The 107180-nt window shown below is 35.6% G+C and overlaps 19 protein-coding genes across 21 annotated transcripts; 9 read left to right on the top strand and 10 right to left on the bottom strand.

Annotated features, from left to right (window-relative positions):
• Nucleotides 1-2395: 2395 nt before the first annotated feature.
• On the top strand, nt 2396-3444 carry LOC135117837 (allergen Tha p 1-like). The gene is made up of 3 exons (XM_064038151.1): nt 2396-2548; nt 2672-2880; nt 3167-3444. The coding sequence occupies exons 2-3, from the start codon at nt 2679-2681 to the stop codon at nt 3358-3360; spliced, it is 396 nt and encodes a 131-aa protein (XP_063894221.1). The 5' UTR covers nt 2396-2548; nt 2672-2678; the 3' UTR covers nt 3361-3444.
• Nucleotides 3445-6300: 2856 nt separating this feature from the next.
• On the top strand, nt 6301-13846 carry LOC110376344 (uncharacterized). The gene is made up of 5 exons (XM_064038254.1): nt 6301-6349; nt 6483-6691; nt 7008-7200; nt 13249-13457; nt 13653-13846. Exons 2-5 carry the CDS (start codon nt 6490-6492, stop codon nt 13844-13846), a joined length of 798 nt encoding a protein of 265 aa, XP_063894324.1. The 5' UTR covers nt 6301-6349; nt 6483-6489.
• A 1751-nt stretch (nt 13847-15597) lies between these two features.
• Nucleotides 15598-18710, top strand: LOC110376357 (uncharacterized). The gene is made up of 5 exons (XM_049845147.2): nt 15598-15653; nt 15936-16138; nt 16807-17005; nt 18083-18282; nt 18517-18710. Exons 2-5 carry the CDS (start codon nt 15943-15945, stop codon nt 18708-18710), a joined length of 789 nt encoding a protein of 262 aa, XP_049701104.2. The 5' UTR covers nt 15598-15653; nt 15936-15942.
• A 2216-nt stretch (nt 18711-20926) lies between these two features.
• LOC135116548 (allergen Tha p 1-like) lies at nt 20927-22190 on the bottom strand. The gene is made up of 3 exons (XM_049845155.2): nt 22071-22190; nt 21569-21768; nt 20927-21174 (listed from the first exon to the last, which is right to left on the bottom strand). The coding sequence occupies exons 2-3, from the start codon at nt 21759-21761 to the stop codon at nt 20981-20983; spliced, it is 387 nt and encodes a 128-aa protein (XP_049701112.1). The 5' UTR covers nt 21762-21768; nt 22071-22190; the 3' UTR covers nt 20927-20980.
• Nucleotides 22191-24781: 2591 nt separating this feature from the next.
• On the bottom strand, nt 24782-25824 carry LOC135116611 (allergen Tha p 1-like). Its single transcript, XM_049845150.2, has 3 exons — nt 25684-25824; nt 25355-25557; nt 24782-25056 (listed from the first exon to the last, which is right to left on the bottom strand). Exons 2-3 carry the CDS (start codon nt 25548-25550, stop codon nt 24866-24868), a joined length of 387 nt encoding a protein of 128 aa, XP_049701107.2. The 5' UTR covers nt 25551-25557; nt 25684-25824; the 3' UTR covers nt 24782-24865.
• Nucleotides 25825-28905: 3081 nt separating this feature from the next.
• On the bottom strand, nt 28906-29954 carry LOC110376409 (allergen Tha p 1). Its single transcript, XM_021334872.3, has 3 exons — nt 29799-29954; nt 29486-29688; nt 28906-29175 (listed from the first exon to the last, which is right to left on the bottom strand). The coding sequence occupies exons 2-3, from the start codon at nt 29679-29681 to the stop codon at nt 28985-28987; spliced, it is 387 nt and encodes a 128-aa protein (XP_021190547.1). The 5' UTR covers nt 29682-29688; nt 29799-29954; the 3' UTR covers nt 28906-28984.
• A 1746-nt stretch (nt 29955-31700) lies between these two features.
• LOC110376406 (allergen Tha p 1) lies at nt 31701-33351 on the top strand. The gene is made up of 3 exons (XM_049845145.2): nt 31701-31856; nt 32316-32518; nt 33045-33351. Exons 2-3 carry the CDS (start codon nt 32323-32325, stop codon nt 33233-33235), a joined length of 387 nt encoding a protein of 128 aa, XP_049701102.2. The 5' UTR covers nt 31701-31856; nt 32316-32322; the 3' UTR covers nt 33236-33351.
• A 3881-nt stretch (nt 33352-37232) lies between these two features.
• LOC135116550 (allergen Tha p 1-like) lies at nt 37233-38389 on the top strand. The gene is made up of 3 exons (XM_021334871.3): nt 37233-37342; nt 37589-37791; nt 38118-38389. The coding sequence occupies exons 1-3, from the start codon at nt 37269-37271 to the stop codon at nt 38306-38308; spliced, it is 468 nt and encodes a 155-aa protein (XP_021190546.3). The 5' UTR covers nt 37233-37268; the 3' UTR covers nt 38309-38389.
• Nucleotides 38390-41506: 3117 nt separating this feature from the next.
• On the top strand, nt 41507-43495 carry LOC110376410 (allergen Tha p 1). Its single transcript, XM_021334874.3, has 3 exons — nt 41507-41638; nt 42353-42549; nt 43253-43495. The coding sequence occupies exons 2-3, from the start codon at nt 42363-42365 to the stop codon at nt 43438-43440; spliced, it is 375 nt and encodes a 124-aa protein (XP_021190549.1). The 5' UTR covers nt 41507-41638; nt 42353-42362; the 3' UTR covers nt 43441-43495.
• A 4227-nt stretch (nt 43496-47722) lies between these two features.
• Nucleotides 47723-57936, bottom strand: LOC110376358 (uncharacterized). Its single transcript, XM_064038253.1, has 6 exons — nt 57801-57936; nt 57149-57335; nt 54865-55064; nt 51066-51253; nt 49640-49824; nt 47723-48012 (listed from the first exon to the last, which is right to left on the bottom strand). Exons 1-6 carry the CDS (start codon nt 57864-57866, stop codon nt 47825-47827), a joined length of 1014 nt encoding a protein of 337 aa, XP_063894323.1. The 5' UTR covers nt 57867-57936; the 3' UTR covers nt 47723-47824.
• Nucleotides 57937-71160: 13224 nt separating this feature from the next.
• On the top strand, nt 71161-73842 carry LOC110376368 (allergen Tha p 1). Its single transcript, XM_021334825.3, has 2 exons — nt 71161-71300; nt 73318-73842. The coding sequence occupies exons 1-2, from the start codon at nt 71221-71223 to the stop codon at nt 73703-73705; spliced, it is 468 nt and encodes a 155-aa protein (XP_021190500.3). The 5' UTR covers nt 71161-71220; the 3' UTR covers nt 73706-73842.
• Nucleotides 73781-76912, bottom strand: LOC135117840 (ejaculatory bulb-specific protein 3-like). Its single transcript, XM_064038156.1, has 3 exons — nt 76766-76912; nt 74806-74992; nt 73781-74263 (listed from the first exon to the last, which is right to left on the bottom strand). Exons 1-3 carry the CDS (start codon nt 76850-76852, stop codon nt 74076-74078), a joined length of 462 nt encoding a protein of 153 aa, XP_063894226.1. The 5' UTR covers nt 76853-76912; the 3' UTR covers nt 73781-74075.
• Nucleotides 76913-77026: 114 nt separating this feature from the next.
• LOC110376366 (EF-hand domain-containing family member B) lies at nt 77027-79168 on the top strand. Its single transcript, XM_021334822.3, has one exon. It carries the CDS (start codon nt 77283-77285, stop codon nt 78879-78881), a length of 1599 nt encoding a protein of 532 aa, XP_021190497.3. The 5' UTR covers nt 77027-77282; the 3' UTR covers nt 78882-79168.
• Nucleotides 78881-81704, bottom strand: LOC110376375 (allergen Tha p 1). Its single transcript, XM_021334837.3, has 2 exons — nt 81455-81704; nt 78881-79172 (listed from the first exon to the last, which is right to left on the bottom strand). Exons 1-2 carry the CDS (start codon nt 81633-81635, stop codon nt 78991-78993), a joined length of 363 nt encoding a protein of 120 aa, XP_021190512.1. The 5' UTR covers nt 81636-81704; the 3' UTR covers nt 78881-78990.
• A 268-nt stretch (nt 81705-81972) lies between these two features.
• LOC110376369 (ejaculatory bulb-specific protein 3) lies at nt 81973-84835 on the bottom strand. Its single transcript, XM_064038157.1, has 3 exons — nt 84678-84835; nt 83283-83484; nt 81973-82510 (listed from the first exon to the last, which is right to left on the bottom strand). The coding sequence occupies exons 1-3, from the start codon at nt 84744-84746 to the stop codon at nt 82323-82325; spliced, it is 459 nt and encodes a 152-aa protein (XP_063894227.1). The 5' UTR covers nt 84747-84835; the 3' UTR covers nt 81973-82322.
• Nucleotides 84836-87854: 3019 nt separating this feature from the next.
• Nucleotides 87855-89230, bottom strand: LOC110376376 (uncharacterized). The gene is made up of 3 exons (XM_021334838.3): nt 89076-89230; nt 88445-88639; nt 87855-88104 (listed from the first exon to the last, which is right to left on the bottom strand). Exons 2-3 carry the CDS (start codon nt 88629-88631, stop codon nt 87956-87958), a joined length of 336 nt encoding a protein of 111 aa, XP_021190513.2. The 5' UTR covers nt 88632-88639; nt 89076-89230; the 3' UTR covers nt 87855-87955.
• Nucleotides 89231-91041: 1811 nt separating this feature from the next.
• On the top strand, nt 91042-93487 carry LOC110376374 (ejaculatory bulb-specific protein 3). Its single transcript, XM_021334836.3, has 3 exons — nt 91042-91205; nt 91839-92029; nt 93190-93487. Exons 2-3 carry the CDS (start codon nt 91849-91851, stop codon nt 93375-93377), a joined length of 369 nt encoding a protein of 122 aa, XP_021190511.3. The 5' UTR covers nt 91042-91205; nt 91839-91848; the 3' UTR covers nt 93378-93487.
• A 1140-nt stretch (nt 93488-94627) lies between these two features.
• LOC110376372 (ejaculatory bulb-specific protein 3) lies at nt 94628-101183 on the bottom strand. Of its 3 annotated transcripts, none has more exons than XM_021334832.3 (3): nt 98991-99131; nt 95957-96152; nt 94628-95133 (listed from the first exon to the last, which is right to left on the bottom strand). In XM_021334832.3, exons 2-3 carry the CDS (start codon nt 96135-96137, stop codon nt 94946-94948), a joined length of 369 nt encoding a protein of 122 aa, XP_021190507.1. In that variant the 5' UTR covers nt 96138-96152; nt 98991-99131; the 3' UTR covers nt 94628-94945. The 3 variants fall into 3 exon arrangements, with proteins under 3 accessions (XP_021190507.1, XP_021190509.1, XP_021190506.3); XM_021334834.3 differs by lacking the exon at nt 98991-99131 and adding an exon at nt 96558-96645; XM_021334831.3 differs by lacking the exon at nt 94628-95133 and adding an exon at nt 100891-101183 and having other exon boundaries at nt 96012-96152; nt 98991-99207.
• Nucleotides 101184-103364: 2181 nt separating this feature from the next.
• On the bottom strand, nt 103365-106978 carry LOC110376371 (ejaculatory bulb-specific protein 3). Its single transcript, XM_049845157.2, has 4 exons — nt 106822-106978; nt 106061-106260; nt 104729-104993; nt 103365-103706 (listed from the first exon to the last, which is right to left on the bottom strand). The coding sequence occupies exons 2-3, from the start codon at nt 106245-106247 to the stop codon at nt 104809-104811; spliced, it is 372 nt and encodes a 123-aa protein (XP_049701114.2). The 5' UTR covers nt 106248-106260; nt 106822-106978; the 3' UTR covers nt 103365-103706; nt 104729-104808.
• Nucleotides 106979-107180: the final 202 nt, after the last annotated feature.

Here is a 107180-nt window from a genome sequence, read left to right as displayed (position 1 = left end):
TATTAAAGATCAAAGCCGATTTTTATTTTGTCTGAAATTTATTCGTTGTGGTCAATGCCATGTAGCGGCGAGTAGATGCATTTTATACATTCTAATACAAATGGGTTTTGTAGTGCTTGAAATAAGCTTTAAGATGAGCACTATTAAAAGTCTTTGGCACGTAAAATAAGTGAGCTGTATTGCAAATAAGGGGAGCATCTTATATTTTTTCTTTTAAATCAATGGGTTTCATAAGTGCCATTTCCACCAAAATTAAAATTAATCGTATTCCGCCTAGGATTAACTTTATTATGAAGAGTTTGATAGATACTATCAGTTTGGCTGCTTCAGGACAGATATTTTTCAAAAAAGTCACGATTAACGAAAAGAACAAAATTTCAAATTAAAGAAAAACCCACTTGTTTTTCATAATATCTCAAAAATTACGACAGATACGTATAAAAGTGTACTGATAAAAAAATTTGGTATTTTTCTGACAAACAATTTGGTTTGTTTGTTTTTTCTGTCGAACAAAAATTGACGGAGATATGATTGTTTAAAGAGCGCGTGGCAGCGCAATTACAGCCTCTCTTGAGCCCTTTAACCCTTCACCGTTTTAGAAAAAAGTTCTTTACTATATATTGCAATGATGGATGTTGTAGCTCTCTTAATTACTTTTACAGTGGTTTTTTATAAATTGTGATAGAATGAAAATTGAAGGAGTTACGGTCCAAAAACTTGTCATATTTTTTTCTACTTAGTAACTGAAAACTTCGGATAGTCAATATTTGGAGCAATGTGAAAGTAGGCAGTATAATAAAGAGTCACAACTATTGTAATGTGTATATATGTCACCGGAAAATAATAAAACTCGTAAATTGATCAACTTACTAAAATAATAGATGGCATAAACTACGTCGATTAAATTTCAGCAAAATAAAAAACGGCTTTTATCTTTAATATCTAGCTTAATATTGCACTTAGAACACTTTATAAAAAAAACAAATTGTTCGTTGTTTTACCTGCTACAATTTTGTTCTTTATACATTTTCGATAAAACGTATATTTTTGGAGATATTTGCAAAAAACCGATGAAAAACGTGAAAAAATTGCGAATTTTCAATTGCCAATAACTTGAAAAGTATTGGATTTTTTTTAAAACTTTAAAAACAACTTTAGCTTAAAATTAGGTCTTCTATCGATATCCGAGGTTATTTTGCAAAAAAAATATTCACCCCAAAGAAGGGGTGGCAACCACCCCCAGGGGGGGTGGCGGAGTTCAAATCATATTCACTTTTGAAGTTAAGGGTAAGATGAACCTAATTCCAAAATTTCATGCAAATCGGTTCACAATAAAAAAATTCGGAGGTTTGACCGTATTTTTCGCTTCAATGACTGCACTATTAAAATGTTGCTAAGTCATGTTATATAATACCGTTTATATTTACCTGAATATTTATTTCAATTAATGTTTATTTCGGAAACAAACAGATGTAATATAAAACCTAATTATAAACAAAGGTAGTGATAACGTAAAAAGTTTCTTTAGATTTAAATTGAATGCCGGAATATTAATATTTAAAAATTTTCAGTGTGCAATTAATTTAATATTCTGTATGTTAATAGTGTTAATATGTAAAACAATAAACGTGGTATGAATGAATATGACTTCACTAGCAATACCCCGCGGTTTTAATCGCAAAATATCTTTATTAAATTAAGTCCCAAACAATTTTATCTACAAAACAAAAAAAATACATCATCTGCCGAGTCTTTTCCAAACTATCTTGGTGGGCTTCCAGTCTAACCAGATGCAGCTGAGTACCAGTGTTTTACAAGAAAATACACGATAGCATTTTGTAATAATATATGTGTAGGTATTGGTCTTGTATGGTCCTATATCAATCCCTAATAAAGCTCGGAGACAGTTCGCAAAAACCATTGACGTCAATAAATGTTAAAACCGATTAACGAGTACCTATCGATCCTGTCATAAGCCGAGCACCATTGATTATGTAGTCGAATGATTTAGTATAGTGAAATCTCTTTGATCTTAGTTACAGCGAATACTCAAATCTACAAGTTTTGATATAAGAATTCAATAAAAATATAGTTGCCCGTTTCGATGGTCTGAATTATGTTGTAATGTGAAAGAAAGAGCACTAGGATTCCTTCTCAGCTAAAATGCTGCTCTGGTAGATTCCTGGTGAATTCCATGAATATTTCTAGAGTTTTGAGTATTGTAAAAAGTTAGGCACAAAATATCAACGCAGCAGAAAATATATTGGCATTTGAATTACCCTTTATTAAAACGACTTCATTTAAAAGCTGGTTAATTTGTTCGAGAACGAAAATATTTAGGATTGAGGTTCACATGTTTCGTACCGCCTGAAATGCAAACAATCAAAGTATTATGATTAGATTATATTTAATTCATACCTACACCCTACCAAAAATACTACGTCCACAGTTTTTGCTAGCGATTTTTAAGTATATAAGCGCATTCAAAACTGCAGTTAATTATACTTCGTACAACTTCTCATCAGTGAAGTGACGACCTCCCAAACAGGTATAGTAATGTGAAAAAATAATTATTTAATTGTTTTTTTAAGCGTTCTAAAATATTATTTTTGGTTTATTTTGGGTCATGTGCATTGATGGGTGTTCTCACTGTGTGTGAATATTTCCTCAGCATCAACATGAACTCCGCTATCGTGCTATGTGTGGTGGCGCTGGCCGGCATGGTGCTCGCGCGCCCTGATGGTGACGGCGACAAGTACACCTCCAGGTGGGACGACGTAGACCTGGACGAGATCCTCGAGAACGACCATCTGTTGATACCTTACATCAAGTGCTCGCTCGACGAGGGCAAGTGCGCACCCGACGCTAAGGAGCTCAAGGGTGAGTCAGTCTCGAGGGAAACTAAATAATTTTGAGCAAGTTTGCATAAACTTGTTACGTGTCCTTCAGAGATTCTTCCAGGCTGTATTACCTTAGATTTAGAAAATCGAATATTAGAACTGTGTATTTTTATGAATTTGCAATATTATAAAGATTGAGAGCACATCTAAGTTTCTTCACTTCACCAGAAGATTCTGAAATACCATTTCATTTATTAAAAGAATATGCTATTTCTGACGCCTAATTAATACAGGTTGAATTAATCAAATGAATTTCCCTTTTGCAGAACACATCCAGGAAGCTCTGGAGACTGGATGCGCCAAGTGTACTGACAAGCAGAAGGAGGGAACCCGCCGCGTCATCGCTCACCTGATCAAGAAAAAGCTGCAAGAGTGGGAGAAGCTGAAGGCCAAGTACGACCCCGAGGGCAAGTACGCGAAGAAGTATGAAAAGGAACTCGAAGAAGTGAAAAACGCGTAGTTCAAATATTACAACAGATTCAAAGTTCAAAATTATTGTGATTACTATTTGATTTTTTCAATAAAGTTTGTTAATTTTTCTTTATACATTTTGTCAATCATTTATTGAGAGTTAAGTAGGATTTCCTTCCTGTCAGTCTTATAATATCTGAGAGGAGAAATCTTTTTAAAAAACTGACACGGAATCGTATCAACGAAACCAGTGAGACATCCTGGAACATGCACGGCAGTCAGCTACTAGGTTTAAGGTCTACCTATTGCTAGTCATTTAGTCTAACCCTGGTGACTCGCTAACTGACAAGACCCAATTCTGTCTGTAACAGAGAGAAACAAAAATTTGAATTCTCTGATGATGCAATTTTGAGAGCTGGAGTGGCGTTTGCACCCGTGTTATAAAAGAAATCAACAAGCGATGATATATTATAATTGTAGAAAAAACATGCAAGAATCCAAGCATTTTACCTAATGAACACATTTGAATGTGGTGTGTGTGGTATATTATGAATGGAAAAGTATGGAAGGAGAAAACATGCTGCGCCGGGCCCAAATAAAATTGGGATAAGGGCAGGAGGATGATAATGATGATGAACACATTTGAATTAGGGCCAGTTCTACATTGACATTATAAGTTACATGTATATTGTATATACCTGTACCCTGTGTACAGATTGAAAGAAGATTGATTGAAGATAGCCAACCGAAGCCCTCATCCAAGCGAGCTGGAGTATCCATGGCTCCATAAGTTCCCACTTGGCCTTCACGCTTTATCCTTATATCCCATAGACTTTAATAAACAATAAGCTTTCTTCGATGATGAGATGCCCTGTTCAGTTTTTTGTAAACCACTCAGAAAGGCAGCCTCCGGTAATTTTTTATATTGTAGTCAGACCCAGCGTGGTCTTATTTGTGCTAACTGTAAAATTGCAATTTAGAATTGCGAAGGCGTTTAGGGGTGAGGTAGTTTGCCGACGCGATATGGCTAAGGCAAGGCCGCAGGAACTCAAAGCCTTGGTGGTAAGTTACTACAATATTTCATTACCGTTGAACCTATCTTTGAAGATCACTTAATGTGGCCGTAGTTGCCTACATTTTAAAATGTACTGAGATAAAAAATAAGGGCTCAAAGAAATATTTGTTGACGACAAATATTATTATTTTAGAAGTTTACCGCCTAAATGCAACCTACGAATTGAGATGTAAAAAAAATAACTACGATGCGGAGATGTATTTAGAGATGTATTAGAGTATAAGATAAATAGTGGCTAAAATAGGATGATTCAGAGGCACATTACTTGCGGATTATACAGTATCTTAAAAGGCAATGTTGGTTTTTTACAGGCGAATAATGTTATTAAAGGGATGCCTAGTAAGGATGAAATAGTAGCAATTTGCAAAATGTGTTCCACAGTCAGTTTGCAAAATGACAAATTTTTTGTGCAATCTGATGAACAAAAAAATTCGTATTTTGAATTCCAAAAAGACAGAAAAATAATGATAAACTGGTTTGGTGGTTCGGTCTGGAAGTCGGTGTCTAGAGGATGCGGCTATGTTAATTTCGCCACCGACTTCTAGGCACAATTTTAATTTTCGAGAGTTTCCGTTCCTTTCTCAAGGTTTCCATCATCAGATCATGAAACTGATGATAATGGGACCATTTAGGAAGTACCCTTTCAAAGAAAACAATAATTGTTCAAAGCGACGGAGATATGCGCGAACAAACCGAAAAAAATCGAACGTCCGAGTTGGGAACTCATTTTTGGGAAAGTCGGTTAAAAACACGTGATCACATTTTATAACTACCCATATACATAGGTATTGATAATAGTATAGGTATTTTGACGTGTGGACCAATCTCAATTCCTAGTAAGGCTTGGAGACAGTTCGTAAATCCATTGCCATACCATATCGAGATCCATTAAAACTCATTTTATTATAGCTACTCTGCTCATAGCTGTTTTTGAAATTAATACATTCAGATATCTAATGGTGTATAAGTATTATTTTGGTTATATAACTAGCTGTCTTCCCGCGGTTTCACCCGCGCTGCGGGGAACTCCTTCCCGTGTACATATAGCTTCCCAACAGCGAATTTTTCAAATTGTTACAGCAGTTTCGGAACCTTTAGAATACAAACAAACAAAAAAATATGTTCTTTCTTTATTTAGGATAGAACAGGGATGGCGAACAAATTGAATTGAAATTATGTACCATAACGGCGTACTATTAAATGTTGCTCGTGGATTCAATCGGATCACATATTAACTACTTCCCATATTCAGAATAGAGCCAACTTTATTTAGAGATCTGAGCATTAATGTTAAAATATTGTATGAAATTAAGCGAATAAAAAACACGTCCCTTCTTGATAATCTTTTACTTTCTCTGTTAACTATTTGCCATAAAGGAACCCCTCTATTTAAGGATTGTGTTTTTTATTTAATTTGGCACGTAAGTCAATAGAGATTCGCTATCCCTGTTATAGAAGTTTAGATTAGAAATCAATGAAAATGTAATTGACACTGCTTAGTGATAAAAATCGTAATACAAATGACGTATGAGGTCCTATTAATCGTTTAAGAGTTTTAAGAGTATACCAGGAATGTTAAGTGATTCCTGGTATACTCATTAAAGGGCCCCTAAAGTTTGTACCTTCCTTAATGAGCCGCCGCTGCTAGGCACAAAAATCACACAACATATCATATCATCATATTTTAAATAATTAGAATCTGTTGACTTATAATTAAATTAAATTCAAGTTCAAACGAATTGAACTGAAATTGTTGGCTTTGTTTGAAAACGTCTCAACATTTTCGTACCTGAAAACAAACAATCAAAATATTATGATTAGATTATAATTCATGCACCAAAAAAATACTACGTCCCTACTTTTTGCCTACAATTTGTACGTATAAAAGTGCAGGCAAAACTGCACTTTAGTTATACATCGTTCAACATTTGATCAGTGAAGTGAGGGCTTCCCAAACAAACAGGTACCTACAGTAATTTGAAAAATTAATTGCACTTTGTTATTCAATAACTTTAAATGTTTGAAAACGGTGTTCTAAAATAATATTATACTACTTGAAAGGTACGTGTTCTCACTGTGTGCGAAAATTTCCGCAGCATCAACATGAACTCTGCTATCGTGCTATGTGTGGTGGCGCTGGCCGGCATGGTGCTCGCGCGTCCTGATGGTGACGGCGACAAGTACACCTCCAGGTGGGACGACGTAGACCTGGACGAGATCCTCGAGAACGACCATCTGTTGATACCTTACATCAAGTGCTCGCTCGACGAGGGCAAGTGCGCGCCCGACGCTAAGGAGCTCAAGGGTGAGTCAGTGGGGTAGTTTTGCTCTCAAGGGAAACTAAATAATTTTGGGCAAGTTTGCATAAACTTGTTACGTGTCTTATAGAGATCCTCTTCGTGGGCTGTACTATCGTCCATTTTGAAAATCTAATATTATAAATATTTATTTTTATGAATGTACAGTATTATAAAGATTGACAGCACATTTTAGGTTTTACATTTCACCAGAAGATTAATTGCATTGAGATTCTGAAACACCATTTCGTATATTAACAGAATATGCTATTTCTGACGCCAAATTGATACAAGTTGTTGATTAGATGAATTTCCCTTTTGCAGAACACATCCAGGAAGCTCTGGAGACTGGGTGCGCCAAGTGCACTGACAAGCAGAAGGAGGGAACCCGCCGCGTCATCGCTCACCTGATCAAGAAAAAGCTGCAAGAGTGGGAGAAGCTGAAGGCCAAGTACGACCCCGAGGGCAAGTACGCGAAGAAGTATGAAAAGGAGCTCGAAGAAGTGAAAAACGCGTAGTGCAATTATTACAAGCGATTCAAAGTTCAAAATTGTGATTACCATTTGATTTTTTTCAATAAAGTTTGTTAATTTTCCTTTATACATTTTGTCAATCATTTATTGAGAGTTAAGTAGGATTCCCTTCCTGTCAGTCTTATAATATCTGAGAGAAGAAATCTTTATAAAAGATTACACGGAATCGTATCAACGAAACCAGCGAGACATCCTGGAATATGCACAGCAGTTAGCTACTAGGTTAAAGGACTGGCTATCGCTAGTCATTTAGTGTAACCCTGTTAGCGAGTCGCCATATCTTTCTTTGCCAATCGATTCTAATCTATTGTATTAATACCCGGGAGGGAAGGGTCGCTGCGTCACATTGAATCTCATTGGTAGGAGCGGTCCGTGATAAAGGTTGTGCTAAAAAAGCCTATAAGGTATTCCACAGCACATATTTACAATGAGACGAACTTGTTAAGTATTTGCCGCCTTTACATAAAAGCCGCTGACTATCTACACACATTGTCTTGTGACTGTGTACACATTTAACATTGCTGTCAAATAGGATATGTAGAATCCTGGTACCCACAGTTAATACTTCCTTTGCACAAAGATTTTATAATTTTTTATTTCCTTGTCTATACAACAAAATCTGTAAAATTTGTAAAGGAGAACCAGCGATTTGAGCTACCTCTCCTGAAGCATTAAGTGATACAGCAATAATTATAGAAAGCTATTTTTTTGTTGAGTACTTCTTGTATTGGTGCTACTGTAATTTGTTAGTATTACGGGAGTTAGAACGTGTTAATTGAAATAAAAATACAAAGTCATTTACTTATTTTACTATTTAATTATTTTTACAATTAAAATTAAAAACAATTCGAGTAAAAAACCTACATATCCTATCTAATCCAAGGTAATTTATTCAAAGTCGGCTGAAAATCAGCACTTTTTGAACGTCAACTTTACAAAAGGCAGCCCCCAAAACGCCCGCCCTTCACCACTTCCTATGTGTTTTTACTGCGATTCTATAAAACTCGATCAACAACTCGCATTTCACTTCGATTCGTAATGTCATTTCATACTTTAGGGGAGGTAGGGGAGGGATGGGCACTTTTTCACAATTTATTGCATAAAAAATCAGATTTTACAGATCATTATCAACTTTTATTGCCATTTCTTATATTCGGCTAGATATAATGAAAGTGCTTTCCTAAAAATTACAATCAGTTTCAACATTACGAGATATTTAAACGGTTTTATTTAGCTCACCCCGTTTGTTTTATTATTTATTCTTGGATCAAATTTAGTAATTCAAATTTCACCCTCTTCCTGTCAACCGATTGGTCTGAAATTTTGTATACACCTTTAATTAAATCCAATATGGCCGCCGGCACAAAATGGCACAGCCCCCTCAATATGGGTATCAAATGAAAGGGCTACACAAGTAGAATACTGTCAGCAACCCCAGCGAGGCGCAACAGGGCCAAGGCCTGCCTGCACGTCGATTCTATAAAATTCGAACAACAACTCGCATTTCACTTCGCTATTCACTCTCACTTCGCATTCGATTCAGAACGACCTTGATTTTGCATTCTGTAAACATCACCTAATCACTTGCGAAGTGAAGTGAGCTCGACATCGACCAATGCTGTGCTAGTGACTTATTCCCCACTCGACAAAATGTCAACCGAGATTAATCAGTTTTTAATTTTATCAGTTTTGACACAGAATTTTAGCTAAATATGATGTTTTAGTTATAATTTGTTATTGTAAGGAATTTGAGGCAGCTTTTAAGTATAAAATAAACAGAAATCTCTAAATTCGTGCTGTGAATATAATCTATGCTTACCCTACGAAAAAAAATACTGACAGCGCCAATACCATTATTAATCTGTGGACAATATTTTCTTCTCTTCTGTCATAGAGGAAAGTAATATATCGGGTATCTTCTGTCTTCATATTGTGTTTAAGCTTGTTTGTTTTCGCCGGTTTTCGCCGTAATTGTGATAAAATCATGAAGTAATTTTATATTTCTTGTTATAAAGTTAAAAATAATATTAATTAAAGAAGTGTTTATTTTATTAATCCAACAATAATTTCAGTCCAAATGAGAGGTCGTCTCACCCTTTGTCGGCTCAGGTTGAAACTCTGGTTGAGTTTATGGAGCAAAACCCTGGCCTGGCGAAGGGTTTCGTGAGAACGCAAAATGCCAGAGAGCGAAGTCGAAGCCAGTGGGAGGAATAAGCCGTGCGCTTAAATAGTATAGGTGGCACCATCAAAACCCACAAACAGTGGACCAAGGAAACAAGATTCTATAAAGGATTTTTCGCGCAGATTTATAACCTCACAAATTTTCACTGACGAAGAAGAGCAAAAATTTACAAATTATACATTACATGGTATGTCCAAGCCTCCCTACCATAGGGAGCATTGGACACTTTTGACTTAGTTTATGAAAAAAAAATCGGTAAAAAAACTTTTAAGTTAAACGGTTTTATCTTATGTGCACTGAAAACTAGAAAATAAAAAATAGTTACTTACCTGTCAATCTACGTAGGTGGTCCCGGTCATATTAGACTAAAATAAAAACGTGGGGCCCATTAACTATTGCTGTAGTACTCTCTTCTAAAGGTATAATAGGTGTGGATTGCATCGACTTACTATAATTGTAACTGGAGATTTTGACAATCAATAATTAATAATAGAAAATACACATACCTTTCATTAGTTTTCTCTTTATAACGATCCGAAACCGCAACAAAATATTTAAGTACTTTTACGAGTGTTTGTTCTTGACAACTCACAGAAATGACAGATAGTCTATGGATGAACACCGTTACCAGTCGGTAACGTAAACTACCCAATAAAACAAAACTATGATCAGAAATCAGAATAAAAGGACCCCCTTTATTCTGATTTGATCATGTCTCCCAACTGCCCATCTCTCCCTACCTCCCTATAGATAGACAGATTTTGACAGATCTGTCAAAATCTCGACTTTAATTTAGTTCAACTTGTCAACACGCTCGATAGTGTAGCGCTAGTGTAGTTTGACAATGTCAATCACGAAACTTTAAGGTACAATTCCGTGGGTCGCGATTGTCGCAGCCGCGCGCGACAAAAGTCAACCTATGAAAATGTATGGCACCGCTGCCGAGGGCCGCGACAGTCGCGCGCGGACGACGAATTTCGTGAGCCGCTCGCGGCCGTACGCTTCTCAACATGGTCTAGCGCTTAATAACATCTATAGAATTTTAGTAAAACCAGAATTAAATTGTTGACAATGCCGCGAGCAGCTTACGAAATTCGTCGGCCGCGCGCGACTGTCACGGGCCTCGGCAACGGTGCCATACATTTTCATAGGTTGACTATTGTCGCGTCCACGGAATTCTACCTTTAGATCGAAGTCGAAGTGAGAGTGATGTCGAAGTGAGTTGTGATATTTTATAGAATCGACATGCTGGGAAGAAGAAGTGGTGGAACAAACTCCCCAGCAACACAATTCTGTCTGTATGGTTTGAAGAACCGAATACAAAATATTAAAAATATCATTCAAAATTGAATACATTTTGTATAAAAAAGCAAGTTTTGTAATCATGTTGGTTAGTACACACCTTACCCATACCTATTACTCAAGCAGCTACAAAAAAGAAATGAGTTTAAAAAAAGACAACATAATGCCTCCATTCAGTCCCAATCTCCAATCTGCTCTAAGTAAGGGTCGTGGGGTCCGAATGCGCACACCCTATTTAAAGGTCTGTCTAGGCGGCTGGTTGACGCTTCTCGTGACCAAAAGGCTGGCTATTACCTCGGATAAAGGATCAGCATGGCCATCCAACGAGGTAATGCTGCCAGCCTCTTGGGTACGCTCCCAGTTGACAGCGATGGGGATGAATTTTTTGACGCCTTTTAGATATAGTGTTTTTTTTTATTGTTTTACTAGGATAGTTTTTTTTGTGTTGTAAATATCTATGCATATAACTATGTAAATAAACAAAATTCCTATTACAGTAATAATGTATTGACAACCAGTGGAAGAATATTAATAAGAAAAGTTGAATTTGGACTAGTGAAATGGGGTTATGGAAGACAGTAGACATGCTTGTCTGTTGAAAAAATTCATCAAGTACAGAGCTGAAAAAAGTAATATTGATTACCTTGAAACAAGTAAAGCAAAAGTACTCTTATATACTCCTCTTATTAATTTCTCTTATGTACTCTCTTACGTACTCTCTGATGTACTCTCTTATGTACTCCTCTTATGTACTCTCTGATGTACTCTCTTTTGTACTCCTCTTATGTACTCTCTTATGTACTCTCTTATGTACTCCCTTATGCACTCTCTTTTGTACTCCTCTTTTGTATTCTTCCCGTGTAATCCTCTTATTTAGTTCTTTTACGTACTCCCTTATAAACTCCTTTCAATACTAGAAACAGACATAAATTAACCGCATCCAAGTATCGGTAATCGATTCTTATTTCTTTATTCTCGTATCGATTATTTCATAAATAGTTCTATAGTTTCTTATGAACTGCCTCGTTGGTCTAGTGGTCGCAACCGCGGCTGCTGTGCCCGAGGTCGCGGGTGCGATTCCCGAGTCGGGCCGAAATCGCTTTGTGGGTTTTCTCAAACTTTCACAAAGCAGTCCGTAGTCTGGAAGTTGGTGATTGATTCACCCGTGCATTGGAGACCACGTAAATGTCGGTCCTGCGCCTTATCTCTTTCTGGTCGTGTCGGATTGCCGTCCCATAGGGCTATGAGAGGGAAGGAATAGGGAGTGCACTTGTGTCTGCGCAAGTGCTCTTGCACTATAATATATCCTGCGCAGCTAGCTGATCTCCTTATATGCCATTATTATGAACTCTCTTTTGTACTCTCTTTATTTTTATCTGCTCTTCTTAAAACTTAGGGGTTGATGGAAGATTATTTCAAGGCAACTAAAAGCTATTACTAGGCATTAAAATCACGCTTGACAGCATAAAAATCATTTGACGAAATTAGTAAATCTTCTGGGCACGTTTCCGGAGGACAGTGATGCGGAGGAATACTTCGACGCCTGATCGATGCTCTTTTATATTATGTTTTATGTTTATATACAACATGTAACTTAATTAACGCACATCCTGAAATTAGTTTGTTCAGAATCGTTTACTGAATCGATTTATATCATTTTTAATATAGGTAATTTTTTATCCCAAAAATAATTAAAACTACGGAAATTATTGTCATATTAACCCTGTACAGTCAAAACAAATTCAAAAGACCGTAACTCAAAGTAATAAGACTTCGTGTATTGTCGGCTTTTTCCGTAGTTTCGTTATGTTGTGTCGAGTCGAGCGGCGCGCGGCGCGATATTTGCGTGCGCAGTAGTATGACCAAAAAGTTCTCCAAGAATTGGTATAACCAATTTAGTAAATAACAATGCATATACATGTTAAATTAAAAATTCAGTGTATGTATTATGATTATAACATAATATTCTAATTGGGGTGTTTGAGGGTGCGCGTTAATTACTTTACATGTTGTATATTTTGTATATAGTATTTTATTTTTAGTTTTTTATAAAGATAAGTAGTTTAAATTTGTATATATGTTTAGTGTGTACATTAATAATTAAACGAAATTAGTATGTATTCACATTCGACTATAATTAAATTAGACTTAAAATAAACTGACTGCTGGTTTCAATTGCTTGAAAACTACTAAAAATGTATCCGTGTAAAATACATTTCCGTGCCTGAAAACAAACAAAGTATTATGATTAGATTATAATTCATACATCAAAAAAATACTACGTCCCTGGTTTTTGCTAATAATTTTTACGTATATAAACGCAGGCAAAATTGCAGTTAGCTATACATTGTTCAACTTCTCATCAGTGAAGTGAAGACCTCCCAAACAAACAGGTATAAGAATTTGAAAAAATAATTAATTAAAAATAAAATAATTTTGTTGTTTAAAGAAATTATTTTTTTTGCAAAATGTAATCTGAAATAATATTTTTGGGTCATGTAAGTTGAAAGCTATGACGTGCTCTCACTGTGTGCGAATATTTCCGCAGCATCAACATGAACTCTGCTATCGTGCTATGTGTGGTGGCGCTGGCCGGCATGGTGCTCGCGCGCCCTGATGGTGACGGCGACAAGTACACCTCCAAGTGGGACAACATAGACCTGGACGAGATCCTCGGCAATGACCGCCTGCTGGTGCCTTACATCAAGTGCGCGCTCGACGAGGGCAAGTGCGCTCCCGACGCTAAAGAACTCAAGGGTGAGTCGATCAGTGTAATTTGGTTCCCGAATGATTTTGGGCGGTCTTACAAAGATCCTTTCCTTCGACTGTATTACATTTCGTTTGGATAAACGATTATTACAAATGAGTGTTTACAGTATTCACAACAAGATATGAATGGAGCAAAGCACAATTTAGGTTATACAGGTTGTTAACTGAACTTCCTTCTTGCAGAACATATCCTGGAAGCTCTCGAGACTGGATGCGACAAGTGTACTGACAAGCAGAAAGAGGGAACCCACCGCGTCATCGCTCACCTGATCAAATATAAGCTTGAGGAGTGGGAGAAGCTGAGGGCCAAGTACGACCCCGAGGGCAAGTACGCAAAGAAGTACGAGAAAGAGCTCGAAGAATTGAAAAAAGCGTAGTGCAACTATTACAAGATTATTGTAAATTCTGATGTAAAATATTTTTTTGCAATAAAGTTTGTTATTTTTCTTTACTAATTTTGTCTATCATTTATTGATTGGGAGTTGAGTTGGATTCTCTTCTGCCCCTTCTCATTAGATAACATTTGAAAGAGGAAATCCATACAATTGACTGATGGAATCATAGCAACGAAATCAGGTGGCCATCCTGGAACATGCTCAAAATATCGACGGACCATCAATGGAAAGCCTTTTTTATTGTACGGCGATTGCTACGGTCTGTCTACTCTTATATCGCCCTTATATCATAAAACAAAATTAATGAATTACATGTTTGAGCCGTTTGGGGTTGAAACCTTGGCCCAAGTGCTCACAGACTTTATCGCGAAATATCCAAGCGATTAGTGGAGTCCACTTGTGACAAAAAGGCTGACCTATAGATACTTCAGCCAAAGGATATGCATTGCCATCCAGCGTCGCAATGCAGCCAGCCTTTTGGGCACGATCCCCGCTGACAGCGATGCGGATGAATATTTTGATACTTAGTTTTAATTTTTCCCCATATTTTTATTTTGTTAAAGTAATTATAATTGTAAAATTCTAGTTTGAAAGAGTATCATAAAGTAAATAAAACAAAATAAAACTAGAGATGATATAATTGTAGCACGAATAATTGCGCACCCAAGCATATAAATATAAGATTAATCAACGCATATGAATGTGTATGTTGTTGCTAAGGCCAGTTCTGCATTGACGTCACAAGCAACCTGTATGCCTAGGTATCTGTACCAGAGTACAGAGGTCCTGAATGAATAAAATTCAATTTCATACTTAAAATATACATGTACATAACTACATGTACCTAGTTCTAATTAGCATTTCAACTATACTTACAAATTTTTTGACATAAAAAGTTGACATATTAGAAGTAGGTGTAGGAATAATATGGAGTCCAAATGTTGACGATGCTACACAACATGACCCGGAGGGTATGTTAAGACGGCCTATGATAGTTACATTAGCATTTTTATTGAGAGTTACTCTAGTAGAGGTCACAAATCCTGGTGCCAGAAAAATGTAGCCAATAAAAATAAATGAACAAAGATTGAGATGCTGTAGGGATCAATAGACTCTACCAGGATCCCTGCTCTTGTAATGACGTCAATACGACTGGTTACACATACAGTTTATAACCTGATCGTCTATGAACATAAATGCTAGGTATAGATGAACCTAAACCAACTATTATAAAATGTGATTGAATTATTATACAGAATGATCTAAAAGCTTACCCAGTTCCACAAAGTTGTTATGTTTTCTGTACAAAATTTTGACTAAATATCATTGAAGTTGTTTGATGCCAAATCCTGAGTATGCCAAAAATGTCTTAGATTAGCTAGGTAAAGCAATGCAGGTACATAGCAATAAGACATGGACCAAATAAAAAATAAAACAATAGGTAGTCACAAGAATATTATACCATCATAAAAGCTTTTTAAAAAATAGATCATGGCCAAATTACTATGCGTTTAATTCCTTTTACTTTTTGACAATATTCCATTGATACAAAATATTAGTCTAAGATAAAACTCCATTCATGAAACAACAAATAGACCACCTCAATTATCTAGTCAGTCACCTCAAATGAAAATAATCGTAAGATGAATCCGCGGGTCTATAATTAGAACTTACGCTGGATACGCATGACATTTTTTTCTCAGTTTAAAGTATATAAGTGCATGCAAAGTTGCAGTCACTTGTAGATCGCACGCACTTTTCGCTGAAGGGACATCTCGCCAGCAAACAGGTACATATTTTTACTAATTTAAACGTTCACTCTAGGACCAGATTAAATATACTACCTCTGAACCGGTGTGCTCCAAGGTCTTGGTGAGTTTTTGAATGGCTCCGCGGAATAGTTTGGAAGATCGCGAAAGGTGCCAGAAAGATGGAGGGGTCCTGTAACCAGACGAAGGGCATCGTCATAAAATGATTGAGGAAGATTATTTTAAATCCTACTATCCTTAGGGACATAATAAGAAACTATTCATTGCATATGTCATATTTTTAATCCTGTATTATTTCGCAGCTTCAACATGAACTCCTTGATCGTATTCTGCGTGTTGTCTCTGGCCGCTTTGACCATCGCGCGTCCTGACGGCGCCACATACACCGACAAGTATGACAATGTAGACCTGGATGAGGTACTCTCCAACCGTCGGCTGTTAGTGCCTTATGTTCACTGCTTGCTCGAACAGGGCAAGTGTGCTCCCGACGCCAAGGAGCTCAAAGGTATGTAGCGTTTTTGCGTTTGTGATCAAGTGATGTAGTGTGTAGGTAGGTTCGTGTTTACATGTTGTTTTAAATGGCTTAACTTCTTAATGATATTAAAATCAGAAATAGGAAATTCCTCAGATTAAGTATGTATTGGAAGATGCCCAAAAAACCCAGAGACGATCAAAATAGTTGATGTATAGTTAAGTAGACCAAAACATAGGAGTGATTGTTTTAGTGAAGACATTAATATGGTATTTTGGAGGCAGTATGCCTGCTGCTGCTAAATATAAGCAGTGTTAATCGAAACTTTTTTAGGCATTTTCGTTTTCAATTAATATGGTTTCAAGTGGTTTAATGGAGGCTGTTTGCGTAAATATACTCTTCCGTAAAACAAACTCTTTTTTGTTTTGTTTCCCACACTTGACATTGAGACAAACCAGCCTACCTCTATCATAATTATTTTTTTAAGTACAAAAACATATTTTTGTAGTAATCGTTGTGTTGATCCTTTTCTTTTATAGTCATAAAATATATTCTTTATATTATTTTGTATATCTTGACGAGACCACGCTACCATAGTCTGCCGGATTTTCGGAAGGCGAACGTGGTCTAAACCAACATACTGAAGCCCTTTTGAGCCAACTAATGAAATGGTGAACTTTATATTATTATTTTATCTACAGAACACATCAGGGAAGCTCTTGAGAACGCTTGCGGCAAATGTACTAACGCCCAACAGAGTGGAACCCGCCGCGTCATCGGACACCTGATCAACAAGGAGCCAGAGTTCTGGAAGCAGCTGAACGCCAAGTACGACCCCAACAACAAGTACACGAAGAAGTACGAGAAGGAACTCAAGGAAGTTCAAGAAGAACACCATTAGACAATCGTAACAACTGAAGATAAATTGTGATGCCGATGTGTTTCGCACGATGTCAAGTTTTGTAATAAAAAAGTTCTCAAATATGTACGTGTCACGTAATTTGGGAACATGATCAATATTTTGCAGTTTGATTTATCTACTCTCTTGTAGTCAGGTTTCCAAATATTTAGAAGTCTCATAAGGCACAGAATAAAAAGCTCGTAATAGGAAATAAAAATACGTATATAAAAATAGGAACACAACTCTCAAGGTACATAAGAAGTTTAGTAGTGTTTAAACTGGGAAATACTTAGGATAAATAAGTATTTTTGGAATAAAACTTTAAGCTCCACAAAAGAGTATAATTCACAAAATCCAATGAAACCCATTCAAGATACATAAGCTTTTAGTAACTTTCTAAATACTGAAAAGTTGTCGAGATGCTTCGTCAAATATCATTAATGTTCAACGACACCGCGATAATACGTAATTTTCCTCACTGAACTAAACTGATAACAATCATGAGGTGTTATGATTAGTCATTCGTACACAGAATACGCACAATGTTTTTGCCTCACAAGTCTAACGTATATAAGTGCACGCATCGCTGCAGCCTGTTGTAGATCGCTCACAGTCTAATCACTGAAGTAACGTCTCTCAAACAAACAGGTATTATAATTATTTGGTACACAATTTGTAATTTCATATTTTTTTTGTATAACCTTACTAAATATCAAAGCTGAAGAGTCTATTTGTTCGCTTGAGTGAGCTGATCTCAGGAGTTAAGGAAGCAGTCAGGGGCTCGGATAAAACTACTGGCGGAGGCTAAATGTCAAAAATGTCTAGGTCCAGTTGAAAACCAGCGTCAGACACTAGCTGTCTGGCATAATGCTGAACTGGACCTATTTGACGCAACCTTTTCTTCTTTTATTTTGTTTTTTTTTTTGTTTTTTCTATGTGTATGTATGGTTTGTGTCAATAAATAAGTTTTCTTTCTTTCTTTCTTTCAAAAATGTTGTTTATTTATTCCATGGTTTAAACCGGCACAGAGAGTATAAAAGTGCAAGTTGACTCACAGTGTTCATCTGTTTCCGCAGCATCAACATGAACTCTGCTATCGTACTATGCGTGGTGGCGCTGGCCGGCATGGTGCTCGCGCGCCCTGATGACACCTACACCACTAAGTACGACAACGTAGACCTGGACGAGATCCTCGGCAATGACCGTCTGCTGGTGCCTTACATCAAGTGCACGCTTGACGAGGGCAAGTGCGCGCCCGACGCTAAGGAACTCAAGGGTGAGTCAATTATGTAATCGCCTAAAAGTGAAAATAACCCAAGGACATGTCGAAAAAGGCGTGTTGCCAAAAAGTTCTTTAATAAAGATCTTTCAGAGATTCTTTCTCAATAAGCATTTGTACATACATAAACATGAGATTTTAGTCTCACACCAGCCAGATAAGTTCTTATACATATATTTATAGAATACATACGTTTAAGAACAGTTTGTTAACCGACGTCACTTCTTACAGAACACATCAGGGAAGCCTTGGAGAACGGTTGCGCCAAGTGTACTGACAAGCAGAAGGAGGGAACCCGCCGCGTCATCGCTCACCTGATCAAGCACAAGCTCGAGGAGTGGGAGAAGCTGAAGGCCAAGTACGACCCCGAGGGCAAGTACACGCACAAGTACGAGAAGGAGCTCGAAGAAGTCAAAAACGCCTAGTTCTACTGTGATATGATGTGATATTGTTAATAAAACGTTGTAATTTTCGAAAAAGGTTGAAGTTTTGAAATTTCAATTTCCGTAATATAGGATAGGTACCCCGAGAGGACGCATGCAAAGCCAGCGAGATGTCGTGAGGTGAATCAGGATATTAAACTTTCCTCAATGACCGAAATAGCATGTTGTTTAATACACGTATGCATATAAATAAAATAGAGCATTATACTTAACCTGTGATATTGAATACTGGAGCATTTTTTACAGTATAAATATTCGAATACCTAGTGTAACTACTTCTTACAATTGTTTAAAAAACCTGTTCTATATTATTTTACTTGTCTGGAAATTCTTCCAAGGCGATATTGTTGTTTGTATGTTTAGTTGTCAAATCAAGCATTAAATCTATATAAATAAAAATGAATTGTTGCTCGTTAGTCTGATTAAAACTCGAGAACGGCTGGGCCGATTGAGCTGATTTTGATTTTAAAATGTTTGTCGTAGTCCAGGGTAGGTCTAAACGGTGTGCAAATAAGGAAAAGGCGGTACGAAGTTCGTCGGGTCAGCTAGTATGAGATAATTATTTAATGCTTGATTTGACAACTAAATCAATAAGTTATCAAAAGCTAACAATGTACTTCAACAATCAACAATTAGCTGTGAGCCATATCAAAAAAAATATTGGAATAAACACCGTGCATGTACACACACACCCCTAGTAAAACAAGGTTATTATAAAGCTTCTTTTAAGAAACTTTCACAAAGCATCTAGGAGACCAGGAGTTGGAGATTGATACACCCGTGCATCGCATACGAAAATATCGGTCATGCATCTGACCTCTCTCCTGTAGTGTCGGATTGGCGTTCCATCGGATTATGGAAGTGAAGGAATTAGGAGTGAACCTCTGTCTGCGCAAATGCTTGTGCACTATGTATATGTAATATTATGTCCTCTGCGACTGATCTTCTTGTATGAAAGCAACTGGGATTAATAATGGTGATTATTACTATAATGATAACCATCACAATAATTTAGCTGAACTACAACATTTGCCACTCTTAAGTACTAGCTACTATTTGTCTCTGAATAATTTGTAGGCAAGTATAACGAATTAAATAATACTTATGCCCATTTTCACCAACAAATACCTAAATTAAGGGATCTCCTAAGAGCATTTACGGAACACTTAATAAGAATTTCGTTTTCACCAAAGTTTAGGTATCCCGTATACATAGTTATTTATGTCGAAATTGGGAGAGCCCTTATTCTAAGTGGCACTTAGATTAAGAGATTGTTGGTGAAAATGGGCATTAAACAATAAGAAACTACTTTTTAGGGTTCCGTAGCCAAAATGGCAAAAACGGAACCCTTATAGTTTCGTCATGTCCGTCTGTCCGTCTGTCCGTCTGTCCGTCTGTCACAGCCGATTTACTCGGAAACTATAAGTACTACAGTGATGAAATTTGATGGGAATATGTGTTGTATGAACCGCTACAAAAATATGACACTAAATAGTAAAAAAAAGAATTGGGGGTGGGGCCCCCCATACATGTAACTGAGGGATGAAATTTTTTTTTTCGATGTACATACCCGTGTGGGGTATCAATGGAAAGGTCTTTTAAAATGATATAAAGTTTTCTAAAAAACATTTTTCTTAAAGTGAACGGTTTTTGAGATATCAGCTCTCAAAGTCGTAAAAAGTATGTCCCCCCCCCTCTATTTTTATAACTACGGGGTATAAAATTCTAAAAAAAATAGAGGTGATGCATGCTAATTAACTCTTTCAACGATTTTTGGTTTGATCAAAGTATCTCTTATAGTTTTTGAGATAGGTTGATTTAACTGTAATTTACGGAACCCTTCGTGCACGAGTCCGACTCGCACTTGGCCGGTTTTTTAAACTATTAATTTTGCTATAAAAAATGATCCACTTTTAGATCTTGTTTTCCTCATCACAGGTCAAGTATAGAGCTCTAAAATATTGTAGTCTTTTTCGTGTATACCTGTACCTAAAAAAAGAAAAGGTGTTCCGGATGAACTAATACCATGAACAGTTTAATCAATGCTACATTTATCGTTGGCACCTTTTATTTTAATCTGATTCATTTCATGGTAATCTCAAGACAATTTAGGGAATTATACAATTTAGGGATATAACTAAAGTAAGTTCTAAATTCGGAGATTCAAAGCAAAAAATAAAATGAAGAAAACTTCAACGTTTTTCGAAAATTACAACGTTTTATTAACAGTATCACATCATATCACAGTAGAACTAGGCGTTTTTCACTTCTTCGAGCTCCTTCTCGTACTTGTGCGTGTACTTGCCCTCGGGGTCGTACTTGGCCTTCAGCTTCTCCCACTCCTCAAGCTTGTGCTTGATCAGGTGAGCGATGACGCGGCGGGTTCCCTCCTTCTGCTTGTCAGTGCACTTGGCACAACCGTTCTCCAGGGCTTCCCTGATGTGTTCTGTAAGAAAGAAGTTCTGTTAACAAACTTGTGTGACTAAAATGGGTTTCTAATATTTTAAATTTTCGGTGTAATACTCATTTGTAATCGTAAATTGGCTAAGATATGAAACAACTTTTTGCCAACACGCCTATTTAGGCGTGCACCTTAGGTTTATTTTCACTTGGGGGTGAGAGCATAGTTAGATAGATAAAACGTTTATTCAGGACAAACAAAAAGACACCACAAAGATACACAATAAAAAATAAAACAAAACAAAAAGTGGGTAGAAAGACAGACATAAAATATAAACAGAAATTAACGGCGCGGTGCAGTGTTCTAGGTTTGCACCGAGTGGGAGCCCAGCTCAGCATGTGTCAGGTCTAGTATTCTGCTCGATCCCTAGTTGACTCACCTTTGAGCTCCTTAGCGTCGGGAGCGCACTTGCCCTCGTCGAGCGTGCACTTGATGTAAGGCACCAGCAGTCGGTCATTGCCGAGGATCTCGTCCAGGTCTACGTTGTCGTACTTAGTGGTGTAGGTGTCATCAGGACGCGCGAGCACCATGCCGGCCAACGCCACCACGCACAGCACGATAGCAGAGTTCATGTTGATGCTGCGGAAACAGATGCCGTTGAGAACTGAGATACGTGGAGAACTCGAGAAACGAGATCTCTGTTTAACTTTCTGGTCCAGATTTAACTATAAAATATTTTTGTATAAAATAATTGACGACTTTAAACCGCTTTCCAAAGTTATGGATAACTTTTGCCAGCGCTCGGAAAAAAGTAAGTTTTCGAAAGTTTTAACACTGAACAATTTCCAAATAGGTTAACACAAACTTTTCAGCTATACAATATTACATAAGTTTTTTAAAAACAAAACAATGCTCTAAAGTCACCAAAATAATTACAGTACCTGTTTGTTAGAGAGACGTGACTTCAGTGATTAGACTGTGAGCGATCTACAACAGGCTGCAGCGATGCGTGCACTTATATACGTTAGACTTGTGAGGCAAAAACATTGTGCGTATTTTGTGTACGAATGACTAATCATATACACCTAATGATTCAAATCTTATCAGTTTAGTTCAGTGAGGAAAATTACATGTTCTCGCGGTGTCGTTGAACATACGTTTTCAACCATTTTCAGTACGTAAAAAGTTATTAAAAGCTCATGTTTTAGCAATGGCTTTTTTGGTCGTCGGATTTTGTGACCGCTAGTAATCTGTTAAGCAATAAAAGATATTACCAAAGTATTTACATACCTGCATACATATAGCAGATCAGGGTAGATAACTTTTGAAACAAAAATATTGTAGGATGATACCTATAAAAAAGGAATTGAATACGACAAAGATATAAGATAGAGTGTAAGGTAGAGTCGGGAATAGGAGTTTTTCAAATTGGTGAATTAGAATGATTTATTTTGTATATAGTATTTTATTTTTAGTTTTGTTTATAGATAAGTAGTTTAAGTTTGTATATATGTATAATATGAAAGTGAAAGTGCCTAATAATTACTTTCCGAATGTGGGTGTAGTTTAATTGGATTAAAGGTTTTTATTTGCCAATAATGTAGGTATGTAGAACAAATATGATGGTAATAATATTTTGCTAGCAGCCTCGATACATTTCCGAAAACTGACCTCTTCATATCCCAAAAACACTGTAATTTTTTGAAGCCAGTTAAAAATATATTATGTAGCACTGTTCGAGTTTTTAAGCAAGGACCAGATGAATCATTCATCTAATTAACTCGGGTCGTGACTGAATGAAATGGCTAGGCCAATAAAGTAAGAAATCGCAAAGGAATTAATTGTTCACGTAGGTACAGTATATTTTTACGACTGCCTCGTTGGTCTAGTCGTCGGGCCGAAATCGCTTTGTGGGTTTTCTTAAGCTTTCGCAAAGCAGCCCGTAGTCCAACTTCCAGTTGGTGATTGAGTCACCCGTGCATCGGAGAGCGCGTAAATGTCGATCCTGCGCCTGATCTCTTTCCGGTCGTATCGGATTGCCATCCCATTGGGCTATGAGAGTAATGGAATAGTGAGTGCACCTGTGTCTGCGCAAATGCTCGTGCACTATAATATGTCCTGCGCAGCTGGCTGATCTCGTTAAATGAGAACCGCCGCCGTGGCCGAAATCGGCCGTGGACGCCATTATTATATTTTTTTATATAATTTTATTTATATATCTTACACGTAAACTTTATCTTAGTATAATAAGCCGTCCCCAATAGCTAATCTTACCAGCCATTGGTGCACCATGCTGGAAAACGTACCTACGAGACTTTGGCGACCAACTGGTGGCAGTATAACCACCCCAGAAAAGCAAGTGCTCAGAGCTGGGCTGCAGTATCGCCGAAGATTGCTGGGGAGTTTGTTGACCCACTTCTTCTTCCCAGCAAAAACACATAGAAAGTGGTACGGGTAGGCGTTTTGGGGATTGTCTATTGTAAATTCCTGACGTTCAATAAGTGCTGTCTTGCAGCTAAGTTTGAATAAATGGGTTTTGATTTTGTTAAACTTAGACTTTGTCTGGCAATGGATGTTTTTTGTATGTGAAGACGATGATGCTTGTTGTTATGCATGCCAATGCACTTAATATATTTCGTACTATGTACACTTTATAACTAAGTAGTCAAAACTTTGAAAGATTTAAGAAAAAAATTGGTAAAAAAAAAATGCTGCTAGTTTTTATAGAAAAGCTCTTCGTGGTCGTTTAAGGTTAAGAATGATAGTTAGTTTTTGGTGCTACATTTCCGTAAGGTTGTAAAATACTACTGAGCTGTTTTTACCCGTGGAAACTTCTGCCTGTATCCAGATAAAATGTAGCATATGTTACATGGGAATAGCTTGGTGTAGCTTTCCAACAGAATTTTCCAAATCGGTTGAGTTCCAAAGTCTTTGAACGAAAAATCTTTATTATATTAGTATGTGTGTCAGATTGAAGTTATAGTTAGAGAGCAAAATAGACTTGTTTGATTGACTAAATTAGTGTCCGCTACTGCCATTCTAGAAACCAAACTGTAATGATTCCACAGGATATTATTTTGCCATTTCCCCTTATTTACATTTCAGGGTTCATTGATATCAATAGGAAATAATGATGGACCAAGGTCACTACCCTGTGGAACTCCAAAACCTGAGTTGTATCACTATTCTTAATCTCTATTTGGACTAATTGGTATTTGGATCTATCGTTTCAATAATAATCTGCGTAGTTTTGGTAGTGAACCTTATTTCTAGAGCCTACAATTTTTAATATAGGGTCATATAATACGGTATCAAAAGCTTTTGATAAGTCTGAGAAGACTGTCAAGACTTGCTTTCCATCGGCGAGTTTTAGGACCGAAATTCGGTGTTTGACGGGTGAAATTGCTTACAACACCACCGAGATTCGGCATTCAACTTAATGGCAAGTTACACAATAAGGACTTTAAAAACATATTCTAGTATAATTGTTAAATGCTCGTTTTAGCTCGTTTACAAGAGTGAAAATAATTACTTTTGCTTCAGGTGAAAATATTTCTTTTGGGCCCTTAGAAATTGTCTCCTATGAAAGCTGGCCACCTCTTAAAAGGTTTTCTTAATACTTAAACATATTACGAGGATATAAAAATAAATATTTCTATTTCAATCGAAAAACTTTTAATCAACAATATCACACCATATCACAATTTGAAGTTCATCTGCTATTGCTGCAGTTGAATTAATGTTGCACTTCTTCGAGCTCCTTCTCGTACTTGTGTGTGTACTTGCCCTCGGGGTCGTACTTGGCCTTCAGCTTCTGCCAGTCTGCATTCTTGTGCTTGATCAGGTGAGCGATGACGCGGCGGGTTCCCTCCTTCTGCTTGTCAGTACACTTGGCGCAACCGTTCTCCAGGGCTTCTCTGATGTGTTCTGTAACAAGGAACTTCAGTTAACAACCTGTACCAATGAGGCTATAGAATTGGGGTATTCTATAATTATATTATGTGTGTGTATTTGAGGATTTCAGTGTTTGTCTACTGGTGTCGACGTAAAATGTGCACTGATCTTTAATTATTTTAATCACTCTACAAATGCGCATACAAAAATTGTATTGCAGTTCTTGGTAATGTAGCTGGAGAAAAGAATTTATGTAAGACTCATAACAACCCTTAGCCTAAATTAATTGAAGTCACTTTCAGTTATCCAGGGATACTAAATATCGACTCACCCTTGAGTTCCTTGGCGTCGGGAGCGCACTTGCCCTCATCGAGCAGGCACTTGATGTATGGCACCAGCAGCCGGTCGTTGCTGAGGATCTCGTCCAGGTCTACGTTGTCGTACTTAGTGGTGTAAGTACCGCCATCAGGGCGCGCGAGCACCATGCCGGCCAGCGCCACCACACACAGCACGATAGCAGACTTCATGTTGAAGCTGCGGAAATATTCACACACAGTGAGAACACTAGCACTCCAGTTCGAAGAATAATATATTTGAAAACAAAATTATTGATAATCGATTACAATTGCAAAGTGTGATTAATTCACCAAATTATAATACCTGTTTGTTAGAGAGACGTTACTTCACTGATCGGATCCTGGGCGATTTATAACTGGTTGCAGCTTTGCCTGCACTTATATACGTTAGACTTTTGAGGCAAAAACTCTGTGCGTATTATGTGTACGAATGAGTAATCATAACACCTCATGATTCTTATCAGTGTAGTTGAGTGAGGAAAATTACATGATCTCGCGGTGTCATTGAACATCAATAATATTTTATTTTCCGAAACATAGCGAAACTTTTCAGTATTTAGAAAGTTATTAAAAGCTTATCCTTACGAGCATCAGAGAGTACGAGAATTTTTTGACCGTCGGATGTTTTAACCATCGTTTAATCGATAAATGTTTCTTTAATTTTTTTTTTTATATAGTAACGTGTATAAGTTAGATCCCTTTGAAACAAAATAAAATTGCAGTGGTATGGAACCGATTGAGAGAGAAATTGAATATAGAAAAAAATATAGCGGATGATTTGGAAAATAAAAGAAGAAAATGCATAGAAATTGTTGAATAGTAAGTCGTGGTTTCTTTGTTGGTAAAAAACCAATCTCTCGAGAGAGGGTGTGGGTTCGATTAAAGGTTAGGCAAGTACCAATGCAACTTTTCTAAGTTTGTACGTACTTTCTAAGTATATCTTAGACACCAATGGCTGATAAAACGGTTAAGGAAAACATGTTGAGGAAACCTGGCCTGTTAAGTCTGAAATCACCAACCCGCATTGAGCAAACGTGGTGATTTATGCTCAATTCTTCTTCGTGTGAGAGGAGGCCTGTGCCCTGCAGTAGGGCAATAAAAAGGCTGTAACATAACATAGAAATTGTTCACGTACTGTCAGTTCTTTGTATTTAATTATAGTCCTAACAAATATCATTCTGTCCAAGTAGATAATCTTCCCAGACCATGGTGCACCTTGCCGAAAAACGTATTTGGCTTGACGACCGACTGGTGGCGGCTGCTCCGCAAAATCTCCGAAGTTAAAGTTAGAATTTGTCTAGCAGTGGACATTTTTTGGTTGTGAAATGACGCTTGTTGTTATACATGGCAATATACACTTAATATAATGCGTAGGTACCATGTACCAATTAGTATTGAGTTAGAGTACCAATACACTGCAGATATTTTAGGGGGCAGACAATTTGATCGGGAGCTTGATAAGTAGTAGATTATTATTTATTTTATGCTGAGCGCTGTCCCTTTCACGCATGAGTGGCCCAACTGCAGTGTTTTTTTTCTTTTTATGTTAATTGTTTGTTTTGTCCCTTATTTATTTGTTTATTGTTTCTTGCGTCATTTGTGTGTTGAATTAATGTATTTTCTTTCTTTCTTTCTAGATGTACTAGAGTCTTCTATGACAAAGATCAGGTATTTGACTGGTATCAGGCTGACTTCTCAAACATTCAGGATATTCTAAAAGTCCACAAGTTTATTTAATACTAGCTAGCAGCCGGGATAACTTCTGCAATGGTGTAGCTTTACAACAGTGAACATTTTTCAAATCCGTTTAGTTTCAGAGCCTTTAAGTAATAAACGGATAAAATATATTTTTTTATTACATTAGAATGGATTGACGTTATAAAGAGCAAAATAAACTTGTTTGATTGACTAAATTAGTGTCGGCTTCTGCTACGCCTAACGCACATTAGCATGTGTACAGACTGAATAAAATGTAAGTAGTTGTCATCCTCCGAGCCTTTTTCCCAACTATGTTGGGGTCGGCTTCCAGTCTAACCGGATTCAGCTGAGTACCAGTGCTTTACAAGAAGCGACTGCCTATCTGACCTCCTCAACCCAGTTACCCGGGCAACCCGATACCCCTTGGTTAGACTGGTGTCAGACTTACTGGCTTCTGACTACCCGTAACGACCGTCAAGGATGTTCAATGACAGCCGGGACCTACAGTTTAACGTGCCATCCGAAACACAGTCAATGGTGTCTAAGATTTACTTAGAAAGTACATACAAACTTAGAAAAGTTGCATTGGTACTTGCCTGACCTGGAATCGAACCCGCGCCCTCATACTCGAGAGGTTGGTTCTTTGCCCACTAGGCCACCACGACTTGATGTGTGATGAAATGTAAGTAGTTGTAAACGCGCGTTATCAAAACGCGCGTTGTGAGCTTGTGATCTGAACATAGCCTATATGATGCCTATATGTAACCAAATTGTCATTGTTTTCTATTGGATAGCGTGTTGTCAACCAAAACTCCGAGATTTTGGAGGCATTTTGTTTCAAGGATCCCAGGACAGTTACAAAAAATACTGACTAATTACTTACATTGATGTGCATATTTACCGAGGTTAGTTTTTTGTTATGAACATTGCGAACATCAAATTTTGAGTTGATTTTATTCAATAGTTTTACAAAATGATCTTATTATAGGGAAATATTAAAACTAAGTATCAAAATATTCATCCGCATCGCTGTCAGCTGGGATCGTGCCCAAAAGGCTGGCTGCATTGCCACGCTGGATGGCAATGCATATCCTTTGACCGAAGTATAGGCCAGCCCTTTGGTCACGAGTGGACTCCACTAATCGCTTACTAATTTCTCGAAAAAGTCTGTGGGCACTTGGGCCCCATGGTCCCAGCGTGCAGTGTCGTCGGCGTAGGATAGTTTGGATAGTTTGTGGTAGTGAACCTATTATTTTTCATTTCAGGGATCATTTATATCAATAGGGTATAGTGATACACCAAGGGAACTACCTTGTGGAACTCCAAAACTTAGGATTTTGTCATAATTACTTATCTTAGTCTTACATTTGGACTCATTACCATCTAACGTTTAAATAATATCTTCGTGCAATTTTAGTTGTATACTAGTATTCCTAGATCGTCTAATTTTTAGTACAGGGCCATATAATATGGTGTCAAAAGCTTTTGATAAGTCTGAGAAACTGTCAAGATCTGGTTTCTATCACCGAGTTGATGGACCAAAATTAAATGTTCGCCGGTTGACATTACTTGCACTGAGTAAGATTGAGAGGTGAGATTCCGTTTTCAACTTTATGGCAAGCTATAGAATATGGGCGTTAAAAACGTACTCTAGGACGATTTTTTTATGGTTTTTGTAGCTCGTTTACACAGGAGTGAAAATAATTACTTTCGCTATACGTAAAATATATATTTTGGGGGCTCGTTAAAATTGTCTATTGTTAGGCCTATATCTATCTATCTTCAGATATAAGCATTATACATAAGTGTATATGAAAAGAAAAATTCATTTTTTCTCGAAAAACTTTTAATCAACAATATCACATCATATCACAATTTGAAGTTCATCTACTATTGCTGCAGTTGAATTAATGTTGCACTTCTTCGAGCTCCTTCTCGTACTTGTGTGTGTACTTGCCCTCGGGGTCGTACTTGGCCTTCAGCTTCTGCCAGTCTGCATTCTTGTGCTTGATCAGGTGAGCGATGACGCGGCGGGTTCCCTCCTTCTGCTTGTCAGTGCACTTGGCGCAACCGTTCTCCAGGGCTTCCCTGATGTGTTCTGGAAAAGGGAACTTCAGTTAACAACCTGTACCCATTGGCCTCAAGGCAACAACAATACCTCTAGCATATTTTGTAATAATACGAAAAGGTATTTCAGAATCCCAATGCTTGTCTATTTTTGTGGACATTAAATGTGCACTGATCTTTAAGCCTTTTAATCACGGTACAAATGCGCATATAAAATAATTGCAGTTCTTGGTTATATAGCACAGGAAAAATCTCTGTGTGACTCATATCAACTCTCAGCTTAAATCAATTGAGGTTACTTTCATTTGTGGGGCCATATAGGAACACAATTATTGACTTACCCTTGAGTTCCTTGGCATCGGGAGCACACTTGCCCTCATCGAGCAAGCACTTGATGTAAGGTATCAGCAGCCGGTCGTTGGCGAGGATCTCGTCCAGGTCTACGTTATCGTACTTAGTGGTATAAGTACCACCATCAGGGCGCGCGAGCACCATGCCAGCCAGCGCCACCACACATAGCACGATAGCAGAGTTCATGTTGATGCTGCGGAAATATTCACACACAGTGAGAACACTAGCACACTAGTTCGAAGAATAAAATATTTGAAATCGATTAAAATAGCAAAGTGCGATTAATTCACTAAATTATAATACCTGTTTGTTAGAGAGACGTCACTTCACTGATCGGATCCTGGGCGATCTATAACTGGTTGCAGACTTGCCTGCATTTATATACGTAAACTTATGGGGCAAAAAGTTTGGACGTATTTTGTTTAGGTACGACTAATTATAATGCATTTGTTTTTTTTTCATTTGTAGATACTTGTTTTGCTTTTATGAAAGATTCGTTTTCATGTTTGATTTGTAATTTTGATAGGGTCATTATGACATTGTGAGTTTAAAATATTTGTTCTACAACGTCGTCATTTGGAACGGATCTCAAAAATAGGTCAATTATAATTTCTAATTCGTTCAGATTCACAGGCATTTTTGGGCTTAATAATAAATTGTTTGTCAGTACTTGTTAGTTATAGTCAACCAACATTTACACCACGGTTTACACCATAAACCGCTTTAACAGTCTACATACTACTTTACATAAAAATATTTCTTTGTAATGGAAAATCACGATCGCGCTAAAAATAATAATTATACTTCACATATAAAAAAAGTATCGAAAATATTAGTAGTGAAAATAAAACAACTAATCAGATTCAACTAGTTCATAATGTTATGTTTTAATTGGTCCGGTCATGCAGGTTTTGAAGCGAGGAAAAAGTTCAAAAGAACGAGTTTTTATTTTAAATAGGTAATCGGCTGAGAAAAAACACTATTAACCTAATTATAATATGGTAGCTAGCTATTCGTTTGGACTACTGGTGGACAAAGGCATCCCCATAGGTTCTTCAACTTGCTCGATCTTCAGTAACCTATAACCACTGCTTCCCGGCGACCTTGGCCTGATTTTATACGGTAGGTAATTTAATTTAAATAAGATAATGTGGTATTTGAAGCATCCAGGTATAGTCCCGTTGATTCCATCATATAGCTTCATAAAGTACTCGTGGTCAAAGGCGAAGAATAAAAAAAAGAAGATTCGACCATAAAAAAATAATTATTAAACTTTGGACAATTGTTATTATGGAAATATTTCATCAAAAAAAACGTAATGTTTTGGTGGTTGAAGATGGAATGTATGCTTGGAGCCGTTATAAAGCCAAATATTGTAATGACAATAATTAAATAGGTACTCACGTGTATAAAAACACGTTTTTCAGTACACGTGTGAAAAATTATAATTCATTTGTAGCTCTTTGCTATTAAGTTAATCGTTACATTATGTATTGTTACTATTTGTGTCTATAGCTCGCACTTTTCTTAAAAGTTGATGGTTAAAATGCATGACAACATGCGAAGTAAAAATAGTCTGATAGTTATTTTAATGACATTGATAATTTTGCATTTTTTCCTTCCTTAATTTTGGGCTTCTCGTATCATTTAACACTATTTTCACGTTAGTCACACGTTAACCGTAGATCTAAATCAGTAAAGAAATATGAAAAAGACCCATTCCAATGTTAATTAATAACAATGTAAAAGTGTTAAAATTTTTTTGACACGCAGGTAGTTAGTCTCAATGTAAGGTTCTGATCTAATAAAATAATTATCCTGCGAAACAGATCCATCAGTGAAGTACCAACTACAAGTAACTTGTTTTTCCCGACCTATTTTGTTTGTAAATAAGAAAATTGAAGGCTACGCCAAAGCGTATTAACGTGTAAAGTCAGTATTGTGGTTTTCCTATAAATAGAAGCCAAATAATACTACTTTGCAAAATAATAGATTAATAACTTTACCATAAAAAAACCAGGGCTAAGGTAACGGGTATGTAGGTAAATACGGATAGTACATATGTGGCACATTAATCAGTTTCAGATTCCTCAAATCCTAAATATATGAAGATATCTTTCGGGTTGTCTTTTTCTCACGAAAAGTGCGATCGAAGTTAACGATGACTCTTCCTAGTCTAGTGACAATATTCATTATGTATTAATATAATTAAGAGGCATAGGTACCTTGAGTATGTGACTACGTAAACATTTTTTCCCTCTAAACTATAATAGTACGAGTATATAAGTGCGTACAAAGTCGTCTGTGTTGTAGATCACGCATCGCATCTGTTCAGTGTATTAACTTCTCTCAAACGCAAAGGTATTGTCACTTGATTTATTTGCCCTTTTGTAGATAATTTGTTTTTATTTTTATTAGAACACATTGTCTAGTCTTCCTTGTGTGTTAGTCTATCTGTATTGTAAGGGATTATGGGATTAAACATATTATGTAGGTAACTATTTGTTTATCAGATGTCAACCTAAAAATATTGCTGCCTAATTTAACATTACCTAATCAATGAAGCCCCCATTCGTTTATTCTTGACATTTCTTGTTAAGAACTAGGTATTTGTGGCAATGATTTGACTGAAGCCTGTAAAAATTAGATTTGGAAAGAAATACCTCTAGATGAATTAGTTTCATAAAATTTTGATGGTCCAAGCTCTTTCGGAAAGGGTCTTTTGCTATGGTTTAGCAGCAACCTTACTTACTTACTTTTAGCTTATAGTCTGCTTCGGGGGTATTTTCAGTGTTAAAACTAAATACAAAATTATTGCAGCATCAACATGAACTCCTTGATCGTATTCTGCGTGTTGTCTCTGGCCGCTTTGACCATCGCGCGTCCTGACGGCGCCACATACACGGACAAGTATGACAACGTAGACCTGGACGAGATCCTCGGCAACCGTCGCCTGATGGTGCCGTACATCAAGTGTATGCTCGACCAGGGCAAGTGCGCCCCCGACGCCAAGGAACTCAAGGGTAAGTTTCCTATGCAATCAAGCCAAGAATTGTAGAGTACTAGAAGACCAGTTTATTCAAATTCCCATAAATAACCAGTAGCAATTCTCAAAACCCACTAATCATAGGTTATGAATATTTAACTACAGCAAGATTTAATTATACGTTAATCATTGTTTCCTACAATAGTGAACTTGTAAACAGAATTTGCATAACGGCAGTTTGTTGTAGGCACTTGACACTATGATTCATGGTGTTATACCTAATTGCGCATATTCAAAAGTATTGTGTAAACTTCCATTGAGTTTTAAATGATAAGCTTACGCCCAGGCTTCACCCACGTCCCGAGATAACTGCTTCCCGTAGCCGGATGGTTACAAAACCTAGCTTATGTACTTTTCCGGGGTCTAAGCTACCTCCCCTCAAATTTTTTGACTTAAACCTTTCAGTCATTCTTGGATATAAGTAATGTGACTAACACGACTTTCTTTTATTTTTATAAGATTAAAATAATGAAGGCCTGGTCTAATTCTTCTTTCTTTCGCAGAACACATCAAGGAAGCTCTCGAGAACGAGTGCGGCAAATGTACCGAGGCCCAGAAGAAGGGAACCCGCCGCGTCATCGGTCATCTGATCAACCACGAGGCTGACTTCTGGAACGAGCTGACTGCCAAGTACGACCCTGAGAGGAAGTACACCACCAAGTACGAGAAGGAGCTCAAAGAAGTCAAGGCTTAAGTGATATACGATTGTCAATTGTTTAGTATCGAGTCAAATGTGATGTGATATTAGTTGGTTAATAAAAACAGTTTTCAGTTACTCCTGTTGTAACTTGGAGACAATATTTATTAATATTTTGTAGTTTTCTTACCTATCCTTAAACAACATTGGAACTGATTGTGGTAAGGCATTAAATGCACTGATTTATTGAGATCGACTATATTCCTGTGATGAATATAATGACTAAAATGAATTACAGGGAGATTAAAAAATACTTTAGTCCCGTTTTTCAAATCAAACATAGGTAGAAAAAAGCTAAATATATTTATAAAAGTGTTTTAGTAGTTAAGCACTAAAATGCGCGTAACCAAACAAAAAATAACGACGTACATACGCACACTATTATCTACGAGGTTTTTGTCTTGTTTTTTTATGAATGCTAATGAATACATACTGCCTTATTAAGCTAGTTAATTATCATTGTTGTTACTTATATCATAATGCTTGGTAAAGTTTTATTCATTATCTTGACAATTGTTTAGACAATATTCACATTCGTTGCTAGGTGTAAAAATTTGAGAGAACATACATACTTTTGGTGGCTCAGATATGATTGGAATAAAGGCTATTTATAAAGATGTCAAGTTAAGATTAAAATGATTAAGAAGTAAAATAAAATGTAATGCCAGTTGCTTTGATGTTTCTCAAAGCTACTGTTTAGGCTGGTAGTCAAGTTAAAGAAGTTCTCTAAAATGGTCGCAAGAAATGTGTGTGAACAATTTTGATGGAGTATTGCCATAAGGTTGCATAGCGTTAGGTACGTTCGGTGAAAATATTGGTTCTAACCTAAGATCGTTTCCTAGCTTCAAGAAACAAATGAAGCAGTCTAACCTGATAGCGAGAAACCGTGATCAGAATTTGACGAGGACTTGATAAACACCATATTTATTTGTAGTTAGAAAATCATAGAAAGAAGTTCCTGCTGACGGCACCCACGTGCCGTGGAAGGGAATGTTAGAATGTTGCTCACTGAAACCTTACCGTTTTCTTTTGCATATGGTGTTAGCCTTTAAGAAATTGTTACACGTGCTTTTATATGTATTACTCAGGTTTGTGAAAATGTAATGTGAAAACAATTTTTGGCTGACCTTAATAAATTAATTAATAAACCTAACCCTTGCTTCTTTTTTAGCCCAACATGTTATATGATGCTACACATTGCTTCAAACAATCTAGCAGCAAAAATATGACTTTGTTTCGGTAGATACGATAATTCAAGATCAGCTCTTCGATAAGCTATAATTAGCCACAGATGATACATGCCGTGCATCATATTAACCGATGACTTCGTGACGTCACAATTAGCAGAGTCATGGTCAAGTCAGAGTTGCCTAACCCTAGACTCAGTGATGCGCTTCACATTGATGCAATGACGTCTATAAACTGGCTGCATGCAGGTTTTATATGAGTTGTCTTTGGGAAAGATTTTTGTAATTTATTATACCTAAGTATTTGAAATAGGTGGTGATCTAATATTGGTATTTTCCTTATAGGAAAGTGAATCAATAATCTAGAATATCCGAACTATGTATATTCTAAAAACGTCTCCTAAAGTTTAGATCTCTTCAAATAAAAAGTTGTAGGTCCATTAAAGTCGACCTTAGTAGTCTAAAAAAACGCCTTAAAATGCCGTCATGTTTTATTAATTTTTATGTATAACATGATCTATTAAATACTATAAAAATATCATACGATAACGGTCAGAAATAAATGAGCGCATCATTTATTTCTGACCCCATAAAATTATCACAAATAACATTGCCTGCCTATTTATAATACAGAATCACTCTAAGCATGCATGCAGAAATTAGGTTAATATTTTACTGAGAGTCATTGTGAATTGCAAGATATATAAGCAACATGTGCCTTATACTATGATTATGACAAACTTTTGTAAAGGGACATCTTCAAATGACTGCTCCCGATGAGAACAGAGTATCCATGTGACACGCGGAGCCATAAATCCATTAGTCATAAGAGTAGGTACATATCAGTACATAATATACTCCGTCCGTGTTCTTTCTAGTTCTTTTACTATACGTTTAGGTTCCAGTGCTTTTACTATACGTTTAGGTTCCAGTGCTTTGGTAACATGTTAAACATTTCAGCAAATGACTTGATGACGGTTGTGACTTCAGCGAGAGGAACTTTTGTGTTGATGTTTCTTCTGGACCCGGGACCGTGTTACCTCTTTCAGTCAATGCCGCCTATATAGCAGACTTAGGCTATAAGGGCCACCAGCGAATAGTTCCATTAACACATCGGCCTTCGTTAAAGAAGTTTCCCACTGTGTCATTCATCACTATACGCACTTTTTGTAACATAAAAAGATAATTAAATAAAACTTATTTATGAAACGACATCCCGAGGCTAAAGCGCGGACCATTAGTTGTTCACAAGACTACATATAACAATTGACGTCAGAATCTTAGAATCGGTATTGTTAATAACGGCCAAACAAATTAACATCGCTTGATTTATTACTCCATGGAAAGTTAGGAATGTACCTCTACAAGGAATCATTACAATTTAAGCTTTGATAGTAGTTCTACGTAATATTGAGGAATTTTATGACGTTGAAGAATATGAAAATTGATGTTAGGTACTTTTATTATTATTTAATTACAGGAAATAATTACGAAGAATTTAATTGTTTCCTACCTTTTTTAATTTACTACTTTAGCCTACATGCGATTCTCGAAATCTGTAGAGATGATAATATTTGTAAAAAGAAAGTTTATTTTCAAGCCTATCAAATCTTTTTCTTTAATCAATTATGTTTTAACTCTAACCTAACATATTCTAGGGCAGCAGTGGTTACAAGTAAATAAAACAATAATAAAAATCGGGTCAATTTTTCACACATCATCATCATCAGCCTATCGCAGTCCATTGCTCGACATAGGCTTTTCCAAGTCCACGATACTGAGATCGATTTTCGGCTTCTCATTTTTCAGTTTTTCACACACGGTCGGTAAAGCCTCGTATATTTTTTGGGCATAAACGTGGTATTGGAAGAGGATGATCAAAGAAACGATGGATGGATTGCCTGAAACTCGATATGGTTACAAAGACTGTTACTTGCCAGATGATGGCTAATAGGAGAAAACATGCTGCGCCGACCACAGATAAAATTGGGGTAAGGGCAGAACGGCAGGCGTACTGATAAGCTTGTGTTTCGGGTGCTATCACAACAGATAAACTGCTTAAACTAACATTTATCTATAAATAGTAGGTATTAAAACATCCAAACCACGGCTAACAAACATGCTCCTAACATGCATGTTGACCAGGAATCGAACCGGTGACTACTGTATAAAGGAGACCTATATTTTGGTCTATGTAAGTAGGATTACTAGCTACCTAATTAATATGTGACCATATAGTCAACTTATTTGTTATGTAGCTGAGACGTCAATTTTCCTAGAAGCATATTTATATAACCTCGAATAAGCAATGATTGACCGAGAAAATTAATAAGATGACAAGGTAATAAGACTTGCAGGCATTGAAGATTTCTTGGAATTTACCTCAACAAAACTTCAACAATTTTAAACAAAACTTAATTTTCATCATCCTTCTAGCCTTTTTCCCAACTATGTTGGGGTCGGCTTCCAGTCTAACCGGATGTAGCTGGGTACCAGTGCTTTACAAGGAGCGACTGCCCTATCTGACCCCCTCAACCCAGTTACCAGGGCAATTAACTTAATTTTATTAAAACCTTAAGTATGAAGACAAACGGAATTTAATCTGCTCTCTTATGATACCTGACCAGTATATTTATTCAAAAGTATCATTATTAGACATGTATTAATAACTCCAAAGCTGGAACTGAAAGGTAAAAAAATCATAGACATTGGTCCCTAGTGAAAACACGCATCACATCAATTATAAATTACACTAGTGTGTGTGTCCCTATTAGTGTGAGGTTTCTAAGCCTATTCACGTGCGTAGTTTTTGTCGCATTAACCATAAGTTTAATGGTATATAAATGCGGACAAATCCGATGGATGTTGTAGATCACCAACAGTATCTGTTCAGTGAAGTTACGTCTCTAACAAACAGGTGGTTATTGTTTTATATTATTAATATATTCATATTTACTAACTGTTTAGTGTAGTTAATTGTGAGGGTTAAAGTGTGTTGATAAATATCCAAATGTATACCCAATACATAGAATATACTGAAGTACCTAGTTGTTCAAATGTTTCTAGATATTTTGGAGATACAAGCTTGCAGAAACAACTCACCATGATTAAGCCCTAAGCTATTCGATTGCTTATTAATCATGTTTAAATTATGTCGTTACAGCATCATCATGAACTCCTTGATCGTATTCTGCGTGTTGTCTCTGGCCGCTTTGACCATCGCGCGTCCTGACGGCGCCACATACACCGACAAGTATGACAACGTAGACCTGGACGAGATCCTCGGCAACCGTCGGCTGATGGTGCCTTACATCAAGTGTATGCTCGACCAGGGCAAGTGCGCCCCCGACGCCAAGGAACTCAAGGGTAAGTGTTAAAACACCATCAGAATTCTAAGAGTCCTCATCATTACCAGTCAAGTCAGTTACAGTTCATAGTCTTAGTTATTAGTTTATCCTGTACCTGGTTCAATGTTGGAGATAGGCCTCCTTATCTCAAACTTTTTAGTTTAAATTAAAGTCAAAGATTTTAAACATGTAAATAACCGGAATGCCCCAAAGAAGCTTCATCGCACCATTTGTCTGCAACCGAAAGTTTCTTATTCTTATAATTTGCTGTCTGAGCAATAGAAACTTCAGAATGCAATTCAGTTTTTCAACTGTTCATTAATTTTGGTATACTCTTCTTTACAGAACACATCAAGGAAGCTCTCGAGAACGAGTGCGGCAAATGTACCGAGGCCCAGAAGAAGGGAACCCGCCGCGTCATCGGTCACCTGATCAACCACGAGGCTGACTTCTGGAACGAGCTGACTGCCAAGTACGACCCTGAGAGGAAGTACACCACCAAGTACGAGAAGGAGCTCAAAGAAGTCAAAGCTTAAGTGATCACTGACGACTGTTTAGTTTCAATTCGATATCCAATATTGTGATTTTAGTATGTAAATAAAAAGCGGTTATCAAGACTTCTTGTATTTTACTTATTATTTTAAAGTTATATGTGTGCAAAAATCAACTACCTATAAATTAAATTTAAACGTATACTCTATCATATAAACTCTAAAATACTGATTGTTTGAAAACAACGGATCTCAAATACAATTACTTGAAAAATTATACATTCGTAAAAACTGCCTAAAACTGTTGTTTTCAAAACTATCTGAGAAGCAAAAACAATGAGAAAAAACACTGTTGCCTACTTTAATTTTTTAGGGCTATAGAAAACAAGGCCACAAGAACCCGTAACATTTTAATGGTTATTTTTAATGGATATATTAGGAATCTTTATTTGAGACCACCTACGAATCGAATAAGAATCCAGACAAATACAGAGCATACATGTCATACATTGCTGTACCTAAGTACCTACTATTACTCCGTTAGATGGCTATTTGGTAGAGCTGATGGTGGGATTTATTATCAAAAAATCTAATGTAAAATGTAAAAGTAGGCAAGTAGATAGAAATAATAGGTAGTAGAATAGCTTATAATAATCATACGTGTGTCGACTTAGTAAAAAATGATTTCTCATATCCGTTGTCGTGTTCCGGCGATTCCGCGGGACACCACGCACTGCAACACGAGACCGCCTGTTCGTGTCAAAATATATTTTTCAGTTGTTCTTATTTTTTGTATGTATCATTTTATTATATGCATTATAATATTTTCTATGGGCCTTAGCAGCCTGAAATAAAGTAATAAATATATATCAGCAATCATTAAATCAAGGTAAGCTGAAAAAGTTCTATCAAAAGTAACTTGACACCCTGACTCTAATAGTAAAGTAAACAAAAACTTATAAAACACGCACGTAAAAAAGGTACAGTTCACAAGTAATTACACTGTGTAAACAACATAATAACTATTAATAACAAGTCATATTTATCATTACTTTGCGAACAAAAACTTGATCACTAGCGCCAGAAATTAACGCGGATCAAAGATCAAATTACGTACGTAGATAAATAATGCTATGATTATTTATTTTGTACTAGCGTTTGCCTGCAGTTTTACTTCTGTACATTGCTGATTTGGTGTCAAATTCCAAATAAACAAAAGCAGATCCGTATTATTCATCCCCCTACCCTTATTTCATAACTATGTTGGGGTCGGCTTCCAGTCTAATAGGATGTAGCTGAGTACCAGTGCTTTACAAGGAGCGACTGCCCTATCTGACCCCCTCAACCCAGTTACCCGGGCAACCCAATACCCCTTGGTTAGACTGGTGTCAGACTTGCTGGCTTCTGACTACCCGTAACGACTGCCAAGGATGTCCAATGACAGCCTTATTATTGTTATCCTATAATAATATGCACTTAATAATATTGTCTACGCTGCAAACCACTTACCTACCTATGTAACCTTTCCAATTCAATTAGAAAAACGTTAGATTTATAATAAATCATCAGTTTTTTTTCATTTTGTGGAATCAAGGAAATGCCGCATAAACGAACCGCCGCATAATAGAACGAATCTTCTATTTAGTATGCGAAAAATGTTTAATGTAATCATGATTACATTATAGTCCAGGTTTCCTCGAGATATTTTCCTACACCTTTCACCACCTTTTCCTTCACCATCTGAGAGTACATACAAACTTATAAAAGTTGCATTGGTACTTCACTGACCTGAAACAGAACACACTTATACTCGAGAGGTTGGTTCTTTACCCACTAGGACACCACGACTTCGACGTTTAATGTTATAAAATAAAGCAAATGTCAGTAATAATTAGATCATCCAGTGGAAAAAGACAAGAAGACATTTTGTGGTTTTAAGATCGATGGGTAAAAAACTGTTGATGTTATGATTTGAAACGAAACTAATGGAAATACCAACAATCTTGGAAACACAGAAACTCGTTCATAATTTTTATTACAAATTTTATTTTTTACTGTTCTAGTTACTGGAGAAAAAATATTTTATGAATGGTAATAATGATTGTTCTTAATGATCATTATAACTTGTGGTGTACGTCCGTAGATTATAATTTGATTGAGTTTTTATTATTTAGATTAGGAAGTGTTGTGGTTTTAAATTATGATTACCAACAGTAGACAACATAACATTCAATTATATGAAACTGTGGCGTATTCAATTATAACCAATTAACAGCCCAATTAGTGGTTGGGCAACAAGAACCTTTATTAAAGACATACCAATACGTACACGAGGTGATTTTTTTTAAAGAGAATATGTAGCCCTAGAAGAACGAGGGGTATTAGGTACAGACGCCAGCATACTTTTATTTGTAAGAAACTCTTATTTATAAGATACTCTTATTTGTAAAAAAATATATGTTAAACCTTATACATAGGTTTTTATTGAAGATGAAAATCCATTAAAGGAAAAAATTGTGGTGTTTTAAAATAAGGAAGACGATGAAAAAGGTACATGGGAGAAGGATCGGGCAAATGAAGAAGTTCCTATAGATTGGATTAAACTACAAGGAACAGCTATGTAGGAAATAATATAAGTCAACGCTTGACTGACCATTGTTGACTGTCGCTAAAAGATGTGCCTATTTACTTTTTTAAAACCTGCTTTACAAGTAAAGGTGAACGGCCAAATGAGCGACTACCTTGAACCTCGGGCCTTGTAGTTGGAAGCACAGACAATGTTTATGAATGACCTAGGTTCGGTTCCTGAGTCGAGATATCCAGAATTTGTAGTGTTTATGTATATCTACGAACTAAGCATCTTCTAGTTTGCTTTGACGATGTATCGTTAAGATTTTGGTTGTTATGCCACGTACGGCCATTGTAACAATTCACATTTCATAGATTTTAACAGAATAGATTAAATCTACAATTATTGCTTTAAAATCATGTACTTAATTAACAATTAAAATTGCACTTAACTGCATTCAGTTTATTGTTAATATTTTTATCATAAAGTTGGTTTCTTAAAAGTTATCTGCATATAAAAACAAACAAACGTCGTCATATTATAGGAAACTAACTGAATAATCAAGTGTTCCTAGATTCGATATTGATTTATTCAAATTCTGTATCTATAGAAAATCCCAAGAAACGAGTAACTATTTATGTTTGTGACGTAGATACTCAAGATCTGAGAAAAATAAACCTGTTGTCTCGGGATATGGGACCAATGTCCTAGACAGTATATAAAAAACCATTGATCGGGCCATAGTCCATAAGTCGTGTGGTCAGCAACGAGTGATCTTGTCAACACATTTCTTTTTTGAAAAAAAAGTAAGTGAACAAAATATTTTCACCTTTTATTCGTGAATTTTAATTTCTTTTAAACTTGATTTTATTTCAAAATAGAGTTATTAAAATAAACTCAATTTTTAACTGTATTTATTAGTAAAGTTATCGAGCTTTTTATGTATTAAAATAACTATCGAATACTGCGGTTAGTGACTTCTAAAATCTATAATTAGCTTTATTCGGTTACGTTCAAAAGTTCGCTGTCCGCCCACTGTGACCGCAAACTCCTTTACTTGACATAATGATGGGTATTAGATAATATTATCCACGTTAAAAAAACTATACAAAAAGCTAGCTACTTACGTCGTGATATTTTTTGTTTAAGAAAAGTTTTTGTACTGCAGTTGACCATTTTAACATAGGTAGTGGGCATTTCCCTGTCAAAGATGTCATTAGTCTGAATACTAGTTTTTGTATTCATAATCGAATAGTGTAAAAAGTCTTTCATTTTGAAACTAAAATAGTCCTTTCAAATTAATCAATTAACTTAGTGGTACCCCGACGTGTAAGACTTTTAAAAAGTTTTATTTTTCCCATTTTTTATTTGGCAAAGCAGTTAAGCTGTTTAACTTGTAACTTTAAAAACAACTCAGCTGATTTTGATTAAACGTAGATACGTAGGAGCACCAAAACTATCAATTATTATTTTGTACTCTCAATCATTTTAGGATTAATAAAAAATACTTTCCTTCACAGAATATTCAACATGAAAGCCGTATTCCTATTATGCTTGGTCGTGGTGGCCGTCAGTGCTCGCCCCGAGGCCCAGTACACCAACAAATATGACAATGTCAATTTGGACGAGATCCTAGTAAACAAAAGACTGCTGGTGCCATACATCAAGTGTGCTTTGGACCAGGGCAAGTGCTCACCTGACGGCAGGGAACTTAAATGTAAGTAAACTTTTTGTAGATAGTATATAGCACTTGTCAAATATCTTGGAATAACTTTGCTTTTGAAATTGAATGATTATTTATAAAAAGAAATGTGATTGAAAATGTCAGCACAACACACAACAAATATGAGATTGGAAATGTCGCCAATATAATTTTTGTAGGCATTTGATATACCTAAATGTCGTTAATACCTATTTGAGAAAAACTTGCTTCCATTACATTTGATGAAGTTACCAAATGATCAATGTAACTTAACCAAGATATGTATAAGTCGAATAGCACCCTAGCTACAGCTGTTCTTTAAACCTGTTTTCTATGAAGGATTGTATTTAACGACTGACCAATTATGCCCAATTAACGTAACATAACAGTGTCCATAAATTAATAATAAGGATTTCGACTAATTACTTCAAAACTGCCAGTCATGTTGATCTAAAAACGACAGACGTCATTCATGTAAATAATTGAAAAATCTGAATAAACTTAAGCATTAGAAAAACTTCGTAGTGATCTTTTCCTAGTTCAGTTTGTAAAGAGGCAACTGTCTTTATTATTGAATCGCTTCCTATACACGAAAAGGGCAGAATCAATCGACTACTAATTTTTTGAGAAAGAAAGATCAAAAGTATCTTAGGATGCAATACCATCCCGAGAAAAATCCAGTAGAAATCAATGTCTCAACCTGCATTTCCATTCACAGCTCACATCAGGGAGGCATTAGAGAACTACTGCGCCAAGTGCACTCCAGTCCAGCAAGATGGAACCCGCCGCGTCATCGCTCACCTCATCAACCACGAACCCGACTACTGGAGGCAGCTTTCCGTCAAATACGACCGCGACGGTAAATTCGCCGTCAAATACGAAAAAGAACTCAGAACAATTGCCTAAATTCCAAATTCAAAAAGACTGTTTATTTAATAGTGAATGAATGAATGGGTCATGTTAATAAATAAAAAATATTTCAAAGAGTACTCCATTGTTTTCCTTAACCAATAATTCCTTTACAGGTTATTTTTTTAATACTTGAAAGCAAGTTTAGCATCACCTTCACAAGTTTGCCTTCACTCGACTTCCTTACTGAGGGAATTTTAATATTGTATTTGTTTATATTATAATGTGTTGTGAGAAGCACTTTATAGAGGCCTAGCTTGAATATTGTGAGGTCAAAATGTAGGAAACTGTTAAGATGGGGATAACTATATTCTAGACCTAGTTTACAAGGTTTATGGCTTCTACAGAAGAGTAAAAATACACTTATGTTGTAAAATTAAATTATTGTCAGATCCTTCAATTTGTTGGTCATGGGAAACCTGAATTTATTAAAAAAAGTTTAACACATTTGAAGTGTCTGATTATCTTAGAACCTTAAACCTTGTGTAAACGACGATAAAACAAGTCTTCTCACTAGTCATACACGTCACAACTTCGTGAGTGCGTGAGTTCGTAGCTTAGTAACAATCTTAAGTATAGAGATATGATGGGCTGTTTACACGACAGCCCAGAAGGGTTATCTTTTGATAGACTTTTCTATATACGAACACAGCGACGTAGGTAATTAAATCAGTAGACTATGTGTTCGAAAGCACCACAAAGGATTTTTTTGTCCAAGTAAAGCAATCACTTGAACAGCTTCTTACAGTTGTTTTTTTACAAAAATCCTGACAGGTTTGTACACTTGCTTGCAAATAGTTTGAAGCCTTCATCTTTATTATTATACATATAATCATTAAGAATACCTACACTAGCCATTTTCCCGCGGTTTCACCCGTGCCCCGTGGGAACTACTGCCCGCACCGGTATAAAATATAGAAGAGTGTAGTTTTTTTTCTGAAATTGGTCCGTAGTTAAAGTAGTTTTTGAGTAAATCCATACTAACAAACAGACAAAGTTTTATTTCCTCTTTATAATATTAGTATGGATAAATATGTATAATGTCCAAGTGTTTATATAAGCTACTGCTTTTACATCGAAAACTCTTAGTGTATTTTGATAGCGTGAATAATACTAATATTAGCTTAGAAAAGTAAATAGCCTTCCTTACCTATCAAAAATATTATTGAAATGCTTTACTGACTTTGAAGAGCAGTCGATAAACTGGTGATACTAGTTGATCTATAGTTAAGAGTTGTTTTGTGGTGGGGCGAAACTATAAAGGTAAACAGTAGAATATTTAAGTATTTTCAAATGTTCCCCTGGTTACCAAATAGACCAGTATAATAGGTGCTAAAGCAGTGGGGAAGATTTTAAACAGTTTTTTATAAGAATCAGTGTAAAGCACTTTTTACCGAAAATACTGTTTATTTACACGAAATCACGAAAATTATACTGACGTTGTATAAAACAATCAATAGTGTCAATGTCAATAAGTAAAAGGTTAAGGTGAGGTCTTCCAATCCTGATATCATGGAAATCCAAATTCTACACATGGAGTTCATTGCAAGTTTTCAGAGAGACAATAATTAAAATCCTCTGTAACATACTTATTTGGAGCAAGTTTTATTTTAAATCTTTTATTATTTAAGAGTTTTCAGAACATGCCAGCCCCGTTTAGTAATATATAAGTAAGCCTAACAACTACACAAGATAGGAACTAGGAAATAAATATCAGGATTTTTAGCAAAGTGCTATAGCTAGTAAGTATGTAGTAGCTTAGATTTTGAGCCTAAACACTTCTTAAAAGTTAAGTTTCTAATATGAGTTTTCACTAACCACAGTAATTTTCCACAATACACAATTTGAAATTGAAAAGATTAGTGATAATGTTTGTTAATTACCATCCCGAGCGTTTCAAGGTAAATCAATCACAGTGTCAACTTGCTGACCTCTGCAGCCATGCATAATATAATGAATGCTATGAATCGTGTGACTCAACTATGCTTACCTAACACTGAGAAGAAGTAAACAAAAAGTCGTATTTTTGTCGCAAAGGTGAAACGTATTATAATTTCTTGTATATTATTTGAAATTATGTGTTCTGGACTCGAAGTTCAGACAAAATTTGCTCAAACAGAACGGGATTTAAAGATATACGAATCTTAGTATGCATATTCTTCTTCTTATTAATATTGTTCTTCTGTAGAAGAACACGATTTCAAATGATTTTGATAGTAATTTTTTGGTGACTGTGGTGTGATACATGTATGTATGAAGCACTATGTATGTATGAATAGCGCCACTTGTGTAGAAATTTTTTGTTAAATAAAAGTAGTTTTAGAACTCCTTATAGAAAATCCTATGACAGTGAAGACCATTTCCTTTCTAAAATATCCCAAAATAAACCAGTAGACTGACATACAGTCCAAACCAAAATGAAGTATTTTCTTTTTCACAGACAACTGTTAAATTGATATCGCTCTAAAAGACAGATTATTGTATTTATTTGTTTAAATAATCCAAGGCCATATTAATAGACATGTTTGGCAGACAACCGAAGTAGCTCTTATATAATAACCGATTTTATTAATAAATTTCTGTATTCTACTTACGTATGTCTTTTTTATGTCTGTCAAACAAAAAAGACTAGCGACAAACGGGTCTTAAATTGCGCTTAGGGCGATTTAATATAGCTGGTCTTATTAGCAAGCTAAGTAGACGTTTTGACAGTTTACATCGTTGAAGAAAAACGACTAAGCACAGAACATGAAACTTGAAATATTTTTTGTATTTAGTAATCCACAAATAGATCTGGCGCATGTAAAGTAAAGGGACGGTCAGACTTATTGCCTAAAATCCCATGTTCATTCTGGAGCCCTTTGTATTCCAAGCCCGTGGCCTATACATCAGGACAATCCCGCAAGCTATACTCACATGACTAATATAAGGTATTATATAAACACATCAGATATACTCACAATAATTACTCCATTTCGGCTATCTCTAGACATATCAGGGACAATATTCCATATTCTGTTGTTTTCATAGTACCGTTAAAACGTTTAATTAATCAGATTAAAAATAGATTACCGGTGACAACCGGAATTGAAAAACTTGATGTTTACTTTATTATTCTGTTTTATCCCAGAGTCAAGTCTGAAATCTGAAAGCGCTAGTCATGGAAAGGGATATCAGGTGGTCTGAGTTACTATGTTGAGTAAGTTAGAAAGTTCTCGACCCAGAGAGAGATATCGCCTTCAAACTACTAAGATTATAAAGTCCTTCAAGACCTTCATAAGATCCAACAAGGAATTGAAAATTTGTTTACACGCGTTGAAGTTAAAATTACATTCCAAATAATAATAATTCTCAAAGCATTAAGTTCTAGTTTTTTCGTGTTGTTGATGGTTTGTTGCGATGCCAGTTATCTCACATAAAAATAGTTATCGCTGTCGAATCAATTCGACAACGTTCGTTATTTTTTTTCTGAGGGGGCAAAAAAGATCGAGAATGGCTGAAGCCTGTTCCAAGGAGGTTTTTTTCTTTTTTCAACAACTCTTTTGACGCACACAGGGAACTCGTGACGCAAGATATTTATTATCTTTATTTTGATGTGGGATGACCAATTGCATTCAACGATTATCATCTTGTTTTGAAGTTGGGATCATTCGCTTGCCTAAGTGCGATTTATATTTAGATCTTTTGAGTTTATTTACGCTCTAGCGCTTATTTTTGTAGCAGTGGGATGTCTCAGGCTAAAATTAGAATGGATTCGCCGTAAAAACCAATGGCTTGTTTGTGTTTTAAGTAGTTAATAATAAATCATTAAGTTAAAAATAGATGCTCTTTCTGACCAGACTGTAAATATATCATTAGGAAAATACAAGTATTAATATTAATGTTACCTATTCATTCGAGGTCTTTAAAGGATTTTTTGTGGAGTGTACTGCTGGCTACAATTTGAAAATTTTATGCAAATGTTCAAGTTAGATGAACATACAAATGGCAAATATTTCGTCATTATAATGTAGTTTTTGGTTTTTAGAAACATTACAAAACCAAGGACACTTACATAAAACTGTGTTGCTAGGTCGCCATTTTGATTGACGTATTGTTTAAATTATTATCAACATGCGCATGAAAACTTGTCACAGAAATGAAGGTTTTTAAACATATTTTCAAAATATATAACTTACATTTTGGTAAAACATAGTACATAAACCTTACTTTAGTTCTTTTACCTTAAATGTGACCTTAATCAAATATTGAAGCCAAACTACCAGAAAAAAAACACATCTTATATTCCAAATTATTTATTTGTAGGCACACTACAAGCTAAGTTTTGATATTTGACTATATTCGTTCAATGTCCAATTATCCACCAAGCTTCCAACATTCTCTAATCATCAGCGGCAAGGAAAGACTCATAGTTCTTCTCATATATGCTGTCAGGGTCGTATTTAGCGAGGAGTTGCTTCCAGTAGTCCAGCTCGTTAGCTCTGATGTGCTTGACTACCTTCCTCGACGCCTTCCTTTGTTTCTGAGTACATTTCGTGCACGAAGTCTGGAGAGCGTCTTTGATGTGGGCTGGAAAATGAAATAATTTTGGATTGAACGTTTTTTCTAAATGAGAGTGCCCCTGGGAAACTACTTTCTATTGCCGAATAAAGTATGGGCTCAAAAATAGCATAATTCAGATGATAATCTTCACACAACAAAACAATAATTTCCCCTATAACCTCTATATAGTTTCAGTATAAATAATGGGATTAGTAGAGACAATCAAAAATCTTGTATCATGCCACATTACTCACAATTAAATATCACATCAATAATAGTAATTTTGCTTCAAAGATCTCCAAAGAGAACGAATCCTGTCTTAAATGTTAGTAAGTTATTAAAACCACAGATAACGGACAAATCTTTCCATTCAAATTAAACAAAAATAACTGCATTTTATATAATTTTATATCATCTGTCTATATATTTAGATATATCTATGTAAAATAAAATAATTTTCTAAATGCAATCAATGACTCATATGTATAAACAAAACACTAATTCTATATGCACAATTAAATTACGAGATTAACGTCATCTGCCCACGTCAATCAGCTTACTGTTGCCAATCGCGTGATCAGACCAAGTTCATGGAAATTAATGTCATGTGTAAATAAATGGTGATGTTTGTCTGTTTGTAAACTACATATTGTATTTCTCGTGTTATGTAAAAGGTTAATAAGGTAACAAATTAACGATAAGTTGATATTGAAGCACGTTGCACAAAGCAGTTGAAGTGATAATCAAATAACTCAATATGTTTGTATATGGGATGGGTTCACATCAATAGTGCAATGGGTAGGAATCAAACTCACAACCTCTCGATCCATAAGTCCTTTCACATTACTACTTTTCATTTATTTTATCAAAAGTATCAGGCCTGTCACGTAAATAATGAGGCCAATGCATTTATTTTAGACATCGTAGGCTTATACGCGATTTTCGGAACAATAAATACAGAAAAAGAGCAATAAAAAATGGTGCAGGTGAAGCCAGGAGTAGTACCTAGTTAATGAATAAACAATAACAATATACAGTAAACAATGTAGGTAGGTAGTTTTCCGTACCTTCAAGGTGTTGAAATTTTACTCGTGCTTCACGGAAGGTTCTCATTTTTTGCTCGTCAAAAGTAAAAAAATATGATTTTGACTCATCAACATTGTACGTCATCTGTTTCATTATTTTTGTAGTTTTAGTTCGTTTTATTTCGAATTTATTTATAATCTTAATCGCTTAGAACACTCAATTTGTTTGGTGGTCCTACTAATATTGTAAATGCGAAAGTTTATAAAGATATGTTTGTCACTCGAATAACGAACACAACTGACTTCGATTAACCTTTCTATATGTATAGTTTTTACATCTAAATGGCACATAAATTGATTAGTTTATTTTCGTGTATGGGAAATACTTTCCTCACAGCGTGGGTTAATCCGCAAGGACCAGATATATGACTTTATAGCATGTAAATATAGTGAACAGTCATATTATTTTGTGACTTTGATTTTGTGTCATTATTCACATCACACTTATTTAATTAAATAAAAATATAGTGCGTTTTACTCCCTTTCTATGAATGTAATTTCCAATAAGTATTCACGAGAATGCTACATACATATGCCAATAGAAAACATAATAAAAAAAGCATCCATACCTTTAAGTTCCCTTCCTTCAGGGGTACATCTTCCCTGTTCCAGCACGCACTTGATGTACGGAACCAGCAGCTTCCTATTCTCAATGATTTCATCAATATTGATGTTGTCGTACCTATCCGTGTAGGTTTCGGCAACCGCGAACGCCGCCAGAGTAACCACGAGAGCAACCACTTGAAACTTCATCCTGGAATATTTGTAAATATCTTCTAAAATACTAAAGATAGAAGAACTAAAGAAATAACGGCTGTGTTGTCAACTCTCTTTATATAAAATGATAGAATTTTCTTACATTTTCGTCGTTTTATAAGTATTGGGTTTATTACTTTACATATTTATGACTTGATATTCGCCTTTTGCCCTGTACTTAGTTTCAAAATGATTTATTCTACGGACATACTATGACGCAACGTTTTGAGTATATTTTGCATACAATTTCCCTTTTATTTTATAGTAGGTATATTAAAGGCCAATATTTTAAAAACGTCACGTATTTTTTGTATAAAGAAGCTCTCGTGATTATCCTTGTGAGCAAAAAAATCTATTAGCAGACGTAAGATTAAACATGCACTGGGTTATTTTTCTAATTAAGAAGCTCACATACAACATAATACACATAATCATATTAACAAAAAATTGATTAATAACTCAATCGAATAGAATCAATAATAAAAATACCTGCTTTTTTATCCGATTAATGAACAAACTCTTCTATGAAAGAGTATCTAAAGACACTGATGATCTGATTAAAATCGATTACTTTTATAGGAATGATTAAAACGATTACACGCGGAAAATGTCTACCCATTGTTGTGGTAATTATGTAAAACACTCCATTTGCAACTCTACTATAATTAGTGTCTTTTATTACCTGTGTCACAATTGAAAATATACATAAAAAGTCTAGGTAAGATGCTAGTGATGACTCAAGCCGCAAAGGTTCCGTTTCTGAAACAAGTTTTGCACACATAAATTAAATCTGGGGAAAAACTATTGCATGGCTGTGGTACCCAAATAAATAAAAAATTAAAGGAGTGAGATTCCATCTATTTGTATAAAAAAGTAATAAGTACCTAGCCTAGTCTAAGGAATAATATATTAGTATGGTGTATACTTATGGTCAAAATCTTCCAGCCTTGGGGAGTTGTCTAGCAGAGAGCGTCTCTTGAAGGACACTATGACGTCAAGGCGGTTTTAGTCTATCCTATCTTAACAGCTGGGTACCGCATCCAGGTATACCCGATAAGTTAACAATAGCTCCCCATCATTGTACCAAAGCCTTCATAACTAACTTGCTGGCTACTTACACTGGGGGCGAAATGTGCTCAGCTACCTAAACACAGTTTTTTTTTGTTTTACCATGTTTCTGCAAATCAGGATACATTATTATTATCATATTACTTACTTACTTACTTCCGTTGGCTCTACAACCCTTTGTGGGTCTTGGCCTCCTCTACAATCATCCTCCAGTTATCACGAAGCTTGGCTGTTCTTTTCCAGTTGGTAAACTTTCCCATCTTTCTAAGGTCTTCTTCAATGCAGTCGCTCCAACGTTTCTTAGGCCTCCCTCTTGGTCTTTTTTGTTGCGGCTTCAAGTACCTGGGATCGATGCTGAACTCCCAAAACAAAACAGAGGAAGAGATAAAGGGTAGATTAGTCGCTGGAAACAAATGTTTCTACTCGTGTGCTAAACTCTTAGCGCATAAGCTGCTCAGTATAAGATCTAAACTGACCATCTACCGTACCATCATCAGACCTGTTGTGACTTATGGATGCGAAACATGGACCTTAACCCAAAGAGATGAGCTGAAACTTGCAGTGTTCGAGAGAAAAGTGTTGCGCAAAATCTATGGACCAGTGCGAGAGCAAGATGGTCGGTATCGTCAACGCATGAACCACGAACTGGACGCACTTATTGGGCAGGAAACCATCATCAGGTTTTGCAAGTCACAGAGGCTGAGATGGGCGGGCCACCTTGAAAGAATGCCGGATACAAGGGCCACAAAAATAATGACGAGGTGGACGCCGCAACAAAAAAGACCAAGAGGGAGGCCTAAGAAACGTTATTATCATATTATATCAAGATAAAAGTAGGTATGTTCTGATACATGCATTATTATCTCATAAAAAAATATCGTAGGTACGTTTGTACAAAACGTAAACAAGATGTAAGTACCTATATGTTTTTGATGACGCTATCCTCTTTCTGCGAATTCGAAAAATTGGTGGTAAACAGAAAAAAAAGTTACGAGTATTTTGTGATTCTATGGTATTTATACCGTGATTTATTCATTAAACTTTATGGTTACCATGAACAATAACAAGCCGTTTAACTAATAGTTATACTTCTTGGTCAATTTGCTTCATATGGATGCTGCTAACGTTATTGTTTCACAATTTTATAACGTTTTATTGTCAAAGTGATTAGTAATAAATTATTGCTAGTACCCATTATAGTAATTATTTATTACTGTTATTAGAATTTATCTACTATTCATAAAATTCTTCTGCTGAAATCATTTAAATAAAAAAATAAGTTAAATAAAAACATAATGGCGAGAAATTAAACAAAGATCTATATTTTTTAATAACTTTTCTTATTTTGAATTTTTATTGTATACCTTCTGAGGGATACATTAGATTACACATTTCATTCACTTACTTCCAACATTCTTCGGTATTTAATTTCACTAATTACTCAAAATAATTTTAACTTGGTTATTATCAATAGCAATTCACTCATAAGCGTTATTATACTATTGCAGTTATGTAAGTGGTAGCTAAAATATACATATTTTTAGTCAATCTTTTGTTCTTAATAAGACCAATGAGTAGTCAACTACTTACTAAATAAACTAAACTAAATTCAAATTAATGGTATATCTTTGGATCTGAAATTATTTGTTGAATAAAACAGTTGAATGGTGCCTGATCATGTAGCTATTTCTGCGATGCTTAATGAACGCATTTCTTATTGATCAGAGTAGGCGATTGTTATCTATAAATATTCCAGTGAATGCCAAGAGCAATGAATTGTATACTCATTACATTTCATAAATATTTATTAAAAGGAGAGAAATTGTCTAAAAATGTAAGCATTCAAGCCAAAATTTGTATAGTGTAAACGCGTCAAGAAAACCTATGACGCCTGTGGTATTTTGTTAGCAATAACTAAACGCATGCGTTGAAGTCGTTTATATAGGGAAACTGATATCAACCACAGTTTTTTCCATGGACAAACATTGATTTGTTTTACACGTACTGCGTATTTACTGGTATTCCTTCTATATTATTAAATAAGTAGTTTATAGGTCTTAACATCTTTGGCACTCGTTACGGGTTGTCAGAAACCATAAACCAGCCTTACCAAGGGGTATCGAGTCGCCAAGAAAACTGGACTAGGGATGTCAGTTACGCAGTCATTCTATGTACAACACTGGTACTCAGCGGCTTGTGGTGAGACTGGAAGCCAACTTTTATGTAGTTGGAAAAAGATAGGCTGATGAAAAGGCACACCTCTATTTACCTTTAGAAAGTCTTCATAAATAATTCTACTTATGTAGTTGTATTCTTATGTATAACTAGATGGCGCTGTCACTACGGTACAATATATCGTAAGGCATGAAGGATCCTCGTTCAATGTTATATTTTCAAGCAAGTGTAGGTGTTTGTCCAAGAGATGGCATTGGTAAGGATTGTAAAATAAATATTGAATTTAAAGACTTATTCGATTTCGTTTGCAATCTTATTATAATATTGTCTTTTATTAGCTTTTTTAGGGTTCCGTAGCCAAAATGGCAAAAACGGAACCCTAATGCCTGTAGCACACCTCCGCTGCGAAACCCAAAAGGCGAAACCGCCATAGTTTCGCTGTGAGTTGTGAGTTGTTGGGCGGCGAAACAATAGCGAAATTCCCTGCTCTAACGTACAAAACTGACTATGACGTTGTCTCCTTCTAACATGATTTCGCTCATTTGCTTAGGCGCCGTCTACATCTCCGCCCGTTGTTCGCCATTTTGGAGCGGTTCCGCGTGTATCTCGGACGCGTCTGTAGCAATCGACAATTTTTATGAGCGAAATAGGAATCAACTGTTCTAGTTTTAGGTTTCGCTCTGTTTCGCCATAATAGTTTCGCGTAAGTGTAGTACTGTTGCACAGCGAAACTCACGGAGCGGTTTCGCAGTTGTTGTTTCGCAGCGGAGGTGTGCTACAGGCATTATAGTTTCGTCATGTCCGTCTGTCCGTCTGTCCGTCTGTCCGTCTGTCACAGCCGATTTACTCGGAAACTATAAGTACTACAGTGATGAAATTTGATGGGAATATGTGTTGTATGAACCGCTACAAAAATATGACACTAAATAGTAAAAAAAAGAATTGGGGGTGGGGCCCCCCATACATGTAACTGAGGGATGAAATTTTTTTTTTCGATGTACATACCCGTGTGGGGTATCAATGGAAAGGTCTTTTAAAATGATATAAAGTTTTCTAAAAAACATTTTTCTTAAAGTGAACGGTTTTTGAGATATCAGCTCTCAAAGTCGTAAAAAGTATGTCCCCCCCCTCTATTTTTATAACTACGGGGTATAAAATTCTAAAAAAAATAGAGGTGATGCATGCTAATTAATTCTTTCAACGATTTTTGGTTTGATCAAAGTATCTCTTATAGTTTTTGAGATAGGTTGATTTAACTGTAATTTACGGAACCCTTCGTGCACGAGTCCGACTCGCACTTGGCCGGTTTTTAAGTTTATTGTTTTTCATTTATTCAATTCTTGTTTTTTGTACAGTAGGTATAGAGGACCACCAAAAACCGAATTACATTATGTCGATTTTCACCACTATTTGCATACGTATTTTCAAGGGTATAATTAAAGTATGCTCTTCAAAAATCGACTCTTACTAAACTTTCGTTGATTTGAAAGTACATAGAAAATTAAAAAATAATAAATACAAAATGAATTTCTTTGGTTTATTAAACAATAAACAAATAAGACAAATAAAGTTCATGACAAAATAAATACAAAGTATATCACAATTTTCAGCACAGTACAAAAAAAAGAAGAATAACAACGAATTAAAAAATAATGAGTAAAAGTAGTAGGAAAATTGAGCAATTTGAGATAGCTCAGACAAAATTTGGGCAAACGATCAAGTTGATCGTATGACATCAAATGATCGCGTGACCGAAATCTATCTCAGCTAGCTTATGTTTAATTTGGTGGGTTTATTCGGGGATCTGGATGCCATTGGCTCTTGCGCGGTCTTCGTACTTCTTCCTCCAGTCTCCCTTGGGGTCGTACTTGGCAGCCAGCTCACGCCAGATGTCCAGTTCGTTCTTGATCAGGTGCTCAATGACCTTGTAGGCACCCTTCTCTTGCGCTTCTGTGCATTTTGAGCAGCCGGTCTCGATGGCGTCTTGCAGATGTTCTGGAAAAATTTAATGGTTTTTGTGAATATTCTACATTGAGAAACTGTATAACGAAATAAAATTAGATGGACACGAATAATGATATATGAAAGACTAGCTGTTTTTTGAGATATTACCCAAGTCTCGGATAAGAAAAGGGTCCACGTTTCTCGGGGATAGTCTAGCAGCAAAATGTGAAAGGATTTTTCAAATCGTTCAGAAGAGCCTTAACAAACAAAATGTTTGTTCTTCATTATATTGTTGTTTAAAAGTGTACATATACGCATAAGCATATCTACATTAGTTGTGCAGTATGTGTTTAATTTGCTTTCTCATTTGCAATACTAAAACCATTTCATCCTTTGATATTCACCGACTAAGTACACACGACAAAATAAACATACTGTATAACATTTTCCCTGTAGTACATGAACGGAAGTGTATCGTCAAACAGACGTGACAAGCATTCATAATAACGAGCACATCACGTTTCCTTACCAGTTGTCCTCATCCTTTGATTTCCTATTGTCTTAGTTATAATTCGATGCAAACAATGTTAGTCACTCATGTCAAAACAAAAGAAGTTTGACGTCTTAGTAAAATGAAGATCGAAATAGGTGACGTTATTTTTGCGAGCCATATTATTTCCTGTAATACTTCGAGGACAGTATTCGACTTTCATTTTATCTATATACCGAAATTCATTAAATTCTAAACATTCATGCATTTCACTAAGTATAGTAGGAATAGTAAGCGAATAAACTCACGTTGGCCTTTAAAACACTAGGTCTTTACCTATTACACACAATTGTATATTAGCTAGAAGGAGCTCGTGGCAAGGTAGCATTTGCACGGGTCAAAAAATCATTTAATTAGGTTAAGCAACGCTTTCCGTCGATGGGTGACAATTTAATCTAACATGATATAACAGGATTGAGGAGGTCATAATGCAGTCGCACCAAGGAAAGACTATCTCAGCTGCATCCAGTGCGATTGGAAGTCGACCCCAATATACTTGGGAAAAGGCAAGATTGATGACTGAATACATAGGTGCATAATGGGTACATACAGTCATTTAGGATAGGTATTACATACATTAGAAGCAAAACTGTGACCAGTAACACTACAAAGTAGTTTCAAATTATGATTACCGAGATAACCACAGTGCAATGTGATGTCGCAAAAAGAAAATTGACAGTCACCGGTACGGTCGCGAACAAAACTAAATTATACAGGTATGAAGAAGGTACAAAAACCCAACTTTTGAATAGTCATAGGGTTACTGTACTTCTCAATGATAGTAAGTTAATAAGTGCGTTGTTTGTATCACGCCTTGACTTGAAGTTAATTGCTCTCATTCATACAATCACGTGCACAAATCAGGGGTCGGCTTCCAGTGTAACCGGATTCAGCTGAGTACCAGTGTTTTACAAGGAGCGACTGCCCTATCTGACCTCCTCAACCCGGACGACCCGATACCCCCTGGTTAGATTGGCGTCAGAGTTACTGGGTAACCGGGTGACTGCCAAGGATGATCAAAGACAGCCGGGACCTACAGTTTAACGTGCCATCCGAAACACTATGATATAGTTAAAAGTACATTCAGCCAAAGTCGACATTTTAAGTAAAAATTTTTATTTTTATTCTAAAACTTGATTTTTAAGTATCTTCACCTTGTTCTACATTTTTGTAAATAACTGAGGTTTTCAGTAATGTTATTGCGATATGCAATCTTGTACCCATCATTAATTTAAAATGAGCTATTTCACAACGTGTATCTAAAACGTTGCCAAAGAGTATCCTTCTAATTCGATATTTCGAGGTGCACCAATAACCTTCATTATATTTATTTCGCAGTAATTATATGACATACATTTTCAGAATGGGAGATACTGAAACAGTGAAAAGGCATGGAACTAGCTTATTTATAGCTTAGCAGCTGATAACATGAAGGCTATCAGGAGAGTATCTTCCTCAAATATTTAATACTGCCCTCCTTAACAAAAATGATCGACAGTCATTTATTTAAACGTCAAATACCAGACTCTACCTAATAAAATCAACCTTACATCTCCTAACATAAGGTCAAAAATTCAACACTAACCTTTAAGCTCCTTGCCCTCAGGACTGCACTTTCCCCTCTCCATAACACAGTTGACGTAAGCAAGCAGCAGTCGTTTGTTTTCCAGGATTTCGTCCAGATTGATATTGTCATATTTGTCCGTATACTTGTCATCGGCTAGGGCGACCGCCGCAAATAGGCACAGTACTAGCAGGACTTTCATGGTGCACTGGAATTGGTAAGAGATAGGATGAGTAAAGGTGTTTGATGATGTAGACCTATAGTAGGCCTGATGGTAATTTCGGAGGTGATAGGGAATTCAATCCAACTTTTTAGACGGTCTTATACCGGGGTAGATATGATGGGGCCTGTGGGTCAGGGTATGAAATTAGGCCAGTTGTGGAATACTGCTTAGAAGCTTAAGAAAAACTAATGAATGACTACTAATGAAAACTAATGAAATTTACGAGCCTACCATAAACTAAAAATATAAACAAAATTTAAACTAGGTGTAGTAAGTAAAAAAGTATTTCTTATAAAACAGAAACATGCAATGCACCAAATATTGACCTATAAACTTTTAGACATAACTTCATGAAAGGAGATTCACTAATAAACCTATTCTTGATAAAAAAAAATACGTTTTTAAATAAAATGCATCTTAAAAGTGCACAAATATATGCGTGTGACCTACCGTTTGTTCGTCTAGTAAACAGTAAACGCAAGAAACCGAATGACTTATGATGTCGGTCGTAATCATATGCCTCTATATATACCAGGCCGCGGTGTGCTTAAAACATCTAATTTGCCCCTGGTTGGCTCATTATTTTATCTGTCTTCGATGCATAACTTTGTTGTTATACAGGCTGTTCCATTTTCTGTGGTTACGTTTCGACTCACGTTAGGAAGACGGGTGATGAATTTTAATTTCATTTACTTGAATTGGTTTTCTTGTGATTGAAAGTTTGATATCATGATGACTATTGCATGAGATATTTTTTTTGCTTAATATACAGAATACCAAACATATAATTTAAATCATATATTTATTATTCATTCTACTTAATAAGTAAACAAGTTCAATAAAATGTGCAGGTTCTGCCATCCTGCAGTGAAACAAATATACGAGTAGGTATGTCCTATATAAAGTCACAGATATGCTAAATGACTAATGATACATGCATCGAGAAAGGCATACATCAGTGAAATGAGAGCACTTTGATTTCACAACTTTTTATCCGGACTCAATGTAGTGTTGCATTTAATATACGACTTATTTGCATAACTTAATGCTATACTTAAGTATAAATCATCAGTCAATTTAAATTATAAATTATTTTTTTATAAACATTTATAAATTGCTATTTTAGTTTCAAACCGTCGCGTCGCATCAATCACAGTGATGGATTAGGACTAAAATCCTAAAAAACTTAAATGGTGGTACAAATAGAAAGTATCAGTAATATTTGCACTTGCTTGCATAATCTCATCCTAGAAATATATATTTGTTTTACTAGTTAGTACATTTATTTAAAGTTTGCTTACTCATCGTACATTACATTACACGTTGCGTCCTAATATTTAAATGGATAATAATGTTTATGATACTATGGTAAACAGCGATCAGCTGAGTATCAAAAATAAAAGTAATAAACGCACAGAGTAATACTTACATACTTACTTTGTAACAAGGAAGATAATTTATATAAGAATAGGTTTAAAAGACTAAGTTACTCATTCATGCTAATAACCTAAGCCAACAGAATACTAATTTCAGATCATCGATGTTGTTTAATTCATAAATGTATCAGTTCACATCATTTTCCCTATTAGCAAATTGTGAATTACTGAATACTATTAATTTTACTTCCATTAACTTCAACCATAGCTAGCTATGTTTAAATTATGTTACTAAAAATATTATCGTAATTTATCAACCCATAATTATGAATAAAACACTACATACCTATAAATACCATTAATTTTATCTATACTATATAAAAAAGAGGTTTTTGTTTGTTCGCTTCTAAAGGCTGCAAAACTAATCAATCGATTAAAAAATTATTTGACTTTTAAATGTTACATTATTTTATCTGGATACCAGCAGTAGTTCAAACGAGACGTGGATAAAACCGCAGGAAAACAGCTACTAAGCTGTAAGGTTAAAACGAATGTATCGCGGTTTTGTAGCACGCTGTATACAAAATATACGTTAAGGGGAAACACTCGCGGGTCTTCCGTTTATACACCAGTCAGCTACCCTTGAAACTACATGCATTGTTTACTATAGTTTTGTATATGTTTCTGTTTATTTACCATCACGGTTAGCCATAAATATCTTCAATCAACAAGCAGATAAACATAAAATGTGATGGAAAGGTCATGGTTCTGTCATTGTATAAATCACACATTTAAATATGTTATTCAAAATCAATTTTGTGTAAGAAAATATTTGTGGGAAGGATAACTTTAAAAAATATATTTTTTTTATATAAAAATCATGTCAATATTTTGCAATGATAACGCTTATTTCTTCCTCTATCCTCGTCGCTTAAAAAAACTATTTACAACAGTAGGTAACTTAGTTCGCTTCAAAGCAGTCAAAAAGACATTAACCTCAAAATTGCCCAAATTACAATTTTGCCACTGCATTTTTATACGTAGAACAATCTTTAGTCACTTCTATCACCTTCCTTTCAATATTTAGTAAAGTTTGCATGTATGTCTAAAAATTTCTCAGAAAGAACTGCATAATATGTATGTAAATATTACATCTATTACACAGTAAAGCTAAGAAGCTCGATGTATGTTAATAACCTCACAGTAAATAGAAAACATAAATAAAAGCTCGTCGACAAGATAAGTAATTCTCTGTAAATGTTACTATGTTAATATTATGTTACTTAGAACTTAGTGCATAAATAAACATATACTTTATGAGGCCATGTGTGCTAGGTAAAATAATTAGGTGGTCGAAGTGCACGTCAATACAACTTTCTTCTAAAAACACTCGTGATTATCTTCCATCAATAGTCTTTTTAAAAAGCTCGTGCGATACATATCTTCAATAATCTACAACATAAAGATAAATCTTAATAACATAAACAAAACGTGAATCATAGCGTCAAAGGTTCACACATTAATTCGTTCTAAGTTCATTTTAAAACAAAACATATCATTAACTTTACTAAAGAATGCAATACGCTATTGTTTACAATACTTAACTTCTTACATCTTGTTTAATACGGTACATACGTATCTACGTAGATATCTTAGTAGGAAAAAACCAAACGTAAAATCTGACGAAGGTAATATTTTATAGAACATAAATAATACTAAGATGAATAAACGAGTGCAAGGCCACTAGGCTATTATGAGGTTTGCGTATAAAATCAGTTTGTGGTTAATCTTATTAATATTGCATGAGTTCAGCTAATATAGACGATATAGCTATATCGTCTACGAGAGCTCTCGTAAGTAGCTTTGCCGCTCTGAAAATATATGATCAAAAATACTGTGCTTGTGCCTGACTTCGGAAAAGCAAAGTGACATTGCCTGTTGGATGCATCTAAAAAATACTGCAGCCCCTTGCAGTATGAAAATACGGACAGGACCCCTGCAACAAACAGATTGCAACTGAAGCCAAATAAAGTTTTCACCAATATTTTTGTGTACTTTTAATATGGATTGTATAACTGTTTAACTTTGAAAATACCTTTAGATCAATTTGATAAAGTTACTTTGGACTTTGAAATTATAATTTAGTCACAATCTTTGCATCTTAATAACTTCGGACTTTGGATTTTACATTTCTATACATCTTCAACTCTAATGCTTATAATATTCGCCTTAACAAAGTTCCACTTGAACTAATATCATAATCCTCGGGTCAGACGCCAGCTGAATGTGGCAGAAGCAACGAGCATGGCGCGACCTTCACGCATACATTGAGTGACTTCATTTGCCACCTCGTCAGCTCTGGTTAGTTCAACCCATTTGCCTTTAGAAGACACTAGAAGTTTATGATGCAGTTTTACTCTACCTTCATATGTCATCAGGCAATTTTGCCTGCTAAGGTTCCAAGTATCGTTAGCACGAAGTACGAGCAAGATCATGAACACTGGCAAAAGACATAGTAAACACATAATGGCGTTCACGGCCGATTCGGCCGCAGCGGCTGTTCTCATTTTAAGGAGATCAGCCAGCTGCGCAGGACATATTATAGTGCACGAGCATTTGCGCAGACACAGATGATCCCTATTCCTTCACTCTCATAAACCGATGGGACGGTAATCCGACACGACCAGAAAGAGATCAGGCATCTCTCCGATGCAGTGGTGTATCAATTACCAACTTCCAGACTACGGGCTGCTTTGTGAAAGTTTTAACAAAACCCACAAAGCGATTTCGGCCCGACCCGGGAATCGAACCCGAGACCTCGAGCACAGCAGCGACAAGTAAAGAAATCGGAATTAACTAAAGGGGTTTCATACATTGACGGGAGGTTCCATCTCTTATGCTAAGATTGCTATTCTAGACAGTCATACATCTAATAGTTGAAAATGTCATAACCTATCTTGAACTCAGGATCAAAGTTTTACACAAAGCCTTAAATGAAATTGCGTAAATAGCTATTCATAAATCCTTGATAGTCAAGCTGGAGTTAGATCTATTGTTCGAAATAGCAATGTGCAAGACTGAAGTTAAAGGCCAAGCAACCAAAGTCTAAAAATAAACATTATTACCGGTAGAATGAGTTCTAACCTAGTGCAGTACATATATGGTATGTTAATATATCCTAACGAAATCCGCACCGATATAATGGAAAAATGTGATTGTCAGTTTGTTTGTTACGGTTGCAAGGTGATACTGGTAGCTTGATAGAAATTAGTAGGTGGGTAGAGTAAAAGATACCTATTGATCTATTCCTCTAGGCAAGTATTCTAAATAAATTATGGAAAGGCGATGTTTGTAACTGGAAAGACCGTTTCAATTGTGAGTCAACTTCAAAACAGTATGGGAAAGAAAGACATATTGCGTCAACGAAAAATAAATTCAGAAATTATGATAATAATGGACAGGCTTTTAAGGCAATTTTAGGTTACGACAAGTAACGTTCGAGTTGAGGAAAAAACTATAGATAAGAGCTTAATATAAAAATAAATTATGTTCACACAGGGCTTTACGTGTGACGTACGTACATATGTTACCAGAAATCCCAATGTTTCCATTCCGAGGTGAACTACATGTAAAAAATATGGCAAAGGAAAATTTTCAACCAAAGCTTTTTGCATAATAGCAGCTACCTAACCTACTTTATTTTATTTTTGTCGTTCCATATTCCGCTTAAATCTTAAGGAGGTACTTAAAAGTTTACTTTTTTGCTCTTTTTATAATATGTAGGAATTTCAATTTATTTCATCTAGTGTAACTATAACTAATCAAAAATAGAATAACAATTACATTAAATTAATCTACAATACCGAACCCAGGAAATAAGTAATTATGGTTTTAATATTTTTTTCACATTACATGTAAAACTTTTTTCATAACCATGAAGTTGATTTTGCTAAATATGTGCATGCGTAGTTAATTAAAATGAGTAAATAATGGAAAAAATATAATATAGTTAAGTACATCAATTCGTGTGGACAGCATTTTATGAACACTGAATATTACTACTAATTATACTACAAGTTGAAGACAGGAAAACTTTGTGGACCTGAAAACTCTTAAAAAGTCCTACTTTCATAAATAAATGCATTATTTGTAAAAGATGGAAAACATATAGCTAAAGATATGACACGAGTACCTATATAGTGTGACGTACATAATTATTCGTTGACAAGGCTGACATTTGTTAGGATTTACCGAGACATAATCACACAAATTATTCACTTAGCTGGGCTGTCACGGAGGCTTTGACCTGCGTTAGCGCTGAAAATAAGGCTAATACCTACATACGTCCAACCTATTAACGCAAACCTTTGAGGCATGGCATACGTAAAGGTCGTAGAAATTGAGCTTTACCTACTTAATTGACACAGTACTACAGTTACAGTACACAAAAAAAGTCGTGGTGGCCTAGTGGGTAAAGGACCAACCTCTCAAGTGTGAGGGCGCGGGTTCGATCCCAGGTCAGGCAAGTACCAATGCAACTTTTCTAAGTTTGTATGTACTTTCTAAGTATATCTTAGACACCATTGGCTGTGTTTCGGATGGCACGTTAAACTGTAGGTCCCGGCTGTCATTGAACATCCTTGGCAGTCGTTACGGGTAGTCAGAAGCCAGTAAGTCTGACACCAGTCTAACCAAGGGGTATCGGGTTGCCTGGGTAACTGGGTTGAGGAGGTCAGATAGGCAGTCGCTCCTTGTAAAGCACTGGTACTCAGCTGAATCCGGTTAGACTGGAAGCCGACCCCAACATGATTGGGAAAAGGCTCGGAGGATGATGGATGACACAGTACTACAGTTGATATGGATTGAATTAAAAAAATATGTTTATTATTTTGAAAAATACATATTTATGCGCGTATTTCCCAGCCCTGGTTTATAATCCCAAGTATGACGGTAATTCCTTATTTTGCATTCAAAAGGTTAACTAAAAAAAGGTTGCTATTTTTAATAAATAAATTTACCGAGTTCTATAAATAGACACAAAAAATACGAGTTTGTTACTAATTTTAGACTCAGTTCAGTCGGCATTTCGTAAGCTATAATTGTAGACCTTGCGGTTTTATCTTTATTAACAATGTTATGATCATTTTAAATAGCATAATGTATGAATAACATTTTATAAATCTAACCTTTGAATGAAAAAAATATTTTTTGTCTAGGTTTTTGTAAGCACTGCAATCCTTATACCATATCTTGCGGGTTTTGACAAAGATATAATCTAATACCTGAAGAAGGACATACTTAAGCTTTTTTTATCCAGGTGCGAGAAGTAGTTTCCTCGGGGAACAGCTAGTACTTTTAATTATGGAGATACCTATGTATACTTCTGCCTAACCCTTCATGAAAAACACATATCACGTTTGGTCACAGAACGGGAACTGGGTTGAGGAGGTCAGATAGGCAGCTGCTCCTTGTAGAATACTGGTACACAACTGCATCCAGTTAGACTGGAAGCCGACCTCAACATAGTAGGGAAAAGGTTAGCCAGATGATGATGTTTGGTCACAGAGAAAACAAATGATTTTTTTTTCTTGTTTTCTTTACATAACGCCTAGGAAAATCCAGCTATAGACACGTTAATTTGCTCTTGTTTGTTTACGCATAATTGCTGAATGCATGGCCTGTTTCCACGTCAGTTTAATAGCAAATATGTAAGTGATTGTCTAGGTGACTTCCGATGCCCTATTAATTATGTTCATATGTTATTTAGCTTTAGTATCTTTATATAAACACCAGTTTATTCCATCTGTCTGTCTATGTTTAGATATTTTGGTTAGAATTAGGTAATATAACATATTTTTGTGTTGCTATATACGATTTCAGCTTCTTTTTTTATGGGAAATCGCCAGATGACCCGCTGTGGGTGCAGCGTGAGGGAGTGACAGTCTTTTACTGACTGGCACTCACCATGTAACTCTTTTGAACAATCCGGCAGCCCTTGAATTTGTGCTTCTTTTCAGACTAGGTAATTAGGGTTTTTTGTAAGTAATGCATGTAATGTTTTACTGAAATGATAACATATCAAAGACATAAATACCCAATAAAAATGTATGTCTTCCACATAATAAGAATTATGTAAGTCACATATTACTACCATTATTCTAAGAACTTAATTGTTGAAGCCAGCCGTAATAGAGATATTAACATTCATATAAGATTCCTTGTAGTAATGAAGTTAATCATTTCTGCTATGTTTAAGTTAACGCCATCTGATGGGATTTCATTATGAAAATTACTTAGTCGATACCTGTTAGTGTCGGCCAATCGATTTCAATAACTATCGAGTATTTTTCCGTGGTCAACAGAGGTCGTTAATGTTGATAGCTTTTAGGTATAAGTAAAGGTTAAGACTGCCTGTACACAGATGAGAGCTACTGACGGTGCAGAGAATCCTTCTTTTAATTTTTTATGTTTGTACCTGATGGTGGTGGGTCAGCGTCAGCTTTATTTATCTTCCTCCTACACTTCGCTCGACATATCTGTTAGATACAGTGCGAATACACTCAGAAATATTGTATGCCTATAATTCTTCCCAAAGATTCTTATTAAAAAAAACTGCTACTTTTAACATCCGTAATTTGCACATGGTTAGTACAGGTACTGAAGGATTTACTAATTTTAAAAAGGATCGATGACATTTTTAACAATTTCAGTATTGGGTAAAACATATTTCAGGATGTTTCTAAGTAGGAAATGCTTAGGTACAATTGTGTCTTGATGAATCTATCTGAAAGTCGCCATTAATATTGGCGTATTCACAAACCAACGTGTTCTGTTACGTAAATGCGTGCTCATTAAGCAATTAAAACGCAGACCTGAGCGGAATAATTTCATTGTTTGTTTATCGCTTGCAAAAGGTAAACAGATGAACTGATTACGGTATTTCTTTGGTTCACGGAAGTCTTTGACATGTCTTTGTAGGCGTAAAGTACTGACTACTGGCAAAATAGGTATTATGGGGTATTTCCCAGTGGAGTTTTTCAGTGTCAGCGCGGAGACTGCCTAGCAACGAATTTATTCGTAGACCAGGGAGATATGCTGTCAAAATTAACAAATGTTGAATCAAGTAATTTATGGTTTGGATTACATGACAAGTTCTTTTTATCTTTAACTGGAAAAAATAGTATTAAGTTAGTCATTAGTCAAAATCTTTTGTTGGAAACCTTATGCCCTTCACATAAACCTATCTATACATCGATGAATATGAAAATAGCCTTTTGTCAATATAAATTCTCTTGTTAGTTATTTCACTAAATCCAGTTTATAACATTATTCAGTTATATTCATTCAATTTGTAATAATAATTAACAAACACTGAAAACTTGATCATTTGTCATCATCATTGGACCAGCATTTGCTCAACACTGAGCAGTTTGTCGTGCAAACAATAGCAACCACACGCCTGAACACGCGATAGTTAAGGACTCTTCATATTTAACTGCAGCGTCTTATTGCACGTAGGAGTTAAACCGTGCAAAAACTGAAAGAGGTTTGAACATTATGTTAAAGCCTTAATTTTGATTCAGAATTAAAGTAGGTAAATTGTTTTGTTGGTGAAAGCTTATGATGAAAGCGTACCTAAACGATCGATTGAATTTAATGAAATAAACTGATCAAAGTCAATTGGTGTCTTGTTGAAAAATTATGTAAAAATGTGTACTTCAGTTATTCAAACTTTATAATCGGAACGGTTCTCAGTATACATATGTTTTTGCGTCCAAAACAATATGGAAAAACCCATTTTTTCTTTTCTATTCAAGAATGGATGAGCCACTATGGGCTAAAAAACGAAAACGGATCGCTTTCATATCATCATATAGCTTAGGTAGTCCTGAAAACAGATTCATGCATTATAAAATAATACTACAACCGACATTACATTTTAAATTTTTTTAACCTGTCCGACTTACAAGTGTAAATTGCTTCTAACAAAGCCTGCGCCCGCGCATCGATCATGAACGCTTGTGCAACCGTCATCTGCCATTGTTAAACGCCTCTAGGATCATTTAGCATTCAATTCCTGGTTTGCACAAGCAAAGCTTATGTCAATATGATATGTTTTGCTTATGTGATAGACATTATGTAATTATTGTAGTTTCTCCATTATGACAACTTTATATACCTTTACCTATCTTGATAAATAAAAAATGCAAATGCTCAGGTTAGGTTCCTTATTCGGTTTAATTTTTTTTTCTGCAGGATTGACAATTGGGTATTTTGGCGTTTAATAGTTGGTGTAGGTGGACGAAGATCACTATTTTATGGATCCTTGAGAATGGTAGCTGACTCACAGGAGGACCCAGAATCCTAACCAGTTTGCCACAATAGGCGTTAATATGGTCCAATACAGACTGAACAAAAAAATATAATCAGGAAGAAGGTTCATTAAAATTACAATAATTTGCTGAACAGTAAAAACATTTGTAAGCTATTGAATTCATGATTGATTAAACAATTAGTTGAACACGAAACCAGCTTTAAATAGCAATGGCTTCGAAAGGAAGATGAACACGCCAACCACTTTGTTTCGCTAACTAAGAATAATGAGCACTCTGTTGAAATAATTAATTGATAATAAATAACCAATGGTGCGTAAATAAACTTGCCAATTTAATAATTATAATTTGAAGTTTACTATAGGATTTATTAAGAAATTAGATTGTGAGACAACTACGGAACCCCACACTTAGCATGGTCCGACTTGCTCTTGGTCGGTTTTATATGTTATTCACATTAGGTAGGTACACTTTGTTACTCTTGACCATACTTATTGCTGATGCTCCATTGAAAACTATCTATCTAGTTTAACCTTATGTATTACATTATGGATGAATCATAAAGGCAAATTTTAAAGGCAACTTTATAGGAAAATCAAAAATAAACGAATATTCAGCATAGAATTCGCAATAAGAAGGAATTACTAACATTGTTTAAAGACTTAATTGTTAACAGTATTTGGTAATGTTTGTTCCCAGTATACACTGAGTACTGGGAAAAATATTTTTGTTCAGTTCATGGTCGTATGTGCGAATCTGTAGGTATAACCTGAATACTTAGAGTACCCACACACTGAAGACTAAACAGTTGGCCCGATAGCTGGTATTTTTTTTTTAATTGTGAATTCAATCACAGTTTTTAGTCGGTCTGATACTGGCCAATTTGCCCGGGTAACTGGGTTGGTTGAGTAGGTCATATAGGCAATCGCTCTTAATAAAAACTGGTACTCAGTTGCACCCGTTTAGACTGGAAGCCGACCCCAACATAGTTGGGAAAAGTCTTGGGTGATGATGATATTGGCCAAATAGCTGATCGTTGCGTATTACTTCATTTACATTCAGACTTATAAGCCCGAACAAACCGTCGGCCGACTAAAAGTTTGCAGTGTGCTCTTATGTTTAACAAAGATGTAATTCTTCCTTGAAACTACTAGATTATTACACATTAATATATCATAGAGTATCTCTTACACCTAAGTACATACTACATCCCTTACAGGCAATAAGATTTCCATTATTGATGGCACTAGTTATGTGATGCAACAAGGACAGTTCTAGTTAAACCTGTTTAGTATATCTATGATTTCCATGTTATTTCTTTTGTTTGTTTTGTAAATGTCAATCAACTGGTAATTACTTTCTAAGATCCGTGTGAAGAAAAAATTGGTAACACCCGGATTACCCGGAGAACCTTCTCCGTTTTTTGGAAGTCGGTTAACACCTCATTTGAATAGCCAAGTTCATACTTGACACTAGATGTAGGTAAACTGGCATTTCAATTTAGGATATAAGCGGAAGTACTGAGTATGTTACTATACTTATAGCGCCTACAGAATCATGCCGAGAACCGAGATGCGTGAATGTGAGAGGCGTCTCTTCACCTTTTAAACGCTTTAGTCTGTCTTACCTTTCCCTTTCGGCTCTCGGACAACATTTATTTTTTTGTGGGATATCGTCAAATGGCCCCAATGTCCGTATCCCGATATGGGTGCAAAGTGAGGGAGTGTCAAACTCTTAATGACTAAAAGCCACCATATTCCTTCTTCGGCCCTTCTTGAGCCTTTTTGAGAGAGGGACGCGGAATTCCAGACAAGAATAAGGACGCTATTAGTATATTTATCATCATATATTTTTTATGATATTCATTATCTAAGAATAATTTAAACTTAATTAAATTCAATTTACATATTCAAGATGTTCCATCAGATGAAGTTGTTAGTTGCCGCCCTTGTATCAATTATTATCCAGTTTTGTTCTAACTTACCTCCGTCACGTTATTTTAACTAAGGTTCAAGAGCTAAATGGAGGTTTAAAAGCAAAATTGCTTGTGTAAATAATGGACTAAAACTCTAACTCTTTCTATCTAATACATGTAACTTGACGTATAACTGTAATAACTTGTTCTCTTTCTGTCTAGTTCCGAATTCTATTTAAAGTTTGCGCAATATATTTCCCACTTACAAACATTCATGGTTCCTTTCTTATTCATCCTCCATCACTTCTTCGGTTCCTCTCCAGACACAGTCATATTTAGAACACTCTTTGTGGCATTTGTATCATCCCGCGTAAATTGAACCTGAACACACCATTGCGTTTTAATATGCTTAGGAAGTATTACTGACGTGTTAAACAAGAAATTGAATGAAGTTTTGAAACTTAATTTAATTTGAGTTCATTTCGATAGTGTTCTGTCATTGTTTTGTTGTAACGCGTGTAGGTCGAGTAGGTATTGATGTTTTAATTGATACGATCGTACATAATAAAACCATTTAATAGATCAATTAATTTTATTTACTAATAAAATATCCCTTTAAGACGTCAATAAACAATTAAATTCTTATTTCAATAGCAAAGTCTAGTGTGGAAATCATATTTTTTACCATAGATCTTCATGGCGTAAATATGTTTTAGTACGTTCTTATAAGATAGGCATTTTTAGAAACTTACTCAAACGTACCTGTCTGAAGAATGTCTGCTCCATCATCATCATTCTCTTGGCCTCCTCCCAATTTTGCATGGGGTCGGCGCATCATATTATCTTCTTCCATACTACTAGAAGAGTATATACCGTTATCTCAAAAGAGGGTGACATTCTTTCCAACCATTTCGACTTTAATGCACTCCATCCATCGTTTCTTTGTTCATCCCCTTCCACTATATCCATCCACATTCATACTCCTAACCACCTTCCTCACAACATCGCCTTCGTTCCTCTGCATCACACACATATGACCTATACCTTCAATATCTGCTTATATTTTTTTTGTTATTATAAATACTTGTAAAATGCTAACCACTGGGCGTATGGTTGATTCCTATCTAACAGCTTCTTTGAGACTACAGGCGTGATGATATGAATCAATTATGTAAATAACAATAGCTACATATCTGGGATGCTAAAGGTCATCACTTTTGAACTGTAATTCCAGGTATGTTATAATTATCATTCTAACAGTCTATAAGTGCATGAATTTTTCTTTAGGAAAATGGCTGAGCAAAGAATGAGAAAAATAGAAAAGTATGAACCTATCCTTAATATTATAAATGCGAAAGTAACTCCATCTGTAACGAACTTTAATGTTTTATAAATAGTCTAGACTCTAGAGCTTCTAGAGAGATCATATGCTAACAAATATAGAATATCAAACAGACAGAATAGCGAATTGAAATAATCATCATTCTCCTGTTAGTGTTTCCGCTAAGGAAAACTACAGAAGGAAGCGACGTAGTTCTATCAATATGCAGTTCAGGTAGTGCATATCTACGAAAACATCTAACAAGAGCAATTTTGTGGTTATTTCGGCACCAGGGGACGCATAACATTACTGCATTGTTAGTATGATCACGTTTTGGTAAAAAAAGCAATATGCGTTCACAGATGAGAAATCAGGAGGCATGCATAAATAATTTGTGGGAAGAACCTAATCCTTGTTTTTTAAATCTGTAAAAAATTAGGAGGATGTATGGACCAGTCATCTAATTGTGGCGCCTATAGCAATCAATTCATGCATGTTGTTTAACTTTTAATAATTATATACCGTAAAAAGTTGAATTTTAGAAAAATTTTCGTACTAATTTTAATGATTGAACAGTATGGGTCTAAAGATACAGACATTGGAAGACAATCTTCTTTGCAAATGTACCTCTATAAGGCACCCTACATTTTTGTACGGCACTCTGAAAGTTGCAAGCAATTACAGATGACATATCCTGATACCATTAATCCCACGCTGTCTATAAAACACATCCTTTTCACTAAAGAAAAAAAATACCAGTAACCTACAGAGAAAACAAACAGACAATCAATAAGTCTTCGCAATAATTAACCGATGAGTTTATTCATCTAATTACAACTACTTCGCAACCACCATTGTTTATGATATCCCTGTGGCCATTATATGCATAAATGTCGTCACAATGCTTGATTAATGCAAGAGGTGGATGCAGTATAAATTGTGTTATGGGCATGATGCAGGCGTCACAGCCCAGCGAAGGGTCGAACGGTGCTCACGGGAAAAACGGTGAGTAATTTAACCCCTTAAAGGCAATAATTAATCAAATTTTCCCTTATCTTTGTTTGTTACTTTCTTCGGAACTATTTGGTTAGCTGTAGTAGCTATTGGCGCCTATTTTGATTAATGATAGTAATTTGTTAAGTGTTGCTAAGTGAAGATTATGTGAAAGGGTTGTTTCTTCTCATTGTTGCGATTTCTTTCAAAGTTTCTTAGTTCATAGATTTCTTAGTTCTTGGCTTATGGTTGCTGGTATCAAACCGGCCAAATACCTGATCGTTGTTATGTGCGTACTACCATTCATTTCAACAAACTATCGGCCAACTAAAAGTTGCAGTTTGGGCTTACTCTTACCCACGTCTTGACTCATGTTGTATTCAAATCAAATGTAACCAACCCGGAACCGCTCTCAGGAACGTAGCAAATTTCTACTTGCAAAACTCTCTGGAACATTGAAATCATTTCCAAAATATCGTCATATTCAACTTTTTATCATAGAAAAGTATCTACTCAATAATTTATTAATTATTCATTGAAGGATAAAATTAAAAATCAACCAATAATATAATCAATCCAAAGTTATTGGCATGCATTAGAAGATCTTAAAGTAATGGATCTTAAAGATTGCTGTCATTAGGTACTTATTGTAGAATTAATGTAGTTCTTAATGTCACATAAGTCTTTGGTCCATTATAATAAGTGCTGATGATTATAGGTATCTTGCTTAGGAAGTATTACCTCCAACTAGGCACCTCTTGCTCCTTCTGAGTATTTTAATTTTAAATCAATTTCAGACACAGTCATGATTATTTACTAGGTACATGAAACTTTCTTGTGTTCTGTTTTGGAAATTAAAGTTTCGTAAAAATAAAATGTTTCATGATATAACATGCCTTCATATTTGCAGAGTGTAGTCTCTTCCAATAAAACAGGATAATAATATACTAACCTACTGAACAACCTTTGCCACTGTTTGTAGTCTAATTACTGTAATCTTGTTAAGGAAATAGATCAATAGATATCTGCATCACGGCGTTTAAAATACTAATAACTACCTAATTAATACTTCCCTGGTAGTCACTAGCATCTTTAGTCTTTGCTAATCACCTTACCTTGTCAAAGGACACTCTAGTTGTCTGCTTCTTACCTCTTTATGGAACACATGTTACCAATCTTACTAATTAGTACTACAATTCAACCACTAGCCTTTTCCGGGGTCATAAGTATCTATATAATGGTGGGGCCACACGATACAGACTTTAAGTTTGTACAAATATTTGTACGAGTAAAAATCTGATGACAAGATGAATGTGCAGACTTATCATTGGCTGAGACTTTCGTATACACAGATTTGTTGCGCAGACAAAATTCTATGAAAGTCTGCGTGAAGTTATCATGTAGACATTCAGGTGCCAGACAACAACAGTGTAGTCAAAATTCCTTCAACGAAATCCGAATAAAAAATCCACACATACAAACGAAGGATCACAACAATCGTTCCATTATCACCATCACAATGAGACAATAGGTAATCATAGTCATTAATAACAACACCGCATGCCCGTGAACCTTTGCGAACAATTACTTACAGCTCTCAACCATTGTCAGACAATTTCATAATAACCTAGTGGAAAAATCATCGATTCTAGAAATACTCGATCCTGCACGCATGACTTCATGTAATGATTGGAATCGATACTAAGTTAATTGCGTCAGGAGTATTTTATTGCAGTCAGGTTATGACCTAACTGGCGTACTTTTAGTTTGATAAGCAGTGAGAACAGTTTTGTGATTTGTTGGTTATTTCTGCTGCGTCCATGCTTCACGAAGTTACATCACAGGTACCTAATTTCATAAATCACGTGTTTGTTTTAACCAACACGTTTTTGTGAGCACGTGATAGATAGCGTTAGGTTTTGCTATTTCTTCTCCACGAGTTTTTCCCTTTTAGTTTTGAAGTTCTAACTGTAATTCGCTTTTTGTTTTTATTTATCCAAAATCTAATATTGTCTCTGTGTCTTTCCAGGAACAAAATGAAACTCATAGTCGCAGTTGCTTTATTATGCGTGGTGGCAGAGTCCTGGGCCGCCTCCACCTACACTGACAAGTGGGACAACATCAATGTGGATGAAATCTTGGAGTCTCAACGCCTTCTAAAAGCGTACGTCGACTGCCTTCTTGATAGAGGTCGTTGTACTCCCGACGGTAAGGCCCTTAAAGAGACCCTCCCAGACGCCTTAGAAAATGAGTGCAGCAAATGTACAGACAAGCAAAAGTCTGGTTCAGATAAAGTGATCAGGCACTTAGTGAACAAGCGCCCAGAAATGTGGAAGGAACTGTCTGCCAAGTATGACCCTAACAACATCTACCAAGACAGGTACAAGGACAAAATCGAAGCCGTGAAGGGCCAGTAAAGCACTGAGGAGTCATGCCGAGGATGTCGCTTAGCAAATGAAGACACGGGTGGTGGAAATGGAAATTTATGATCAGACGCAGTTACCAAAGCTTTAATTGGAGTTTATTTACATAAATAATATGTTATTTTTATTAAGTATTTGTGTTTATTTTCCAATGACTTCGAGGTATCAGAATATTTATGACACACATGCTTTATTCAGTCGACTTAATTCACAGTAAACTTAATGGACTGTTATCTTATATACATACACATAAAAACTTACATACTTATAAAAACTTCATACCGAATTAAATTTATTGATATATACAAAAATAAATTTACATTTACACTTAGTAAGCGCCTATACAATACACAATAGCATTACGTTAATCTTGTTCTGCTAAGAATTTATCGAAGGAGTCCTTATATTTCTTGTCTTTGTCATACTTCTCTGTGAGCTGATCCCAGGCGTCAGGGTGTCGGCTGATCACAGCTTTGATCACTGTTTTGATTAACTGCTTCTGTTTTGGACTACATTTGCCGCAGGTAGTCTCGAGGGCTTCTGGTATCACTTCTAGAAAACAAAATAAAAAGATATTAACTGACTCGAGAGTATGTAATTATATTTGCTTCATTTTCATAAGATATATTTTAAAAATTCTCTTAAAATGTGCTTGTGCGGTTCATTCTATAAAAAACTATTTATTTTTTCAAATAAAATCATATCATGAGTATGTTCTATAAGCGCTCCTCATTACTGATCTATCTCAACATATCCATGAAACCAAGACAGATTTCAATTCATACATAATTAACGAAGTAATAATGAGGTGGATACTAAAGTATGTTATTGGTGCATCTCATGTAATTATTAATGAAGGTCAGTTTTGACTAATAATCTGCATTGGGTAGTACTTATGATATTAGATTTAGTTGACCACATTGTCTACCAAGCCTTTTTCCAACTATGATGAGGTTGACTTCCAGTTTTACCAGATGCAACTGAGTACCCGTGATTTATATCTAACAATTGACAAGTAATAGTCGCACTTAGCTATGAGGTCCTCATAAGAAGACCATAAAGGATAAAAACAGCAAAACAGAACACAAACTTACTCTTAAAGTCCTTAGCATCGGGAGTACAAGGCCCCTGGTCGAGAAAACACTTGGTGTAACTAAGGAGAATTCTATCATTCTCCAGCAGGGGTTGAACATCGAAACTGTCGTATTTGGAGTTGTAGAAGTCAGCTGATACTACAGCTACTAGTGTGATGATGAGAAAACAGTCAGCCTTCATGATGAACTGAAATAAAGAAGAATTTATGTAACTGTTTTAGTGGCAGCGTGGCAATGCAGTCAGCCTTTTGGGCACGATCCCCGCTGACAGCGATGCGGATGAATATTTTGATACTTAGTTTTAATATTTCCCTATCATAAATTGTATTCTTATTATTTTAATTAAATAAACGATGCCTTTGACTGTTTTAGTCCATAATGAAGATACTCAAATATGTTACTCAGATTAAATTCATTATGCTCCTGCGTTAAGCATTTGAACCATTGCATAAAACGTTATGATGCTTATCCACATTGTGACAATCGCTGCAGGAAGCATACCTACTATAAAACTATGGGGTGCCTTTACGATCATTTTAAAATATGTAAAAGCTTATATAGGTATCATAATAACATATTAATTACTTTTTAGCCAGGCTGCGTGGAGCATTGCTTGGAAAACGAGTGGAACCGCTGGCAAGAAATTAGTAAAAGATATTTGCGACAACGCACTGTCTTTACAGGGTCAGTAGCGCGGATCTATTCAATAAAGCTCATGTTTTGTTGATCGTCACATTAGGTTATATGTATGTAAACATCATCATCTGCCGAGCCTTTCCCCAACTATGTTGGGGTCGGCCTCCAGTCTAACCGGCTGAGCCGTACCAGTGTTTTACAAGAAGCGTCTGCCTATCTGACCTCCTCAACCCAGTTACCTGGGCAACCCAATACCATGTACGTATGTCTGTATGTAAACAGTGTTAACGTATGATCAAGTAAGTACGAAGTCTAGCCAGTATTTCCATTGATAATTACACACTGTTTATAAACATTTCCGTGGAAACTGCAGTTTCCGTGGCCACGGGTACCGCCCAACTAATGAATTATTGACAAGTCTACTGACTACTTATAAACACAAGACCGCTACTTATTAATCATTTACTGATTCTAGAATATATCTATAAAATTGTGTCTCTCGCTACTAAGCAAGATAAATGTTTGCTTTTGTATATCTCTAACAATAACTTTCCATTAAGTAGTTTGAGTCTTCTTTATAACATAGAAACTACTGCCCATATGCGTTGCAATGCCTCACCTTTTTTGGGCTCAAATGTTTTTAGGTTAACATAGAACTTCATGCCAATTGGATGAACTATTTATTAAGCTCATCATATCATGACAAACATACTTAAAATCTCCTATTTATTCGCGGATATTTGACACTACTTGTGAGAAGCATAGCCTACGAGTTTTAGGTTGGCAATGGAAGTCAAAACCAGTAGTTCCATATCGATAGCTATTTTGTATTTTAACATAGCAGAAACTTGAAGTTCAAGTCTTTCCCATAAATTAATTCAAAACGCTAGATCACAGAAAGTGGTTTATCCATAACATTTTAATATTGATTATTAGGTAACTGGCAATACTGCACTCTCTAATTCACTTTCAAAATGATTGCGGAAAATTACGGGATATCCTGCTTAGATCATAGTTACCTACGTTTAGTAGGAAACACCATATTTAGAAGGTAGTAAACTTTTCTATTGATAGAATCGATCGGCGATGATCAGGTTTCATACGCGAAAATAGATATGAATTTTCAATTGATACATCCACTCAATAAACCACAAACTAATGGTGTTTATTAATAAAATCAATTAATATATGTTTTGTATTATATTGATGGACTACATTATTTAAAAATATTGTGTTGCCCATAACAGTTTACCAAGCAACCCCACAATTTAGATACTTAAACGATATTTAAGATAAACAACGTAGGTAAACACCAAATAATTACCTGCCAACTATGTCTAACCAGGTTAATATGGAACACAACTGCAGAGGAAATAACATCTCCAGTAGTATATAAAGCCTTGTTTGTCATTGTCCATAAGTGCGCATAAAGCAAACACAGGTCATTATTACAATCTATCAGACGTGAGTACGTTAGAAATAGGTGCATTATCGGGTGCAGCGTCCGAGATACGCAATGTGATTCATACTGCCGGGTGACCCTTGATTTCAATGATGATAGGCTCACGCACCTGATTCCTGGCAACATTTCCTGCACACATACTCCTTCTAAGTATACCTAATGCCCAAACCAGTCACGTAGTTGTTTATCTTTATATTTCCTTAATCCAAACTCTGAGATCCAAACTATTTATTATCATAGACATGATGTCTATTTGTGATTAAAAAGTTATGGTTAAACAACAAAAAAATCAACATGTCAACAGTCAGTTTGTAGTATATTTATAGGAGATTTTATGAATATTTTTTGTGATCACGTCATGTTTTGAGGAACATTAATAATGTCGTCACATTGTCACAGGCGTACTACGGGAGGGAAAGGGAACATTGGCAAGTTCATAGAAAGAGACCCGTATATTTATGCAGCGGGTGTGCCTTCTGCTCAGGCGCATGAGAATGCGAGCGATGCGTTACAACATTACCTGCTTAAAGATGAAGCAGACGCTTTGTTGTCTGATACTATCCTCCCGACACCCAAGCCACGCCCGCTTCCACCACTGCGTCATCCAATACCTCAAGATATGCGAAACTCGGGTCCTTTTGGCATAGTTGCTAGCCTCCTCAGCCCACCAGTTCCAACTAAATTCCAAAGTTTAGTTGCCGACTTTAAGGAGTCCTCATACTCATCTTATTGGGAAAAGCCCATTGGAGGTGTACGGGACCCTACGCCAATGTTACCAGAAGGCTTTGATGCTTTAGGAACTACCTTTGGAAAACTCATAGTGCAGGATGGAGGGATCTATGACGTAATAATGCCTAAAAACCCTATACCTGACAAAACACCCGCATCAAAGGGCCCAGGTGTTCAGGTACGACGCAATTATTGTTCACCGCCTTTCAACATGGATCATGTGTACGGTTACCGTACAGGGGTAGATAAACGAGGCACGATGGCTCGCTGTTGTATAACTGATGATAGGATTGTAGAAGGAACAGCGGGTAGGGTAATGATCAATTCAATACAGTCAAATTTCTTGGATGCTCACCAACCAAAAATTGGGCAGGTATTAGCACCGAATGATAACGCATCCCATGTTCCTAAAGATTACACATTCGGCATACTTAGGCCTCCTGATAATTTGCCGGAATGTCTCACATTTTGCGAAATCAACAAGGGCGTTAATGTTTTCAGAACATGCTTGAAGCATCTTAACACCGTACGAAAAGGTTTATCTAAACGCGTTTTACCAAGTTTCTTCTCTTCATTTTATTCGGAACTTAAATATTTCGATAAAGAAAAGAGCGGTTGGCTTGAAAAGAATACAGTATATGACTTATGTGGAGTCAAGCTAATACGATTTGATACAGAAATGATGGAATATTTATTAACTATGTGGCAGGCTTTCGATGGGTCTCATATAAAATACAAAACCTTCGTATTTATTTTAAATTACAGAGAGCCTTCTCCCGAAATCCCTAAAATTCCGGATTTACCAGAAGACTGCATTGACTTTCGTACTACTTACAAAGAAATGGTGAAGCCAGGACAGGAAGCGGATACTCGCCTCAGAGCTGGTTTACCCTCCGGAAGATATTTCGATGAAGATTACCCAAAAACTCCTGATATGTACTGTAAAGCAGATAGAACGTGTCTCCCTCATGAATCGGATGCTAGCGCTTGTCTCAGGCCCAGTGTCTTGACGCAACTCTTTGTCTCTCATCGCGATATGTATCAGAAAAGAGAGCCAGATGTTGTGCGAAGAGTTTTTGAAGCAGCCCAAGGGGAAAAATTTACCGATGAAAGATTTAACGATTTGTGGGAAGAAGCCAAACAGTGTCACTCGGAAGGTTGGGTTTGTTACGAGACATTCCGTTCCGTTTTGGAGAAAAATCTTGATCCGCCCGAAAAAGAAGAGAAAACCAAAATTAAACTAATATAAAGATATATAATCGTTTATTTTGTTATAACTTTAATTTAGATTTCTTCTATTCAGTAAATATTTGTAATTTTCATTGGGAATTAAGAAACGTATTCTTGTACGTGAGTTTTTATTCTTGAAGGAAGTCTTTCCACGCCTGTTGGTATTTGCCCTGGGGATCATACATAGCCACCAATTGCTTCCAGATGTCAGGGTGGTTCTTCTTTACTTCCTGAGCCAAAGCTTTGCCCATTTGCTTCTGTTTGTCCGTACACTTCGCACACCGGGTTTCTAAGGCTTCTGGCAGTTTTTCTGTGAAAACGAATAATAAATATAATACCGAAATGCAGAAAATATTTTAGTTGATCGTTATCCTGACTCGATTATTTTTGATGCACAGCATAATGTTATTAGTAGAAATGGTATAGGGAAATGGCCACAGCGTGCACAATAACACCTAAACTACTAACAGTTTACAAATATTATTGAATCAAAATATTGCACTGCAACCGTGCATCCACACCGCAGTTACTTTTTGAAAATGTTTTTCAGCAGTCAGCAAAAAATATGGCCACATCATTCTATGTTCAACGTAAAAAAAACAGTTTTTTGACGGTGCGTACGCGATATTACCTAGTAGAATCGATATATTATATATGTAGTAGGTCCCGGTAACAAGTAGATTTCTTGGAAGTTAAAATAAATACTTATTTTTATACAACTCACAATATATTATTCTACTTTGTAATAAATAAATACTGGCATTTGAGACTTAAAAAAATACTTGGCATTTGTCAGCTGACAATTATGAAAATGAAATCAAGAAAGCTCAATGTGCAAACTGTTGTTTCTTAAGTTTTTTAAGTTCATATTATTATATCATTTTTAAGAATTATTTAATAACAAAAGTACTCAAAAAATGCCAGGAGGTAAAGGCAATGAAGGGATGTTCATCGAGAGGGTCCCGCAATATCCTGCTGCGGGGATGCCTACCGCTCAACCGACAGAAACCGTGGGAAAAAATATGTCTTATTACCAATTAAAGGATGAAGTTGATGCTCTTATCCACGATGCGATAATACCTCCTATAAAGTATATTGAAAAACCCTCCAATCAAATGGACAAGCGAAATGCTGGGATATTCACTGATGGTGGCTATCTTATAAATCCTCCAATGAAAACAAAATTTCAAAGTCTCGTTGATGAATTAAAGAGTACGCAGTACAGTTCCTATTGGTATAAACCTGTAGGTGCAGTCCGTGATTCATTGCCTATGTTTCCGGAAGGATTTAACGTATTTCAAACTATGAGAAAACCGACTAAAACGAACGAAAATGCATACGATCTTATAATGCCGAAGGCTCCGACCCCCGATGTGGCACCATCAAGACGTATTGCTTACCAAATTGATCGAAAATATTGTAGACCAGCTTTTAACCCTGACCATACTTTCGGTATGCAATATAGAATTGAAAAAAATGGTAGGCAAGTTAAGTGTTGCTTGACTGACGATAGAGTTGTAGATGGTAACGACATGTACGCACCAATTAGTTCCTTGGAGGCAGATTTCAAATATAGCAATGCTGCGCGTCTTGCTTTGCCAAAAACTCCAAATGATAATATAAGTTGCGTGCCGCCGGGTCATGCGTTTGGAATACTACAACCTCCTGACAATCTCCCGCAATGTCTTACTACATGCGAATTAAATAAAGAACGACACTTATTTTTACAATGTCTAGGTCATCTAAATACTTTGCGTAAAACTTTATCAAAACGACTCGATGCTACATTTTTTCATAGGTTTTACTTGGGTTTGAAACATTTTGATGAAGTTAAATCAGGTTGGCTTCCTAAAGACGTTGTGTATAATTTTTGTGGAAGGAAATTAATAAGATTTAACACATCTCTAATGGAACGACTTTTAGCAGCATTTAATGCCTTTGACGGTAAGCAAATAGAATATGCAACATTTGTAAGAGTTATTAATTATAGGGAACCATCACCGCCTTTGCCAAAAATACAAGATGTTTCGGATGAATGTATTGATTGCACTACCACCTATCAAGAGATGGTGAAACCTGGCCAAGAGGCGGATAAGAGGTTGAGAGCAGGTCTTCCTGCTGCGAGATACATAGATAGGGACTTCCCCGCGATACCTGATGGTTATTGTAAAGCATCCACCACATATTTTCCTCATGAATCTGATGCTAAAATATGTTTGAGCCCGAGCACATTAGCGCTTCTTGGATTAAGTCATCGAGATATGTATGCTAAGCGTTCTCCAGAAACAGTCAGACACGTGTTCGAAGCGGCCGGGGAAACATTTACAGACGAATACTTTAGTAAACTATGGGAGGAAGCCGAAAAGTGTCACTCTAAAGGCTGGGTTTCATTTGAGACGTTTAAAAAAGTTTTACTCCAACAAGAGCAAATTAACCCGACAAATGGCAAAATGCATTAAGAGCTTTATTGAATAACATTATTTTTAGTTTGCATTATAAGTTGTACTAGTAATTTACGTGATTTGTCTAAGATAATGTACTTAGTTTTAGAATAAATGTTATTAAGATTTTCCTTAGAACTTGTTTTCCTACCTTTGACTTGTTTCACTTCTGGAGTGCAGGGTCCTTTGTTGAGCAAGCAGTTGGCGTACGCGTGCAGGAGTCGGTCATTGCCGATGACTTCGGAGATGTCGAAGTTATCGTTGGCAGACTCGTACTGGTCTTGAGCCAGCACTCCGAGAGCGAAGCAGAGGGTGAGGAGCACTACCTTCATGATTACTGGCCTTACTAGACAGGTGAACCTCGTACGCAGTCTAACAGCTGAGTGCTTTACTACTCGCGGTGCCTTATATTTATACTAACTAATAGATGTTTTATTTCTAAGAACAAACCACAGTATGACAAATATGTCGCCACTAATTATGCATGGGCATATTACCACGATAATTATCAGTTCAATGAAGATTGTTTTGCCGCATATTTAATGACCAAAGGAGTCAAGCATTTGATAAGGACCTTTTATGTCGAGCATGATTTAATTAGATCACAACCCTTATGGTAGACTTGCATATGAATGTGTTGATTCCTGGCATGCAAATGAAACGAAAAAATATTTTATACTTAATATCTTTTATATTACCTTATCCTTAAACTTAAAACTATCTATAATTGAAACCAATTCAATAAATTATAAATGCATTTTAACAGATTTCAAAGATTTTCTTAAAACAAATTCCATGAATATCTTACGGAGTCTTCGCAAACAGCACTAACGTGCTACTTATTTTGGATGTTAACAAAACAATAATTAATTAATATCATACTGTAAAAGCAACGGTATCACCAAACTGGTCGGTCAGACCTGATACGGTAATTAGTCATTGATCGAAAACGCTTTACAAAATAAACTGGTCAGTTTGAGCAAATTACTGTTATGAACTTGGGTGATTTCTTTCTTAGCTTAGTTGCCGGTGACTAAGAAGGCGTATAGGGCATCTCTATTGGAGCGATCAGGGTTGTACTTGTCAAGCAGTTCGAGGAAACGAGGCTCGCTCTTGGATCTGATGCCGAGGAGTAGTTTTCGCACGATCGTCTTCTGTTTGGGGTTGCAGCGACCGCAGGCGGTGGCTAATGTTTCTGGGAGTACGCCTGGAAGCAAACGTGGAATGAGTTTAGTAGATGATAATGGTAGATAATATGATGTAGCTTTGATGTATAATTGGTCAGTGACAGCTGGATGTGGTGGTAATTAGACTTTTAAACAAGATCGGAACTCTGACTGTCCATTACATTTTCTTCGTAGTATTTATTGGATATTAAATTATGCTTAAAGTTTTCCATGTTTTTGTGGTTGTACAAACTAAAAAAAGGAAACTTAAGTATCTTTAGTGATGTTTACAAAAATACGAGATTAGAATACAAATTAACTGGCGTCTACCATAAGAATTGGTAATATAAATAAAGAGTTGTTTTAATTCAATTATTTTCCAGTAAATGAGATGTAAACACATACTTTGAGGTAGCTAATGGGGCAAGAGTTTAATGTTTTATTTAACAATAATATCAGTTGTGTCCGTGCAAAGCATTTAATTACAGTTATAAAGTTTTCCTACATGTTTGAAGACGTATTGTCAGCTAAACTTCTATTTACTGAAAAGTCTATCTGGCCTGGTTTACAATCTACGCCCAACCATAATCAACTTTAGCTTTAATTTGATAGCTTTTGCTTTAATACTTCGGATACCTCGATGTCAAATTTGAATTAAACAAATAACTTATGATCCTTCTTTCTAGAAGACAGGTTTTTTGGATGTCTTCAATCAGTTTCTACATCGTGCCAGTTGCCACTAACGCAATTTCAACTAATTTCAGCAGTGACCTGCTGTCTCATATATACTACAAATGCATTAAAAGAACTCACGTTTAAAGTTCTTCCCATCCCTCGTGCAGGGTCCTTTGTCCATGACGCACTTGTAGTACGCCAAGAGGATCCTGTCGTTCTGGATGATGGCGTCTGCGTTGAAGTTCTCATAGCGATTGGGGGCCTGCGAGTGGCATGTCACCACCACCGTCAGCACGCACAAGCAGATCAGCCAGCTCCTCATTTTTATGCTTGCCTGGTACTTTAAGAAATAGATATTGGTTAACTTTTGGTGAGAAAATGCGTTTGTGGGAAAAATATTGGGACGGGTGTGTGAAATATTCAAGAGTTTGGGTTCGGAACCAATACCTATACATAAAACGTTTTTACAAAACCCCTCGTTTTTACCCTTCTCTTATGTGTGACAAACACTATGCTGAAATCCGCATCGAAATAGGCTCAGCCAAACACGTTACGTTTGCACAGGTCAAACTGAGAACCTTCGGTTGAAAATACGAATATTTTATGAACTTAATTTCACATCTTAACAAAATAAATTGCTTGCCTTTTCGTCGTAAGGTCCTTACCATTTTACTAAAGTTAGTAGTTACAAAGGAGGAAGGTTCTACTTCCTGTCTTGGAAATAGCCAAGCTTTTTCTAAAAGGATTAGTCTTGTTGTTCTCATTATGTCAATGAATAAACATTGTAATTTGCATACATTATCTGAGCAACTATGGCAATCAATGAGTTCAATAGATCAGCTGTTTACTGTGTTTATGCTATAGATGCCAATAGTCTGAATCCCCTTGTTATAAATTAATTAATAGTTGGTATAGGTGAAATAAACTACACTCTAAGTCTACGCGGTAAAAATAAAGATGAGCAAGTGAGACTAGAATTGGGATCAAAGAAAGTTAAAGGAAACAAAACTAACGTACAATGTCAAGGTCGGACGGCGCGGTCGTTTCAATTTATTCCACTTTCTCGTATACCGGTAAAAATAGGATTCCGAACAATGACTTAGTACGCAGAACCGAGAATACGGTGAATTAAGAGGAAAATATAAATAGAATTGAAAGATAAATGGGGTGTAATTCACGTTGACAACAAAATATCACATTGTTTTAAATAACATATAGTCAGGGTTTGTTTACAATCGTATCGGAAACTTTAATCGATACCTGTCGATCGATAAGTAATGTCTTATAGCTTCGATTTTAACTTAGGTACAGGGACTATGCAACATTGAGTAATTATTTCAATATTTTTAAATGCAAATAAAAAAATATTAAATATGTTCTTAATAAACAAGAAAAATAAATTAAATCAATAAACAAATCCCGGAATCGATACAAAAGTAAACACGCAATTCGAACACGTTTCTACGAAACCAAAACTACTAACCGCTCACTTTCTACACTTTCTAAGAAGCTTTTTAATAGAAAAATACTCACAGAAAGAAAGTTGTGAAGTGCTGCTCCTGCGGCGTCCACTGTCGCAATGGCTGGTGGCCGTGGGCCCATGGCCGGGTCCCATGGCGGGGTGCGAACCTCTCAAACCTGTCGGCCTGGGGTCGATGTAACGGGCTGCATACAAAAAACCCGCCGAAGAAAGTACTGCGCACTAATAATGATATTCATTGCATGGATTTGATCTCGTTGTGGTACAAGATTTGCATTTGTTTCTTTTGTACTTTTTAGTCCTTGTTTTATTGCATCTTCTCTTATAAAACGTGCTACTTTTATTTTGTATCAGATAGAACCGTTTAATTTTGAACTATGCTTTAAGCATCTTATAAGTTCTAGGTACATTTTTGCATTTTAATTTCAATCATATTCATAACCAGGAAATACTTGGATCCAGATTCTTCTACAGGTTTTTATAGAATAAGTTGGTATATTTTGCTGCTGTAAAGCAAAAAATATGCGCATGCTCAAGTACCTAACAATTACGTCAACTTTGTACCACGTGCAATTAAAATCTTAACTGCAGAATTAACTGGAAACAAGTCGATACCTACACCTAAAGATTTTTATATAACATAGGTACTAGCTGTTGCCCGCAACTTCGTCTGCGTGGGCAATATAGAATCGTCAAAATACTACTTATCCCGTAGGTGCATTCTTTCACGTGATAGTATAATTAGGATTAGCACTTAGCAGTCGCATAGATTCATTGATCAAGGTTGTGCTGTGGATGTGACCATTTATCTAAACAAAAGAAGTAAAGTTTGTGACGTTGTGGATATCACTGGATCTAGTATAACATATTTACCTACTAAACTATTCTGGGTAAACCAGCTATTTATTGTCAAAATAAACCTGTCTAGAAAGAATCTTAAGTGCATTCTAAACAAACCTGCGTATAGCAAAGTGCTGATTTAATTCTACTAAAAGCTTGACAGCCTTATTTAGCCCCAACAATAAAGTCTCCATTTTAGGCATACATAAAAGGGTCTACAAGAAAAACCATTTAGTCTACCTTGTATTTACCATAAAGACTCCGTCGTAGAACTTAGTCGCAACCTAACTGTAAACCGTTTTCCTTTGTTTCAAACCCGTTATTATAACTGTGGCTGCTCGGATAAGCAAAAGGTCCTTTGGAGTAAATAGAGATAAAAAACATTTGGGTGTTGAGAACAGGTTTAGTATGGGGAGTCAATAAGTTGTTCACCCCGGCTCTGATATAAACATAAACATTCCAGCATGTGGACGTGACATAAGCTTTGTTATTGTTGTACCTGTATGTAGGTACTTACGTCTTGGTAAGGTTTCTTATAGGTACCTACGTTTTCTTATAAGTAGGTATTAGAAGCGTACTTTTTTGGTAACTAAAGATTTTGGAAATTAAATCTGCTCAGAAGAAACGTGGAAAACGAAAAGTGATATGCAGAACCAAGCAATTTAACATCAGGCAGACAGGAATGACTGAAAAGGATTTGTATATATAAAGTATATGTATTAAAATCGGACTAATCTGTAAAAATATAGGGACGCACCTACACGACCTACAAGATGGCTTGAGAGCCTCCTCCGATTTTCTTTGTCGGTTAAAAATGAATACAAGGTAGAGCATATAAGTGAAGTCCTTGCATCCTGCACGCGGTTCTAATTTTGGATCAACACGTTCTGTACAAAGGTTCTAATTTTAGCCACAAGGTGTCAATAAACTCAACCAGGAAACTTGATCATTATCAGAAGTTTTTCTGGTTGCTTGGCAACGGATAAAGGATTCAGTATGAACGTGGATGAGGATAAAGAAGATAGCGTTGGCCAAGGAACGGCCTATCCACAGAAAGGACGACATGACTTGAGATGTTTTGAAGTAGGGAATCTGTGGAAGAAGAAGGCTTGTTACGCCGATTCCTAATAAAAATAGGATAAGGGCGAGAGGATGAACCACCCCATTTCGCTCTAAACTGGATGGGTAACTGTCAGACGCTTACAAACCTATGTTTTTCTTCATCTGATCTTTGCATCATACGTGTAGATGGCAATATTAAATAGCCCATTGGTACAGACCTACTTAATGATACTGCCTTTGTTCTTCATAGTTAATTCTACTGTAGTAAACATAGAACAACATGCTGCTTTAAAAGTAGGTCTGTAGGTTTGTTAGCCGACCGCAAACGGTATATTTGCGACCTGTTCAATAGAGATAGGATTGGCAATGACGTTGAATATAACAGTATAGGTTTTTTGTTGCAGCTTGGCGCGTGAGCAAGTTTTGATGCTTTTAGTACCTGGGAAGAGATTCTATATCTATTCTATATTTGATGCAAAAATCGACTAATGTTTCCTTGATCACTAATGGGTATTCATAATATAAATAGTATAAAACAAAGTCGCTTTCTCTGTTCGTATATCCCTATGTATGCTTTAAAACTACGAAACTGATTTTGATGCGGTTTTTTTTTAATGGGTAGAGTGATTAAAGAGGAAAGTTTAGGTAGGTATATGCACAATAACATCTATTGAATCCGACGCGACGAAAGCACCACCCCTGGCCGGCAAATTATAAACAATTGAATATCTAGAAAGTGGAATGAATTTTTTACTGAAAATATAGGTATGAAAGACAACAATCTTTTTCTAGAAGCCTATATAAAAATACATAAACATTTAAAAATGTATGTACATACCGGGGTTAGAAAATTAGCACATGGGTGCTATTGGACCTATCAATATTCATGTTACTTAGAAAGATGACGACCTCCTTGCTCATTTTTATTAATTACCCATGTTCGTGATTGTAAACAGTTAAAACGTGAAAGCTTAACGAGCAAGACATTCAAAGAGGCAGGTAATTATAACTATTGCGTTGTTTTTTACCTATCAAGTAGATATTAATAGATAGAAAGGTTACCTATTGATTTATTCTTATATGGAAACATATATATTTAGTATTATGTGGAAACATAAGTAGTTCAACAACAATTATTTTATTAAACAAAAATATTCATCATGCATTTAAACTGCATGCAATAAAAATTATTTAATTGAAGTGCCTATGAAAGTTATAGAGCAAAGCTACTCGCTTTGATATTGTTCAAGTATTTATTGAAGGCGTAAAATGTACGGTTGGTGCACGTGATTTTAATTTTATCTTTCACATAAAGAAAAAAACTGAACTGAAATTTTTTAAATGATTTATTTGAAATGGTAACGTCGATACATAAAATATTTCACTTAAAAACGTCCAATAAAAATTTGAGATACGTTGTTTTATAAACTTATTCCTTCTTGGCTGCCACGTTCTTCAAGAGTTCGTTGTAAAAAGGCTCGTATTTGGTCTGAATGGTTTTCAGCACAGTCTCGTATTTGGCTTTCTGTGGAGGGCTGCAGTCCGCACATTTACTCTCTAGAACCTTCCGTGAAATTTCTGGAACAATTACAATAATATGAGTTAAGGAGTTAAATAGCATCGTCTCTATAAGTCTAGGTATTAGGTGTATGTGGGCTTTAACCAACAGTGTGTATTGGTTAGGAATACTATTTTATGTTTATTTTAAACGAAACAAAATGGTGTCAATTAATTTTGAGGCACTTATTTTGGCGAGATTTGTTCTTAATTTTGTTTCATTGTGTTATCTAAGAAACCCCATGTAAGTTATCAATAATGACAATAAAGAAATCTTTTAAGTCTGATACTTCAAAATAATATATAGGCCAAAACCCTAACTGGAGCATTTTTACAAAAACCATCATAACTTCTTTCTCACCTGCCATTTTTTGGTAATCACCACACTCTCCCTTGCCCAGAATGCAATCAAACACCAGTTTCCTCTGCTCATCATTGGAGAAGAGAGCTTCGTAGTCGAAAGCCTCTGCTAGGTCCAACTCAGCTGGAGTCAGACTGGCGGCAGCCGTGAAGGCGATCAGGACGGATAATACCACGAATACTTTCATTTTTGGATCTGAAAGAAAATAATATCCTTAAGTACATAGTTTTACACGAATATACAACCATTTGAAAAAAGTATGGTAAAGTCTTTCTCCAATAACAATTACATAGCAAGGCGTAGTATTCATTAGAACTGAAAAAAATTGCATTTTACAAGTGGACTACTACAAGTAAAATTGATAGACCACTTCCAAACATTTGTATTTAACAGGTACTTTTACCAAGAGAGTGAAAATTTGTAAACGGCAAAAAAACGCAGTTATATTTAAATTATAGAATATGATACAGAAGACAGCGCACTATTAAGTCCTGGAACGAGTTCAACACTTTTTAAGAAGACAACTTGATTGCTCTACAGCAAACACTTGCACTGGCAAAATCTTAGTAATTATTAAAATAAATACTATTAATTTTAATAAATTTTAATAATCCTTAGAAGCATGACCTACCTTTGACACAGTGCTGACAACTGATGAAGAACACAATAGTTCCTCGATTATATCTAACATTATATAGGTGCGCGTGGGACTACACTACTACAGTCTAACCATTTTTTAACACAAGAAGAGGAAAATTCCGAGATAATGCAACCATATCAATTAAGCCACTTTAGCAACAATTGTAAGGACATTAGAGTTCCTGGTTGCAAATGAGGAAATGGCTTAGAGCTTCTAAGACTTCAGGTTTTAGCTGCCCCAAAAGTGCAAACTCATGACGGCACAAAAGTAGATTGATTAATTGAACTTTTTGCGGACTTTGCAACTGCACTTTACTAATCCGTATAAATAAGTAGTAAAAAATTATACCTATATGTGCACACAAAAAAATAAGCATCATAATGTATGAGTCATTAATGGAAGAGAAGGAATTGAATCATGCGCCCAGTTTTAATCTTCTACAGGACTCTTTTTTATTGCATCTCACCTAATTCTTTCTATGCAGGTATATATTTACTAAGTATTGTTGATTCATAGATATAAAGTCTTTTATTCAAAATGAGCACTTTTGGAAGGTCAAGTTTACAAAAGACAGCCCCCAAAAGGCCCACTCTTCACCAATTCATATGTTTTTGCTGGGAAGAAGAAATGGTGGAACAAACTCCCGAGCTCCGAATTATGATTTGATTTTCATATATTTTATAGCAACTTGTTTATCCTTCGTAATCTTGAAATGAGATCTTGTAATGTTATTATCTGCAAACTGATTATTTTTTTCTTGCTTACGTCTCGAGCATACACGCAACTGTTGTTTCAACATCATGTCCTTATTATTTACTCTGATCCTGCGTTATATAAAGAGTAATTATATAAGCCATTGGTAGGTATAGAACCGGCTAACTTACATTGCAATTATTTCTAACATGCAAATGTTTTAAAATGTAGGTATCTTGGTAAATACGTCAGTGTTGCCTCTTGTGTTGATGTCTTAGGTAAAGGTTGTTTTTTGGCTTCTAGAAAACCAAAATTGCATGGTCCAGTGTTCTTGCCTACGCCATTGATTTAATTCTTTATTAATACACAATTCTTTAGACCGATTCGCATACTTAAAACTTTGGTATTTTGCCAAAACATTTAAATATCAATAATGTAGTTCAGATCTATTCTTCAAGTAAGATATTTATCCATACTCGGTAAACATTGTGCAATTTTCTAAATGTAACACTAGCTAAAATACTTGTCGTCGTCACCATAGAGTCCATGATCCAAAATCACAGTGGAACTGTCTTATCTCCATGCTGCAAAGGTAACAATTTATCACAGCATAAGGTAAAACAGTGACTAGATGATTTTTGCAGTCCAATCATCTGGTGTATGTACTTTGACCTATAACATTACCTTCTATATATCGACCTCGATAACCATCCTTTGTAATAGTGCCATAATTCTTCATGGCCCATTCAACTAAATGGTCTGCCATTAATGTATTTATTTCTGATATTTTACATCGATTTTATCTCCATGTATTTATAGGTACCAATGTCCAACTAGCTTGGACTGCCACGCAGCGTCGAACGTAGCGTAAAAGAATTTCAGGGCCTTTATTTTTGCATAACCGTAGGTTTTTCTAATATGAAACTTACGTTACTAACTAATTACTTATTAAGTATACAATTAAGTCTAGTGTAAGCAGACAGACTTAAACGGTTATCGGGGGGTATTTGGTTGCCCCGGCTAACTGGGTTGAGGAGGACAGATAGGCAGTCGCTCCTTGTAAAACACTGGTACTGAAAAGGCTCGGAAGATGTGACAGAATAAATGGAGAGTATTTTGACTTCTGTTTCAATAAAAAAAAAACAGTACCTGCAAACAATATTTTTTTCATGTAATTTATTAATGTAGATTTAGTTTTTTACATACATGACCAGCAGATTTGTCATACAAGGTCAATGTTATAATATCAGTCATTTTATCTTGCAGAATTATGTTCTAATGAGGTTACACTGAACAATAGTGTTTCATATTTTTGGAAATTAAAATAATTGTGTATATCCGTGCGTTGCAGTATAAAATATGTCGGATGGTCCCATAGGCATAGAGTACTTTGGAGGTTTTTAGAACAACAGTAACAGAAGAATTTGGGTAAGTAAAGAAATGAAATATTTATTTAATAATAAAAATATTGATAAAAAATATAAGTATGTATATTTCCTGTATACTTGCTTATTCACTATTTTTGACATATTTTTAAAACTTCATGTTAAAATCTAAATTAAAATCAAAAACAAATTAAATTAACTCAACTTATTGTCATCGTAATCTACAAATGCAATCTAACGAAAAAATTGCATTTTAATTCTCCTCTTTATGCAAGACACTGAAAAAAACTGCAAAAAGCGTCATCTTTACCAGGAAGTCTCACTTTTCACAGAAATAGACAATAGTCAAAATATTATTTTATTGTGAACATCAAGGACTCCTTATATTTTGTATCTAACTTATTTTAATTTTTTTTAATATTAAAACAAAATTAAAGATACAAAATATATTTGTAAACTAACTACCTTTCAAAACTTAGAATTATTCATCAAAACTAGTCTTAATCTTATAATCAATTCAAATAATCGTGCAATATTGGTGATATCCTCAAATCATTGACTCCAAAATGCATACAACGTAAGCTAGCACTTCATGTGCTTCTCCAAGTTTCTATGTTTATGTCATTACAAAATACACTTTATATGACTAATCATAGGGCACACTTTTTCATTTCAGAAAGTTCAACATGAAAGTCCTGATGGTAGCAGTTCTCGCACTAGTGGCGCCCTCTGCACTGGGTTACGACGAAAAGTACGATAAACTAGATGTGGATAAGATCATTGGCGATGATGCGCTCTTCACAGCTTATATCGACTGTATGCTGGATAAAGGACCCTGCACTGTGGAACATTCGGAGGACTTTAAAAGTAAGTGATTGTCTTTGGCAATTTATAAAGGTTTATTTAGAATATAAAAACTCTTTTGCAATTCACACGTGATAAAGACACGTGACTCTTAGATGCAAGGATGGAATCGGCATTAACTTCATCAAATATATAATACCTATTACAAGTAAATCAGGGATAAAATGTTCATTTCATGTTAAAATTCATTTCAAATGTGCCTACAAAAAGCCTTGCTGATTCGTGTCGCGTCTGCACATTCGTACCTACTTATGCAGTAGGCGCTTTAACCGAAGCTCACTGGTACATTTAAAATAACTCTTATGGGAGTCTAAATAAGAGAGTTTAAATTAATTACCAGAGACGTTAATGTATTAAAAAAGTTAACGTTATTGTCATTGTCCCTATTTAAGTGTCCAAAGAACTAAGTTACAAGTTTTTTTTTTTTCATGATTTAAGCAAATTATCTAGGGGGTTCACTCTTAGTTCAATAAGATAAGCACAATAATTTTAAAAAATATAATTTTCATAACTTTATAAAAATATTAAAACTTATTATAATTTCAAAATACCTTACGCACGTCATTTCAGCTAAATAAACAATAGTTTCCACGATATTTCATAATTGCTAAAATGATATTCTTATTCATGATTATCTATGTCCTAGACGTAAATCTATCTTTAGGAACCCTAACTGTGGGAACATTTTGAGATTTGAAAATCAACAATTCAAATGTTTAAAATAAGTAAAATATTTTAGACAGATTCTAAAACAGATACATAGTTAGATTTTCAAAGTCTTTTAGTAAAGCTTCGTTAGAATAAAATAGAAACTGTGCCATAATTTTAAAAGCTCAAATGTTACTCAATGACTTAAACCATGATGAAGAAACCAATTAAATAGTATCAACTCCATGTTAACATGGTTAATAATAAGAATCTATGCTTAATAACGTAAGTATCATTACAAGACTATAAAATATAAAAGACTGAAGACTTAATTTTGAGCAATGCTTGCTGCTTACATGTATTGATATAAGGAGGTAGATCAGGGCAGGACAAGGATTGGAGAAGGAACACTGAAGATTAAGTTCATAAAGTTGTGTCCAACAATTGACAGAAACCAGTGCAGCTGGTGAAGATAATGGAATACCTACTTAATATGTGTTTTGACTATTTTTCAGAGCTCCTGCCTGAAGTAATCCAAACAGCTTGCGCCAAATGCTCAGGAATACAGAGGACGAATGTCAGGAAGACTGTCAAAGCTTTGAGCGACAAGAAACCTGATGATTTCGCGAAATTCCGCGCCAAGTTTGATCCTAAAGGAGAATATGAGAAGGACTTCTCTGCTTTCTTGCTTGCCACAGATTAAACAATGCGTATAAGACTTAGTTCTTCTTGACAATCAATGGCTTTATTCAAATTGGATCCGAACTAAATTATGTGGAGCATTACAATAAATAAATATGTTGCAAATTGTTATATTTGTCCTATCTTTTATCCAAACCTGAATTCGTTGTGCAATCCCAATTTTAACCGACTTCCCAAAAACGAGGGGTTCTCATTTCGGATGTTTACTTACACTCAGGCTTTTACATAAGATAGATACAATCTTACACTTGTTCCTCATTTCATGAACGCCCTTTTAATAAACAGGTTTTACCAAAATTACCCAAGCAAGTACCAAAATAAAACTGACAATCGAGAGTAAATTATTTATTGGTGTCAAGTCCGTTCAGTATTTTCAATCTTGTAATTGTAGTTCAATGAGAGTCATATTTCACCTTTATGACGTGGGACTTACCGGAGCCTTACCGGAACTACAGCTATAAATATATCCGATTATCTTTCCACTAGTTAATAACATTGGCATGCCTGACTCCCTCCATTATGTAACTAAAGCTAATATTGTGCGGTTAATATTATGTTACTGTGAACTGAATCGAATAATAACATAAACACGAGTATTTGATGTCCACGTATTGGCTGTAGTCGAAGGTATTTTCCTTTTAACGTCAGCAGGGTTAATTGTATCACGACTTCGAAGCAATTTATTGGGACAAGATAATCGTTTTTAATGTTTGTATAAATCATATATTTATTGACGTATCTATAGAAACAAAGCCATTGTAATTAAAGAAAACAGCAATCAAACCTACTTGCAGCAAAGAAGACAAACTAGTTAGACATGCTGTTTTTTACAGTCCTAAAGGGAAAGCCAAAGGTACTCGAACGTAACGCTACAATTTCGAAAAGCAAACAATTCACAAACAAACTGTAATAGTCAAGGGTCCCCATCTAGTGACGTGCAACTCTTGCCATGATGCGGAACGGTTGCGTGGTTGAAGATTATGTGACGGCCTTACACAATCTATGAAGTTACATCAGACAGACTGCAGCGGCGGAGCTCTCTGGCGCAACTGGGCAACACGGCCCTACCTGACACGATAACCCACATGCAACCACTCAAATGGTTAGCCATTTCATAATTGATAATAGCACTGCTTTAATTTCGTATATTCGCATGCATTTGCAGCAATTGTTTTGAGCTATGACTCATATTTTTACTTTTTCCAAGTTTCTATACGCAATCAAATAATGAGTAGCAAAATAAACAACAGGTAAAAAATAAAATATTATTACAATCAATTATTTAATACAATATCAGTCAACATCGTGATATTTAAATAAATAACACAACAATTTGTCATCCGATTAAATCTAAAAGCCTACATATAAATAAAATCACAAGAACGCTGATCCGTTTGGAATGGTAAAATTGAAATTCTACGGGAATTATCCTGTGGGAGTTGAGATTGCTCTGAAGCATCTTAGAGAGCTGGTTTAAAGTCTACTGCAGTTCTAACAAATACTTAATTTTCTCTAGGACCTATAATACTTTATTCTAAGTTAGCCTATGTTGAAGCATGGTAGATTTTATTATCTGCTTCCTTGGATGAATTTGTCGAAGTTGGCGCGATGTTTGCCGCTGGGGTCGTTCTTCTTGACGAGAGCGTCCCACTCCTTGGGGTGTTTCTGCTGGATAGCTTTGATCACCTTTCTGATGTTGTTCTTCTGCTTGTCGGTGCACTTGCCGCAGGTTGTCTCTATGGCCTCTGGTAGGGTCTCTGGAAATATAAGTTTAGTGTTTAGTATAAAGTGGAATCTGGAATAATATTTGAGGGATATCTGGCTACTTAAGAACACCACATGTTTTAAGAAAATGACCCCATCGTGGTCATCGTGGCTCGATCAAAATGATTCCATCGTGGCTCGAGATCCAAAATGCAAAAAAAGTAATATAATAATGATTTAAAATATAAGCCTCTGTGGCCAAACATGTAACATTAAGGGGCATATGCCAGGAATCTCATTTCTGTATTTACAGGTACGTTTTGATTATGAATTATGGCAAGAAGTTTCCAAGTCGCAACCTTTAAGAAACCTATAGGTAATTCAACCGTCATATTTAAATCGAGAATCGATATTTTTCTCAGTTCACATGCAAATTAATTACAGGAAAACAGACCAAGGATATGAAAATTTCTGCGTCTGTTAAAACATATGTATGTACGTACTCTGACACTGGGTTGGTATATTTTCCTACTTAAGGACCTTGACCTCGACCCGGTTTGTGCAAACAGTCCAACTGGCCGGTGTTGGGTTTATCCGGAGTTACGTAAATATGTATTTAATGCTACAACGCGTTATGTCAACATCGACGTTTGTTATTACAGAAATACGGACGGTAGTCTATTTAAGGCGGATTAATATTTGATTAACGTGAATTTAGAATTAGACTATTTATGGGTAATTATGTGATTGATCTGGTGCCATTATGATCAGAAATGAGAATTGCCTCTCGCATATTTCCTCTCACGTTTACCATGACTTGAATGATTCTATTTTTACCCAAATTGAAAGAAAAAAAAGACAGCAAAGAACACTTACTTTTGAAATCAGATCCTTCGGGAGTGCACCGTCCTTTGTCGAGGAAGCAGTTGATATAAGCTTTGAGAAGCCTGTCATTGGTGATCAAGGTGTCCACATCAAAGTTATCATATTTAGCGTTGTACTTATCAGCGGCGAACGCAGCCACGATCAAACACGACAAAACAACCAGGACCTTCATTTTCACAGTTGAATTCTGTAAATAATAACCGAATTTTAATCCCTCTCTTCGAATTAATCAACTTCGTATGAACACAATGGAACAAAGAGTGTGGCTTGTCCCGAATGAAGCGCGATGAAATCTATTAGCAAGCTGTTTCCATGGACGTTGGAACGACGTGTTTTGAATACATATTAGATACATGTCCCACGAATTAAAAGCATCAATCTTAAACATTAAATTCGAAATAATCTCTACTGAATATTGATACTTGAACGTGAGAAAGAAACACGTAAGTTGTAACAAGAGATTAATGGATCGTTTTTTATCTATCTGTACTTTGTTCGTCAAGTCGAAAGGTCACAGCCAAATCACAGATTGCATATCACAAACACACAAAATAATTGGTCACTGAGTGCAACTAGCAGTTCATTCACCCACCTTTTACTCTTTATAATCGACCTAAAGAACTAGCGTTGGCAGAAAGCGACAGTGGTTTATATTGACGACGGTATACCCACTACCTTCATTGGCACATGGGTCAACGCTTGCGTAGTCATAACAAACAAATTTGAACCTTTTACCAAAATGCATAGGGGTTTTATTGCATCAGCTGCGAAGTTTCGGTAAAACCCTCCCTGCATTGTTAGTGAAATGTTAATAGGCCTGCAACTTGTGGTTATAAACAAAACGTATCATAGATTGGTGTTACCGGGAAAATTGAGCAATCCCAAAAGTTTTGTTGCATTTACAAGGAAAACGTTGGATTAACGAAGAATATTGCAGTCATATTTACGTAGAAATTAAGGTGCATTGTAAATAGTAACGTTGGCGGTTGGTAGATTCGATGATGGTTAACATAACATTACCTATTTATTTTACTCAAACGTCATTCGAAAGAAGTAGAGAAGCTAAGGTGAACAGTTGGTATGATATAAGGAAACTTCTTTCCATCATGCCATTCTTTATCCCCCAATGGGTGGTAGAGTGAGGGAGTGTCAGACTCACTGACTAAAACCTACTATGTTCCTTCTGGAGCCCTTCGTATACCAGAGCCGCGGTAACTTTTACAAACAATCCTGCAGCATGTTGTTAAGGAACTGAAAAGAACTTGTAGTATTTAAGTAATGCACTAGTAGTTAGTAGTAGAAAATAGATTTATTTGTAACTGAAAAAAGGCCATTCAGTTTATAAGGATTTATAAACAATATTGGAAATTGTTAGAGCTTTTGTGACTTCATTATGCATGAAAACTCAAGTCTCTATTTTGAATACGTAACGTATCAATAACATCATTTATTTGTCTTTTTCCTGTGATTCATCAGTACTAGACAATTTGTCGAATTATCGATATGGTGTGCAAATAATGAAGAGAAACATTTCAAATAATAAACTCTAAAGTAAGTACAAGTTAGAACTTATCCTCAACGATATTTGAATGGGCAGGAAATCTAAAAACGGAATAATGATCAATGAATCATACACAATCAGCGTTCCTTGATGATTCAATTGAAAAACAACAAAGAAATCATTCGTCATACACACACACACATAAGTACATACAGAAAAAAGGTACATACAACTTATGACCTATGCAAATTTTATATCCTACTAGCTTCTGCCAGCAGTTTCACCCACATCCCGTCTCCACAAACTCGGAGAAAAAGTAACCTATAGCTTCCTCGATAAATTCCCTATCTAACACTGAAATAATTTTTCAAATCGAACCAGTAGTGCCTGAGATTAGCGTCTTCAAACAAACGAACCAACTCTGCAGCTTATAATATTGATACCTATAGATACAAGTCATGATGATCAATGTTATTTGAATAATGGAGTCTAGGAAAACTTCGCCTTGATCCTAATTAATATTCTAACTTAGAATCGCCAAATTAATCATTACTTGCAAATTAGTTTTATGAGACAGCGTATTATAAATTGAGGTAAAGAACTCCGGCTTCTTTTGTTAGTTAATGACTGATTATCTTGGTCACCTTTATAGATTTTTTTATATTACATAAACCAGTAATTTATGTAAGTAATCTACCCGTAATGATGATTTTAACGGACTCAAGTTAAGCATCTATTATAATCGAGACACTATGGACAAGGTCAGAACGAAGATTTTAAGAATAAGAATAAGAAATTTATTTCCAAAAAAGGTACATTTTCTGTTATCATTAGCCCCAAACTAGGCAAAGCCTGTATCTTGGGCGCTAATTTAGAGAGGGTTTACCAATACAATTCACTAGTAATACAAATTTGAATTTTACTTAAGATTTTATTTTGGCTGAGAAACCTTTGGCAATAAGACAATTTAACGCAGACTTTTCCATGCGTGTCCCAGGAAGAAGGTTTGGACGAAAATAAAATAATTATAGCTATCCAAGGCAATGACTCGGATTGCCAAATAAATAAGGAAATGTCAGTTAAATTGCCAAGGTGTAAGGACTTAAAGTTCAGTTAAATATTAGTCAGTCAGTGTTCCCAATTTCCTTCTTGAAACTTGTACGTATGTAGGTACATCCAGTCAGCCAACATTGAGTTTAATACAAAATCTTAGATCCCTATCAGCAATTACATTTCTATCTTAATGTCCCAACTATTAATTGCGTAATGACTACTTATGAAAACTATTATCATAGTTAATAGCTATGAAAACTAGGCCGTTGACCTCTTTAATGACTATTAATTTATAATTAACTTAAAGAACTCGTTACAAATTATCATGACTAACCAAACTAAAGGGATTTCAAATTGTATCCCGACGATGCATCTAGAATTCTCAGTCTCAAACCGCTTTGATATATTAAGTGCCTCCTTAATACCTAGTATAGTAAGTTTTAAAGAGAAGTGTGAAACAATATTACTTACATAACAAAACGCCGAATAAAGACTTAATTACTTCAAGCATTCGCAATAGCCTTCTCGAAGGCTTCATAGTACTTGTTTTTGGGGTCGAGTTTGCTCATGAGTTCCACGTAGCCTTGGGGGAAGTTCCTCCTTATCGCGTTGAAAGTCTTTCTGGCGAGTCGGCGCTGGGACGGCGAGCACTTCTCACAGGCTGTTGCCACTGCGTCGGGGAGGATTTCTGAAATAACCGTTATAATATGTAGTTCGTTTATACTACTATTACTACTACTTATAAATAGAGATACATAAATATGCGGCGTTGAAGGAAGTCAGACCGCTTGTTTACATAAAACTGATTGATTAGCAATAAATAACGTTTTGCAAAAGTAAGTATAGATTCTGAAATGTAATTTTATATTGTTTTCAGTGAGGCAACTGCACATGATTAGTAAAACTTCTTATGTTTCTAATTAATTTATCTAAGTTGTCTCTAAAACTACGCCCAAAAGTTTACATCCCTTGATATCTAGCCCAGTCAGTTCTAGGAAGGCCACCAGAGTAAAGCTTCTAGCATGTTCGTTCAGCTGTAGACTCAGGCACTTAACCAGACATTATAAATACTTGAATCATAAATAACAGTTTACTTAACAGCCTGAAGTGTTAACTCAAACATCTTGGCTAGCTTCTGTATTACCCACTTCTATCACAGTAGGTACATTTAGGCAAATAAAAGCTCTTGAGGCGGGTTTCCCCATATTTGAGTATAAAAAAATCATAAATTATGCATAGTAATATAAGTTTATACTAAGAAAAAATTGTTTGTAAGATAAAGGCTCCGAATTTGAACGGATTTGAAAAAATCTTTCCCTGTTGGGAAGCAACACTATCCCCGAGTAACAAGATGTATTTTATCTGAGTACTGCAAGTATTCTACGGTTGACGGGAGACACCACATGAGATAGTTAGTCTATACTAATATTATAAAGAGGAAAACTTTGTTTGTTTGGTTGTAATGGATAAAGTCTAAAACTACTGAACTAATTTTAAATATTCTTTCATCATTAGAAAGCTATAAGTATTATCTGCGAGTAGCATAGGCTATATTTTATCCCGATGCGGGCAGTAGCTCCCACGGGAAGCTGGTGAAACCGCTGGAAAACGGCTAGTATGTAATAAGGAAGCAAGCTAAAGGTAGTATTTGACACTTTACTCAAGTATCATCAGATGCGAAGGCTATAATATTTTATAGTTACGTCATAAAGTTACAGCTGCAAGCTTGCAAGAGGAGTGGAGACCTAAGAAAGCTCAGTACTTATGTGCTTAGAGAAGGTACCTATATGACGTAACGTGGCACATAAGAACTGAACCTAAGTACCTAAGTACACGATTCTCATGAAAGTTTTCAATTTTATGGAGGAATCAAATAATAGTAGGTAACAGTTTACGTAACAAGCTAAAAAATATATATTTATTGTAAATTAATGTTTTTTTTTGCTTTATATTTTCAGCAGAAAAAAAAGCTTAATACATAAACAAAATAGTGATACAATGTTTAAGCTTGCTGTTAAGAATCGATTCAGAAGAGTTGTTGTTATTATTATATAGTTAATGTCCTGCTCAATGATTTCTCAAGTTTAAAATAAGCTATCGGTTACGTGTTCTTATCATTTTAATTTCAATAATTTTCCATAAACTCTGAAAAGCTCGCAAACTCTTATTTGGAAATTACTTAGTAAGTAACATAGGCTGAGAAAAATTGAATGCTTATTAAACTCATTGCACTTTTCGATTACATGCCCGACGGTAAAGTTCTTAGAAGGCCGTTCTAATGAACAATTTCATCATTTATAAAAGCATGAAATTATAAACTTCCTATTGCACAAGTAACTTAATCATGTAAGAAATAAATATTAGTACTTACGTCTAAACACTCTTCCTATAGGCGTACACGGTCCTTTCTCGAGAAAACAGTCCAAATATTTCTTCAGTAATCTAGGATTTTGTATCAATGTATCAATATCGTAATAATCGTATCTCCGGTCATAAAACCTTTGTTGTGCGTTTATCGATACAAAATATAAACACAGTATCAATATTGACACCTTCAAATTGCATTTATTTAAATCGATCATAACTGTAGGAGCTATATTCGAAGAGCAGTGAATAGGTTACGAAATTGGTGTAATATCTAAACCAAATGACGTGATCAACTCAGATGCTTCTATTTAAAAACCTTCTCATTGGTTGACCTTCATCAGAAATAATATTTATAAGGAAGACCTCACAAAAAACTTGAGTGCTTTATCAAATATTCGGAACAATGTTCTTTACTATGAATGCATGGTAATTATAGAATAATTGGTTATATTAGGTTGTGTATGAGGGTATAGCGTTACGAACATGATAATAATTTAAAAGCAATGTACCTAAAACAAAATGCTAGTCAGACTTATCAGGCGCTCTGTATAAAAACACGTTACAGATTGCCTTAGCACGGAGCTAACTTTCAGTTTGTGAAAAGATGTGATATCAAGCGACATTTGATTTCTGACAAACCTTAAGCTTAAGTTCTTAATTTATTGCAATTACAAAGTTTTTTGATCTTTCTTTGAGGCTCCGGTTTGATAAATATAGTAAAATTCTACATTTATTAAAATGCTAGCCACTTATTAAAAGTTAATTTCACATCTTAATATTATTTTTTTAATAAGTATTAATTTTTACTCAAGTTTGACTACCAGTCATACTTACTTACACATAGGCGGGTTGAGGAGGTCAGATTGGCAGTCACTCCATGTAAAACACTCAGCTGCATCTGCTCAAAAGGCAGATGATGAATAGTTACACAAAAAAGGAGGTTATAAAACTCACGTTTTCGGCATAAACTAAACTGCCTCGTCATTGTTAAGGTTTCCACAAAAATAAAATCAAAATATATAATTTATTGGTTCTGCGACAAATAATTATGTAGATTAATTTTAAGCTTAAGAATAGACTTTGAACCGCCATTATGAATATTTCCTTACTATAGTAGATCGTCCTATTTTTGGGTTTTCTGTAAAATATAATGTTTTTGATAAATATTAGGAAGTTTATTGTGGAAAAACGAATTACTTCAATTTTTTTTTTCAATGTTTTTTTCCTAATTCTTTAAAAATTAGGCTTCTATTAGTTAGTTTGACGCAAAACCTACCTATTATCCTAGCGTAATTAAACATTTACGCAAATCTATGATGACTGGCGTGTTTTTGTGTTTCTTAAGGTATAGGTATTACAAGATAATTTTATATTAGTATTTTTTTATAAGATATATAAAAATACTTATTTAATTGGCGATGCTTATTTAAAATCCTAATGCTATTATAATTGCTAGGATACAAAAAATATGATACCTTGCATATGTTTTCCAATGTTTGATTAACAGCGCTTCTACACTAGCTGATGTTTTTCGCGCTTACGAGCGACTCATTCTGAACGGCATAAATCTCTCGTTTGATTTTAAACATTATCTTTCCCACCAATAGTTGTACATTTTTTGACACCTCCCGTACCGTGTTAACCGGGTGATATCGCTCGGAAAAACCGAGTGGAAAATCCAATAGTGTAACCCGTTGTTCCGCCTTCATTTAATGTCATCGTTGAATTAGTAGTTGTCAATTGTTTATCTACGTATACGCACGATCATCATCCTCCGAGCCTTTTTCCCAACTATGTTGGGGTCGGCTTCCAGTCTAACCGGATTCAGCTGAGTAACTGGTACTCAGGCTTTACAAGAAGCACGATAACGCCCGTAAAATCAGCTAGTGTGAAAGCACTGTAAAGTAGGTACCTAGGTACCTAATAATACAAACACAATCAGTTTTAGATTCTAGGAAGAAGATTAAGAGAAAACTACTTACTAGGTAGGTATTAATCAAAGTTACTTACATCTACGATGAATAAATCCAAAATTATCTGTTCCTGCAGTCAGATAGAAAACAAATACATAGTAGGTAAAGACCTTTACTCAAGCCAAAAAGTGATATCAATTACCGTGATTGCGAAAGTAAAAATAATTAAGATCGCAAGTTTTTTTGGGTAATACATAGGTATTACCTATAACACCTACTACTATAAGCTACCCCCCGCCGCTACACCCGTGTACTTCCCGCCCCTGGATAAAAACTAGCATCACGTTCCATGCTTCGGTTGTATTTATTTCAGGTCAGTGTCAAGATTTTGGCTTGAATACAGGCAGACATACAGAACTAATTTTGCATTTATAATGTTAAGACCCATGCAATAGTTTTGGGAAAATGGTTCACTTTGCTATACATAACAACATAATAGGTGTTATCCCTGCAAGAGAACAACTTTACAAAAGTCTTAGGACGATGATAAAATCAAACAACAAACTTATTAGAAAAGAACTGTATTCGAGAAGCTCATACATTGGGAAATCCAGAAACTCACTGAAGCTATAGGTAAGTACCTAAATGTTTTGCTCACATTCCTTCAAATAGCAAAAAATAAAAATACGACCACACGGTTCGTATTTTCTAGCAACTTAACAAAAACTGACAACTTAATGATAAAATCACATGCTTACTTAAAACTTATACATATTTATATACCTACTAAGGTGTCTGAAATCAAGGTAATACATTGTAAAGCACACCTAGCAAGGCTGCCCGCCCACGTCTGATAATCGGTGTCCGATTTTTTGTAGGAGAAAACAGAACACTCTGATAGCAATTATAGTTCGGCCGTTCAGAGAATGCGTTCCTGACACCTATCAGTTAGTCAGGACTAGTGATGGGCACAACATAACACTGAGTTCGTTACCGTTCCTCCAAAATGAACCGCCGAATTATTTTAAGATTATTTTCGTTTTAAATTGGCGGAATCATTTAAAATTTATATTTTAGTTATTTAAGTGGAAACCAAAAAAATAATATTCATATAATAAAATCGTTTTATTTATTCTTTGTTACAAAGTTACAATCTGTATTTCTATGCAATAAAGTAAGTACATTGAATTGAATGTGCGTACAGAATATTAATCAGACTCCGATTCGCTTGAGGAGGTGGTGTCTTCATCATCATCTTCGCCTACGTGTATAATTATATTAGGTATTATCAATAACAGAATCAATCCTGATATCTCGGTCAAAATCTTCCAAAATCAGGTTTTTTAGTCTTAGAGCACGAAACGACAACAAACGACTATTTAGCGTCACAAAATGACGGCCCATGATGCCATTTGGGGTTACCATTTTCAACCTAAATATAAAAATGCTACTTTCTTTCGCGCGTTCAGTTTGATCATAGTTTTATATTTCATAAAAGTTATCTTATAGTCCATTATTTTCAAATTCTTAAAAAGAAAAACAAAACGTATTATTTTATATTATAAATAATAATAAATAAATATTATAAGTATAACTGTATAAGAACCATCAACCAGAACAGATTACGATACTTGCCTGTTATTTTTAGCACAGCACTACAAATATAAAGCGCTGACATAACCTTGTAATAGCGCAGTATAGATTTAGAAAAATATTGTTTACCAAGTTATTTGACACTCAATTTGGCACAAAATTACAACATTCATTGATTATTATTGATATAATAATGTTGTTTTAATGCTCATCAATTGTTAAAACGATAAACAACCAGCAAAAATATTTTTATCGTACTGCAACGCCATTACAAAGTTACGTCGTCAGTTCAATCGCGATGTGTCAGAAACGCATTCTCTGAGCGGCCGAACTATAAATAGTGCAACGCACAAGTCAAACGTCCTACGAAAAATCGGACCGATTTATCTGTCCTACGAAAAGTCTGTAGGTCTGTCTTAAGCAGGAGAGACGGCATTTTCCAAGGCTGAGAAGTGCTTGTTCTCTGGGTCGTACTTTCGTCTGAACTCTTCGTAGCCTCTTGGCAGCTCCTCCTTAAGTCCCAGGATAAATTTGTAGAAGATGTGCTTTTGGGCGTCCGTGCACTTGGCGCACCTCGTGGAAACGGCCTCTTGGATGTCCTCTGAAATAGTAAGCACGTAATTAGTAGGTACCTAGTGTGATTAACCACAAGATGTTTTTGTCGTCCTAGGTGTAATAACCTGTTTAAAGTCTTTATGACATCAGATCAGATTGTGATCTTATTGTAGTGATTCATATGCTATTTTCTTGAAAACCTAGTAGGTTTCAATCATTGAATCTGTTATGTCAATACACCTAAGCTGTATCGTTATATATATAAACTCTATTCCAATGCTAAACAAAGATAGTGCTGCTCATGCTTCCTAACCACATGCATCTCTTTGCAAACGCATCATAAACCGGCTTCTCATACAAAGATAACAAACACGATTATTTAACTTCGGAATATTACCGCTTATCGGCAAACCAGTCATTATACAGGAAAGAAAGACCACAGTTCAATAGATAGCTTATCTATAATATACAAACTAAATGCATGCAATTATTGCTTAACTAATTGTATGTCGCTAACATTTAAACAGTAGAAAATCAATTGTGTCTCGCGTATATCTGCGCACACAACGGGTTATAGCAGATTACAAAGAGTTTTTGACCTCTCATGGCGAAATGTGTAGCCGTAATGTACACGTCAGAAATTCTGCAATAAATATGAGATAACAACCAGTTTACATACTGGTTGTCGTAAGAGGTGACCAAGATAATAAGGTAAATGATTCGTTGCATCCACTAGGATGGTGGTAAAGTAACCTACGTAAAACTAGTGAACCTTAAACACAATTACATAGGTATTATTAAAATTGCTGAATGTGATACACTACTCACGGAGGATAACCTATGTATTGGTTTTAGGTATAAACGTCGATGGATATACCTAAAGGAAAGTGTGGGGGACCCCCAAAGAAACAATAGATGGATTGCTTGAATACATGAATTCTCTATTAATGCCAGAATGTTACTTGCAAGATGACGGCAGGTAGAAGAATAATGCAGATGCAAAATAGAAGATAGAAGAAGCAGAAGGAAGAAGAAAACATGCTTCGTTGACTACAAATAAAAATGGGATCATATAAATGTTGTAGAAAAGCAAGCATAATCACAGATACATACTTTTAAAATCAGCAGCAACGGCATCACAAGGCTCTTGATCCACGAAACATGCCACGAAGCTTGTCAGGGAATCCACGTTCGCGACAACTGCATCAATGTCCAGATTGTCATTCTCTGTGCTGTACTTGTCTTCAGCTCGAACAGCGGCCAGAGCCAGCAGGAATGACAGCACGTAGATACACTTCATATTTGCAGATATTCTGTAATATTGAAATTATCCTTTGTAGGTATTAAAGTAATCAAGGGAACATCAAGGGAATGAATCTAGTGTCAAGTCAAGTAGGTAACAGATTGTTTTGTTTTAACTTTTTTCGCCGAACATAAAATATAAAACCTTTTTTATAGCACTTAATGAAACCTTCTTGTACTGAGCTAATTATACTTTTTGTCTGCACCGCACCGCAACGTAAATTGGAACTGGTAAAAAATATGGGAAACCACCACACAGAAATAGTTAAAGCTTAACAGAACAAAATAAAAAAATTACATTAGGTATATTATATGCTCAGGGGGAGTTGCACTATTTAACTATGACAGTAACCAAATAATAACGCCCATTGATCAAATCTTTATCGAGACGGTGTAAGACGGGTGGTTAAAGGCTTGATTATAGTTATAGTTAAATGGTGCAACTCATCTTTAACATTGGTCACGGTTATAATTTTGTTAAAACTAATTAGTATACGAAACTTTAAGGAAACTGAAATAATAATAATAAAAAGCCGAGGCAAAAAAAATGAGATACAATCGGAGCGACTTACCCGATTCAAGATTTAAGCCCAGCTGTCAAGTAAATGCTCTTTGCAAAGGATCGCTCCTTTTATACTGAAGTATCCTTAAATGTCGATACGTAATAATGTGTGTAAACAGTCGCTGCACTGATAAAAAAAAATACTCTGTATTGTTCTTAGTTCAATATGGTAATAGAATTGAATCGACAGAATAGTGTGGGAGCTAGCGACAGTTGTGTTATGGAATTTTGCTATTTCAAGGAACGTTACTTTATTTTGAACAACTCGTTTAATGTCATCAACTAGTGTATTCAACTTGCGATTTACCTTCTTATTCTTCCTGTTTGAAAAACTGAAAGTACCTAGTTGGTCAAATTTTATACCTCTTT

This window comes from Helicoverpa armigera, chromosome 15 (genome assembly GCF_030705265.1).
Source record: "Helicoverpa armigera isolate CAAS_96S chromosome 15, ASM3070526v1, whole genome shotgun sequence".
Classification (NCBI taxonomy): domain Eukaryota; kingdom Metazoa; phylum Arthropoda; class Insecta; order Lepidoptera; family Noctuidae; genus Helicoverpa; species Helicoverpa armigera.
Note: the sequence above shows the minus strand (reverse complement) of the source record. Positions and strands in the feature narration are given on the sequence as shown.

Coding starts and splice junctions, on each gene's coding strand:
- LOC135117837 (XM_064038151.1), top strand. CDS start 2,679: ATGAACTCCGCTATCGTGCTATGTGTGGTGGCGCTGGCCGGCATGGTG. Junction 2,881..3,166: donor CGACGCTAAGGAGCTCAAGG/GTGAGTCAGTCT, acceptor TCCCTTTTGCAG/AACACATCCAGGAAGCTCTG.
- LOC110376344 (XM_064038254.1), top strand. CDS start 6,490: ATGAACTCTGCTATCGTGCTATGTGTGGTGGCGCTGGCCGGCATGGTG. Junction 7,201..13,248: donor GAAGAAGTGAAAAACGCGTA/GTGCAATTATTA, acceptor ATATTTCCGCAG/CATCAACATGAACTCTGCTA. Junction 13,458..13,652: donor CGACGCTAAAGAACTCAAGG/GTGAGTCGATCA, acceptor TCCTTCTTGCAG/AACATATCCTGGAAGCTCTC.
- LOC110376357 (XM_049845147.2), top strand. CDS start 15,943: ATGAACTCCTTGATCGTATTCTGCGTGTTGTCTCTGGCCGCTTTGACC. Junction 16,139..16,806: donor CGACGCCAAGGAGCTCAAAG/GTATGTAGCGTT, acceptor TTTTATCTACAG/AACACATCAGGGAAGCTCTT. Junction 17,006..18,082: donor GTTCAAGAAGAACACCATTA/GACAATCGTAAC, acceptor CTGTTTCCGCAG/CATCAACATGAACTCTGCTA.
- LOC135116548 (XM_049845155.2), bottom strand. CDS start 21,761: ATGAACTCTGCTATCGTGCTGTGCGTGGTGGCGTTGGCCGGCATGGTG. Junction 21,175..21,568: donor CGACGCTAAGGAGCTCAAAG/GTGAGTCAACTA, acceptor TCTTTCTTACAG/AACACATCAGGGAAGCCCTG.
- LOC135116611 (XM_049845150.2), bottom strand. CDS start 25,550: ATGAAGTCTGCTATCGTGCTGTGTGTGGTGGCGCTGGCCGGCATGGTG. Junction 25,057..25,354: donor CGACGCCAAGGAACTCAAGG/GTGAGTCGATAT, acceptor TCCTTGTTACAG/AACACATCAGAGAAGCCCTG.
- LOC110376409 (XM_021334872.3), bottom strand. CDS start 29,681: ATGAACTCTGCTATCGTGCTATGTGTGGTGGCGCTGGCTGGCATGGTG. Junction 29,176..29,485: donor CGATGCCAAGGAACTCAAGG/GTAAGTCAATAA, acceptor TCCCTTTTCCAG/AACACATCAGGGAAGCCCTG.
- LOC110376406 (XM_049845145.2), top strand. CDS start 32,323: ATGAACTCCTTGATCGTATTCTGCGTGTTGTCTCTGGCCGCTTTGACC. Junction 32,519..33,044: donor CGACGCCAAGGAACTCAAGG/GTAAGTTTCCTA, acceptor TTTCTTTCGCAG/AACACATCAAGGAAGCTCTC.
- LOC135116550 (XM_021334871.3), top strand. CDS start 37,269: ATGCGGACAAATCCGATGGATGTTGTAGATCACCAACAGTATCTGTTC. Junction 37,343..37,588: donor GTTACGTCTCTAACAAACAG/GTGGTTATTGTT, acceptor ATGTCGTTACAG/CATCATCATGAACTCCTTGA. Junction 37,792..38,117: donor CGACGCCAAGGAACTCAAGG/GTAAGTGTTAAA, acceptor TCTTCTTTACAG/AACACATCAAGGAAGCTCTC.
- LOC110376410 (XM_021334874.3), top strand. CDS start 42,363: ATGAAAGCCGTATTCCTATTATGCTTGGTCGTGGTGGCCGTCAGTGCT. Junction 42,550..43,252: donor TGACGGCAGGGAACTTAAAT/GTAAGTAAACTT, acceptor TTCCATTCACAG/CTCACATCAGGGAGGCATTA.
- LOC110376358 (XM_064038253.1), bottom strand. CDS start 57,866: ATGATTACGACCGACATCATAAGTCATTCGGTTTCTTGCGTTTACTGT. Junction 55,065..57,148: donor TGAGGGCAAGGAGCTTAAAG/GTTAGTGTTGAA, acceptor AAATTTTTCCAG/AACATCTGCAAGACGCCATC. Junction 49,825..51,065: donor GCCAAGACCCACAAAGGGTT/GTAGAGCCAACG, acceptor CAAATATTCCAG/GATGAAGTTTCAAGTGGTTG.
- LOC110376368 (XM_021334825.3), top strand. CDS start 71,221: ATGCAGTATAAATTGTGTTATGGGCATGATGCAGGCGTCACAGCCCAG. Junction 71,301..73,317: donor CGGTGCTCACGGGAAAAACG/GTGAGTAATTTA, acceptor GTGTCTTTCCAG/GAACAAAATGAAACTCATAG.
- LOC135117840 (XM_064038156.1), bottom strand. CDS start 76,852: ATGACAAACAAGGCTTTATATACTACTGGAGATGTTATTTCCTCTGCA. Junction 74,993..76,765: donor TGGTTAGACATAGTTGGCAG/GTAATTATTTGG, acceptor TCTTTATTTCAG/TTCATCATGAAGGCTGACTG. Junction 74,264..74,805: donor CGATGCTAAGGACTTTAAGA/GTAAGTTTGTGT, acceptor TTTGTTTTCTAG/AAGTGATACCAGAAGCCCTC.
- LOC110376366 (XM_021334822.3), top strand. CDS start 77,283: ATGTCGTCACATTGTCACAGGCGTACTACGGGAGGGAAAGGGAACATT.
- LOC110376375 (XM_021334837.3), bottom strand. CDS start 81,635: ATGAAGGTAGTGCTCCTCACCCTCTGCTTCGCTCTCGGAGTGCTGGCT. Junction 79,173..81,454: donor AGAAGTGAAACAAGTCAAAG/GTAGGAAAACAA, acceptor TCGTTTTCACAG/AAAAACTGCCAGAAGCCTTA.
- LOC110376369 (XM_064038157.1), bottom strand. CDS start 84,746: ATGGGCCCACGGCCACCAGCCATTGCGACAGTGGACGCCGCAGGAGCA. Junction 83,485..84,677: donor CACTTCACAACTTTCTTTCT/GTGAGTATTTTT, acceptor TATTTCTTAAAG/TACCAGGCAAGCATAAAAAT. Junction 82,511..83,282: donor GGATGGGAAGAACTTTAAAC/GTGAGTTCTTTT, acceptor GTTTGCTTCCAG/GCGTACTCCCAGAAACATTA.
- LOC110376376 (XM_021334838.3), bottom strand. CDS start 88,631: ATGAAAGTATTCGTGGTATTATCCGTCCTGATCGCCTTCACGGCTGCC. Junction 88,105..88,444: donor TGATTACCAAAAAATGGCAG/GTGAGAAAGAAG, acceptor TAATTGTTCCAG/AAATTTCACGGAAGGTTCTA.
- LOC110376374 (XM_021334836.3), top strand. CDS start 91,849: ATGAAAGTCCTGATGGTAGCAGTTCTCGCACTAGTGGCGCCCTCTGCA. Junction 92,030..93,189: donor ACATTCGGAGGACTTTAAAA/GTAAGTGATTGT, acceptor ACTATTTTTCAG/AGCTCCTGCCTGAAGTAATC.
- LOC110376372 (XM_021334831.3), bottom strand. CDS start 101,101: ATGATCGATTTAAATAAATGCAATTTGAAGGTGTCAATATTGATACTG. Junction 99,208..100,890: donor TATAGGAAGAGTGTTTAGAC/GTAAGTACTAAT, acceptor CGGTTATTTCAG/AAATCCTCCCCGACGCAGTG.
- LOC110376371 (XM_049845157.2), bottom strand. CDS start 106,247: ATGAAGTGTATCTACGTGCTGTCATTCCTGCTGGCTCTGGCCGCTGTT. Junction 104,994..106,060: donor CGTTGCTGCTGATTTTAAAA/GTATGTATCTGT, acceptor TTACTATTTCAG/AGGACATCCAAGAGGCCGTT.